Source organism: Emydura macquarii, unplaced genomic scaffold (genome assembly GCF_026122565.2).
Source record: "Emydura macquarii macquarii isolate MOO-44397 ecotype Brisbane River unplaced genomic scaffold, CSIRO-AGI_Emac_v2 contig_3278, whole genome shotgun sequence".
Taxonomy (NCBI): Eukaryota; Metazoa; Chordata; order Testudines; family Chelidae; genus Emydura; species Emydura macquarii.
This window is the reverse complement of record NW_027133415.1, coordinates 256070-398991: the sequence shown is the minus strand read 5'-3', so window position 1 is coordinate 398991 and position 142922 is coordinate 256070. Positions and strand designations below refer to the sequence as shown.

The window sequence follows — 142922 nt, the reverse complement described above, 5'->3', positions numbered from 1 at the left end:
TGCACCGGCGAAGTCGACCAGCTCGGTGAAAGCAAGAGGCTGAAATGAAGTCTGCCAACGTGGACCGAGGCCGACGGGGCCGAGCCGTCTTCGATCTAGCTAGATCAAAGCTGGCTTGTGTAACTATAGGAGGGAAGCGGCAGCAGCATGGGCAGCTGGCTGGGCGAGCCATGCTTGTTCAGGACCCTGAGTGTATGCTTGCGTGGCCGCTGCCCAGGCTGCTGCGGTTTCCCGCTACTCTAGCATAGACAGCTCCCATAACGTCGGGTCTATCTTAATAGACACTTGTGGGGAAACCGACTCCCAAGCAGAGAGCCCAGGCCTGTGTGCCTCAAAATCCCCTGGAAGTCTGGAGGTCTCGTGCCGGCTCTCTGCTGTCCTGTGTGTGTGTGGTGGGGTCAGAAGGCCAGTATTACAGTTCCAGGGCAGATCTGTGAAGGAGCTCTGCTCCCATTCAGTCGGTAAAATCCAGCTGGGCGTGTCGCAGCTGGGCCCTGAGCGCTCTTGAAAATCTGGACCCTGTTTTGATGCCTGAATGAGAGCTGAGCTCTCTAGAAAGCCAGTAGATAAAGTGCTACTACATCTGTACAGCCTAAACATGCCTGTAAGAGGCCACGGTCTTGGCTAGTTCGGGGGTAGGCCTGTGTGCATTGCAGCGGCTGTCTAGAAGTGGTGTCCCCGCTACAGGTGCGTGAGCTGGGTTCTCGCCGGGCACTGCCCATACGAATATCAGCAAGAGGCCTGTGGGACTAGCGTGAAGCAAGGTGGGATGTGCTGCTGAGAATCTAGTTAGAGGGAGAGTTTGTCTCCCTGGCAGCTCGCTGTCTTGCGAGCTGAGCAGACCTGTGGTTGAGCACGAAGCAATACAGACCTATGATGTCATTCTTAGCGAGTCGCTTCCCGGGCCACCACTGCAGGAGCAGGCCTGGCGAGTCCAGCCGTGCTGCACACCGACCGCAGGATGCTACAGCGTGCGGCTGGCATTTGGTGTTCTGCAGCACAGCCTGCTGGAGGGAATTGCAACTGGCTTCTTCTAACCCCGGTGTTTACTGCGGGATCTCAGCACGTGGGAGCTGAGTGGAGCCTGGGGAAGGGAAGAGATGATGTCATCTATGTCAGGGAGAGCATCTTCAGCCTGGAGCAGCTAGCACCAAGCTTAATTTCCTCCTAAGCTCTAAGGGTCTGTCTATACTGCACATTAAGCCTGGGCAACTCAGTTTGACTCTGGTCAGAAAACACTTGAAGCGTGGGTGTTAGGATCCTGCTAGGTGGGTGGGCTGGAGCCCAAGTCCCGTTGAACCTCAGATCCAAGATCTGTCATTGTGCAGTGTGGATGCAACTGTATTCCAGTGTGGGTTTGGAGATAGTCCGAAATCTCGTGAAATCTGCCATTCTCCTAAGACTTTAATGACCATTTGAGTCAAAGTGCCAAAAACGTACTTGTGATGTTCAGATCCTGAAGGGTGAAATGCACCCCTGTGCAGCGATTCCCAGTGCAAGGTCTATGCACCACTTAAAGCCTCAAAATATGGCTTGAATGTTGCATCGGCGTTGTGCTACAGGATGACAAGTTTCACCCCCAGAGAAGAATGTCTGAAACCTGTGAAATGATTAACCTTAGATTGCTACTAAGCAAAAAGTGTCATTCAGTGTCTATGGGGTTATGGGTAGATCCTCACTTGCTATAAATGGAGTCAGAGGCGCTACGCTCATTTACACTAGCCGAGAATCTGCCCCGCTGTGTCTGTCGATAGCTCTTCTTTGCTCTGTTCAAAATATCCACTTTGCCCACACTAGGTGTGCGGGGCCCTTGCTGGGGTCTGATGTCCGGATTGTCTCCCACCTCTGTGGGTACCAACGTCCGTCTTGGTGCTCAGCTCTGTTAACCAGACATCTCTGCTGCTTTTAATAAACAGAGCCGTTTCCAGGCTGCCCCCAGGAGGGACCATCCCTCTGCCAGAAACAGCCTTCTATGTCCTCCTTTCTCCCCCGGTCTCCAGGGGTCTTGGCTATCACATCAGTTCTTCTTTGAACGTTAGAGGAGGGTTCTGCTGAGTTTTGTACTGGAGTTCATGGCAGCTGCTTTGCCTCATGCTGTATAGCCTCAGCTTCGAACAGGCCAATGGAAAGGGAAAAAGTGACCTTGAAAGACCTGCTGTTTTGAAGATGCACATTATTAAACAGAGCCAAAGACTTTCGTCCAGACCGGGATGAGATTTTCTTTTGTAATAAGAACGTAACACTTTGCAAAGCGCTTTGAGGTCCCTGGATGGAAGAAGCTAATGAATTAAACTGGCTAAAACACACCAGTGCGGTAAGTAGGTGCCTATTATTCCATTGGACAGCTGGGGGAAACTGAGGCACAGAGGGGGTTAAAGTGGCTTGCCCAAAGCTGCAAAGTGAGTTGGAAGAAATGTAAAATGTGAGGGTCTGATTTCTAACAATCCCCTGGAATCTATGGTAAGGAACAATGAGTTGGCTTTGTCACCCCGGCTTACTGCCGGCTGGGTTATAGTTAACCCCCTGAGACCAGATTGAATGAAAGTATATTTTGCAATTGAAAAAGGCATTCAACGTGATGGGAATGGTATAAAGCAGTGCGTTCCTTCGATCTGCCAGCAGGGGACAGGGTAAGCTAAAGCAAGTGCCTTTGGATGCTGCAGGATTGCTTGGGGCTGAAAAACTTGGACTGACTGATTTGGTAGTAGGGTGACCAGCCAGCAAGTGTGAAAAATCGGAGCAGGGGTGGGGGGAATAGGCGCCTCTATAGGAAAAGCCCCAAATATCAGGACTGTCCCTATAAAACCGGGACATCAGGTCACCCTGTTTGGTAGAGACAAGGAACTTGAGCCAAGTTTGTGCACAAGCCAGACGTATGCTGCTATGGTTACACTCCCAAGCCGGGAACAGTTTTAAAATAGGAGTTTTATTAAACCCAGCACGCACAGCTTGCACACACCTCCTCGCCGCTGAGCCCTTTGGAGCACGCCATGCTGCGTCGCACCGACCAGGGGCTGTCTTCAGCCGTAGACACAGCATGGCTAAGTGCCAGCCTGGCATTCCCCGGTGAGTGCTACACGTGTGTCTGGAGCGTGGTGCTGCCCAAGAGCTGTGAGCGACGTGATCAGCAGCCGTCGATGCTCACAAGACTAAATCGGGCCGTTGTCATTCTGCGGCAGGGTAAGGTTAGAATGCAGAAGCAGCTCATCAATAATATCCAGGGGACAGAGGCTCGGCTGGGATAAATCTTCCCTGCAGGGAAGCTGCATCCGTTTACACCTGCTGCTGAGTATCTGGCCCTAGGTTTATAATGAAGTCGTGTGATTTGGGGAGGTTGCATTTGGGGATTTGATGACCCCCCCCCTTCCCCTCAGATTCTCATTCACGGCTTCCTCTCCTCCTCCCTTACCCCTACAACTCCCGGCTGGGTGTAAGGAGGGTGTCAGGCCAGTTTCCTATGTGAAATTGCCCCCTTTACACAAGCCGCTATCACTGCAACAGTGTGGGGAGTATCCAAGGATCCAGGACAGCCTTCCCCTCCTGAGGCACAAGGGGGGCAGTGTCCTTCTGGGGCAGGAATATGAGGCACATTGGAGGGGGTGGGGGGCTCAGGAGCTCCCTGAGCACGGCCCATGCTGTACTCCTTAGGTGGCTAGAGATTTTCAGGTTCCCAGGCTGTCAGTACAGCCCCAGTGAATTTGCTCACCCCTGCAAAACAAAGGGGGCTGAATCTAGTCACCCCACATTGTTACTCCTTGTGTGATCCCTGTGGTTTCGCTAGGAGACTGCGGGGTCAGGCACTACCCAGTCTGAATAAAGCCCTCCCGACAGATGTTTTTAAATCCTGGCGAAAGCTTTCACTGAGGGCGTTTCTAGGATTCCCGGTGGAGGGACACACAGCACAGGCGCTGCAGTGGCACGGAAAGCAGCCCTCCCTCCATCACCCCCTTGCACCTGCAACGCAGTGCTTCAAACGCGCCTCTGACAGTCAGTCCCCCAAGGGCAGGGGAGGCAAGTGGATGGGGACGAGGAGCCATGGCCTGCAGCACAGAGCACCGTTGATGGGTGGGAGGCTAGGTCAGGGTGAGTAAATTGATCTGGCGGAGGTGCGAGGAGGACTTGAGGGAGTCGAGGCTCAGTACAAGGAGGGGGGAGGGCACAAGAGGCCGGGGAGCAGCACTGACCACAGCGGAAAGGCCTTGCGGTCCCGCTTTCGGAGACCAGACAATGCAGAAAGAGGCCGCCAAGCCAGATTCTGTGTCCCACCCGCACCTTAGTGCAGGGCGGGGCGAAGTGCATCCTCCTGTGTCAGAGAGAGGCGCTGGGCCGAGCTGGAGAGCCACCAGCTGGTGGCGTTTTTCCCCATGGGAGGGGCTCTCAATCAGTGCAGCGCTTGCCATGCCCCCAACCCGGGGATGGTGCTGACTCCTGCAGGCCACCGAGCGGACGGGATGGTGCCAGCATTGAAGCAGAATGAAATGGGGCATCGCTTCTCTGCACTTCAATCTCTTCTCTGCACTTCAATCCCTGTATCAGCAGCATTTTGCAATGCCACGGGGGAGATCCTGTCCTAGGGTGCATGCTGGCTTCTGCCAGTCTAGACCCAGGAGTTAACCTGGCCCAAACGTCTTTGCTTGTTTAATAACAACAAGCACTTGGCGTTGCTGTAGTGGCGCAGGGCGCTGGACGTGTCTGAGCGCGTGTGGCCACCGGGCCTTTGGCAGGGAATGTTTTGCACTCTGTCACTGGCACACAGATATTGCAGAAGGGGTCTAAATTCATTCGTGGGGAACAGCTGTTTCTTCGAAAGCTGACCCTGTAGCTTCTGATAAGTTTCCATCAAGTCCAACCCACCGCCCGGCAATCAATACTTGGCCGTGTGCTTTAGGCAGCTCTGAGCTCGGCATACATTTTTTACAACATGTAAATTAGGTTTGCTGTATTCATCTCCACCCCCAGCTCCCTTGGTAGCCATGCAGGACTTTATTCCCTATTAATCAATCCCTAAGACTACCTCAGAGAGAGCCTACCTACTCCTAGGGCCAAATCCTCAGCTGATGTAAATGGTGTAACGCCACTGACATATACCAGCTGAGGATTTGCCCCTTAGCCTTTGTGTGAAGTGGCTATTGTACGGGAAACAGTAAACAGACTAGACAGGATCTCGGTCTATGTGAGACAAAAGGATTTGAGCACAGACTGTGTTAGAGCAGGTCATTTCCCTAGCGATGAGATGGGGAAAACCATCAAGATTTTTTAGGGCCACGTTTTGCTATATGAAAACATGGATTAAATGGTGTGAAAGGCAAAAAGCAGTGACGTGGGGAAATTGGAATCTGGAGGCCAGATCGTCAGCTGGCATAAATCTGCCTAGCTCCATTGACTCCTTTGGAACTGCTCTGATCGACCCCAGCGAGGATTTGGCTATTAAGTTTAGAACAATAAATCCCCAGAATTGTGTGTCCTAAAACTGACATCTATCCAGGGATCGATACAAGTAGGACATTGCCAGCCTTGTAAAATGAATTTAATAGCAGCCGTTAGCAATGTGCGTTTTCTAGCGCGCTCAGCAATGGGTTCTATCAATTCTACCATTGTCCCAGGTCGTATGACTTCAGGGACAATCATGGAATCATAAAAATGTCGGGTTGAAAGGGACCTCGGGAGGTCATCAAGTCCAGTCCTTATGCTGAGGCAGGACTAAGTAAACGTAGACCATCCCTGACAGAGTTTGTCTAACCTGTTCTTGTAAACCTCCAATGATGGGGATTCCACAGCCTCCCTTGGAAACCTATTCCAGAGCTGAACTATCCTTATAGTTAGCAATTTTTTCCTAATATTTAACCTAAATCTCCTTTACTGCAGAGTAAGCCAATTACTTCTTGTCCTGTCTTCAGGGAACATAGGGAAAAATTGATCACCATCTTCTTTATGTCAGCCCTAATTCTCTTAAGGCTTCATTGATTTTTTTTTTTTTTAAATGCATAATTTGCCATCACATGAAAATGTACAGGAAGGTTAGACTCTGTGCATAATGATGAACTAGTAACCATTTTAAATGGGAAGGGAAGTGAACATGGACTTGATGCAAAAAATTACTTGGTGAAATTATATGGCCTGCATTATGCAGGAGGTCAGACAAGAGGATTATTAAAAAACAAAAAAGGATTTTATTTAGTGACAGTTCTTTTAGTGGTAGTTAAGGTTGCAGTCCCCCCCACCTTAAACTCTAAGAACACCATAAGCACACAGGAATCCTCCTGCGTTCCTTGCCACTTCCGTACGACCCGTAAACAGAATGGATAATACACTCCACACAGGTTTTGCTTACGCCTCTAACAGATACCACAAAGCAATTTGCACTCCAGCCACGCTCTGGAGCAAAACTTGAACAGTGCCTTCTAGCAGCATGAAGCAGGTCATGCACAAATGCGACCGCTTGTCGCCCAACACGTCCAGTGAAGAGTTTGAGAGGGAGGAAACCTCCTTGTTATAACATAGGTGCCTCCTTGTCTTCACCATAGAGCTGACAGTAGTGTCAGCCTCGTCAATTACTCACCCTGAGATTACTCAGCCTGAGATTCACCCGTTCTTTTCAGGGACTGTTACCAAGGTGATGTTTGTTCATTAGTACAAGTGGCTGTGATGCTGATCCGCCCACGTGAACTCCTAGGTAGATTGCTTTGTTCCTAATGTATTTTTGATCCCTTAGGAAGGAGAGTCTTAAAGTGCACTTTTATCTAAGTGAGACCTATGCTCGGAAAACCGAAGCTGAGCCCCTATGGCGCCAGGGGGCACTGTTCTTAGGGAGACTGAGGCAGACTGGGCCTGATCCTGTGAAGGATTTGTTAGAGGCGCGTGTGTGGCGGACAGTGAACACCGTTACTAAGGGGGGCATTTTTCAAAGGAGCTAAAGGGAACTGGGCACCTGGCTCTCATCGGACTTTGATGGGATTTGGGAAGCTAGCTCCACTCTAACACTCCCGACCTTAATTACATGTACCTCCCCTAGGGACCTGGGACTTCACCTCAGACCCTCTGGGTCTAGAGCAGGGCAGGAATTCCATTTTGTGGAGGATTTTGCCCTCTAGACAATGGATGATCTAAATTGAACAGCGCCCACTGTAAAACATTGGTGAGGAGAGAACCCTGCAGTTTCAATTTTAAAGCACAAGCCTCTAAACTCTGAGCTAAAGGAGTAGCTCCCTTAGCTGGTGGTAGTGGTAGGTTCGTATCCTCTGTGGACCAGCCATTGGAGAGGGTCAGGACACGTTTAGCTGGCAGGTTGCATGCCCACTTTTCACCTTCTCTTGCAACATCTGGAAATGGACCCTTCTGCAGGCAGGCTGGCTTGATACAATACAGCAAATCCTATGCGCTACCTAGAACTAATGCCAGTTCTCTTTCAAGTCAAGTGAGAGAGGTCTATGATTTGGGATTCAAAAGCCAGGTTTAGATGAAGGCCCTGCCGTCAGCCATGCCCCTTTATCCCTGCACTGTAGGTGAGGATGACTAGTGTAGGAGACGGCTTTACTCCAGCTAAAATAGGCCCAATAGATGGGAGATCTCAATTCGGTTGCTCTAGCCAGATTACGCCCCTTTGCACTGCTCAGGCACCAGAACAGGGCCAGAGAACCTGGCCCCATGGTTCAACGGCTGCAGCCGGCGCAGCTACTCAGTGTGTTGTGTGTGCGTCGCTAGTGACGTTGCATCCCACGTTCCGCGCTAATTAAGACTGGGACATTGATATAAAACAGAGAAGCCAGAGAAATCGGAAAGGAAAGGAAAGGGATCTTGACAATAATGCGATATTTATGCTCCAACTCAGAGTTCAGCAAGTCGAATTAGAATTGGAATCATTCCAGTTTGAAGGCATTTTCCCCCATGTAAATGGCTGCGATGCATACTTGAATCACTCTATCCATAATATATCTGGTCTCTTCATGCAGAGAATAATGCTGGATTTATTTTATTCCAATCTAGATAAAAGTCCTGTCTTGCATTCTCTTCTGTGGTTGTTCTCATGCCCTTCTTTTCTGCTACTAGCTGCTGGAAAGTATCAAGACTTTCCTTTACAGTCACAGGAAACTCATCAGGTCATCCCCTGCTTTTGATCCTAACAGATGAGTCCAGCAACCACCCTAATTGAAGCATGAATGACCGCGCTTTGGATTTGCCTGTATGGTTGTCACAGAACCCTGGGCCCTGATTCTAAATCAGTGTAAATCAGTGCAGCACTTCCCCTGCATTTGTTTATTTTATGTGCCACACATGACGTTTGTCCGTGGCATGATAGCAATGCATGTGGTTATTGAGCAGGAATCTTTGAGCATCCTGCATGTTGGATGCGTCCCTGAAGTTACGGTCTGTCTTCAGGATGGTGCTTGGTAGAATCTGTTTGGTTGTTTGTGCAAATGTCTAGTTAACACCTGGAGCATTTTGCAACACCAGTTGTCAAGAGCATCATCTAATCTATATGTTTCCATTGCCTTGTCTCCATGTTGTTCAGATGCATTAAGATGACAGGGCTGACAGTTTGCATTTAGTTTTTGCATATTTCTATGCCACCTAATCCTTAGCTGCCAGAATCCATTGCTTCCTCTTACCGTTCCGGAGCCAGATTTAGATCCAGTGTCAGCAGAGTTACACCAGGGATGACTTTGGCTAATGGGTTCTAAACTTGATTTACCAGATGAGTCCGATCCAGTGCTGATGTAAACAGGTCTGACACCTAGGGAAGTGTCTGGGGCAAAGTTAGCAGCTACCTGAACTCTCATGTAACGTTACATTGTTGGGTGTGAGTGGGTTGGAAAACTTGTGTAAGTGGAAAAATTGTGACTTCTTGTGCCAAGGTGGTGCAAAACAAGTGTAACTTACAAAGCAGGGGGTGAATAGGGTATAAGTTGATGGCACTGCTATCTTAAGGGATGGAGTACACTTCATCCCTACTAAAACTTGGGGACATCTAGTGCTGTAAATTAAGGATAAAGAACAATCATCCATTCAGAGACATGAAGAAAGGGGAGGCTTAAAATTATAAGGGGACAGAATCCTCATCCTTTCTCAAACAAGCTGTTGCTAAAGGGAAGAGTCAAATAACGGGCACCTCTCTTGCTGAAGTGATTAAAAGCATCAGATCTAAAAGGCTCACGGAGTCCTAACAAAACCCCGGCGTTCCCTGGTCTTATTAGCTATAATGCAATGATCCCGATCTTCATGGCACATACAAATGCTGGGAAACAGCCTTGTTCGTTACCCTTCGTTGCTGCTCAGGAAGATACGACTGAAATTGCAAAATTCCTGTTCTCTCTGGTCCTGATCCAAAGCTCACTGCAGTTCATAAGGATCAGTGGCCTTTGGATCAGACTCTTTAAGGTGCTGGTGGGTACGAGGGAGCTTTTACTCACCGTCAGATTTAAAGCTGGAAGCTCCAATCACGTTCTTCTCTGGTGACGCACAGACACATGAATTTGCAATGAGCCCTGACCCAGTCTTTCAGTAGCAATGCCATAAGATTAAGCTGTGGTCTCGTATTTATGGTGTCTCTGTTAAGTTTCTATTCATCTGTATCTTGGAGTTGGGAGGGGGGCAGATTCTGTCCTGACAGATGCAGCCGGGAAGGCCCAGCCCAGGGGAGGAAGGGCAAAGATGGGTTCAAGTTGCTGTTCCTGCGGAGGACAAAACAGGAGGACAGAATTCTTGTCATGGCCAGTGCTCTTGGCATGCTCCCTATTCTCAGGCTTATGGAGCAGTGTGGGCAGCTTATGTTGGCCCTGCCTTGCTTTTATGCTAGGGGAATTCTCCCGTCCTGATGCTGCTCTTTTATGGATGCTGTGTGTCAGCGGAGGAGTGTATGGGGGCTGTAATCTGCCCCTCTCTCTTCATAACAGACCATCATCATGGGACCTGAGTGTGCATTCCATAGCTGAACGCTACGTCCCTGAATGTGTCTCATTTACAGGAAGGCCCCTCTGCACAACTCTGGTAGCGTAAAGGGGCTTGAGAGTGGCAGTAAATGGGCCTCATACCTCCTTTCTGCTACCAGAGCCATGTCACATAAAGGCGCCTTGCTGTAAATGAGATTTGGACCCAAGAAGCCTCCCCCTACACCGAGTGAGATATTCTGAAGGCATCCTCCCAGATGACCTTATGTGTGAGTCGGTGTAACTGCTCCTGATACAGCCGTTTCTTTCAGCGCAATACAATCAGGATTGTTCAGCCGCCTTGGAAGCCATAGCAAGATGTGTGAGATGCTGTGACAATGGCAGGTGTCTGCGTGTGCAGGTTGACATCCCCTCAAACTGTGCGGCCTCCCGTGTGGCTGAACGATCCAAGGGACGGGACACGGATAAACCACTCGGATACAGCTTGTCTTCAAGGCATGTGAATGGTAAAGGCAGTTTTAAAGGCAATTATTGGAGGGTAGGAAGGGACTGGATTATCAGCCCTAAAGGTTAACATCTTCTGTCCCATCACTGGTGCAAATCAGATTCCGAAAGATCCAGTGAGTCTGTCTTACCCATCCTTGGCTGACCACAAGTAAAGAAGTGCAATGTGCAGTCAGGCATAGATGGCATTTTGTTATCAATAATAAAGAGGCCATGGAGAGAGCGCTTCCCTGGGATCCAGAAGCTCGGGGATCTATCTCCAACTCTGCCACTGCCCTGTTCTATGACCTTGAGAAAGTCACTTCACCTCATTGTGCTGCCATTTCCCTTCCCCTCCTTTTATCTATTTGGTCCCTTTATCTGGTCTGCAAACGCTCTGGGGCAGGGACTGTCCCTCATCGTGTGCTCGTACAGTGGCCAGTACAACAGGGCCCTGATCTCAGTTGAAGCTCCTAAGTGCTACCATAATGCAAACAAACATAACCCACACAAGGAGGTGCTAATGCAGGGCCAGATCCAGTCTTGTGCGCCTTTTTCATCTCTTCTTTGAATATTATTTTCAGCGTGAAATTCCCCTTGTGCAGGGAGATGGAACAAGTACCGTGCACCATTTAAGTCCCACTAAGATCTATGCACCACTGCCTTGTGCTGGCTCTCTGCACAGCAGTGAGTTTAACTCTCACAGCTGCACGCCCTGTCTATTCCTTTAACCACCGCGGTAGGAGTGGGGTTTTGTCCTTTAACTGGTCGTTGAGTCCCCAGGCACTTACCCTGCCTTTGTTGGCTGTGTCAGAACAGCAAGCAGCTCGGCCGGGCGTTGAAGTAAATGTTAAACTGAAGGCCTGACAAAGCTGATAATTTTCTTCAGTTACTGTTCCTGCGAGGGACACATGGAAGCTTTATGAAACTGACACTGAGTGAATATGTCTCTATTAGCAGTGACATGGAGTCCACAAAACGTTTTTGGTTGGCAGCAGTGGCAGGTTTGACTTAATATCTTCACCCTGGGTATTTTCATCTCTTCTCTGACTCTGTCGCCACTGCCACTCCTTGCTTCCGCTCGCCGAGATTCTCCTTCCCTCCCCCACACACAAACACACTCTCTCACTCCCTCCCACCCACCCCCACTCCAAAGCCCCAGTTCAGTCAGAAGTTGTCTTTTTCTCTTCCCTGTAACCATTTCTTGCCCTAAAAATAGCCACGTACACATAGGGGCACAGGCTAGCAACACAAATCCATACCCAAGGTCACCAGACGCCCTCGCCGTCACAGCTACACTGCTATTTTTAGCCATGCACGGGTAAAGCTACCTGAAGTCCCGAACTGCAATCACACCTTGGATTGCAGTGTAGACATACCCTCCGTCATCGGAGACTCCAAGGCCAAACCTTTGAGTTAACCATGGTGGTCTCCTCTCAGTGCAATCACAGTCTAATTCCCAGAAAGCCAAGTTCAAAAGTTGCCTTTCCTCTCCCGTTTTATTTTTATACTGCTGAATGCAGTTGCTTTATGCATTTGAAGCTTTTTAAAAACATCGGTCTGACAGCGAGTGGGGTCATGTCTAGTTGCTGATGTCTCTGGCGTCAGAGCTGTAGTTCCCTCCCCCCCGCCCTTCAAAAAACGCATCGCTCCAACAGTCTGAAGAACTCGGTCTCTGAAAATACCAGCCTCCTTCAGTCCTTGGGGCTATATTTGGTAATGGGCTCTGCAATCTGGCAATAACCAGACGCAATGACGGCAAGCTGAAACTACACAAATTCAGACGGGCAGTAAGGTGTACCTTTTTAACAGGCTGGCTAATCAACCAGTCAATCAATTTTCCAAGGGCTGTGGTGGGCTCTCCATCAGTGGCAATTTTTAATCAAATGGCATGTCTTTCTAAAACAGATGCTCTTGTTCAAACAAATTATTTCGGGGAAGTTCTTTGGCTGGGACATCAAATTAGGTGATCACAACGGTCCCGTCTGGCTTTGAAATCTCTGAATCTAGGTTGTGCACCTGTCCCACAGCAGAAAACCCAGAACAGTCTTGTAAAGAGAGATGGGCGTTGATGCTCCGCGCCTTGCAGGAATCAGCCCTTAAATAAGTCCTGAGGCGCTGATATTTTTCCAGAGCTGCTGAGGATCCTCAATGCCCATCGGCTTCCATCGGAGAGGCAAGTGCTCAGCCTCTTAGAGCTGCCTTCAGCACTGAATAAAGTGAGTTCAATCTGATACACACCCAGCTCTGGCACTGACTGGCACTGTGGAGCAATGCGTTTTCTGGTGTGCTGTGGCCGGTCCCAATCAGATGCAGCTGGCTAGACTGGTAGTAACTGTCTTCTCATCTGTAGAATCTGAATCAAGAGCTTTTGTTTTCGTTGTCACTTACCCGTGCTGGGTTTTCAGTAGGCTCTCGGGCTATATTTTCATTAGTTCTATGGCTCTATATAATTGGGATGGATGGAGATGATGATAGGGTTGGCAGCCTTGCCCATCCAGCCTGACAGGCCTGGAGACCAGTGCCGCCGGTCGAGCCGCACCATGGGCACCAAGAGTTGCTGCCCCGCCCTGGTGACAATCAAAAGGACTCGCTCCAGCCCAGTGAAGGTTGTGCGGCCTCTATGCATATTGACAGACAAGGTAGGGGGAGCTCCTGTCTTTTACTGGAACTATCTCCGTTGGTGAAGGAGACAAACTTTCGAGCTTACACAGCCCTTCTTCAGGTCTGGATAGCGCGAAAGTTCGTCTTTTTCACCAGCTGGGTCAATAAAAGACATTACCTCAGCCACCTCGTCTCTTTAAGACGCTGGGACCAACACGGCCACAACAACCCTGCAACCAATATTGAATCCTTCTCAGCTAAGATTTCTGACAGAGGCGCCAATGAGCACCAGTCATCACAGCGCAGTGGTTCTTTGCCATCTAACAACCACCAGCTTAATGCACGTAGGTCACCGAAGAGCCATGAGGATGGTAACCATTTTTGCTCCCTGCCAACTTTGGGCTAGATCTGAATGAGCCGTAGGCATCTTGTTCCGCTGCTAATCCCCTGACGCCCCCAGCCTGTTTCTATCCCATGCTGCACTGCTGCTTCTCTGGATGAATGCCAAATGATCAGAAATAGAACAAAACCTGCTCATTAAGGGCCTGCTTCGAAGCCCATGAAGATGGTGGAAAGATGCTCATTGACTTCAGTGGGCTTTGACTCGGGTGCTAAGGGACATAACTGTGCAGAAAAGTGGCTGAACATCCATCCACTTCAGTGGTGTTTGACCATTTCCACTAGCAGTGACTCCGGCCACAACCTGCAATTCACAAGTGCTAGTGTTTTTGTACATGAAGACTGAAGTTACGTTTGTATGCGTCACCCAGGTATGTCTTTATGGAGTTCTAGAACTATTTTATTAAGGCCTAAGTTTGTGCCTGTTCAATGGGAATAGAAACAGATATATTAAGAATTGCAAGTATTGCAAGTGCTTTTGGGGGTGGAGGGTGGGCATGGTGTATGAACTGAGTGAAATTCTGATCTCATTTCCAGCTGTTTGAGCAGGATTAGAATCTGGCTCCTTGCATTTAGCTATGTTTTGTGCAAGTCTGGGATCAGTACAGAATGTGAAAGCAACAAATATAAAAAAATGTTTTCTTCTAGAGGCTACAGATAAAAACTGTCTCCCTTAACACATCATGGATGTGGCCCATTCCCCTCCTGTTTCTTCCACGTAAAGAGACAATGTGGATTCTCCACAATCCAGTCCATGCAGAATAGCATCTCTTTTATTTTTAAATCCTATGCCTTGTCTAAGTGGGAGACACCAGCCTACTACACAGGTGCAGCAAACATGCCTGAGTTAGCATTAGCTGATGTCTTCAGCTTTGCCCCCTGGACGTAGTCTGCATAATGGAGCATTGATTTATTGAATAAAGGTGAGGAAATTAATTGGAAGCAGCCAAGCATCTAACAAACAGAATCCTCTGCCGGACGGGGACAAAGCAGGATGGGCAGTGAACTGTAAGAGACTGTGAGCGAATCCTTTCTCTCTATATTTTGCAATGATTCACGTCAATTTCATGCTGAACTCTGCTAACTTATATTTACAAATCCTGTGTCCTTGAAAACCCGAAATGGATTCGAAGCGCTGCTCCTGTGCTTTCCTCGGCCACCAGATCCCCCATTCTCCAACACACAAGATAACAGTTTTTTTAAAAAGTGTGGCTGCTTTACTCTCTCCTACACCACACTAGCGTAAAATGGGCCTGACTGCCCTGAAATCGATGGAAAATCAGTGTAAAAGTCAGTCTAAAAATGGTGCCTCTTTTGTGGTAGATGCCCCACCACCAACACACTTCTGCACCTGTGCTATTGTGGCTCTACGTGTATACCTGCCACCCTGCCCTACTTCCTTGCTGCTCTGCTGTAGCAGAGACACACCAGTAAATTTCACTGAAACCACAGTATGCCCGTCATGATCTCAAACGAACCCAAATTTTACAGGCTTAGACCTAGGATTTTGGCTCAACCCCGTGTGAAGAGAAATGTCACTTAAAAAATTCCAATTTGGGTGTGGATTTCAAATTTATCCCAGTTCTAATGCAAAGCTGGTTTCACCCTGGGCCTCATTCTTTTCTCACAGCAGCACTGCAGTGGAGTCACTTAATTGCACTGAGCTGAGCAAGAGAGAGAAAGTGCTTTTGATAAGAGCAGTATCCAGGCTACATCGTGTTGTACCAAGCACCGTTCCTGCAATTTTACTTTTAACCCACGCTCACAGCAAACTAACACAATCAGTTCCTGCAGGGGGAAGGAGGAGCTCAGCCTACAGCTTGCACCATGGCGTTCTTTCTGGTTTCATGTTTGAAAAGAAAATACAGGGCCATGCATGCAAAAAAATTCTCTTATGCAGATAGCCCTGTATGCCAGTAAGTAACCACTACTGCAAGAGAAGTTGGTCCTAAATGCATAGGTCTAAATGATAAGTGACTAGTCATTTCGATGGCCTCCATTTTTTGGATTGCCAGCATGAGCTACCTTTTAAAAGGTCTGGATTGTCACCCAGGCTGGGCCCTGGCCGTGGGCCGTTCCTGCAGCTGGAGCTGTAGGCAGAGACTGCATTGAAGTGGCTCAAATGGGGCATCCAAAATTTCTAGGGACGTGAAAATCTTGGCCCCTAAAGATGACAGGTCAGTGATTTAGAGGGGGAAAGGTCAAAGCTAGGGTAATATCCCCTCTCCTTTGTCCTCCTTTTCCCGTCCCCGTCTCCCAGGATGAAAAAACCCCTCTACAGTCACTCGCCCCATCCAGTCCCATTTTTCCCTCTGCCAGACTCTGCCTGGGCATTGGCTGACTCTAGTAGCCCTCACCTTCCCTGGGAAAGTGCCCGGCTCTGAGACAGAGCCATCCCCGGCAGCTGGGCCTGCCTCCTCCCTCCTTTCTTTCTGTCCTTCACCTTTTCTGGGACTTGTGCAAGCAGCTGCCTCCTTGGCCAGCCCCAGGAGGCCTCGGCCCACCCCCGCCCCCTCAGTCCTGGCCACACACACACACATTGATTTGGTGGCAGGTCCTAGCAGCTTCCAGCACTTGCTGATGTGGCGAATCTCAGGCAAGGAGAAAGAGGCGAGTGCCTCCCCTTTCGGCCCCCCCCCTCCCCTGCCATGCAGATCTGCCGTGGGCTGGGCGTTGTTAATTTCCAGCAGCAGCAGGAGGACGAGGGCTGGCGTCTGCCGGGCTATAAAAGGGGCCAGCCAGGCGCATCGTATCCCCCTCTGTGCATTCCCTGCCTGCCTCTGCTCCCGTCCTCGCCATGAGCTACGGCAGCGACCTGCTCTACCCGGCCTCCTCCTACAAGAAGATCTTCGGGGAAAGCTCTCGCCTCTCCAGCCGGGTCTACGGCAGCTCGGCCGCTCCCCGGGCTCCGGGCTACCGTGCCCAGCATGCCAGGGACTCCTACCCCGCCTCCTATCGGAAAGGGGCCGGGCCCAGCTCCCTGGACCACCTGGAGCTGCTCTCCCCGTCCAGCGCGGTCAGCAACGAGCTGAAAATCGTGCGCACCAACGAGAAGGAGCAGCTGCAGGGGCTGAACGACCGCTTCGTGACCTACATCGAGAAGGTGCACCAGCTGGAGCAGCACAACCGGCTGCTGGAGGCCGAGGTCGCCCTGCTGCGCCAGCGCCAGGCGGAGCCCTCCCGCCTGCAGCAGCTGTACGAGCAGGAGCTGCGCGAGTTGCGCGCCCGGGCGGAGGAGCTGCGCCACGAGCGGGACGAGGCGCAGCTGGAGAGCCAGCAGCTGGCGCAGGGGCTGCAGCGCCGGCGGGAGCAGGGCCAGGAGGAGGCGCGCCGGCGGGAGGAGGCCGAGCTGGCCCTGCGCCAGTACCGGAAGGAGGTGGACCACGCCACCCTGGCCCGGCTGGAGCTGGAGAAGAAGGTGGAGGCGCTGCTGGACGAGATCGCCTTCCTGCGCAAGGTGCACGAGGAGGAGCTGGCGGAGCTGCAAGCCGCGCTGCAGGATGCGCAGGTACCGGCCTCCGGCGCAGCCCCTGCGCCCCCCTGCGTCTCTGTCCCCCTGCGTGCCCCTCCCCGCCTGCGCCCCCGATCTGTGTCCCCCTGCGCGCCCCTCCCCGCCTGCGCCCCCGGGCTGTGTCCCCCTGCGCGCCCCTCCCCGCCTGCGCCCCCGATCTGTGTCCCCCTGCGCGCCCCTCCCCGCCTGCGCAGCCCTGTGCTCCCCTCCCAGCCCCGCCTGCGCCCCCGGGCTGTGTCTCCTTGCGCCCCCCTCCCAGCCCCGCCTGCGGAGCCCTGTGTTCCCCTCCCGCGCTCCCGGGCTGTGTCTCGCTGCGCCCCCCGCCCCGCCTGCGCACCCGGTCTGTAACCCCATGTGCAGCGCCCCCCTTTTTCTGTATCCCCCCTTCCCAGCGCTCCCCGCAGGATGCCCAGTCACCCCCAAGGGCTGGGCGTTCGCCTCTGGGATTCGGCCACTCAGCCTGTGCCACCGGCATCCCTAGGTACCCAGCGCCCTTCTCTCCCCCGGAGTAGGGAGTGGCCAGGGTGCGCCTTCACTCACACACAGTATCCACCTCCTCCTAAGGTGTGTTAGACTCATCCAAACCCCTGCACACACTTCCCTCCTCCTGCCTTCTATATGTCAGATAAAGTGTGTGTTACACACACACTCTGCCTTCTATATGCTGGATAAAGTGTGTTACACACACACCTTGCTTCCTATATGCTATATAAAGTGTGTGTGCTATACACACATGCCCCTCCTCCTGTGTGCTGGATGTTCCGCACACACATTACCCCTCTTCTGTATGTGCTGGGTGCATAGGGCGTGTCACACATGCACAATACTGCCCTCCTCCTTTATGTTGCAGAGGGTGTCTCTCTCACCCCCGCTACTCCCTTTCTGTGTGCAGAATGCCTAGGGTGTATCGCAACACAACCCTCACTCACACACGCCCCATATTTTTATCCTTCTACATGCTGAGGGTGTTACATACACTCCCCCTATTCTCTTCCTCGTGTATATGCTTCATGCATAGATTCTGGATTCTTTGCACTGGGTGCAAAGCTACTGCAGTGTCAGTCAGTCATTGGAAGGTTATCTTTGTTACGGTGGATGCCTGACTGGGCTCACCTCATGGTGTTGAATAGCTGCAGGATGCAAGGTCATTGTGTGCACGCTTGAACCCTGGTCTCCTCGATATTGAATGGCTAATAGGGTGTAGAACATACTCTGCCTTTCTAATGACATTGTATTGGGCATGAGATCGTCTGGAAGGTTAAATCAGCACCTCATCTTCATTGCACTGAGTGTTCAATCGTCTCCTGCTGGACTATTGGATGTTTGACTCAGTTCTTTGAATCCCATCGCAAACTTTACATTGATTATGTTGTTATTAAACCCTGCCGGGAAGATAGCATCCTGCCGCTGTGCTGCAGTCCCATTGGTACAATAGGCACCGATTGCCCACCGTCCTTATCAGTGCGCACACAATGACGATCTATTGTGTCTGCGCCGCGTGCCACTGCAAAGGAAAGACCATGCTGGGAGGCATCAGTCTGGAGCTTAGAAGAAAAGGAAAGCTCAGTCCTGGCTTGGCTTCATTCATCAGTCTGGATTTGAAGTTGTGGGACTATTTCCTTACATAATGGGAGGAAAAAATTAGGAATACTTAATGCAAAAAGTAGCTGAACCACGTTCATTCTTTGACTGTATGTGAGAATAGCAATTATCCTAATGAGCTTGTTATGTGTAAGTTTAATGGGCAGCTCGGTGATCATTCTTTCCTCCTGTAGCTTTCATTAATGTCCACTTCTGCAAGGTGTTGCCAGACAAATGTTAAAATGCATATAAAGGGATTGAAACATCAGATCCATTAGGACAAGCATAGAGCAGCTTAGTGAAGTGGCTTTGAAGGTTGCAATTGCATTCTTGATGGAAATGGATGAATCTGCTGAGCACTGAAAGCAATAGATGGTTCAGAGGTATTGTAAGGCAGCCTTGATTATCCAGATAGAATCATATAAACGCAGGGCTGGAAGAGACCAGCAAGCCCAGCCCCCTGTGCTGAGGCAGGACCAAGTAAACCTAGACCAGCTTTCATAGTCAGTTGTCCAAACCTCCAATGATGGGGATTCAACAACCTTCTTTGGAAGCCTATTCCAGAGCTGCACTGCTCCATTAGAAAGCTTTTCCTAATATCTACCCTATATCTTTGTATGCATGGCACCTAGCACATTGGGGCACGTAGGTATATTTGTGATAATAAGGTATTGCAAATAGATTTTTTGGGGGGGTACAGCTCTGAATATAACAGGGAAATTTGACTACCTGTAGCTGAGATAATCAAGGTTGTGCCGTATTCTCAGTTAGTTAAACCTAAAAATACGAATCTCCTGTTTTGTGCTTGCTTGCTTGCTTTGTCTGCTTGTTCCTCTGACAGTGGCTTTCAGTCCCTCCATAACTGTGAGACTTGCAGCAAATATATATAGTGTAGTGCTTTGCGAGATCAAAACCAGACTGTGCTACGGGATCAAGCCAGCGTAATGAGACCAGTTTAGCCTCGGCATTGCATCTGCTTACACTACAGCTGAATTTGACCCAGTACATCTCTTCAGCTTCCTGAATACTTGACTATTTGAACTTCTAGACAAGGAGCTGAAACCCATGTCATTCAAAGGGTGACTTTCCCCTACATTGCAATTAGATGTTTGATTTGACCTATGACTCCCCATATAATGAGGTATTATTGATAACAAGCAAATGCCATTCTCTTGGCTTACAACGTCCTTTGTTTGCAAGGTTAAACTCCACTTCTGGAATGCCATTCATTTCTAATACATAACTTCCCTTCACGTATGTCCCTTGCTAAATCCATTGCTAGTGTAAACAGGTGCAACGCTTCTAATGTCAGCAGTTGCGCCTGCTTAGTCCATGCACAGGTATCCATCAGCCTCTGACAAGGAAACCCGAGTACCTAAAATGAACCCCTATATCCATGGCCACGATCCAGCATGGGTATGGAAATTCACTGACAGACCTGTCACTTTCTGCCTTTCCTGATGCTTTGCAGAATAAGGCCAGGCTGTGGAAAACTCTTTCCGTGTATAAAATCTGTAATCTGCAGAACTATGAAAAATGCAGCCGCCCCTGCGGTTTGGATTGAGACGGGAGTACATTCTGGTTAGGTTGGCCCAAAATTCTGTCATTTTTCTCCCACCAATGGGGGGACAGCTGTTCATTCAGAGGTGTGAATTCAGCTTGCACTGTAACTGAAGGCCAGCACTGTCCATAGCTACGCAGAAACGCTGGACAGGTTAAATCAGTGGTTCCCAACCTTTTTGAGTGAAAGCCGGGCTAGTTAACCCTAGGTAAAACCCGCACACACACCCTCACCATGCCCCATTACCGGCCATAAACCCACACAACCTCTATAAACACGTGTAATGATGATAATAACAACAGTAAATTACCTAAATAATCATCATCATAATTTACTCTTACTTGTGTAAGAAGCTAAGCACAGCTGCCACCGCATGCCCCGTGTGACCCTGCCTCTTGCTATCCCTCGTGGACAGAGGGTAATGGAGATGGTGGGCTGGCCGGAACTGCTCCAGGCCGCCGCAGGCGTGGGGCTGCTCCGCTCTGGCCGGGCGCCCAGCTGGCGTGGGGCTTGGGGAGGGAGCTGCTCCTCCACTCCGGCCAGCATGGAGCGTGGGGCTGTGTCCAACTGGCGTGGGGCTTGGGGGTGTGTGTGTAAATGACCTCAATGTTACTGAAGCCTCATGGACCCCCTGTAATCTTTGGGGCCCCCCCAAGGGGGTTGCACACCCCAAGTTGGGAACCGTTGGTTTAAATAAATGAGCCATTTAACTCTTGGATGGCGTCACGGTAGCAATACAGAGGGACTTAGTAGACCTGTGTGTAGCATCAAAATGGACTTGAAATTGAACCGTTCCGGAACATTCTAACCCATCCTGCCCAGGTCTAAAAATAATGCTCTGCCTGCCAGAGTCTTTGCTCCTCTGATGCATTGCTTTGAGCCCAGGCTAATTTGCTGTGTTAACCTAGTAACTGGTGGGGTAGTGACTTGTAACATGAGTCAATATCTGCCTATCTGTCTGCCTGCCTGCCTGCCTGCCTGCCTGTCTGTCTCCATACGCACACCCCCCGTCTCACTCTCTACACACAAATACGCCTATAGAGAATGTCTGTCTAATGCAGCAATCTATCTCTACCTATCCATCTGTGTGTCTTTTTGCCTGTCTGATCTGTCTGTCTTTCTGCCTACATATCCACTCACCATGGTTATATAGACACAGGAGTGGGGCAGGACAGACTGCCAGCTGGTATAGATTGACATAGCTGCACTGAGTTATACCAGCTAAGGACCTGGCCCCGTATAATTTGTATGTTCTAGCTATACTGTATCACGTCTGGGGAGGTGATGGTCCTGCAGTGTCCCCTTGGCTATGTGACATTCTGTCACGTCCCTGTCCACCTGTCCATTTCGTTAGGACGTATTCCTGCCCCAAGTATCTGAATAACTTGGCCACCCCACAGGGGCAATCAGCATCTCCCCCTGCCCTCAGCCATCCCATGACAGCAGGTCAGATTCACGATCTTGCATGCCTGTGGAGAGAAGATCCATGTAGCAATAAATCCTGACCTCACTTCCACCTTTTCCGTAACTCAAAGAGCCTCTGTATTGGAACTGCCTGGTGCTGGGCTCCACCGCTCACAAGAGGTGTGGACCTCAGTATGGGAGCCCTTCATCCTCCCGCTTGCTCTGTGCAGAGGAAATGCAGCTGTTCCACTGTGTGTTGAGCCCTCCGCCTCTGCACGGGGGGCAAGGGGAAAGATCTGAGCCATCCTTCGGGGTTTGCGGTCTAGGATGACAGGGAACAGCACAGAGCAGCTTCAGTGTCTTTTTATTAATCTCCGTTTTTCCAGGATTCATGCTTTGTGTGTTTGTGTGTGGGGGGGGTTCTTCCTTCTGTGCCCTCTCCAGATCTCAGTGGAGATGGACGTGAGCAAGCCTGACCTCACGGCTGCCTTGAAGGAGATCCGCATGCAGTACGAGGTCCTTTCTGCTCGGAACCAGCAATCAGCCGAAGAGTGGTACAAATCCAAATTTGCCAACTTCACCGAGGAGGCCGCTCGCAGCAATGACAGCATCCGTCAGGCCAAGGAGGAGATCACGGAGTACCGGCGCCAGCTGCAGGCCCGCAGCATAGAGATTGAGGCTCTGCGGAGTGCCAACGAGTCCCTGGAGAGGCAGCTGCAGGAAGCAGAAGAGAGGAGCAGCGGGGAGATCCATAATCTGCAGGTAGTTGACACTTGCCAACAGACACTGGCTTCCGATTCGTTCCCATGCTCGAGAGCAAACTTGCAGCCCTACGTGTCAGAGAGTCCATGGGCAAAATGTCAGATATGCCTCTAGCAAAGGATGTCCTGGGTTTTTTTTTTCTTGGTATCTTGTGCAGACCATGCTTTGGGTACCTTTGCACAGGGAAGGAGACAGGCTTGGCACAGAGGTGGGACATGCTTAACAAACCTAGCACTGGATGGCCAAAGAGACTGATGCCACGAGCTTGCATTTCTGTAATATCTCCCCCCGGTGATCTTAAAGCACTTTGAAAATGTTGGTTCCCTGCCAACCCTCCAGCCCTGGGTGAGGTAGATTGTAAGCATTAGTAGCCCCACATCTCAGCTTGGGAAATGGAGGCACAAAAGCATTCGTTGATCTTTGGATGCCTTTGTTTCCTGGGTGTCCGCTGAGGGACTGATATCCAGAGGTGCTGGGCACTTCGCATTCCAGTTGCAGTCATTGGGGCTTTTGACTATCAGGCCAGAAATGTCTCAAATTGGGCTTCTACAAATGGTGACCTCCCGAATTGTTGGACTTCTTTGAAATTGTAGATCTAAGTCACTTGCCCAAAGTCAGGCTGTGAGCCAATGACAGAACCAGGAGTCCGGGCTTCTATTCTCCTCATTTGGCTATTAGACAGATTAGGGAAAGACAAAAAAATCGCGCGAGCGCCTTTGGTGAGGTACAGAGCTCCTTTTCCAGTGCAGCAGACATCTGATGTGCTGGGGAAAAGACCATCTCAGACCAATGTTTGATGGTACTAGTGAATGTACAGGGTGACTACAGAGATTGGGATATGCCCTGTATAAACACATAATAAGGCCCTCCCTGCCCTGAAGATTGAAATGCTGCAGTTTGACGTAAACAAGGCAAAGGTGGGAGGGGAAAGAGAGGTGAAATGATGTATCCTGGTCAAACAGCAAGTCAGTGGCATAGCCAGGAATAGAAAAAAAACATTCCCGAATCCCAGCGCTCTGATTCACTGGCCCATACTAATACCGCCTCATAAGGTGAGTTTGAACCACACAGCTGAAAATAGAGGCCCTAAAAGCAAACGGGAGGAAACTATTGACATGATTGAGATGTTCTCCCTTCCACTTCTTGCGCTGCAGGAAACTATTAACCAGCTTGAAAATGCACTAAGGGCAACCAAGGGAGAGATGGCTCGTCACCTCCGAGAGTATCAAGACCTGCTGAACGTGAAGATGGCCCTGGATATTGAAATAGCTGCATACAGGTAAAACAATACCAAGAGGCCTTTCACTATAGCTTCGGGAATGTCCTTCTGATGTTTGATGCTGGTGGTCATACCTCTCTGTGTGACGAGGAACAAAAAACCAGACGCACTGTACCTTGGATGTCCCAGAAGACTGTGTAGCAATCTATCTTTGCAGTTTTGTAATGAGAAGAAAAAAGAATTCTTGCACTAAATCCTCAGATTCAGCTCAGGGCTAGAATTGGTCAAAAGTCTTTCTCCCCCACCGCCTCCCCCATAGAAAAATAACCTTTTTCCTCAAATGAAATGTTTCCTGAAAAATTGTTGACTTTCTTCCAAATGTTTCCATTTTCTGCATCATTTTAAAAAAATCAAAAGTGGTTACCGATGCAGAAAAGACCTGGTTTTCAATCAACAAAAGATCGATACTAGTTTTGATAAAAATACGTTGTGATTTTTTTTAAAAAATCCAAAAAATTGGATCCTTTTCAATTTCTGCAAAATGGAAACAACTTCAAACTTAAAAAAACAAACTTGAATGACCAATTTTTACACAGGACTTCTGGTTTAATGGGGAATAAGTGGCTCTTGATCATGTTTTGATACATTGCTGCCATTTTTACCCCTGTAAAAACACACACACACACACACACACATTTTAAAGTTTCTAGAGATGGGTAGATTCTAAGGCCAGAAGGGACCACTGTGATCATCTGGTCTGACCTCCTGCATAACACAGGGCAGCGAACGTCCCCAAAAATAAATCCTAGAGCAGATCTTGTACAAAAACATCCAAAGAGGATCCCAAGTGAGATGCTAATGGGAGGAAACCTAGATCAAAAATTCTGTACAGCAGCCATCTGTCTGTCTGGGTCTTTAAACTGGGATTTTCAAAAGGCCTAAGGGAGTTAGGTGCTCAGATCCCATTGAATTTAAATGGAAATATGGCAGCCAGCTCCTTATTCACCTTTGAAGAGCCCTGAGATATATCACTCTCATCACTGTGTTGCCCGGACACTCATCTCCATTGCATCTGAGTCATGCAACATTGATGTCATGGAGCTGTGATGCTTTCCTCAGGGAACCCAGACCCATAAGGCACTGTGTTAGCCTCTGCTTTGGAAAGGGAGAGCTTTGCTGTTGCTAAATTGTGTGTCAGCTGCTCTCTGACACTGCAGTTTCTCTGCTTTGCTAGCGAACTCCTTCAGACTCTGCCAGTCAGAACCGTGCTCTGCAGGTAAGAATCGGGAACCCCAGTTCCGCAGACACGTCTCCCTGCTGTGTCCAGCCCCTCTCATCGGACACTCACCAAAATGATTGAGTTTGCTGCTTCCAAAGAGAGCGAGCCCACACCAGTCTGTGAGCTTGGCTGAGGACTCACACTCCAGTGTAAGAGCACCGAGATGGTTTTGTAAGAAAACAAGAATAAGTTTCTTAATATAGAACACAGATTTAGGAGCTGTCAGACAAGAATAAAAGAGGTAGACAAGGATTACAAACAATACAAAAATCACATGCTTTCTAGTGCCTAAAACTTCATTCTAGCACACTGTGTTTTTGCCAAAAACAGTTTCTCACTTGCAGCTAATTATCAGCAGCTCCTGACCTTCCGGCCAAGAGGATCTGCCATTCCTAGGCTCAAAGGGTGCTGGAGCCTGCATTCCCAAAGTGATGGATAACTGAACCCCTTCTTTTTGTAGTTCAGTGAACCTTTGAAGTGTATCTTCATATAAAGCTTTTCTCCCCCGCTGCTTGTGCAAATGCCAGGCTGTCTCCTTCCTTCTCTAGTCGATTTATTTTTCTGCTTGAATTAATCACGTTGGTTTCCCTTATGTGTAAATGTCCTTCCACTGTGTCTGGCCTCACCTTGCTCAATTTGTATTGGAGAACCAGGCAAACAGCCAAGACAGCATTCCTTTGGGAAGGGCACACTGATGCATCCACTGCCTCCAAAGCCTGTTTTAAGAACACATTTCCAGCACACACACGTAGCGCTGTATACACAATCTGTACGTTGCATCCCATGGTGAGATTTATGACCAGCAGTTTTTATCTGATGCCTTGCAACAGAGTTTGGCTGGCTAGTCTGACAATGATATCTGGAGAATGCCTGTGAAGGGGCTCTTACGGTCACAGTAGCATCTGTCGATAGGGTGCAGCAAAATGTTGAATGTGCATGGTGACCATGTGCTGATTGATCCCGAGGCCACTTTCCCATGGGGGACATTCCCCATGGCCGCATGTAGATGACAGCTGATCTGGGGAGGATATTTTAAAAAGGAGAAGGCAAAGATAGGACGTTTTGTTCCACCAGCAGTTTAATTGCACCTTTCTGGGTGTTTTTTCGCCCTCAGGAAATTACTGGAAGGGGAGGAAACGCGGCTGAGCAGCGTCAGCAGCGGGAACACCTTTGGCCTTGGCTACAGTTTCTCATCTAGCCCTTTCTCCGGACCCAAAGCCTTCTCAGTGAGCACAGTCACCGTCAGGAAGGAGGAGAAACGAGAACTGCAGGAAAGCATCAAGGACACCAGACTTTCAGAGGAGCCGAAGCCGACTGAGGAAAATCAGCCTGGAGAAGAAAAGGTGGAAGCCATGCCAGTCAAGAACTAAACCGGAGTGAAGTTGCTGTGCTCCTCCTCGAGGGGAAAAGGAGTCCCTCACAGGAGAGAGTTTACTTTGTGTCCTAATATAGCCAATTACAGTAACACCGAGTGGTAGCAGGGTCCAGTGGCTAGGGCACTAGACTGGGACTCAGAGACCTGGGTCCTATTCCCTGCTCTGCCACTGGCCTGCTGGGGGGTGACCTTGGGCAAGTCACCTCACCTCCCTGCGCCTCAGTTTCCTCTCTCACCTGGTCGATCTTGTCTATGTAGATTGTAAGCTTCTCTGGGCAGGGATCGTCCCTGGCTATGTGTTTGTACAGCTCCTAGCACAATGGGGTCTTGATCTCGGTTGGAACCTTTGGTGCTACTATAATAATGCTTGTAGAACAAAGGGTGTGTGTGTGTGTCTCTCCCCTGCCCTCTCCGGGCTAGGCTTCCCTGCCCTCATCCTCTTCCCACTGAACATGGTGGTAAAACATTCCAGTGATTTCAGGTAGACACTAAAGACCAAACCTTGGTGCCTGTTGAAGTAACTATTGCTACGCCCATCGATTCTAGGGGACCATTTTCTCGGCCCAAAGCCTGGCAAACTGGATCCAGTTGCCTGAAAGGGTTGGGATCCAAAACTACTCACTACCCTTTGGAAACCAAGTGAGAGCTGGTAGGTGTCAGTGGTTTGTTGAAAGGGCCCTAGACACACCCTTTATTCAGCAGTAGCTAGAGCAGCGGTTCCCAAACTGTAGGTCGCCACCCCAGATGGAGTCATGGCTATCCCTAGTGTGCAGAGGACGCCATTTTGCGCCACACAGTGTGACCTCCCATGTACAGTACCTGTGAGGCCACAACGCCTGGAGGAAGCCATTTTGCTCTACAAAATGGCAGCTTTCACACAGTGGGACATGGCACGCATCATAGGTAGGAGGTCACGCTGTGCCGAGGAGCAAAATGGCGTCTTCCAAGCGGTGTGAGCTCATAAGTCTGGTGTGTGGGAGGTCATGGTATGTGTAAGATGCTGTTTTGCTCTTCAGCTGCTGTCTGGGGTCCTGGGAGGAAGTAGTTCATTAAAATGGGGTCATGCCAGCAAAAAGTTTGGGAATCCCATAGCTAGAGCAGTGCTGGCCTGGCATATTCATTGACTGTCCCTCGCCCTTGTTGTGGGTTCTCTCAGCGCTCAGCCACTGCCTTCCCATGAGACTCCTTCCACTCTTACGCCTAGATCTGCCTTTCCTAGGTTTTTCTAGCTACACCAGCAAACCCTTTCTAGTGTAGACAAGTTTAGGGCCAGATTCCGACACATTTACTCACATTGAATAGCACCTTACTCCACAAGTGGTCTCATTGAGGTACTAGTATAAGGATATCAGTGTAAATAAGGGTACCAAGAACCTGGCCTTTAGAGACAGATTTTCAAAAGCACACTCAGTGTTTTTGGTGTTGAGCTTTTCTGCAAATCTGGCCCGGATTGTGGAACTTGAAAATGTTAGCCCTTCTTGATGAATAGTGGATTTGTAGCTCTTCTTTAAAAACCAGTGTTTCGGGAGTGTCGGGCAGATTGCATCAGTAATATTTTCTGTGGTACGCCATTTGAAGACGTGTAACATCCAAAATGATGACGATGCCACAGAAATTCAGGCGCTGTAATTATGATGCAGAGAGACAGCGTCTGTAAACACGAGCTGATATCCTTCAGTTAACATCTATGTGTTATTTCTGTTTCTCTCTTGCAACCCAAGAATGTTCCCGAGGGGCAAAAAGAATTGTATCATGAAAGTGAATGTTCTGTAGAAAGGAGTAGTTTAATATTCTGAATGTAGAGCAGACAGCGATTGGTCGCTGGGGACACTAGAGCTCTGGTAGAGGGCTTGAGGTAGGCTTGAAACTTTAGACTAGAGCTGGTCAAAATGGTTTGAATTTCAAAAAATTTTCAAAAAAAATTTCAAATTTTCAAAAAAAAATTCAAAATTTTTTGGCAATTTCAGAATTTGAAATTTGAAGGGAGAAAAACTGGGGTGAAATTTCAATGGAAGTTTCATGAACCTTTCACCCCACTTTTCAGTCAGCTGTAGATCTGGTTGAAATTTTGAATTTCCAACCAGAAAATGAAAGACCAATATTTCACACAGCTCTTTTGTGAATGATTTGACCACTTCTACTTTCGACCGTTACTGAATGCAGATGCATGGGCTAATCTAGAGTGTGTTTGTGTGTATGTATAGTGGAATGCAGACTGGTCATAAGACACAATGGTAATTGCAAGTGCTCTTTATTTAATGAGTCTGACATTTTGGATTGAGGTATCATTTTGCATGAAGCTACCTTTCAAATGATTTGAATGTGACTTTCCTCTTTTCCCATTAAAATATTCTTTGTTTATTTGGAAGGCAAATAAATGGAAAACCAAACCCCCCCAATAAACAGTGTGTTGGTGTCTGGACAAAATGTTATTTGCAACTTGTAAATTCATTTGCATCCTGGACCAGATCCTCCCACATAGCTCCATGGACTGAATTGGACAGATCCTTTGCAAAGGGGTGAGTTTCACCCATAGGCAAAGATTGTGACAAAGGAGTTAGCGATGGGAGGGAATAGCATTCAAACAGAAGAACAAACAGTCTATATATTGTAACACAGCGCACTCACTTGTGCCAGCCAAGCGTTTTTTGTGGAGAAGTGGGGGTCTCTTCTCCATAATACAGATCACAGATTTCAGTGTCATTAGAAGAGCATGTTTTACTCTTGTTTTTAATTGAATCACATGGGGTTGGGGAGAACATAATTTTAAATCACAGAGGGTTTGTCGAGATGTGGCCTAGATACAAATAAGGGAAGTAGCCTTTGCTTGACTTCTCTATTAGTATAAGTGACTCTTAAATGTATTGGATTAAAAACCCAGGCCCCATGAATAAAAAATCCCTGCAAGGAAGAATTTATCTTCATCAGACAATAGCATTCATGGCACCGATCACTTCCTAAGAACTAACAGACTAAGACTCAGCCAAGAGACTCCAGTGGTTCGTTAATCCCCGGAAGTTATTGTTAATATAATCTGAATGTGGAAAAAAAATAGTCCTATGGATTTCTTTAGGGATGAAGCAGCTTGCTAGTGTGTGTTCAGGGCCTTTCTAAAGAGTTCATTCTCTTTACAGTCTCAATCAATTGAATCATGTCCCAGCATTCAGTTGAATTAACAATTTCCAGTAGCAGTTATCTTTGGGGGCATTTACTGTTTCTTGTGAAACTCAGTAAAAAGGATGCAGAGTTGTCTGTTAATGAGTCACTGATTAATTTCATCCTGATTTAAAGCCTCAGGCACCAAACCATTTCTATTAAAAGCTCTATGATATCTCCTCTTTATCCTGGTTGGTTCTGGTCTGTCAGCAGTGGGGAATGCTATAGAAAGTGGCTGTTTTATGCTGGCATTGCACAGGTGTGCATGGCTGCAGGAGGCATGGGGTGGGGGAGAATCAGCTCCAGGGAAGTTTAGGGAATTCCTCCCCCACCATTGTAGCACAGGTGCTGCTCCACCCTTGCTGGTGCTATCACAGTCTGGCTGCTGGAGTAAAACTGCCTGCGCCCTGGCTGTGCTCATGCTCCCACTGTGGCTTGCATTAGTGGAAGATTTCTCTCCAGTTCCCAGTGTAGGTGCAGCTCTGGTGAGAAGAACAGGTTTTGTAACAGCTGTTTTCCAGGGGGAGTGAAAACCTGGTTTCCCAGAGATGTCTCTACAGCTGCCTGCTCCCTGAGATCTCAAGGGGTGATGAAAGGTCCTGCTGCTATTCCCAGTATTAAGACGTGGGGATGTTTTGTCAGGTAAGGTCTTTCTTCTTACAATAACCTCTAACAGTCTGTGTGTGCATGGATAAACTCCTGCTCATTATGTAGACGGCTAAGGCTCTGATCCTGCAAACACTTAAGTATGTGCAAAGCTTTGCTCTCTAGTGCAGTGTTTGAGGGCTACTTATGTGATTAAAGTTACCTATGGGCTTAAGGGTTTGTAGATTCAAAAATCTAGGGCCCAGATTCTTGAGGGTATTTTGGTGCCTAACTCCCATGGATTCCACTGGTGCCTAAATACCTTTGAGGATCTGGACCTACACTCCTAATGTAAGCAAAGCATTTGCTACCAGGAATGGGTACAATGGGGATGGAGAAAAATAACGAATGGGTTGCTGAGCCATTTTATGGCTGGGATATACAATTCTACTTATGCCTGGCCTGCACTTAAACAATCAAGAGCTCAAATGAACCCTTTCTGTGTACCAACAAAACTGTGTGTGCAAAATGGGATTTGATGAAATGTTTTATTGAGGGGGAGCCAATTTTGGAAGTGGAGACTTGGAAGAAGTGGGGAAAACGCCAGCAATTAACATGACATGAAATGCAGTAGTGGGGGTGGTGGTTTCTCTTTTCAGTAGTGTAATGACTTGTTGAGCAGCTAATCAACATTGGCAGCTGTGACTATTGACATGATTAGGCTCAGCTACATTTTTCTCCTGCTGTGGCTGTCTGCAGTCGTTAGAGACTCAAGGAGCAGAGCTGGGGAAGAGAAGGATTTGGCCTGGCTGATGCATGAGCTGTAAGGCTGAGCAGTCTGGGTCTATAGAAATTAGGTTAGAAAACCTATCTGCAAAGCAGAGCAGTGGTTTAATGCAGAGGAGCCTACCAAAAGCCCAGGGAAATAGGGGTATTCTCATTTAGTAATCTCTTCCTAGAAGGGTGAGATCAGTGCTGCTCCGCTTCTGTCTTTGCTTTCCTCCACCTCCCCCTGCCTGTGAAATACTAGCTAGTGTGATGGTTGCATCAGAAGTAGTACGGGCTCTCGTTTATAGCCTGCCTCCTGCAAACCGGGGGGAGATGACTGATGTTGCTCTGCCTTGGACACTTGTATCATTGACACACACCCCCATCTACCCAAAGCTGACCCCCCCCCAGTGCTCCATGCAGGTGGACCCCTAAGCTTGGGGGGGAACCCCAGTGAAGTCAGTGGAGCTGTGCCTGGCTGCAGGGGGCTGTATGTATGTGTAAGAACAGGGCTTTGGGTTGTAAGTTCAGTGCTTTCCACTGCAGGCAGCTGGCTCTGGGGCGGAACCGAGCAATTCTACGCAACAGCTTAGGATAGGAAGTGAATAATCCAAACCATCACCCATGCAAACTGCATGGGCTGTGGTCATCTAGGCTGATGTGCTATAGAACACAGGCCAGAGAACTTCCCCCAAACAATGTCTGGAGCAGATCTCTTAGAACAATATCCAATCGTGATTTAACAATTGTCAGTGCTGTAGAATCCACCCCGACACTTGGTTAATTGTTCCAACAGCCAATTACCCTCACCCTTTAAAAATGTACACCCTATTTCTGGTCTGAATTTGTCTTGCTGTGACTTCCAGCCACTGGATTGTGCTATACCTTTCTCTGCCCGATTGAAGAGCCTATTATTAAATGAAAACGAGAGTTCTGTGGCACCTTAAAGACTAACACATGTATTTGGGCAGATACATGATGCATCTGACGCAGTGGGTTTCTGCCCACGAAAGCTTATGCCCAAATCAGTGTGTTGGTTTTTAAGGTGTCACAGAACTCTCGCCGTTTTGCTGAAAACAGACTAACACGGCTACCCCTCTGGAAATCATTATGAAATGTTTGTTCCCATGTAGATGCTATAGGCTGCAATCAAGTCACTCCTTAACCTTCTCTTTGCTAATGTAAACAGATGGAGCTCTTTGAGTCCGTCGCTATAAAGGATGTTTTCTAACCCAATCTTTCTCGTGGTTCTGCTCTGAACCCCCTCTAAAATATCAACCCCCTTCCTGAACTGTGGACACCAGCACTGGACACAGTATTCCAGCAGTGGTTGCACCAGTGTCAAGTACCGAGGTGAAATAATGTCTTTGCTCTTACATGAGGTTCCCCTGTTTATGCATCCCAGGTTCTCACTGGCTCTTTTCACCACAGAATCACACTGGGAGCTCAAGTTCAGCGTCCCTGCTTCCCAGCATAGAATTCCCCATCCTATGTTCTTTGTTCCTAGCTGTATGCATTTACCCTAACCCTAAAATGAATACTGTTTGCTGTGCACCCAGTTTACCAAGCCATCCAGAACTCCCTGAATCGGTGACCTGTCTACAGTTCTAGGTGGGCAGGATGAGCGAGGGATTTGGTGAGGGCAAGCAGGGTTAAGAGCTTTGACACTTTTTATAAAGCGTGCCGTGGGATCCTGAATAACCAAGCGAGCCCAGGGACCTTTGTTTTAGGTCTCATTCAATAATGATCCTGTGGATTCACGTAACTTTTTTCATCAGTCAATCCAAAAACGCTTTACAAAGGATTTATGTTCTACTTCTGGGGAAACTGAGGCACAGAGAGGCGAAGCGACTTGGTCAAGATCACCCAGCAGGCCAGTAGCAAAGCTGGGAATGGCACCTGCCTCTTCTGAGTCCTAGTTCAGTGCTCTATCCACTAGGCCACAGTGCTTCCCTGCTGCTCTGTAGGATACAAACCACGACGCCAGGCTGGAATACTAGTTCACTGTTGACTCGGTGGATAGACATTCCCTTACTGACGCTGGGACTTCCGATAAAGCCGAAATCCCATAGGATTTGAGCATGGAATTCCCTTAGGCTCTTTTGCAATTCCCAGCCTGTGTCCACAGCTCCACTTCCTAAAACAAGCTTCAAATTAAAACATAAAAGAGAATGTGTGAATGGAGCCAAAGCAATTCAGCAAGATTTGTGGATATAAATGGCTGCCTAATCTGGTGGGTTTAAGAGTTTAATGTATGGGTGAAACTGCTGGAAAATAAGCTAACTTTAGGGTGGGGTCCAGTCCTGAAAATGAGATCTTAAAAGGGTTGTAATTATCAGACGTGAAATGAGCCAGGCCTTGATCACTATTAGCTCTTTGCTTTTGTCTCTTTCTAAGGTTCATTAATGTTAGAAAGAGAAATCCTGTCTGTAATTCCAGCAGATCCGATGCTTGCATTAATTATTACTGGGCTCTTAAATACATTGTGAAATTAACCTTGCAAACTGGTTCGAAGGGAGTGTGGGAGAAAGGTTAGCTGCTACAGTAAATTAGTGAGTGCCTTGGTGTGTGTGTGCATGCATGCACACACACATCTCTTTATGTAGAACCAGGAGGCCAGGGAAATCATTAGCAATGTCCATAAAACAGGATCCTGTCACTATTCTATCCGTGTGCTGCTTTATTGTCCTTGGAGTCACATCTGGGGGATGCTAAACCAAAGTGAAGCTGTGCAGGTTCGAAAAGGATCCTGACTCGTGAAATAAAACAACTGATTATTGCTGGGTCTCAAGGATTTCTGGCTTCTTTGGGGGTATTTTCTGAATCGTGGAAATGAGAGCTGGGACAGGCTAGTGTCTTTTCCACAGAGTCATGAAGCACACACGTAGCACTTGGTCTAGCTGCCATAGCTAGACTTCAGGTTAAGGAAAGTTAAATCCAAAGAACAAATATAAAGCTGCCCGAAGAGAGCGTACAGTGATTCCGTTTGCAGCATCCTGCATCTGAACTGCCTCACCAAATGGCAGGGAGGCTCCTCCTATGTTGAAAGAGGCGGTACCCAGAAACCCCAAAGCATTCTTTTTCAGGTCGATAGCTGCCAACAGCTCAGAGTCCGTAATCCATCCATGAGGCTGCTGTACAGTTGTTGTGCTTTCTCCAGAGCTTTGCCCAATACAGCTGTAGAAGTCCCGAACAATAATGCTTCTTCCACTTCCACTGAGGAAGCTGTTCCGTAATCAAACATTCTCTGGATACTTGGTTCAGGTATTCAGCCTAAAGACTCCTTTTTCTTCAAGTTCTCCTTATCATTTCTATTCAGCCCCTTTGACTCCTGAGAGTGTGTCTACACTGAATTCTAACCCCAGGGTCTGACTCAGTTTTAGCCCAAGCCCGCCGGCCACTTTCCATCCACCCACAAATCAGCCTGACTCGGGGCAGCGAGCACGCAGGACCTGGTTCCTAGAACCATGCTAAAGAGTGGGTCACAGCCCATGTCCTGCTCTGACTCTGGTCCAAGCCCTGTTATTTTGCAATGTGGATACAGCTCAAGTTGCAGATCCTAGTCAGAAGGTTTGCCTAGAGCAGTATGGGTGCATTAGCATGGCTGTGAGACCTGGGTCCAGCAACTGTAGACCCAGATTTACAATGCAGCGTGGATGCTCACACGCAGGCTTGGAAACACCAGGTCCACAAGCCCGGGTCCCCTGGGTTTACAAAGCAGTGTAGACATGCCCTTAAAGTCAACATCTTCCTGATGCTCCTCTGTGTATTTAGCATGCTGCAAAAATAATATTAAAAATAACTTTCTACTCTTGAATTGCTTGGAAGCAAGGAAGCTGTTTGCAGTGTTTGGAAATGGCCATCTGTTCATTGAAAGGCTCATAGAGTCCTTGATCCTTAAGGCCTGAAGGGACCTTTGTGATCATCTCGTCTGACCTCCTGTATCACACAGGCCAACAAATCTCACTTTGTCATTCCTACAGTGGAGGAAATTATTCTTCTCTGCTACGTGGAGTTGTGTCACCCACAGCCAATAACCTTTCAAAAGCATGTCAAGGATCATGTTGTTTTGCAGATGAGAGCTTAGATCTTTATCCCACTTACCACTTTTTTTTTAAAAAAAATACAAAAATGGTATGATTCCTCCTGAGCAATTCGGGGAAGAGTGTATAGGGGATGGGGAGGGGGGAGCGAGATACTGAAAGATAGGAACAATGACAGAGGTGATAAAATAAGGGTGTGCAGATAATTACACCATAAATCAAAGGAACACTGCGACTTGGTGCGGAAAGACTGTCCCAGTGTTAAGTGAACATTACTAGTGTTTAAATCCATAGAACGGCTGAGTGGGATTATATTGGCCAGAAAATTGGAAACTAGGTGATCAGGAAGAATGGTCTTGGGTGTAAGGCACGGGAGTGGGACTTCTTGTGTGATCTTCGGTAAATCATTTAATCTCTGTGTCTCAGTTTCCCCACTTGGGGGAAAATGAGCATAATATGTCCTTTATCTATCTGTCTTGTCTAGTTAGACTGTGACCTTCTTGAGGCAGGAGCTGTCTCTTATGTATGTGATTGTACAGCGCCTTGCACAATGGGCCCCGATCGCAGTCGGATCCTCCAGGTGCCACTGTTCTAGAAATAACAGTATATGTAGCATATCTGTGCGCAAACTTCAGATTTGTTCCTGTGGGTCCAAGCCTGTTCACTGCAGTCAATGGGAGTACTGTGTGCAGAGTGCTTGCAAAATTAAGCTTGTGTAACCCCCTGATGAGTATGTGGGTTACAGTTCCCCCTTTCTGCCCATCTCTAGAGGGCATGACTTGTCAGAGCCCCAGCTCAGAGGCTTCGTTGAGTAGCAGCTCATGCTTTTAGCGCTGGAAGTCCCTGGTTCCATACCCGATGTATTGGCCAAGGGGTGGATGTCACACATGGAATGTTAAACAGAGTCCTTACCTCGGTATGGTCCTTTCATCGACTCACCATGAATCCTCAAGTCGTCCATTCATGGCCTTTGTATTTCTGCCTTTGTGAAAAGAATCTGGACCAAAGGGTGAATGTTCACTAAGGGGTATTTGTGAACACTCCCGTGTCACTTTAGTTCTGCCAGGTTACAAAGAGAATTGTATTGTCTCAGTATGTTTGCTAACTGCGGTAGTATCAGTATGGTGGTCATGTTTATCCATCCGAATCTGCGGCAGATCGCTTGAATGAAAACCCTCTCTCCTTTGTTCATAATAATATATGTAATATCAAAAACTTGAAAATAATCCACTGCAAAAAGGAGTGTGAATATTTTTATGCACAATGCAAAATCCTGGTTGAGATTCATGACGCAGCAGTCATGCCACAAGCCAAAGATTATTTGTTGCTAATGCAAGGAATTAAATTTTATAAGCGGCCAATAATGAGATCATCATCTAGCACTGCAAAAAAAAAAAAAAAAAAACCCCAACAACAACCCCCCTCCACTGTGCAGCCGCACAATTAGATCATGAGTTCAATTTTAAAGCGTAGCGAATGGTTCCTCTGAGTCTGTCTTAATGGCTAGGAAGAGCAGGCTAACAAGGTTAACGTATTATGTCCCCTTTTTCAGCTTCCTGCCTTTCTTTCTCTGCCATTTCTCACATTATGCTCAAACAGTGATTAGTTCAGGAAGAGCTACCAGAGAGCCAGCCGTTGAATGATTTATGGTGCATGCAGCACAGTAGCTGCAAGAAGTATTTGGAAATGAAACCGTGCAGACTGTCTTCCCCTTCCCATTGTCCAAGGCTTGATGCTTCACAGTGGTACATCAAATTTCAGGCGGGTGTGTGTCTACTGAAATCAAATGATGATTTCCTGGCTCCTGGCAGGGCTTTAAAGATGAATTCTTTATGTCTGGCCCTGGAGGCTCTGTGTTGTATTCCACGGCTGTTTTGGATTTGTTTGTTTTTGTCCCATAAGGTTTGCTTCAGCATTGCAATAAGCAGGCTGCACACTTTCGGAACAGATGCACATCTATCCAAATGCAGCCTTGGGGAAGACATCACAACATTTGAAGGATCTGAGGAAACCAAATGCCAGGCAGCTTGGAAATTCTGTAGCACTTTCTGAGGTTCTTGGGTGAAAGTGTTGTGCAAATATTAAATCCTCGCCATCCAGAGGACATAGGTTATTAACCTCCTTCTCTCTGGGCAGGGGATGATAGTGCAAGGTGTAGGATCCAGGAATCTTGTCTCCTAGCACTATGCTCTAACCACTAGATTGTACTAATGGCCTGACCCAATGCCCTTTGAAATCAGTGCATGTCTTTCCATTGACTTCAAATGGGGCTGGAATGGACCTAACTGACTAAACGTACGTCTGCTGTCTCTTACTACAAATCTCAGTCTAGTGCCATCTTGGCTAACTTCATCTTTATTGTTGTAATCTAGGCGGCAGAGAACTTTATCCATGTGGAAGAAACTGCTTCCATATCGTTTGCAGGTGCCCTTCTTCCACACTCTCAATCTAACTGTCCTCCTTTCACTAACACCGTTGTGGATCGGGAGAAACTCCAGTGACTTCAATCCCCAAACCGCTCTTCTAGATTCAGGTGGATGCAGGATTCTTCACTTCTTTCCCTAAACTCTTGTGTCCTGTTAAAACAGTTGCCAAGGTGCATCTCAGAGGCTGCTGCTGTCCAGTAGTGGACAAAGCAAATCCTATATCATGCATTCATAGAGTGCATTGACATGAAAGGCACCATACGACTGTAATTAAATAGCATCACGCTGGCAATTCAGTAATCCAAATAGGAGGCTTATGTCTTCCATTAGAATGAAGACAGCCAGGCTCAAATGTGCATGTTGCCAGACAAGTCCGAGGTATAATGAACAATATTTCATTATCGGAAGAGAGGCTTTCCAGGAGTTATAGATACTCTGTCTATTAATGGAAAGCAGCTTTGCAAAGGGGCTACGTACACTGCAGGCTGAGCTTTTAGGAAATCCCCAACAGCACAATTTGACTTGGTGTAAGGCAGCCATCACCATGGAGAATGGACAGACTGGGATCATACCTAAGCCCATTATCATTCAAACTTGAATCCCTATTTCAGCTCAGTCAATAAAGCGGATGGAGAACAATAGGGGAAGAGAGAAATGAATTGAGATGTTGAGGCCTGAACGTGCTTGCTGCAGATTAAGTCCCTTTTGATTTCCTTCCAGTTCTGGTTTTGTGTCTTAGAGATGCCAACAGAGAGACAGGAAGCTGCTGAAGGAGAGTAGATATGGAGAGAATAGCTGGCACCATGACATGTTTATCCTTGGTGCAGGGTGGGAGGTGGTGGTAGCTAGATACCTCGTCCGTTGTAGCAAACCTCAGACTATCTTGGATCAACCTGAAAGTTGTTCTGGTTCTCAAATCACCAATAGGCTTTTAGGAATGTTTATCATTGCTATATAGTTTAGGCCAAATAAACTATTTCTTTCTTTTGTGGTAGCACCTGGGAGTTGTAGACCAGGCCCCCACTGTGTGAGGCCCTGTATGAATACAAAACCAAGTTTGAGACTTCTTTTTGCAGTTACAAAATTCTTGCGGCAGATTTTTGTTCATAAGCGTAACACATGCCTGGACGACTGAAAGAGTTGAACTGGCTGGAAAATGGTATGCATATTTCCCTGAAAACCGTCAAAAGAAACCAATATTAATTTCTTCTGAAAGTTTTCATGGAATATTTATTTTTAAAAATTGGTTTTCAGGAACCAGTTTTTTTTTTTTTTTTTTTAATGAAAAATTTCAGCCATCTTGAGCCAAGAGGTTTGAGTCTGCTACTGCCACTGAACAAATGGAGCTGGTTTATTAGCTCAAGCAGTAGAGACTTGGGCCGAAACATCCAGTGTTCAATTCCAGAAGGTGGCCTATCCAAGGGCATGGTTGTGATATACCTTGACTTTAGCAAAGCTTTTGATACAGTCTCCCACAGTATTCTTATCAGCAAGTTAAAGAAGTATGGGTAGGATAAATGGACTATAAAATGGATAGAGAACTGGCTAGATCATCAGGCTCAACAGGTAGTGAGTGATCAATGGCTCCATGTCTAGCTGGCAGCTGGTCACAAGCAGAGTTCCCCCGGGGTCGGTCCAGGGGCCGGTTTTGTTCAACATCTTTATTAATGATCTGGAGGATAGGGTAGATTGCAGATGACACTAAGCTAGGGGGCGTGGTAGATACCCTGGAAGGTAGGGGTAGGATACAGAGAGACCTGGACAAATTGGAGGATTGGGCCAAAAGAAATCTGATGAGGTTCAACAAGGATAAGTGCAGAGTCCTGCACTTAGGATGGAAGACTCCCATGCACAGCTACAGACTGGGGACCGATGGGCTAGGCAGCAGTTCTGCAGAAAAGGACCTGGGGGTTACAGTGGATAAGATGCTGGATATGAGTCAGCAGTGTGCCCTGGTTGCCAAGAAGGCTAATGGCATATTGGGCTGCATTAGTAGGAGCATTGCCAGCAGAGGGAAGAGATCATTGCCCTCTATTTGGCACTGGTGAGGCCGCATTTGGAGTATTGTGTCCAGTTTTGGGCCCCCCACTACAAAAAGGATGTGGACAAGTTGGAGAGAGTCCAGCAGAGGGCAACAAAAATGATGAGGGGGCTGGAGCACAAGACTTATGAGGAGAGACTGAGGGAACTAGGCTTGTTCAGTCTGCAGAAGAGAAGAATGAGGGGGGATTTGATAGCAGCCTTTAAGTACCTGAAAGGGGGTTCCAGGGAGGATGGAGCTAGGCTGTTCTCAGTGGTGGCAGGTGACAGAACAAGAAGCAATGGTCTCAAGTTGCAGTGGGGCAGGTCTAGGTTGGACATTAGGAAAAAGTTTTTCACTAGGAGGGTGGTGAAGCACTGGAATGGGTTACCTAGGGAGATGGTGGAATCTCCCTCTTTAGAGGTTTTGAAGCTGCAGCTTGACAAAGCCCTGGCTGGGATGATTTAGCTGAGGTTAGTCCTGCTTTGAGCAGGGGTTGGACTAGATACCTCCTGAGCTCCCTTCCAACTCTAATATTCTATGATTCTATGAAGGGTTTTTTTGTTTTGCTTTTTTTAAAGTATTGCATAAATGATCTCTCTCTCATTTGAGTCCAGTCTGGTGTCCTATTCATGTCAAGTGGGAGACTCTGCGATTGGAACAAATTACCTAGAAGTGACATGTGGAGGTGCATGATTCACAGCTGTGTTCCCAATATTCCCTTTCTTTGCCAGAACTGCCTGGGTTGGTAAAGACAAAGTGCTCTGACACTAATAACGTTTGAATCAAAGGCTACACGTGTCAACAACAGTATACTAGTCTGGCATTATAAAAAATCTGCCTGGCATATTAGCTAGGGTTGGCTGGAAAACAAGAACTCCATGTCACAAAAAATGTCAGGGTTTCAGCATGTAGTTTTATTCTGCATAGGAACCTGGGTCTCCCACATCCCAGAGGGGGGTGGTACGCACCAGGTTCTAAAGTCTCTCTCAATCTCTCCTGCTGGAGCTGTTCCACTTTGTATAAATAATCACCGGGCCAGAGAGCAAGACTGACTCTCTATAGCCCAACTATGCTTGATTTGGACCATGGATTGAGTGTCTCCCACGTCCTTAACCACTAAGAGCTACTGTAGGGCTTTGCTTTCTGATGTTGTCCAGAATTCCATCCTGGATCCGAGAAACCTTCTCAGTGAAAGTTTGTTTCAACAAACCAGCATGACGAAAAACTGTTTTGTTGAAAATGTCCTGATGGGTCCCTGCAGGTTAGGGATAAGGAGCATTCCCAAAGCATGGTGGGAAGCTTTCCCTCTTGGACACGTTCTGTGATTTAATAATGGGTGTCATGCTCCCATGTTGTTAAACCAAGGGCTTCACTTGCACAGAAATCACTGAAGAGAGATTTAACTGAGCCAGATTTTGTTTCAAATAAAGTGATCACCGGAGGGAATGGGCCATAGGTGTATTTAGCCAACCGATGTGCTCAAATATGGTTGCATATAGAATACAAACTGGATTTGCATTTTTCTCTCCAAGTTAGATTAAAGAAGGCCATCCCCTTTTTACTCTGTTTAGCAAGGATTCTAAAAGGCTAATGACAGCTAGCTTTACTCATCCCACTGATCACAGGAGGCAGAAAGAGGGGCGTGTATTTCAGGGGAGTTGCTCAATTATCGGTATTCCATGCATCCCTCTGTAACTTCTCCTCCTGGCTGGCAAAGCGCCTCTCCCAGGTGCAAAGACTCAGCTTTGGTCTAGACCAGCGTATGACCCCTGGTGGTCTGCAAGACTACTACAAGGGTCTGCAGAAAGGAAAAATAATAACGTTCTGACCGAGGAAATGTACAATTTCAAATAAAAAATAATTTCATATAGTATCTAAAAACCTACGACTGTAGTTTAGTTTACAAGTATGCTTATATAGTATTATTTTAAATTGTTGTTGTTTTTTATTTTGGTCTGTGGCGCCAGTGTGTGACGTGTTAGCGTCACTCACCCCTTGTACTTACAAGGCCGCACGGTGGTGAAGGTAGTGCAAAGTATTCCAAATGGATCGGTGGATTAAAACAGGCTTGCTAAAAAGGAGAGAAACTGCAAATGAACAAAATGACTGTGGGAATATCAAATGAAACTTTGCAACACAAGCAAAGTAAACGAGAAATGCAGAAATACAGCGACAGGTACTTAGAATTGGGATTCACTGAAGAGAAGCCACGACCACTGTGCGTTCTCTGTTATGAAGTGCCATCAAATGAAAGCTTAAAACCAACCAGTCTTCATCGGCACTTAGAAACAAGCCATAGCAATATGTATATAAGCCAGTTGAATTTTTTAACGACAAACTAGAGAATTCAAGGAAAGCAAGAAAATAATACAGTGTACAGCCACAGGCAGCGATGATGCAACGGCCGGGGAAGCTGCTTTTCAGGTGGCTTTACTCATAGCAAAGACAGGAAAGCCGCACACAACTGGAGAAGAGAGATTATTACCAGCAGCAAAGGAAATGGTGAGCACTGTGCTGGGAAACAGGGTTTACATTCATTTGTTTGCAATCTCGCTGTCAAATAACACAGTTCAACACAAAATTAGAGAGAGAGCCCAGAACGTTGAGAAACAGCCGATAGCGAGAATACACAAAAGTTGCTTCTATGCTCTACAAATGGATGAATCCACTGACACTGCAAACCTTTCCAACCCTCTCACATTCATCAGGTATGAATTCAATGGAGAGATGAACGAGGCGAGGACTTCCTCTTTTGAAAATTGTTGCCTACACGTGCAACTGCAGAGGCTATTTTTGAATAATTTCATACAAGAGAATGATCCCGAGTGGTCAAAATGTGTCGGCATTAGCACTGACGGGGCTCATGCTATGACAGGCCAACACACTGGAGTTGTTACTCGTGTTAAAGCTGTGGCACCGTTAGCAAAATCCATCCACTGCAGCATCCACAGGGAGGCGCTAGATACAAAGAAAATGCCTGCTGACCTGAAGATGGTTTCTGAGGAATCTGTGAGAACAGTCAATTTCATCAAGGCCTGTTCTTTGAATTCAAGAATATTTGTGGCTCTATGTGAAGAGATGGGCAGTGATCACCGTCAATTACTTCTGCATACTGAAGTCCTCTGGGTTTCTCAAGGAAAGGTATTCACACCTGTTTGAGTTGCGCGATGAAGTGAGGATTTTTCTACTTGACTTCGAATTTGAGTTTTCACATTGTTTCAGTGATTTTTTCTTTGGTTAGCTAAATTGGCATACTTGGCAGATGTTTTCACCCACCTAAATGGGCTTAACCTAAGCCTACAGGGAAAAGTCGTGACTCTATTCCAAGTTCAGGACAAAATAGAAGCTATGGTCAAGAAATTAGATCTGTGGTCCCATCGACTTGATCAATCGAACTATGATTCATTTTCAAATCTTTCCAATTTTTTGGTCACATCGGAAATGCAGCTTCCAGACAAAGTAAAATGTGACATTAGGGAATACCTGCAAAGCCTCAAAGTATAGCTGTGCGAGCACTTTCCTGTCCCCAAGTTAAAAAATGACTGGATTAGAAACCCCTTTGTGAACTTTGATAATGACATGCTCACAAATCTGACATCGACAGAGCAAGACAGACTAACAGGACTTTCATGTGACAACTCTTTAAGGCTGCCCTTCACACAGGAGTACCTGGCTGACTTCTGGCTACACGTTGGTTCCGAGTACCCAGAACTGTCTGACAAGGCAGCGAAGTACCTGATGCCTTTTGCCACAACATATGTTTGTGAAAGTGGATTTTTCGCACCTGTTGCACTAAAATCAAAGTGCACAAGTAGGCTGGATGTGGAATCAGATTTAAGGCTAAAACTGTCATTGCTCCAACATGACATCCTGCCTTTGAAGTCAGCGAAACAGCACCAGCCATCTGATTAAGTAAGTTATTCAGTATAAATATGTTCTCACACACGTACTGCTATGCTCTGCAAATGTATTTGTTGAGGCAATGAATAAGAATTTCACATAATTGAAGGTGTGTACATTACAAATTATTACTGACTACATATTATTTCTTTGTTATTAGGTTAGAGTTCCATCAAAAATGGAGTGTAAAAAAGAACTAGCAGGATGTGGTGGTCCATGAAATGTTTGGAGGTTGAAAAGGGGCCCATACACTTGAAAATGGTTGGGAACCGCTGGTCTACACCATAAATCTCTGTCCGTATAACTACATCACCCAGGGGTGTGGAAAAACCACACTCTTAAGTGACGCAGTTATACTGACTGAACTCCTGGTGTAGACAGCACTATGTTGTCGACGGGAGGACTTCTCCTTTTCACGTAGCTACTGCCTCTCAGGGAAAATCTTCCATCAGCATAGATAGTGTCTTCACAGTGCTACACAATGCAGCTGCAGCACTATTGTAGACAAGCCCTCAGACTCTGTGCTAAAATCAGGCTTCAGCGCCCGCTTAAATCAATGGGTGTGTCTCCATTGGCTTCAATGGACTTCACATATGGTTCTAATGAAAGGATGAAGGAGAATCCCCTTGCATGATATTTAGGGCTAGAGCTGTGCTGAACTGGAATTTCCAACTGACAGGAAATTCTGTGATTGTAAAACATGCTTTTGTTCCAAATTGGAAAAAAAGTCACTTCAAAATTCCACCCAAGTTTCATTTTGGGGCAGCTGGAACATTTCAAGAAAATAAAAGTATTTTGTTTGGATTGCAACTTTTAATATTATACATTTTGAAGTGAAACCTGTGTTTGGAAATAAAATCAAATTAAACATTTTGACCATATTGGGAACATTTCATTCACATGTTTTGAAAACTAATTTTTATCCAAATAGATTTGTTTCTGTGAACACTTTGATTAGGTCAAATCAACAGTTTTTGGACAGAAAACTGTTCCGATGCAAAACTTTTGCCCAGCTCTATTTAGGAAGAGTATTAATATTGAAATGAAGAGGTGAACTCTTCTCCCTGGGAAGATATTTGCATTTAGCTTTATGGAGATAAAATCACAATCGAATAACTTGGTAACAGATTTATGCTGATCCTACAAGCAAAGCAAAATCAAAATGGATGAGCACTGGAATGGGAGTCTCTAAGGGTACGTCTACCCTGCAAAAAAAGACCTGCAGAACTGAGTCTCAAAGCCTGGGTGAACTGACTCCAGCTCGCAAGTTTGTGCTGGGCTAGAAATAGCAGCATAGATGTTCCCGCTCTGGCTGGAGCCTGGGCTCTGAGATCTTGCCCCTTGCCAGATTCGGCTTCTAGACCAAGCCTGAATGTCTCCACTGCTAATTTTAGCCCCTTTTGCATAAGCCTGAGTCAGCTGATCTGGGCTCCGAGACTTGCAGCTGCAGAGGATTTTTTTGTTTTTTTTTGCAGTGTAGACGTACCCCAAGCCACATGTCTGCATCGCCAGAAATGATGCTAGTGACCCAGTAGGTGGTGATCCTCCAGGAGTCCATTTAGAGCCAATATTCCACCCTCACGCTAGCGGGTGCCAGTGCTGGTGGTTTATTTTGGCTGAGATCTAAAACACAGGGTCCTGAATATCTGCTAACTAGCAACCCCAAACCTCTATTTGCGTGGAGAGGGGCATTTAACCCGGTATGATCGCCAAATCTGAACACGACCTATGTCCAATCTGTTTGTTTCAGATGGATACCGTGATGGTCTTTCTTCCTGTTCTAAACTGTTGGTTCATGCTACTGTGCCCTATGCTGGTGATTCAGCCGGTGGTGGGTGTTCGGACTGGAGCTGGGTGAAACGTTTCAGGCAAAACGTTTTGGCTGAAAAACTCAGACTTGGGCTAGCCGAACCAAGTCATGCATTTCTGTTGACTTCCACCAACTTTTGGTGGAAACAAAAGAGAGAATTTGGAGGATGTCAAAATTGTTTTGATGTTATCAGGTCAAAACCTTTCCACTGGGGGGCTAGAATCACAAGAGGATTTAGGCATCATTCGCAAAATGCTGATAGGGCAATCACCTGGCTGGGTTTGGAAGCCTGAAGTCTGAATACTCCCTCTGGAGCAGGGACAGGACAGCCCCCCTCCGTGAGTTGCCTAACCCCCAGGCTGTCAGTTATTCTGGGGTTGTTCTCACTGTGTGTCCTGTTGAAGCTGTTCCACTTTGTATAAAAGACCTGAAGAGTGATTGGGCCAGCAAGAGAGAAAACTACTATATCTTGATGGAAAGGTGACACTGGTGTTTCAGTCCCTGCTCCAATTAATACTTCTTGTACAAAGTGGATCAGTTTCAACAGGAGATGCAGTTGCACTCCAGAATACCCCACGGAAATCTTTTGGTGAATTGAAAGAGTTGGAAAACTTTATAACCTGGTGGGCAGAGCACTCGTGTGAGAGGAGGGAAGACGTGGGATTCACTCCCACTTCACAGCAGCCGTTTGAAGCTGCGTCTCCCTAGATGAGTCCCCTAACCACCCAGCTACCGGGTATTCTGGAGTGGGTCATAATCTCTCCTCTTGAAGCTGTTCCACTTTTGTACAATTAAATATTCATTGGGACAGAGACTGGAACGCTGGTGCCCCCCTCCCAGCTGAGTGCCTTAACCACCAGGTTATAAAGTTTTCCAATTCTTTCAATTCACCCAAAGATTTTGGATTTGGTTTGACGTGAACCAAAACCTGTCTCCATTTTCAGACCTGCCAGTGAATCTAGCACAGCGCTAGTCAGGGTCCCTGTATCCCCTTTACCCCGTCCCAGGCTATTTATAATATTTACAAAATGTACTGAGATCATTAGAGAAGAGCAAACTATTATTGAGTGGGTCCAAGACCCACATCTGGACACCAGTGACCAAGTTAGACGTGGCTGAATGTATTAACCAACCAACACAGAACCTTGCCTCTGCTGAAACACACTTTCCTAACAACAGCTGCCTCACGCAGGGCCGGATTCTGATTTCCTCTGTTAGTTTCACACCAGCATAACTCCCTGACCTCCAGCAGTTACTCTTGATTTACGCTGGTGCCCGAGACGAGTCAGGCCCGTGGATTGCTTCCAAACCACTGACCCTCCTGGGGACATAAACCCTCATGAAGCGGGATCTCTGCTGCCCTGTGTTTTTGACTGTTTTCTACCAGTTCTATCCATAGCCCATTTGAGACCTGTGTGTGTCAGGTAACTTCTGTGCAAGGAGCCGCTGGGGAGTGACTCCTAATTGAACCCGGATCCTGTAGGGTGAGCTTGCTGGAGCTCAGGCGGTAGGCTAAGCTGCTGTGATCTGCTCGAATATTTAAGCACATCTTTTAAATTTTGTAAGATCTTATGTAACTGCTTTTGTTGCAGCTGGCATTAGGGGTTCTAAATCAGACCCGATTTGTCTCCTTAATTCTCTCAATTCACTGAATTTGGGAGGCATGCAGCTTTGCACGTCCTATAGAGCGTACTACTTCTTCCTCTTGAGCAGGGGGGAATTACTTTTCTTATGAATCATTTCTCTTCTGCTTTCCACGTGCTTTCCTCGTAGTGGCTGAGCCTTGTATAGGTTCCAGCCTTCTGCTCACTGGGTGGATTTTCTGAGAAACACTCTGTCATTTGAATGAGAACAGAGGGGGGAAGCGGCCTCTGCAGACACTGCTTTCTAGATGGAGTGGTTCTCTCTCTGCTCAGTGAAATGTTTGACATTGCAGAGCCATATTCAGCTGCAAAGCAGAGATCTGCTTGACTCTTCATCACATGGATCTAACATTTCCACTGCTCTGTATAATTCTGACAGCAGGGTGCTGGGGAATGTTAATGACATTCAGCACGGCTGTCTCAATGAGAACTAAGTGCAGGTGCTGAATTATTTGGTGCTGTGGAGCAGTAGTTGATGGCGTTTGTTAGTAGGTACACCAGGGTCAATATCCTTCTGCCTTGGTTCAGACTCTGGTTTGAGCTCAATGCTTCTTAGAGGGAAAATGAATCTTTGATTCTACTTTTTATAACCACCAGAACAGTCGGCCAAAGCGGATTAAAGCTGTGCAGGGGAGGAGGCAGAATGGTCTTGTATTTGCAGCAGGGACTGGATCTTGGCTCTGTTCCTAACTCTGCCACTGGCCTGCTGGATGACCTTGGCCAAATCACATCCCTGATCTGTGCCTCAGTTTCCCTATGTGTAAACGAGGGTAAGGATCATTACCCACCTTCATAAAGTGATTTGAGATCTTGACAGGCAAAGTATTAACTCCCAAACAAGGCAGTCTCTTTCTTTTGATCCACCCAGCTGCCACAGTGACAGTGAAGTGTAAGCACTGTCTTCATGGCCAGAAATCTGGAGCTCTCAAACCCTGGCCCATTAAGTGTTCTGTTCAGCTTCTTCTACTTGAAGGAGATAGTGTGTCCTGCTGGACAGAGCATTGGCCTGGGACTTGAGACGTGGGGTTTTACTACTGGCTCTGGCACTGAGTTGCTGGATGGCCTTGGACAACTCACTTTCCTTCTCTATGCCTCAGTTTCTCCATCTTTAAAGTGCACATGATACTTACTTTCCTTTGTAAAATGGCACGAGCTCTATGGATGAGAAGCATTAAATAAGATCTGGGTCGTGTCTGTGGATTCAGAAGACAGGGTAGCCCACCTTAATTTACACATTTTTAAACCCGCCTGCTTTTCCCTTCCGGCCCCTTGGTGAACGTGTAAACACGAGCTCAGACTCCAACACCCTCACACTAAGTAAATGCGTGGTTACGCAGGTGGTGTCGAAGAGAGGGCTTTGGATTCTTCGATCATGGGATGTTGTTCCAGGAAGAAGGACTACTAGGAAGAGACGGGATTCATCTAACAAAGACAGGGAAGAGTATCTTCGCAGACAGGCTGGCTAACCTAGTGAGGAGGGCTTTAAACTAGTTTCGACGGGGGACGGGGACCTAAGCCCGAAGGTTAGTGGGGAAGAGGGACACCGCAAAGAAGCAGAAGTAGGAGGGTGCAGCAGAGGAGGCCTCCCGATTCATACTGTGAAAGTAGGCCAGTCGGCTACTTATCTCAAGTGCCTGTACACAAATGCAAGAAGCCTGGGAAACAAGCAAGAGGAACTGGAAGTCCTGGCACAGTCAAGAAACTACGACATGATTGGAATAACTGAGACTTGGTGGAATAACTCTCACGATTGGAGCGCTGTCATGGATGGGTATAAACTGTTCAGGAAGGACAGGCAGGGGCGAAAGGGGGAGGAGTTGCACTGTATGTAAGAGAGCACTATGACTGCTCTGAGCTCCAGTATGAAACTGGAGATAAGTCAGTTGAGTGTCTCTGGGTTAAGCTTAGAAGCAAGAACAATAAGCGTGATGTCGTGGTGGGTGTCTGTTACAGACCACCAGACCAGGAGGATGAGGTAGATGAGGCTTTCTTTACTCAACTGGGGAAAGTTTCCAGTTCACAGGGCCTGATTCTCATGGGAGACTTCAATCACCCTGATATCTGCTGGAAGAGCAATACAGCAGAGCACAAACAATCCAGGAAGTTTTTGGAGAGTGTCGCTGACAATTTCCTGGTGCAAGTGCTGGAGCAACCAACTAGGGGCCATGCTTCTCTTGACCTGCTGCTCACAAACAGGGAAGATTTGGTAGGGGAAGTAGAAGTGGGTGGCAACCTAGGCAGCAGTGACCATGAGATGGTCGAGTTCAGGATCCTGATGGAAGGAAGAAAGGGGAACAGCAGGATACGGACCATGGACTTCAGAAAAGCGGACTTTGATTCCCTCAGGGAACTGATGGGCAGGATTCCCTGGGAGGCTAATATGAGGGGGAAAGGAACCCAAGAGAGCTGGCTGTATTTTAAGGAGACCTTATTGAGGGCACAAGAGCAAACCATCCCAATGTGCAGAAAGAATAGCAAATATGGTAGGCGTCCAGCTTGGCTTAACAAAGACGTCTTTGGCGAACTTAAACGCAAAAAAGAAGCTTACAAGAAGTGGAAGCTTGGTCAGACGACTAGGGAGGATTATAAAAACACTGCTCAAACGTGCAGGAATGAAATCAGGAAGGCCAAAGCACAATTGGAGTTGCAGCTAGCAAGGGACGTGAAGGGGAACAAGAAGGGTTTCTACAGGCATGTTGCCAACAAGAGGAAGATTCGGGAAAGTGTAGGCCCCTTAAGGAATGAGGGAGGCGACCTAGTGACGGAGGATGTGGAGAAAGCTGAGGTACTCAATGCCTTTTTTGCCTCTGTCTTCACAGACAAGATCAGCTCCCAGACTGCTGTACTGGGTGGCACAGAATGGGAAGGAGACGAACATCCCGCAGTGCTGAAGGAACAGGTTCAAGACTATTTAGAAGGATTGGACATTCACAAGTCCATGGGGCCGGATGCAATGCACCCGAGGGTGCTGAGGGAGTTGTCTGAGGTGATTTCAGAGCCATTGGCTATTATCTTTGAAAGCTCGTGGCAACAGGGGGAGGTCCCTGAGGACTGGAAAAAAGCAAATATAGTGCCCATCTTCAAAAAAGGGAGGAAAGAGGATCCGGGGAACTACAGACCGGTCAGCCTCACCTCAATCCCTGGAAAGATCATGGAGCAGGTCCTTAAGGAATCCATTTTAAGGCACTTGGAAGAGAGGAAGGTGATCAGGAACAGTCAACACGGATTCACCAAGGGAAAGTCATGCCTGACCAACCTGATTGCTTTCTATGATGAGGTGACTGCCTCTGTGGATGTAGGGAAGGCGGTGGATGTGATATACCTTGACTTTAGCAAAGCTTTTGATACGGTTTCTCACAGTATTCTTATCAGCAAGTTAAAGAAGTATGGGTTGGATGAAAGGACTATAAAATGGATAGAGAACTGGCTAGAGCATAGGGCTCAACGAGTAGTGATCAATGGCTCCATGTCTAGCTGGCAACCGGTCACAAGTGGAGTTCCCCAGGGGTCGGTCCTGGGGCCGGTTTTGTTCAACATCTTTATTAATGACCTGGAGGATGGGGTAGATTGCACCCTCAGCAAGTTTGCGGACGACACTAAGCTGGGGGGAGTGGTAGATACCCTGCAAGGTAGGGATAGGATACAGAGTGACCTAAACAAACTGGAGGATTGGGCCAAAAGAAATCTAATGAGGTTCAACAAAGAAAAGTGCAGAGTCCTCCACTTAGGAAGAAAGAATCCCATGCACAGCTATAGACTGGGGACCGACGAGCTGGGCAGCAGCTCTGCAGAAAAGGACCTGGGGGTAACAGTGGATAAAAAGCTGGATATGAGTCAGCAGTGTGCCCTGGCTGGCAAGAAGGCCAATGGCATATTGGGCTGCATTAGGAGGGGCATTGCCAGCAGGTCACGGGAAGTGATTATTCCCCTCTATTCGGCATTGGTGAGGCCGCATTTAGAATATTGTGTCCAGTTTTGGGCCCCCCAATACAAAAAGGATGTGGACAAGTTGGAGAGGGTCCAGCGGAGGGCAACAAAAATGATTAGGGGGCTGGAGCACAGGACTTATGAGGAGAGGCTGAGGGAACTGGGCTTGTTTAGTCTGCAAAAGAGAAGAATGAGGGGGGATTTGATAGCGGCCTTTAACTACCTGAAAGGGGGTTCTAGGGAGGATGGGGCTAGGCTGTTCTCGGTGGTGGCAGATGACAGAACAAGGAGCAACGGTCTCAAGTTGCAGTGGGGTAGGTCTAGGTTGGACATTAGGAAAAAGTTTTTTACTAGGAGGGTGGTGAAGCACTGGATACCTAGGGAGGTGGTGGAATCTCCATCTTTAGAGGTTTTTAAGCTGCGGCTTGACAAAGCCCTGGTTGGGATGATATAGCAGAGGTTAGTCCTGCTTTGAGCAGGGGTTGGACTAGATGACCTCCTGAGGTCCCTTCCAACTCTATGATTCTATGATTCTATGATTCTATGATTCTAAGTGAGACTCACAGATGACGTGTCTGTAACACCGGCAAAGTAGGTATGAGTCTCAGGGTAGAATATGCACACTTACGGGGCCAGAAGGCGTTGGTTAGCCCGATTTAGATTCTCTTCTGGATTGAGTCCTGGATTGAGTTCCTAAGAACTGCTGCGCAATCACCACTTCATCTGAAGTCCTTGGGGGCTGCAGACGCTCAGCACTTCTCAGAAAGGATGCTTTGGTTGCCCAGCCGAAGTCCACACCCTTCCTGGCTCTGGTTCATTCTTGTCCTTGGAGAAAGACCGGCTTTGATTGCTTTCCCTCCTTCTGAGAGCAACAGTGCAGAGAGTTACTGCACGGCCTCTGTGAGTGCTGAAAATGGGGATAAAGTGGTGCACAGGCCTTGTTCTGGCCCCCTACCCTGGGGGCGGGGGATGCATCTTATAGGCAGAGCCCAATCTGAGGGTCTGTATCAGGAGCACTGTGGCAAAAGAACTGTAAAGAGAACATACGAGGACGGAAAATTGTCCATCAAGGCTTTTATTACCACCTTGCTGCAGGACGCTGACAATCTAAACTTCCTTTTTTAATCCTCTGTAATGAGCTGCTGTCTCCAGGAAGCAGATCTGTGTAATCACATTATTGCTCCCCTAGTCAGCGTGGCGTTCTGGAGAACTGATCCTACAAATGAGACTGAGGGCAAGTGGCGTTAATTCCAGCTGTGAAAGGCCTCAGTGTGGGGGATGGAAGGTGTCCGTACTGGAAAGTGAAGGGCTCAGGTTTGCTGGGGCACTGGATCACTTGGGCAGCTAGCGTCCTATGAATCCCTTTGCTCCTTAGACAGGGGTTGGAATGCAGTCCAGGCCAGTAGCAGAGCCGGTTGGGAAATTACTGTAGTTCACCGAAAATATTTTACTAATATTTTTGTTAACCTTTCTGGCTTTCTTTGAAACACCCCCATCACCCCCTCCCCAATTTTCATATGTGCTGAACATGAAAATTAGAGACAAGGTGATAAGGTTTGTTGGGCCGATTTCTCTTGGTGAGAGAGACAAGTTTTCGAATGAGTGTCTCTGTCCGATGAAGATATTACCCCAGCCGCTTGATATCCTGGGACCCATGTGGCTACAGCAGCACCACCTAAAACGTGAAAACGGCCATTTTTCTGTTGCAGGTTTGGCATTTTTCACCCAGCCCTCGCGAGAAAGTAGCCAAAGTTGTTCCAGCTTGAGGGGTTGATGCTTGTTCAGCGCGGAGCTGTGGGGCTCACACTCATCTGCACGAGCGAGGCTGATCGCTGCGGCGAGCGGCACAAGAGTGCTGGCTAAAGTCTTGGAGCAGATAAGGGTTTTGCTTAAACCCACGTCTTTTCACATATGCCCAGGCCTTGCCCCCTTTTCCCCCCTGGCACTTGCAAGTGAGTGGCCGGTGACTCACTATTGCTCAAAGAAGAGGGCTACGCCTGCTGCTTTGCAGTATTTTATTCTGCTTACGTTGGCACGTTACCGCGGCATGACAGTCGCTTGTGCACCATGCAAGGGCTGGCAGGATCAGCGATCATGGAAAAAGGGTGTTCTCCCAGTGGGCAAATACCCACAGCTGTGTCCTCCTTGGCCTTGTCAGCCTCCTGTGACCGAGGGAGTATGGCCCAGCATCCGCAGGTGGCGGAAACTTGCTGCGAATAGGGGTGGAGAAGGTGGAGGGATAGGAGGGGAGGGGAGTGGGTGGTCTGCAGGACAGAGAAGGGAGCTGAGGCTCAGCGGGGGACAGCCAGCTCTGGGTGGAGAAGGAGGGGTCCCGGCAGTTCCTACCTGGTTCTCCAGGTCAATTCTGGAACCAAGCATGAGTTTCCAGGGCTTGGTTCCCAGACTATTGAGCAAAATGATGCCCAGGGGCCACAAACGTCTCAGTCCCCACCGGATTGCCGTTGAAGGGGTGCTAGTCCCCACTGCTCCCCCGTTTCACTGCCCTGCCAGCACCTCTAACGCAGGACTGGGTCCCCCTGAACTAAGCCCTACATACTACTGGCCTGGGGGTTGTGCATCTACACCATACGGCAGAATAGACCTTTCCAGAACATTGCTCATGGGCTGAAACTCTGAGTACAGAGTCTTGGGCCCTGATCCAAAAGGGCTCCTAGTCCCTGTGAGGATCTGGGGCTCGGCCCATCGCTCATTCACACCTCACCGTTAAACCCCGAATCCGTGATCGACCCTTAACTGCTAATGCAAGATGCTGTAACTTCAGAGAAATGACTAAACCTGCAGGCAGGGCTGTCCTGGGGCCACCTCTCATGGTGCAGATTTAATTAGCTAGCAGCTTTCCGCGCTATCTAAGGAACCAGCTGTAGGAACTCGTTGCTCAGTTACCTGTAATTAAGCAAGGGGATGCAGACAGGCTGAGTATCGCCTCACATCTCTATTACGAGCACCAGATCTTATTTCTCCAAGATGGAGAGTACCTCTCCCGGGCACAGCACTCCCTGCGCCTTTCACGTGTCTGGCAGTGCAGCAAATGAAGTTGTGCTGACGGACACTTGGGGTAAATTTCAGAGGGGCCTCTGGGGACCGATGTCCTCTATAGCGGCATAGAACAGGCAACGCACAGAAAGTGCTGCACGCTTTCCAGGGTGCCTCCTGGGTGCTCCTCACCTATGGCATGGCAGAGGGAGAGGAAAGCTAGTTACTTGCCTATGCCCAGCGTGGAGCCACTGTCATTTTACGATTTGCACCCGCGTCCCTTTGAAAGGCCCAGGCTGGGAACAATCCCTAAGGAGTCACCAGAAGAATGAACTGTAGTTAGAGCAGGCGTCGGTGAGACGAGTCCTGTTCCCACAGCTCTCCTGGCACTGCAGCTACGCCACTGTAGCATCACGCCGTAGACGCGTCCTACATCAGTGGAAGGGTTTTCTCCACTGGTGCACTTCATCCACCTCTCCGAATGTTGATAGCTAGGTCAACGGAAGAACCCCTCCATCGACCCAGCTGTGTCTACACCAGGGGTTAGGTCGACCTACCTGTGGCATGACATTTTTCACAGCCCGGAGTGATGTAGCTATGTCAGCCTACGTTTTAGGTGGGAACCTGAGGCAAAGAGGCGCAAGGTCACAGCGAGTCATGCCGTAACCAAAAGGGGAGGGCCCCGTTTGATACCCCCGTCTTTAGGGTGGGAGTTAGGAACCGAAATGCCCCACTCAGCCCTAAGGGGTTTATCCTGAATCGCAGAGCGAGCTAACAGCCAAGAATTAGACATAGGAGTCCTGCCTCCCTCTTGCCACTGGTAAGTAGGTCACGCTTCACTCCCTCCTGGCTTTGATCACAATGTGCTTGCAGTGACAGGTGATTGAGATCAGCTGACAGGCAACCAGCAAACCCACACATGCATGATCCAGTTGGTAGCTAGCATGTAGCAATCATTTAGGGAACCTAACTAAAAATATCAGTACCTAGTACTGGGACTTACAGAACACTCGTCATGTGCCATCATGTGGTGCCGGTCATGACCGTGACACCCCTACATGCTTAAACAACCTTGATATCCTAGAGGAAATCCTTTGTACCTGCTTCCTCCCGCCCCCCCGGGTTTGTTTAAGCTGGCTGGGATGAGCTCTCTTTGGTCACTAGACCGTGATAACATCTTTGGTCACTGCTGTCTGTTATCTACGTGCCGTTCATCACGTTCTATGCAGGAGCAAACTCTGCCTTTGGACCCCTGGGGAGTCCACTCCCTTTTCGCCCGTTTGGTGCAGCAGGAAGGCTAATACCATAAGTGCGGATGCCTATCGGAGGGTCCGAGGAATGGTCCATGGAAGCTAGCTAAAAGCTGAATGGTATAAAGCTAGGGAAAGCTTTTTGTTTGTTCCAGCCTGACACAAGATGCACTCATCTTGGTTTGCAACAAAATAAATCACTAAAAATAGCAATCGCCTGTTACAACCCAAGGGGGAGAGATGAGCGGGGAAGTGAAAGGTGTTTAAAGATGTAAGAGGCAGCAGTCAGTGCCAGGTCTAAGGTTAGAGAGTTTTGCTTCTATTGAACTGTATGAAAATACCATGGTTCTTTTACAGCAGGCGGGGCTGGCCGGGGCATCTTGGAGGGATCTGCAAGAAGGGGTAGCTTGTGGCTAAGATACCATTGCATGAGGAATGGGAAGTGAGACAAACGGTGGCGCTGCTGCCACCAGCGTTATACCTGCAGAGGCTAGAAGCCGGGACCAGACCTCCTGTGGCATGGATGGTGGCATTGCTTTGCCTGTTCGCCAGCTCCCCACCCCGCCGTTCCGTCACATGCTCGCAGCGCTGCAAGAAACCTCTTTGTCCTTCCCAGCCGCAGCCATCCACGCCAGGGCAGCCTCGTGCAGAATGTACCCATCCCCTCTTCTCTGCTGCACCAGCCAGGGCAGCTGTCATTTGGCCTGTGGGATGCGGTCTGGTTGGAGCAGCCAGCCGGAGCTAGGCTGAGGCAGATGTGGATGGAGAAGGCCGAAGTCGTGCTCCCCACAACACTCCTATTTGGTGGAGCAGCTTCCCTGCTCCCCCCTGGCCTGCCTATGTCCCGCCCCTCCTCCTTTCATGCTCCATCCCTCACCTGAGGGCACCCGGGGTCTTGAACTCCTTTGAGCAGCAGAATCGCCCCCGTTTCTCCCCAAGGAAACTTCCTTTGCTGTGGCGGCAAAGAGCAGGACTTGTCCCCGAGAGTCAATACAGACCTTTCTATGCTGCTGTGACCCTAGGGGCTTGTCTAAACAGTCTGTCTCTCCCCACTTCCCCCACCAATGTAGCAACATGGGTTTTGAAGGGGTTTAGCTCAATCAGGGCAAGAACTGCATGGAGCAGCTGTAAGAGGACAGGAATACTGTGGCTGCTGCATTTCAATCCGTTAACACGAAGCCAGGGCTGTAACCGCCCCTAGGCAAACCAGGCAGCTGGGTTTTTGAGTCGATAGGACCTGACCGACTTGCAGATACCCGGCAACGGCTGACGCCAGTGTGAGGCCTGGCTGTGCCTGGTGCGTACGTGCAAGACACAGGGTAAGGGTCCGACCCCCTGCGGCCTGCCCCTGTGCAAAGAGGGAGTAACAACACTCCCCCTGTGGCGTGACAGCATTTGACACCCACTCTGCATGGGTGTAAAGGAGAAAGAGGGGGGGGGAGATGGAACCCAGGGGTAGGCAAGACGAACAGGCACCGGAGCGTCGGAATATTTGAATGCAGCTTTTCTTGCCAGCTCAGAGCTTCCCTGAGGTCGTCTGCCAAAGCATGTGACTTGGGATCTGACCTGGCCTATTTGAAGGCAGCTGATGTGCCCGGCTGCGCAGCTCTCCTCCGAATGAGCTGCCCCAGTAGATAACTCTTTCGTCGCACGGGGAGGTTCTGGGATTGGTTTGCTAGGAGCAGTGCTCAGTATGTGTGTGGTTCAGGGCTCCCTCTTCAAAGCATAAGTTCAAACAGAGCTGATTTCAGATCTGGTGTTCTGCAAGCAGCATGCCAAGGAAATACAGGCCGGACAGTGACCCTGTCTAGCACTAGTCATCCCTGGAGCCCAAAGTGCTTCCTGGCGGTGTGTCAGTCTCATTATTCCCGCATTGATAAAATGGGAAACTGAGGCAGAGGAGTGCGGTCCCAAGACGTCATGCCATAACCAAAAGGGGAGGGTCCCAGTTGATACCTCTGTCTTTAGGGTGAGGAACTTATGGGTATATGGGAAATAACGCTTGTGTAAGCTGCCTGTTAAAGCATGACAGAGAGAGGGATGTTTGTGTTGGTCTAGTGCCCTCAGTCCCTGGATCCTGGGTTGATTGATAAGATAAAGAGCTGAGTGTTGAAATAATCCACCCAGGAAAAGTCAGAGTCTGACTCTTGAGTGATGTTGAGCACCCCCAATGGAAACTGGAGCACTTCTGAAAATCAGACCCAGATCAGCAAAGGTATTTAGGTGCCTACGTCCTATTGAAATAATGGGAGTTAGGAATCTAAGTACCTAGATCTGAGTCTAGGTGACATGTCTAAGATCGCACAGGGCGTCTGTGACAAAGCTGAGACACGTCTAGCTCTTGCCCACAGGTATAATGCAATGAAATTCAGTGGTTCCTTGTGTACAATCTACTTTTGGTACGCTGGCATACAGAGCCATCTTAATCCATCTGAATTAAACTTGCATTTTAGATAGATCTCAACTTGGCCTCGCATGCAACATCTTATCGCATGTGTTGAGTAAGTGCCCAGCTGCTTATCGACATCCTGTATGGGCCTAGGGCCAGCCGGGGGGATGAAAGTGCTTTACGGTACGCTGCAGGAGGATACATGTGAGACTGTATTGCATAGCGATGTGTAGCAAAGAAATCCCCAGAGCACTTTGCAAAGAGCACAGCGGGCACCAGGTTAGTAGCTGGGTTTCAGATCTAACTGCAGTCTGGGGTCCCTCCCAGTGCACGGTGACTTCAGCAACAATGACTTCTTCTAGGAGGAGGTGTTGCATGGAGAGGAAGTGAGAGAGTTTTGGGTGGCTCATCCACCGCAGCTCATTCCCTAGACAGGGTTGCACGAGGCTTTCTATGTCTGCTCCCAAATGGGGTCACAAAAACCCCACTTGTACCACTGCACGAAAACCCCTAACTACGTGAAAAAGAGACGACTGCCTTTTATTACGCCGCCTCTGTATTCTCACTGCAGCCACAAAGCGCAAGCGCTGCACAAGCATCAGATGGAGACAATCTCTGTCTCACAGAGGTACAACACATGGCTCATGCTGACCGTTCCCCTGGGCAGGGTGTAGGATTGTGCGGGGTCAGGACGAAATTCTTTGCCACTTTATGGGCCTGACCCGAAACTCCGGGAAGGAATCCCCCTGACCGCAATGGGCCTGTCTGCCGCTCTGGTGAAGACAGGTGCATTACGGCAACTGATCCCCCTGGAAATGCCGGCTCACGATTCAATGTTTCCAGGGCTGCACATAAGCGGATTGACTCCGAGGATTGCCATTATGTAAGCGAGTTTGGAGTGCTGCATTATGTGCAGGTCATTGGCTTGTTGATTGGATCCCTTTTTATCCTCCTTAGCTGCGCGCTCGCTTGGGCCAGCTTTCAGAACAGAAACTTGCTGCTTATCTGCAGCGGGGCGCCATGCATCGTGAGCCCCGGAATTCACAAAAACAGTATCCGACCGAGGGCCCAGGGACTGCGTCCTGCCCCCAAACGCACATTAGGGAACAAAATGCCATCCTCTGCACTCCCAGCTTCTCTACGATGGATGCCAGCTCTGATCACCCTGTTCTCTGACAGGCATGTCTGTAGTGTCTCCCGGGCAGTCCCTTACAAGGAGAAAAAGCTCTCGCTCAATGTGAAAAGCAGCCGCCTTCTCCGGATCCTTCCTCAAAACTCAGCCCTTCCTTAATGCATGCCCTAATCTGCAGCCTGGATGCTAGGCAGCTAAAGAACGGAGATGACGACTGACTGGGTAATAACTGCATACATCTAATGATCCCTGATATCCCTCGGTCCACCCTGGCCTGCTTGTTTGCCTCCTCCACTTGTTGCATCTTGCCTCTTGGATAGTGAATTCTTTTTGGGGGAGGGACTGGTCTAGCAACTAACGCACGGGCCTGGGACTGAAAGCTGGGATCTGTTCCTAAATCTGCCATCAGCCTGCAGGATTACCGTTGGCAAGTCACTGCAGCATCCTGTTTTCCTTGAACCATGTGAGGGTATCTGTCCCCTGATGTGCAACAAAGCACCCCTGTCCTCCAACACCTCGGTGTCTGCTCCCCATCCAAAAGTCAAACTGAGATATCGCTGAGCCACTCTTCAGACAAGTTACTGTGCTGCTCTTCTTCTGTCCCCATCTGTCAAATGGGGCGAATGATACCGAGTGCAAAGCACTTGGAAACCTACTGGTGAAAAATGCTGCCTAAGAATATTCATGTATATTAATACATAAAGAGGTGTTATGTGTTTTATTTACTAAGAGTTTGTACAGCACCTAACACAACGGGACACCTTTAGGTACTACTGCAACTTACATGTTAACCCATGCTCTACCAACTAGCCAAAGAACAAGGCCACTGGATTGATGTTGTCACCTCACTCATCACAGCTTGGCTTAAGAAATGAAACAACTCCAACTTCCAGAGGGAAACTTTTCAAACAAAGAGGGCTTTGCATCGGTGTGTGTGCGGGAGGATGCTATTCACTCTCTTTGCACTCTGAACCAGATCCTCAGCTGGTGTAAACTGGCTATGAATCTAGCTCAGAGTTTGGAGGATGAGTCCGGAGAACGCTGCTCTGTGGATAGCTACTTGTAGCCTGTATTTTCGTGATAGCAAATTTAGTGCAGGTTTTTGCTGATCTGCCTTCCAACTGGAAATGGATCTCTCCCCCCTTAGTGACGTGCTCTTTTGCTCCATGTGCAGCACTTAAATAAAGGCCTACGGCTTGTCTACATGGGGACATTCAGAAAAATTAATCTGAATTTCAAGTGGATTAGGTAAACCACACTAATCCCCACTCATAGTCACATATGGATACTCTTATTCAGAATTAAAATGGCCTTATTTCAGTTTATCTCAATTCACGTTTCTTGCTCTTGCTTATACCGCTATCAGTCAGAAGGAATTAAACTCAAATCAGTGGAACTGCACCAATGTAAAACTAGGGTGAGGTCAGAATCAGGTGGAGTTAGGGCCCTGTGTGCTGCATGGCATCTGCCCAGAGCCGAGAGCTGGTGAGCATGAAGTGCTTTGTCAGGGAGGTCGCTTCCCCTATTATTATTGTCAACTGAGGCACGACTGGCAAGAACAGACAGTGTCTTGTGATGACCATCATGTGAATTAGTCACATGACTAATTCCCAGGCATGGAACAGGGATGCCTAAGTGACCAATGAGGCATATCGTAGACAAACAGGAGCGTGGGAGCATTGATGAGAAGGAACTTGCGGTGATTACTAATGCAGTCGTGCTAGAGAAATGGGACCAGTTCTCCTGCCACACTGGTACAAATCTGGAGCAAATCCACTGAAATCCTGGCATCCTCCTGGATTTACACTAGTGAAAATACAGAATTTGGTCTTTATCTGTCTACCAGCTTCTGCTTAGAATCACAAAGTGGGCAGGGGCACACAGCTTCTCTTCACTGGCTCAGTTCCTCCAGGGGAAGACAGAATCTACTCCATGGCAATGCAACTAACTGATACAGCATGTTGGAGAGTTTTCTGCCTGCCCCCAGAAAGGATCCGCTTATTCCCTGGAGTATGGATGTCCGTAGAGGCGTTATAACTTTAACTGCCTTACTTTCATTCATCTCTATGCTTAATCCCTTATCCCGAGCCGCACTGACTGTAGCGCTTGCTTTGTAATGAGTAACCAATGCAAAGTACATCCCAAAGTGTTAACCAGGTCTGTGCCACTGGCCTGGCTGTGCTCAGCCTCCACATAGTCAAAAATTCAACACCCCTTTGTGTCTAGTCTTGTAGGTCTGTGAACGGCACCAGCTGATACCCTAAAAGGTTTTGTGGCTTGATTGACGCTTGCACTTGGCATGTGACTGGAAAATCATACAATGGCCCAGAATTTGTTATTGCAGTGACTTTTCTGCAAAGTTCTCAGCGGAGTTGCCTAGCTCCAGAGAGCTGCAGGATCATTCCTGTCCTGTACCCCAGTGACTGCGATCACCATCTCCTTTTCTTGGATTGAAGCCAAACACGCTGTCTGTGGACTAGAGAGGAGAGGCTTTGGATAATGCCTTGATTAGTCGTGCATGTGGGGCCTGATCCTGCATGGTGTTGAGTGCCATAATCTGCCTCTGCCTTCCAGGGTATTTGGGTTGTTCTGTGTCTCCCACAGGTACACGCACAGTGGGATAGTCCTGACGGCAGAGGGCTTGCCGGGCCAGGCCCCTTGCTCAAACCCAGACAAAAATTGCTCTAGCTTTCTCCCATCGCAGCCCTTAATTATATGAGCAGCGCTACTGAAATCAGTGCTATGAGTGAGATGCAAAAACAGCCGAGGACACTGGTCTCTCCCATTTGAAAGGGCAAGATCTGAGGTTTTGTTTCGGCTCAGTGTAGATATACGGGTAAATTGCAAAGTTCAGATGCTGCGGGCCGGGTCTCTCTCTCTCAATCTTTTAAAAAATTTTCTGTGTTTTTTCCTCTAGAGAATTTTCAGTCTAAATAAACAAGAGATGTACAGGGTGGGAGAAAACATTTTACAAAGAGGGGAAATGAAGCACAGAAAAGAGCCAGTTTTTTAAGAGCCGAGCACCCAACATTTTGAACTCTCTTTAAAACCTAGCCATAAATGACTTGCCCAAGGCCACAAAAAGTCTGTGGCAGAGCTAGGAACTGAACCCAGATTGCCTGCATCCTATTCCTTTCACCCCCTCCCCCCAAACATGCATTCCCTCTAGAGACTCTTCCTTTATGAAGTCTTCAAGAGTCTGATCTCAAATGTCACTACAATTTCTCCTGTCTTCCAGTGGTGTAACGGGCTTGTTTGTGGGTGCCATGTGGTTGATAAGTTACAGGAAGGGACCGAAAGCAGCCCTTCTGGCTCATCCTGAAGGGAAGACACCTTGGAAGTCCATCACCTGAGGCTGGGAGCAGAGTAGAAGTGAGGACATCTTTTCGTTGCATATCGCCATTGTGCAAGGGTCGCTCTGAACAATTCCTGACTTCTGGCTCCCTTGCTCGAGCGTGACCCAGGAGGATTTTTGCCTCTTTCAGGATTGCAGTTTTCTTTGAAAGTGTCTGCCTTTCAGGTCCAGCCAATTACAATTTACCTGTGCAATTACACGCATGTTGCCAGCCAAGTTTGCCGACCTACGCCTGGACATGCATGCACCCAGGAGGTACTGAGATCGGTTCCTCATGAGTAGTCTGAACCAAGTCCAGTGTCTGCCTGTTCCAAGCGAGCTCCGAGTGAAGTGTACAAGGAGAGGTAGGCTAATACACTGAGTCCATAGACCTTTGAAGTAGCAAAACAGGCAAGTTGAGAGATGAACTGCTGGGAAAGCACTCTGAAATCCTTGGCTGGAAGGTGTAAGATGTCTTTCCAGGTACATAGGGACGCTTTGCAGAGGACTCATTCAGCGAGAACTGTGGTGAAGCAGAATCTGAGTGGATCCAAAATATTCCTGGAGCCTCGGGAGCGATGCAATTTCAGATGCACGGGCAAGTACTGTAAAAAAGTCAAGCCCCTTGCAACAGCCTTACAACTGTGTCATCATCCACAGCAGTGCAGAGCGGGCCTGGCTTCCTACGGCCTTGTGTTTTATGCAGCCCCCTTCCACCAGTGCAGAGTGGACGTACAGCTCCACCGAATCAGCAGGGGAGCATTTCACTGGAGTAAAGGATTGTGCAAGGCAGTAGAGAATCAGACCCAGGATGTTTCAACTATTAGCTCTTCACAGAAGGGATTGTCTTATTTTGGAGTCTCTTAGTTAACAAGCATGCTGGCCGCACACCATTAATTACTCTTTGTTGAGACAGTTGTCACTTAACCAGAGTCTGTCATACTGTTCACCATGCAAAACCTGGAAGGGTCGTAAACATGCAGCATAGCACTTTCTTCCTTGTCTTTGACAATGAACATAACGAAGCTCCAGACCATCTCAGATTGGGTAGCCAACATGCTCTTCGGAGCCAAAGACTGCTGGCTTGAATCTCAGGAGAGATCCTTTCGGAAAAGGCACTTCTTTTGTTGAATAAAGCCATGTCTGTGGGGCTACTTGTTTTAAATGCTACTCATTAAGAAAGTAGCTCCTTCTTAAGGTTAGTGGTTTTTAATGAACCAGTCCTGATCTCTCTTTGAATGGATGCATTATTCATGTAGCAAGGTTTCCCCTTATCTTATAGACTCTTACAATCTTTTGAAGAAACAATGTGGGTGAGGTGATATCTTTTATTTGGACCAGCTTCTGTTGGTGAAAGAGACAAGCTTTCACGCTTACACAGACCTCTTCTTCAGGGACTTGTGGAAACTCGAAAGCTTCTCTCTTTCACCCACAGAAATTGATCTAATAAAAGATATTGCTTCACCCACCTTGTCTCTCTAATGGTCTGGGACCAACACAGCTACAACAACACTGCAAATAATCTTTTGAAAAGATTAATTGGGGGAAAACGTAGCATTTAAATACTGAGCTGCGGCCGGGTGCTAAAATTGCAGCGAAGGGCCTGAACCCGTTCCCATTGAAAGCAGTGGCCCATAGGTTTGTTTCCCATCTGACTTCCAAACTCTGATCTTTAGTGTCCCTTATTGTACCTAATCCCTGCATAAGCGTATGTTTTCTTGATTAAATATGTCTTAATTAAGTACTGTAGGTGCCTTATTGACTGGCTTAGCCTTGTTATCGGAATAAAGGTGGCAAAAATCCTCTTGTAATGAACACTTTAGTGGGATCAGTTGCATAGCCTGATTTAGCCTGGCTAAGAGAGTTTCCCTTAGGTTAAACCAAAAGACGCAGGGCCAGGTTCTGATCTCAGTTAAGCTGAGTGTAATTTAAGTGTAATTTGCAGAGTAGCTCATACGGGTGTGTATCCGCTGTACTGAGGTGAGAACCGGGCAGTGTTGCCAGCTCTCATGATTTTGTCATGAGTCTGGTGATAATTATAGTTTTCCTTAAAGCCCCAGCTGCTGGAGTTCAATGGATAAGTGCTGATTTCAGCCTTTGTCTTTAAAGGCAAAGTCAGTTTCTAGCCCTCGTGCCTCTGGAGAAAGTTTCAAAAGGTGACCCCAGCGCACCCTAAAGGCTAAAAAAACAGAAGGCAAATACAAAAAAACCCCCAAATCTCTGATTTTCACATAATCTCATGGTTTTAAAACCAGGAATCTCATGATTTTTGGTGAGCCTGACTCATGATTTTTGAACATTTGGGGTTGGCAATACTGGTTCCTAGATGACTATATCCCTGGTCTATTTATGGTACCCACGCACATCTATAAAGAGTGGAGGCAGGTTGGAACAGACAATCAAGAATGAGAAATCCAGATGAAAGCAGCCAAGAAGTTACACTAGAGACCTCAAGCCAGTGAGCAATCTGAGGACACTTCATTAGACACGTAGCAAATCTATAAGAGCCTGGAAGATTCCATAGCATCAAACGCCCGTAAATCCGAGGAAGGCGCCTGTGGAGGGCAGAAAACAAACAGCTCACTGCTAAAATCTCAGGCATGGTAGGGAGCCTGGCTTTTGAATTTTGCATTAGTGAAAAGGGAAAACCTTTCTTCAGCCAGGGGCTAGTTGCCCAGTCACTGTATCTTTATGTGCCATGGCACCCACCCTTTTTGAGCCTTGTTTTGCTGTCAGTTAAACTGGTGTAAAGCTGATATAACTTATCCCAACTGACACTCGTCTGAGAGGAGACCAGGCCCTGGGAGCAAACTGAGGGCTACTCCACACACAGGAGGATCAGGAATGCTTTTGTCTGTCAGTCTCTGAATTCTTATGCAAAAGCTTCACTATGTGCCTAATGCTGAGTCTCCCTGTCCCCCTGGTCTGCCCACACCCTGAGGGCAGAGATTTTACCCCTGGGAGATGTTAACTGCACCTCCAGTGGTGCCGTATAAAGTACATCCCCTTTAGAAGGCCTTTGTGCCAATGGAAACTGCAGCAGAGAGCATGCTGATCTGTCACTCCTTATATATGTACGGCGAAGAGTGATCGCTTTCAGACGGGATGCTCAGCCACGGGGGCCACAAACCAGCTGTTTAACGGTGAGATTCAGGACCAAAATAATGTTGTGCTCTGTAGATCTTTAAGGTGTCTTCTGAGTGCTGTTCTGTGGCCTGCCGTAAATAATAGAATCGTCGCAGAGGAGGACTGGAAGGGCCCTCGAGAGGTCTTCTAGTCCAGTCCCCTGCACTCAAGGCAAGAAAAAGTATTATCAGACTGTAGCGTATCCTCGGTCAGTCACTTTCCACGTGGATGTGCCTACACCACAGCCTGACAGTGGGCATTAGGGGTGATCACTGAGAAAAGGCCGAAATTTCAGTGGTTTCTGGAAACCAGACTCACCTTGCCCCTGGAGCTGTCTCCCACCCCTCCTACAGTGCAGACACTGGTAGTTGCTGCAAGGGAATGTTTTATTCCATTTGGTTTCTTTTCGCTAGAAATTGGGACTCGGGTTCTATCCCTTGGCTCTGTCATTGACCACAGACAAGTCACTTCACTTCTCTGTGCTCGGTTGCCTCCTTTCTAAAATGAGGACGATATTCACACTACCTTGTAGGGACGAAATGGGGCTTTGCTTTTCTAAAACACTTGAGGATTTTTAGGAAAAAAAGGGCCTATAAAAACCAAGATAATTGTCTAGTGTGTCCTGACCTGTGGAGACACAGCTTGATCAGAGAAAGGACAGGTCTTGTTTAAAGCCTAGTAATCTAAATTTCACTTTGACTCACACATCGTGAAATTCCCCTGGAGTCTCTCAGATGCCAAGGGCTGTATGGAAAGTTCATCAAAAGGGGTTTGTCTGCTTTTTAAAATTCCTGACCCTCTCCAGAATTAAAAAGGAGTTAATTTCAACAATTTTCTAGTCCCTCAAAAATTTCAAACAGCCGTAGAGGCGGCTGAGTTCCCTGAACATTTATCATAACTCCTAAACGTGAATAATTTTGAGCAGCTCTCTTTGTAAGTTGGGTCAGAAGCTAGTTCCAACAGAGCTCAGCTGAAGGTTCATTTTGCAGGCCTATACCAGTGAAGGAGCTGTGATCTCATAGGGAAACTTCAGGAGACCAGAGTTTTCCTGCCTGTCTCTGTGACTGACTCAAGTCATGTCAGTACAGTGAGCCTACATTTCCTCACTCGTAAAATGGAGATAAATGATAATAACCTAGTCTTGATGGCTGCCCTACAGATGAAAGGCACAATGTAGCAATGCAGAGTAGATATTTTTTTAAAATGCAAAATACACTGTCTCACTGTTTCCTTGTGTGCTGTCTGTATCCACCTTTTCTTATATTTAGATTGTAAGTTCTTCGGGTAGGGATCATCTGTGGGTCTTGACTTTTTTGTACAGCACCTAGCACGATGGGCCCAAGATTGCAGCCCCTAGTTGCCAGTGCAATACAAATAAATAATTACAATGGATGGTTTCTGGAAACCTGAATGGCTAATGCAGACGATAACTATGGGTGACGCGTGCACCCCCTTCAGGGAAGCTAGACCCCCCTAAACCGCCCCTTCTGCCTGAGGCCCCACCCTCACTCTGTCCCCGGCTCTTGCTGGCCGGCCCACTGGCTCCGAGCCCTAGCCAACCAGAGGAACTGTGAGCCCCTCCGTGGCTCAGCCTCCCAGCCGCCACTACCGCTGCCCATGGTGTGGGGGCCTTGGGGAAGGGGCAGAGCAGGGATGGAAGAGGCAGGGCCACCACGGCCCTGGTGGCGGGTGGGCGGAGGCTGCACTATTCTACTCGCCCCCCATAACGTAAAATTGCTCTGCTATTTTAATGGCAGGGAGAGAGGAAGCTCCTGGAGGCTCGCATTGTTCCAGAATTCATGAGTCACCTGCTTGTATCTCGGCTGACCTAACTCAGGTTAACATGATGCAATGCGGCAGGTCGGGCTCCGCAGAGCTGGTCCTGGCAAGAAACTTCTTGGTCAGGTGCCTGCCACCACCCAAAGATTTCTGGGCGGCTGGAAGGTTAGGATTACAAATCAGGATCAGGCGCTGATGTGTCATGGGAAGGGCAGGCTGCTACTGGAAGCAGTTCATTAGGGCAGCAGTCCATGAGTCGAGGGTGTACAATGAGCAGGCGGCAGGTTTGTAACTTCGTTCCAAAGGTACATTTCAAAGCTCCTGGATTCCCCCGCGTGTTCGTATTTCTCGAGGCTGCCGCAGCGTGCGTCCTTGCTCTACCTATGACTCTAGCTGTGGAAAGCCTGCTACGGCTGCCAGACTGCGTGGACATGCCTGGAAGGGGTTTCTTTTAGGGTCATGAAAACTAGAGGTGTGGAGACCCGGCTCTGCCACCCCACCTCTGTGCCAGCCAAGGCAGCTATGTTGTCTCCCCTTCCACCTCCCAGTGTACAGGGGGGGATTGTCTAGTCCTGTTGTCTGTTGTCACTCCCAAGGCAGGGATCAGCACAGCTGCGCTGGGGGGCATGCATGGCACCAGGTGTGGGGCAGGCACAGAGTACAGGCAGAGGGCGACTCTTTGACGATCTGCTCCTGGGCTGCGTGCTTGGTGTGGGACAGAAGCATACCTGAGCTCCGTGGGAGTACGTGCAAAGTAAAGCTCTGCGGGTGAGGGTGGCAGGATCCGGCTATAGGAAAGAGGCTGTTTGGCCTACTGGGTAGAGCTGTGGACGGGGACTCAGGTGATTCCGGCTCTAGTCCTAGCTCTGCTGCTGGCCAGCTCAGTGAACTTGGGCAAGTCACTTAGTTTCCCCATCTGTAAAATGGGCAAAGAGTGCTCTGTGATCTCCGGATGAACAGTGCCCGAAGAGAGCTGGGTGTTTGCTGCACTCTCCCGCATACAGATGGGTAAACGGAACCTGGCAATGCTCTCTCCTAGCACGGTGTAAACCCAGAGCAGCTCCAGCCGGCTCAGTGCAGCGATGCCGGTGTGAGCAAGGTCCCGGTGAGGCCATCATTCACCCAGCGAGGTTCAGGACAGGTGAATGCCGTCCTTGCACTCAGTGTGCACCCATTGGGTCACTTCTACCACCCTCGTATGCAAGGCACAGCGCCTTCCTCTGCAGCTGAGGAGTGTGCTATTCAATGGCAGTGAGCATGGCAGAATCCAGCCCGCAGCGACTTCAGTTGGCTTTGGATCGGGTCTTAAATGGCCCACCTGAGCCCCCACGCAGCAGTGAGCAGACAGGGAATAACGCCCAGCGCCCTTAGCCCCTCTGCTCAAACCAGGAACTTCACTCTAGCCTCTGAAAAGTCGGGGCATGATCTTGTGAGATGCTGAGCGTCTCCTGTGAGATGCTGAACACACGCCTATTGACTTTACAAGGGCTCAACACCTGGCAGGATGGGGCCCTTAACTGGGTTGCTTTGACTCCCTGTGTGGTGTCTCCAGTCGCTGGAGCTGCTGCGTTAGGTTGGAAGGTGGACTGCAAATCCCACAGCATCCGGGTGGGAAGCACTAGGGTGATGGATTATCTGTGTCAGGGGCGTCTGTAGCTATGGAACCTGCCACTGCTTTGTGTGGAAGGGCTGGGATGCTTCTTTCACCGCCTCCTTCCCTATGGCACATTGATGCTTTGCTTTTACACTAGCTGGACGTGGCTTTGTGTGAAAGACACTAAAACGTTTTATTAGAGGAAATGTTTAAGCACAAAATAATAAAGCGATAGTCAAGGTTCAAAAAGTACAGCAATACAGCATCCGGGGTTGATATGCAGTGGGGGGAATGGGGGGTGATCGAGGATGAGCTGTGGCCCCGTGGGAGGGGCTGGGGGGTGGGGCTTGAGGGTTGCAGGGGGGTATGTGGGGGGGGGGACGCTACCCAGCGTGGAGGGGGGTCCCTGGGAGGCATTTGCCAGGGAAGGCAAGTGGGTCCATGTGTGGGGGTGGAGGTCTGGGGAGTACAGTGGCGTGCAGGGGGATATGTGGGGAGTGGGGGACGCTATCTATGGTGGGGAGGATCCCTGGGGGGTTGAGGAGGGGAAGGTCCCTGGGAGGCATTTGCCAGGGAAGGCAAGTGGGTCCATGTGTGGGGGTGGAGGTCTGCTATTAAAGCTGCTACAGGGCGGGTTCTGGTTAGAAGCAGTGTCAGGAAGGTTATCGAAGCAGCAGCTCAGTCCTGGGCTTTAGAGACGCTCTGATGCTCTCCCTCACTCTCTCTCTCTGCGTCTTCCTCCCTCAGGCTCAGCCTTGTCCTGAAATGACCGTTCAGTTCTGGCATTTGCATCCAGGAATGTGCTGCAATGAGATGCTTATGGTTTAGAGCTGGGATTCCTGAACTGACTGTGGCTGAATTTCCAACTGCGGCTGCTCCCCTGAGGATTTCATACCTGACATTGACCTGCAAGAACATAGGACGCCCGGCAGCATTTAAAAGGGAGTCTTGAATCCTGGACTCTAATCTTGGACGCCAACGTCTCGGTACTCTGGGCTAATTCAGACCTGAGCTGAATTCTTCAGTAACACTCAAACAGGACAGCCGTAGTGCATCCAGAGTTTAGAGAGGATGCTGTAGAAAAATTAGGTAGTAGAAGATGCTTTAGGGAGACCTGTATGGTCGGAGGGTTTGGCTGGTGTAGTTATACCAATAAATACTGGCAAAACCCTGTAGTGGTGATGCAGTTATGTTGATTTTAAAGTTTATGTTGGCTTCCCCGACTGGCATAAGCTATACCAGTGTAACTGGATCTGCACTAGAGCTCTTACCAACATAACTCTACCAGTAAAATAAGACACCTCGAACTGAAAGGGCTATGTTGATAAAACTTACGTATAGACTAGGTCTCAGTCTGGGAGCCAGAGAGAACCACAGGGTCTGTCTGGGTCCAGCAGCCTCTAAGTCTCCTTTGTATTGTCACAGAGGCCAGTGTCTTGTCTACCACAAGGAACAATACGTATCTGATAGCTGAACACTTATGTGGTAGGGAAAGTCCAAATAGTATTTTCATACTGATGTAACTCCACGGACTTCAGCTGCGTTACACCTGACTTAGAACAGAGATCAGAATTAGATGCCTAACATCAAATTAATATAAATTCAAGTAATTCCCAGTGGCTCAGCAGAGCACACATTATTGTTCCATCTCTCTCGCTCTGACTTCAGCATCTCAGTCCTTGTCATCCTCCAGAGTATGCCACAGACCTCTGGTGGCGTATGAGGCTCTGTGATGGAAAAAGGGTGAGCCAGTCTTCAAAGAAGACGCCTGGGTGTTGAACAGCTGGCTTCCAGTCCTGCCTCTGCCACTGACTCACGGTAACCTTGGGTAACTCCAATTATGCTCACTGCACTTTATACCGTATCTTTTTGTAAGCTGCTCCAAGTACTTGGGTTTTTTTTTTAAGTAGGGAAACTGAGGTACAAAGTGATCTCTTTGAATAAAACGGGTATAAAAAAAGGCTGTGGAGAACACACAGTGAACATTGTCTAAAAAGGGTTCACTAGATCCTAGCTATCCCTCTTCATGAGGGTTTAGCAACTGTCTAGTACTCTGAGGAGTTATAGACATAGTACATTTTTCAGTCCACAGACCCATCTGTCCAAAGGAGCAGGGCTAAGAATGCCTAGTTCCTGCTTGGTAGGTCAGGGGGACTTTCAACCCACAATAGATTATATAAACCATATGAATTCTATATGTTCAGGAAGCACAATGGGATACATTAAGTGCAGCACACATCCCCAGGAAAAATGCAATTACTAATGACATGCCTGGTTTTCAAATATTTTCTAACAGTGAGGACTCACTAACCACAATCTCTTTGTTCTGGAAACTGGTAACATGAGGGATTGCTTAGTGGCTTAACCCCCGGGTTCAACACAACGTTTCTTGACTCTTTCCCCTTCCTTCCACTGTTTGACAATGTGCTGTTTGCAGGAACCTCCCACGCCAGCAGTGGGACAGTCATTTCAGTGGTTTGCATTGGCCCAACCTGCAGAGGTTCTGAGCACCCACTAACTCAGTGTGTGCTGCAGGTGCTCAGCACCTCTGAAAATCAGGCCCTATGTTTATAGCATAGGTGGGTGGGAAATCCCTTGGCATAAAAGGGGATATAGATCAGTAAAATACTAATAGATATTTACACTCATTAAACACTAAAGAATCAAGCCACTCAGTACTCCATGTCTACATTTTACAGATGGGGGCAAACGGGGCACAGAAACAGAAGTTAAGTGACTTGCCTGTGGTCACATAGTGGGTCTGTGGCAAAGCAGGAAATAGAATTTCAGAGGTTGACTTTCCTGACTCATATATTGGTGTCAATCAGGAGGCATTTCACTTAAATAAGGGATTTTCACTGGTGTAAATGAGGAAGAATCGGATTCTATTTCTCTACTCCATTTTGCCTAGGTTCTGGGTACTGTGTCCATCACAGTGAAGTCTAGATCCTAGATACTGTGCCCATCACCCTCATATCTGTCTCCTCCCTCCTAATCCGGTGCTTGTCTTAAGATCTTCTGTGACACCGAGGCCCCCTGGTGCCAGCTGGCAAAGGATTCACTGTTCTTTACAACCAACTCTTGTCTCAGAACTGACAGACTCACTACACCTAATACACTGCTTTCATAGTGTTTATCTTTAAAGGGTTGCATGTAAGGTCTCTACTAGAAGCGAGTAACTTACTGATACTCATCATCATTACAAGATATGTGCATGGGGAATATTTAAGGAATAATGTAACTATATTGAAATGATGACCTTATGATCTTGGAGTAAAAAGGAGCCACCAGGAAATAGTATATCTTGGTGATGGCCCATTCAAACAGGAGGAAGTTATCATCCCTCTCTGGCTAGCCAATTATGTAATGTATTGCTCAACTGTCTACCTTGGCTGGGGAAGTCAAGGGAAAACCATCCAAGATAAACTATAAACATCCAAACCACTTGAAATGACAAAGGAACAATACACGTCTGCGAATAAAGACAAAAGACTGATTCGGTGTATCCCAGGGTGGAGAAAGACGAATCTGGATCCTTTCACCGAGGAGATGCCTTGATGAGCGGGTGTGCTTCATGATCGACTGGCCCTTACTACCTGGAGCTAGCAAAGACTGCACTTCGGGGTGCGAATCTGCATTATCAGGTAGGAACAGTCACCATTAATAAGTGTAGGCTGCGGTTCGCGTTTTGTGACTTTCTTTGGGATGTAACCGTTTGTTTCCATCACTCACACGTGCTTCTGTTTGAATCTCTAGTCTTTCTTCAATGACATTGAATTCGAGGGCTGTGTGTGATACGGGAGTGGTGTCTAAGGTAAAGCTGGTAAACTGGGGTGTGCTGTTCCTTGGGGAACGGTGGATCTGGGATTTCCGTGGGTATCCAATGATCTGGGGCTGGACATCACTTCTGAAGGGACTTGGGGGCCAAGGCGCACTTACTGTCAACCCGCCGGGCAAAGGCAGGGCTGGTGTCGCCAAAGGAGAGTGGCTGAGCGTCTGGCAGGCTGGCTGTGTTAGGAAGCAAACACCCAGCTGGCACAGACTGACACCCTCACACTGGGGGCAGGTAGGTGGTGACTCAGCCCTGTGTGCCCGAGATCCTCCAGATGTTGATGATTAGGCAAGATTTAACTCCATGAGTCTGCATATTGTTTATTGGGCCTAAACTGAGGCCTTGGCTGGGATGCCTGTCCTATAGTTGTTTGCTGGGGTGAATTTAGATTCTGCAGTTGGGTCACACAACTAGCCTGACTGTCAGGAGAAGACAATCCAAGTTTGAGCCTCTGGTTGGTCGAAGTTAACCCATCCCAAGTTAAAGTACAGAAACGGCAGCAGCACCCACTAAGCGGAGTTGCAAAAGATAAGGCAGGCAAAAAAGCATCCAGCAACCACCCAATGGCACCTCTAATCCAGTGTTTTATTTCTCACTTAGGATCAAGTCCGGTGGTCTTGAAGTTTTCTGACATATGGTTGTATTCTACAAATCATGGACCATTCATACGCTGCTTAATTCAGCAGAGGTCTGCGCCAAGCATTGTGCTCCGTCACAGGTCTTTCTCTGCACGGCACTTATTGTTATATAACTGTCACATTTTTTTCTGGTATGATTTAAATGCAGACATGCCAGAAAACATACTGTAAAGCACCCACTGTCCAGCACTTGGTCTCATTTTCCCTCCTGTTGAAGCAATAGTGTAGGGGAGTAAACAAAGCACTCTCTGTTCTGAGCGCTTGGTGAATCTTTCATATTTCAGTGATTTTAAAGATTAGCTTCCCCCAAGATGTTCAGGTTGCAGGAAGCATGTTCGGTGGGAGGAAGCAGTGTCACATTTTAGCTGTTCAAATTAGCAGCACACTTTTTTCCCCAAGTCCTTTAGCGGTGTAAGAGCTTGCAAAGCTAAATGTTTTCAAATAACAGAAGGTGTCTCCAAAAAACCAGCCTGAGCCAAACTCCTGGCCTGGAGGAAGGAGGCACATCTGCCATCAAAGTCAATAGGGTCAAAGTTACATGGGAGTCAGTCTGGAGGAATTGCAAGTCATGCTTTGGTCCAGGAACCTCTGTTTAGGTTTGTTTTATTCCCACTGTGCTCCTATCTGTGGGGGGAGGTGTCATGGTCCACTGGATTAGGCGTCAGGAACCCTGGGTTCTAGACCCACCACTTCCCCGCTGTGCTGCACAACCTGGAATGCTTCCAGTGTCTGTACCTCCCTTTCCCTGTCTGTTAAATGGGCGTAATGGTACCAATATCTGAGCGAATGAGATCATGGTGCAGTATCTGAGAGAAAGGATGCTCTTGCGGTTATGGCAGTGGATGGAAACTTCAGAGATCTGGGTTTTAATCGTCTTTGATTTTGGGCAAGTGACTTAATCTCCGGTCTTTCATTTCTCATCTGCAAAACGGAGATACCACTTCCTTTCTGTCTCTGTCTTAGTTTGTAAATTCTCTAGTGCAGGGACCCTTAGCATTTTGTATGGGCACACTGGGACCCTGATCTCAGTTGGGTCTCTTGGTGCCCCTTGAATACAAATAGTTAATAGTGATGGGGAAAGAAATAGAATTCCCTATAACCTGGGAGAAGCGAAAATCGCAGTGAAGTCTATTAGGAACAGTTTTCACATATCTATTTGCAGCATTGAGTCCTTACGGGCTGATCCTGCAAACACTTCCTATTGCACATAGGAAATAATCCTGCTCCCACTCTACAAGCCATGGGATTTTTGCTACTGACTGTAATAATGGCCCACAACACCTACGCCTCCCACGGTCAAGCATTTCTGATGGAATCAATGGGCCTGATTCTCCTCTGTCTTATACCAGGGTAGCTCCACTCAGTCAAGTTATATTTTGGGTAACTAGGAGGGGAAATAGAGCACTGCAGTGCTGCCAATCCCAAAACTGAAAACAAAAATCGGAAGTTGAGCCCTCAAATAACAGGATTTAAAAAAAATCATGTTTTCTTTTTCATTTAAACCTTCTGTCTCCTGACTTTTGATCTTTTAGGGTCAGCCTCGGATCATGTTGTCAAGCTTTTCTCTGTGACATGGAGGGCTAGAAGCTGTCTTGGAAATGGGAGCTGGTATTCCCACATAACTGCATGAATCTGGCAGCAAGGATGCTAAAAAAAAAAAGCACCAAATATTGCAAGATAAAACATCACAAGAGTTGGAAATCCAACCGGCTGACCACTCAGTAACGAAGGGGCAGGAACTATTTTCTTCTGTTCGCAGGGTGCCCACAGTGGGAATCTTGATCTCACCGGCTGAAGACCTGTGTGTCTGTGTATAAATCAGAGGAGCTGAGCTGACTTACCTTAGCTAAGAATTTAACCTACAGTGAAAAGTGATTGCAGAGTTGGACTCTTAAATGGTGAGTACAGTCGGAACTACTTTAGATACATTCCCAGAGAGCATTAACATTTCCTCTTGTCCTACAGGGGAATGGCATGAATTACACTGAATGCCTGTGGAAGAGACCCTCCATCTGCAGGCAGATGGAAACTTAAGACTCCAAGACGGTAGCGGCAGATTGATTTTTAAACCACTGTTTCTCAATCATATCCGAGTTTGTAGCAAGGAAGAGCTTGGCGAAACTTTCAGAGCTATTACATTTCCCACAGAATTTGTTGCACAGAACAAAATGTTACCTGGCCTGCCCACAACCAAAAAAAAAAAAATGACCCTCTTTCATTCCTCTTTTGTCGTACGCCTTCTGAGTCTGTGAATTGAAAAGCAAACTTTCCCAGTTGGAATAATCAGTATTATTTGCAGATTAGATTAGAGCCCCCAGTAATCATGACGAGTACAATAAAAGCTGGGCCATTAAGGGAAACATACACTGATTAAACCGTCATAAAAGGCTTAGTTAGTAGGTCCCGGAGTTCAGGTATTACTCATAATTTTCAAAATGTATGGGAGCTTCCAAGGGTTTATCTAAATCAGAATACTATAATCCATTTACTGCAACTTGTCTCCTCTACTGTTCACATGTGCTTGTTTTCTTAAAATTGCTTTCTTCCCCAAGTAAATGTTGGGCCTTTCTCTGCAGGACTGGGTCCATAGCACTTGGAAATGTTGCGAAGTGAAGGTACAAAGGGGGTATTGTCTAACGTCTCCTGTGACCAGCATTGTACAGTGATAGGAGCCTAGGCCTGCGAGCTGGCAGAGGTGAGTTATAATCCCGGCTCTGGGACGCGCTGTGTGCTTTTGAGCATCAGTTTTCTCCTCCGCTGCATTACGGAGGGACCATACGTTTTTATCATCTGGGCCTGGTCTACACTGTGGAAATCTCCCTCAAAATTATAACTAGGGTTGTTGTTTATTTGTATTCCCCGTTGTGCCAGGCGTGATACAGACGCGGAAGCTCTGCTGCCCCGAGGAGTTTACAATCCAAGTAAAACTGCTCGATCCAACTCCGCGTGGTTAGAAGCAGTTCTGGAGGGAGGATTTCCCCCACATCCGTCTGGCCTGAGGGCTACAATTACGCCATGTAGGCTGTGCTGCCCGAAGGTCCCGTCCCCCGGGCTCCCTAGTTGTACCAGGTTGGGGTGAGGGTGGGGGCAGGAATAACTTTAATAGCCCCCCTTTTTGGGGGCTGTGGTTAAAGTAAAATGAATGAGGGCGAGTGAGGGGACTTCTCTCTGCACAGCAAAGGAGCAGGGGGTGCTGGGGAAGGGGGGGGCTGGGGGGGGGCTGCTCCCCCAAGCCAGGCAGAGGAAGGGGACTCCCACCGGTTGTTTACAGCAGAGCTGTGCTTTCGCCTGTTCCCCCTTACGCTAACCCTTGCATCGTACCCATCCTCATGTGCCACCCAGCTCTGCTGACCGGCATGTAGGGGGCAGAGCTCCAGTGAGTTGCTCCTTGGAAGGAGCATCTGGAGAATTCCTATGTGACTGGAGCAAAGGGGCTGTCCGCGTGTGGAGGGCGTCCTTCCTGGCATCCCTCTGTGGCAGGGGAAGGCAAGAGCACAGTCGAGCCCTTAAGGTCTTCCAAGTGCTTCGAGATCCCTCCCGTGGGAGGTGCAGTATCAGTCTCTTGTGTCTTTCTATCGCACCTCTCACTGTTAATCACTCGCACCGTCTAGCGCTCTGGTTATAACGATGCTCTGAGAGGCGTTTTCTTGTCTCTGGTTGTAACGTTGGTGGGGATCGGCAGAGCCTTGGTTTGGCCATAGAATGGGATAGGTGCCTTTGGAGAAAGCTAAGAAATAATGAATTGGTGACTATGCTGATCCCGTGACATCCTCACCATATTAACCATGGGGTAACTTTACCAAAGACTAATGCATCCTGGTGACAGCAGATTTTACCAGCAGCACAGAGACCCAAGTCTGGACCCTGGCTTTATGGTAAGATTCAGACTTGAGTAAATCCTATTTCCCCCCTGCAATTTCAATTGCAGAAAGTATTTCTCCTTTCCTAACAAGTGCTGCCAGGGCAATTAGCTTAAAGGTCTCTCCTCTGGGCCAGCGAAGTGCCACCAATATTTTAACCACACATTTCTCCTTTATGAGCAGCCCTTGGAGCAGGAATGCATTTGTTGCTCGACTAGGGACTCTGTTCCTTTGTTTTCCCATCTAAAGGAAGGACGGAACGCCACTTGGCAAACTTGCATTAAGTTGCTGGGAACATTTATCCTGGATGCCTGGGAAATGTAGCCTTGATAACATTCAGCCTGGGTAACTGCAAGTGGGAGGTGAAGACCTTGAAAGATCTGTAGACAGCCTCCCTTGGGATTTTTGTTTTTTTTATTTTAATGGCTGCAATTTCTTACACTTCAGTTAATCTCTAAGGCAAAAAACAGTTGCTTTGTTAGAATCCCAAGGATGAACTGAGCTAAGATGAGGGGAGAGTTGGGCAGAGAGGTGACCCCATCCCAAACTTCTCTCCATCTTTTTATCAGCACTGTAGCAAGGAGCTCCAGCACATCCCTGCTGTGGTATACTGCCTACCTTACCTTTCCCATTGTACCGTCAGAGCAGATAACTGGGTCATGCCTGGTTGCTGAGGCCAGGTCATTCCAGGGGAATGACTTGTTTCGTGCGCTGTTGCGATGGCATGCCCTCAAATCTATATAATCTAAATGCGATTGAATTAATGGTGCCGCAGCTTAAAGCACTCTCCTCATAAACGCTCTTTCCAGGACACGGGAGAGGGAAAATCGCCCCAGCGTGCATGCCTGAGATCACGTATTGGGAAGGGTGATTAGACATTGAGATGGGCTTTGATGGGACGTTGCCATGGTTCCCCGGGCAGGCAGCTCTTTCGTTCCATAGCTGCTGGGTCCTGGCCTCCCTTTATTTCTCTGTGCGTCTTTGTTTCAGTGATATTCATGCAGCTCTTTCCCCCCGACCCATCCCCCTTTTGCTTCTTGGGGAGGGGGGCGGATGTGAGGCCCTCCGGAGAGCTCACATTTTGCTGCACTAGATGCCCACAGATGCTGCGCCGATTAAGCAGTTTAGAGGGCATCCATTTCAGAGCCATGTGAATGAGCAGATGCTGCGCACACCCCCTCCACTCCCCTTGCTGCACGTCCGCTACTAGAGTCGATCTAGGCCGATCAAAGCTTTCCTTCTGCTGCGATGAGCTCATGTGAATGGGTGGGGACGTGTGTGGGCGCAGCACAAAGGGGAGGGGGGCTACGGGGAGGAAAGGCGTTATAATAATCCTCTGTCTTTCTGGAGCTCCTTTCATCTGAGGATCTCCGAACACTTTCCCCACATTTCATTAATTAAGTCTGGCAGCGGAGCAGGGAGGAAAAGAAGTGTCATGATTCCCTTTCTCAAAGCAAAGGGGAAAAGGCAGCAGAGTTTGAGGCCCAGTTTTTATCTTCAGCTGGGTGTGCTCAGCACCTAATAGGTAGGCCAAATTCTGTTCTCTTTTACACTGCTGTAAATCTGGAGTCACAGTGGTCTGGGTTAGTTTGGTGTCAGGGCCATCTATTTCAATCATCTATCTTGCTTGGCAGCCGTGCTCCTTTCTTGGCAGAATTTGGCTCCAGGGCCAGAGAGTGGGTTGGTGGGCATCTACCGCTGTAACTCCACTGACTTCAGCGAGTGCCTTCTGGTTCACCCTGGTGTGAATGAGGTCAATAGGGGCCCCCCCCCCCCACTCTGGAGGTGAGACTCCCAGCTTCTGCTTTAACTCCCATTGGAGGGCCGCCAAGACTCTGTCAGCGAGACAATTGGTGCTGAAATTGTTGCAGCCGGGATGCTGCAGGAAAGGCAGAGAGCTGAGCCAGCGCCCAAAGAGAGAATTCCCAAGGATGCAGGACAGCAGAAAGATCCCCTTAACACTCCTCCAGATCCAACCTCATGTGCTGGACAGCCATCCACAACCTAACTATAATGCCTAGCACTTCTCAGTAGATCTTACAGAGCTTTTACGCGACAGGTCAATATTTTGATACCCATTTTGCAGCTGGAGAAACTGAGGGACTTGCTCATGGTGACCCAGCAGGCCAGTGACAAAGCCAGGAATGGAACCCAGGTCTCCCAAATCCGGTGCTCTCTGTATTAGGAAGCTCTGCCTCCCTGCCCTACTGCAAACAAAACCTGAATGCCACTTTTCTGTCAGGGTTATCCACCTGCGTGTTCTTAAAATGCCCTCCAGCAGCGTGGGAGGCAGGGACGAAATGTATGTACCTTTTGATCTAGAAGATGCTACAAGGATCCCATCCAAAATGCAGGGCGGGCACTTAACACAGCACTGTGGGATTGGATAAAACCAATCATCCCCAGCCACACCTCACCTAATCATCTGTCAGCAAACCAGCGCCCTGAGAGCCCATCGCCATGCCTTCCCCTTAACCAAAAATCCCACCCTCCGATGGCTCAGGCCTTCTTCTGATCACCACTGCAGCCGTGGTTCATGGGCTCAGAGGCAAACACCCAGGTAGGAAGATCCTAGACTATTCATAGCTGCCTAAAGCCAGAAGGGACCATTACGATCCTCTGGCCTGAACGTTGGAACCCCACTCATTGAATGGCGCCCTCTAAGTCCTGAGTTAAGCCCGTATCAGATGGAGGAACTAGAGTATCTTCTTTTCCCGAAAGAGACGTCTTATCTTGATCCAAAGTTTTGTAGGTTAAAAAACAACACTTCAGACTCTGCCTGAGAGCGAACAGACAGCATGTGCAGACCTGGGAATGCAGGTTCTCCTGTGCTCAGGGTAAGAAACTCCACTTCTCATGCAGGTTCTTCTGTGCTCAGGGTAAGAAACTCCACTTCTCAAGCTGGCCTTGGAGCCTTTCCATCTTAAGCCAGCATATTCTCTGAAAAGGAATTTGGAGCCACAAACTCCCAATGGAAACCGGATTTTTATGCTCATTCAGTTAAGGGACCAAAACACCACCATGAGCCTGTGGTATTATGGGCCAGGCATAAAAGGGAAGAGCTTCCTATCAGACAAAGTCTGGGTGGGGCAATGTGAAACTCTTCTTATGCAAAGCCCACTGGCACCAGACACAAGAAAACAGAACCCAGCGCTTGCAGACACACAGCTCCTCCTCACGGAGCGATCCCTGACGAGCACCGTGTGATCGCAGGAGTAAAACAGAAGTCCTTCTGCATCAGGAAATAGAAGGTTCTCTTGTTAGTTTTTGGTCAGTATCATTACCCTCCTTTAACAGATGAGGAAACTGAGGCACAGAGCGGGGCGTGACCGAGGCCTTCCGGCAAGCCAGTGTCAGGGGCAGGAATAGAATTGCTCTGGATTTACACAGATGTCAGAGAGCAGAATTTAGCCCAGAGTTAATTTCCCTTTCTTATAAGGATGCTTTGGGTTTTGTTTTGTTTTTTTATAACGTAGGCCTCTCTCTTTCTCCAGAGAAATTCATATTATTTTTTGTGCTCATCACAAGCTCTGGGATTAAATCATTGCCTGCTGAAATCCTGTATTTAGCTCCCCCATGCCCAGCCAATGACCTCAGGCCTGACGTACAGGGCCTCCCTCCACAAGGATCAGAGATGATAAAGCTGTCTCTACACTAACTTCCTCAGTTTTGAGCCTCTGCTGCGTAGGGGATCCCGATACCACCACTCGCCCAAATTGTCTCCAGCAGTAGAAGATGTCAGCTGAAAGCTCAGTGAACGTGAAGGATGGGGCAGGCTTCACTCAGGTACAGGGATTTTATTTCCTAACCATCTATTCTCATCCTCCTAGCTGGGAGCTGCAGTGGTGCCCCTGCTGCATCCCACTGCAACCTGGAGGCTCCCCAGAACGGGATACCCGGGTATTCATTTGATTGCAGATCTGCTACCTAGGGAAGGAAGTGACCTGGATACTAGATACATCTCAGCTTGACCTGAATATTAGGAGATCATTTGACTGGTCCTGGTGAACTAATAGTAAATGACTTAAGGGTGTTAAATGACTCCTTTAAAATCCCTAGGATTGTGACAAGTTGGGAATTACCAAAGCCTTTTTAGAATGGGCAAATATCTGGTGTAATTTTAGATGTCTTTTCTCACAGCAACCTTACAGGAAACCAATGGAAGCAAAATGCAATTGAAGGGAGGGAGAGTTTTTGTGTAGTGGGTTGAAACTCTTGGTTGAACTTTGTGGGCCTTGGTACATGACATTGGCAGACACTCACTGTCACTGGAGGAAGATGCTGTTATTCAGATTTGCAATCCAGCTGAGCTTCTGACTTTCAGTCCAGAAAATTTTTACCAGTGGACCGATGCTATGATTTCAGATTCTGATTCAGGTTTAAGTTGCTTTTCGCCAGATGTGGCAAAGAAAACAGCAGCTTCTCTTCGGTAGCAAAAATGACCAGCAACCTTGGAGCAAAAGCTAGGAATGTTGCTGAGTTTAACTCAGATGTATATTTGCCAGCTTTTGGAGAGAATGTATTTATTCCCTCTACTCGCCAGCACCACTACGCTGCATTGTTTTCGCACAAGACGACAATAGTAATTCAGGTCAGATGAAAACACAGAAATATTTTTTATTAAGCCACAACATTATGATATCCCGATTCCCACACATCCCAGCTCAGAGAATTTTCAATGCAGCAGTTTCTTCTGGAATAGGACAGCACAGCTTTGGCTAAATTATACATGCTGTTAAGAAGCATGTGTGTCAGTTGCAAGGGAAGATTGGGAGTTGAGCTATTGACTCATACGGCAGTCGCTTTGCCTCTCTGCTCCAGATTCCCCATTTGTACAAGGAGGGTGATGTTACTGACACACCTCGGAGAGGTGTTGTGAGACTTAATTAATGTTTGCAAGGCACTAGCAGATCATCAGGGTTACAGATGTGCACTGTGTTGTTACAGCTCCATGGAAACAAACACACTCATTCAGTGCCGATAGACAAGCTTAGTCATTAACATATTTTTGAACATTCCAACCAACCAACTTCTTTTGGTGCCCCATGTGCTAAAACAACACTGTTCTTAGCCAAGGCAGAAAGTAAGTGAAATTAGATTCTAAACTCTCCTCTGCCCCTTTCCCTTGTTTAAAATTGTTTTTAAATTCCTTTGCAAACGTCCAAGAGAATTACAGATTTAGCGAAGTAGTCGGTGAAATCCTCGGGAGGATTTAGTTGCAACAGCTGCAACTAAAAACTCATAATAAAAGTGAGAGGCACAGACATCTCTGCCCTTCAGAAGATACTTTCTGTTTGCCAGCAAGTTTGTCCTCAGGAAGAGGACATGGGCTTCATGTAACACCGTGCCAAATAACCATCAGTTGTGCGTAAAGAAGGTATTTTTTATGCCCAGGTTAGATTTCTTCTGCATTCACCTAAGATCTTATCTAAGTTCTGTTCCTGGCTGCAGGGCATTTCTCTCAGTCCTCGTTTAGGTTTCACTTCAGTGATCTCTGACTTTACATAAAGAACTGTGGCATATTATGAATATGTGGCATATATTTTGGCAGTGCATTCAGGATCTCAAAGCAACTTGTAGGCACTCAGCCTCACAGACCCTCCCTGTGAGGTCAGTTTCGCTATCCTCATTTTACTGATCTGGATCAGAGCGACTCAGGGGCCAATCCTGCAAGATCCAAATCCCCTCCTGCAAGGGGCTGAGCACCGTGGAGGACTGGTAACTTCCTCAAGGCTGCACACTGAGCTGGTGGTAGGAGTGGGATTACAACTCAGGAATTTCTAGCTCCCACCTGGAGGATGATTAATTGCAGTTTGTTCTGATGCAATCGTGCTTCTAACTGTATGTTTGCGTCTCGTGTCCTGCTGAAACTCAGACACTTTTTTCCAACTCACAAGGTACAGTAAAGCTCCCATTCAATGTCTCCTTTATATGTTGATACAAACAAGTTACGTATAACACACGTAGTTATCAACCCTATCCCTTGTACCTGCTGGTTTGCACAAAACACCTCCATCCATCATCCTGTCCTCCGGTCTGCGTCTTAGTTGGGGTCAGTCTGTTCTTGTTCCATCTCCCAGAAATGTGTTTACGTGAATATCTAGTACCCGCGCTTTGGAGTGCCTATGTTTTAGCAACACTTGCCGTACCTTTGCCAAGTTGATGTGAACTTGTAAGCAAGCATCTGCTTTATGACAGGCCCTGACTTTGGCTCATAACATGGCCTGACTTTGCTGAGTGTGGTTCAGACCTCAGGACTTGCACCAGGCTCCATGCTCCAGGCTCGCAGTCTCTGCTACATGGGGCTTATGCCCCATCACACACACCTTATAGTTAATTTAATCTAGACAACGTTTCCCTAGTTTGCTTATAAGCACGTCATGTGGGACTGCCGCAAACGCCTTTTTAAAATCAAGATATATCATGTCTACTGCTTTCCCCCTATCCACTAGATCAATAATCCCATCAAAGAAGGAAATTAAGTTGCTTTGGAATGTTTTGTTCTTGACAAATTCATGCTGGCTATTCCTTATAATCCTATTCTTCGCTAGGTGCTTACAAATTGATTGCTTAATAATTTGTTCCAGTATCTTTCCAGGCATCAAATCTTGGCTGATTGGGCTCTAATTCCATGGGTTCTCTTTGTTCCCCCTTTTAAAATCCAGGTGCTGTGTCTGCCCTTCTCCAGTCCTCTTGGACCTCACCCTGTACTCCATGAGTTCTCAAAGATAATTGCGAACGGTTCCAAGATTTCTTCAACTTGTTCCTTAAATATCCAAGGATGACTTTCACCAGGCCCTGCTGACTCGAATACATCTACCTTAGCTAAATATTCTTGAACCTGTTCTTTCCCTATTTTGGCTTATGTTCCTTCCCCCTTGTTAATATTAATTGTGTTGAGGATCTGGGCACCATTAATCTTTGTGTGAATACTGAAGCAAAATAGGCATTAAACAGCCTTCTTGATGTCATCACGTATTAGCTCTCCTCCTCCCCAAGTAGCAGACCTACACTTCCCTTCGTCTTTCTGTCGCTCCTTCTGTGTTTAAACAATCTGTTCTTCTTGCCTTGTATCTCCCTTGCTAGGTGTTGTTCATTTTGTGCCTGAGCCTTTCTGATTTTGTCCCTACATGCTTGTGCTATTCTTTTGTGCTCCTCCTTAACAGTTTGTCCATGTCTCCACTTTTTATAGGATTCCTTTTGGTTTTCAGGTCATTAAAGAGATCCCGGTGGAGCCATATTGGCCTCTTATAATTCTTCCTATCTTTCCTTTGCATAGGGATAGTTTGTAGTTGTGCCTTTAATATTGTCTCCTTGAGAAGCTGCCAGCTCTCCTGAACTCCTTTCCCGCTTAGATTTTCTTCCCATGGGACCTTACCTATCAGTTCTCTGAGTTTGTTAAATTGTGCTCTTTTGACGTCCATTGTCCTTACTCTGCTCTCACTTTTTCCTTTCCTTAGACTCATGTAATCCATCATTTCATGATCACTTTCACCCAAATTACCTTCCACCATCAGAGTTGCAACCAATTCCTCCCTGTTGGTCAGAATCAAGTCTAAAATGGCTGTCCTCCTGGTTACTTTCTCCACTTTCTGAAACAAAAAATTGTCCCCAGTACACTCCAAGAACTTACTGTGAGTGCAGCTTCTGAAATTATCCCAGTTTTGAGAGAATCCTAAATGTCAACCACACTCAGCCAAGTGTGTTCAGTGTGTTCAGTTAATAGCACATAAACACTTCTGAACAGGGCACCTGTAGGACTGCAGAAAAGAGGTGCAACAACTAGTGGCTAGAGAAATGAACTAGGACTCTGAATACCTGCATTCTATTCTAGTCACTTTCCCTCTCTGTGCCTTCATTTCTCCCTCTAAAATGGGGATAACGATACTGACTGCTTGAGATGTCTGGATGAACAGTGCTATATAAGAACGAGGTATTAATATGGCAGTGGAGTTCTGAATTTGGTCCCACAGATTCTGTTTGGTTGGAGAACAATGGTGAGGGACATTGGCACTGTTGAAAGTTTTATTTGATCTTGTCATGTGATCTCCAAAGTTCCTTCAAGCAACTTAGCATATTTCGGGGGGTGGAGGGGAGGAAGAATCATAATAGGGCTGGATCCTTAGTTAGGGAAAACCTGTGTAGCTCCATTGCTACACCAATTTACTTTAGCTTAGAATCTGGCCCATGTTTTGATCTTCTAGAGTTTTCCCGCTGACGTCAGCATGTTTTGGATTAGGCCCAGTTTGCTGCTGGCTCCCATAATGTGTCAGTGGTAGTTGTAGATAGGACCAAGGATTCCTGTTTCCCAGACTCTTTCTCTGATCACTGGACAACGCTCCCTTCTTGAAAGCTAAGGAGAAGTTATTGTCACTATAAGAAGACAGCTCTGCATCTGCAGTTGTCTTTAAAAAAAAAAATCCATATAAATGGAAATTGCTCTTTTATTAACATTATCCAATTTCATGAAGAGTCCCCAAAATTAAATGTTCTTGTCTGCTTCCAGCGTTTTGGGAAAGTGTGCAGCTTTAAATCATTGCTAACTCTATTCTGGGTTTATTGGATTGATTACCAGTCTCTTTCTGCAGCTGAGAAGGGCTGTTTTATGCGAAAGGAATTCTGAAATAATGTATTTCAAGATCTAGTTTGAAAATGGGATCATTTCGAATGTCGTAAAGCAATCTAATACCAGATTATACTACCTTTATTCACACTGAGTGATCGCTTAGTCTGCAAATAATCCCATCGGTTTCAATGGAGCTACTCCCGAAGAGGGCAGTGCTCAAGGGTGACAGAATCAAGGACAAAGTAAATGGATCCCGGAGAGCTTTTGCGATGAAATAAATGTAACATATTGCATGGAGATCGAAGCTCCTGTCTGAGGTTCCCACTGCCCTTTAGAATCACATGATTGATTGACTGACTAAGTGAGTGTGTGTGTATGTGTGTGCGCCACTCATTCATGTAATCCTCTCTTCTGCAAATAGCTCACTGGAGTAAATGGGAGTATTGACATGAGTAAGGTCTGTAGGATTAGAACTATTCATAGCTACTTATAATACTCCAGTGAGCTGGAGAACCGGATCCTGATCCCCTAGAAGTAAATGGCCAAACTTCCATTTTCTTCAGTAAGAGCAGCACTGTTTAATATTTGAATTGTATTACCGGTGCCTAACCAAGATCAGGGCCCCACTGTGGTAGGCACTGTAGATATGTGTAGCAAGAGCCAATATCTGCTCTAAAGAGCTTATAGTCTAAATAAACAAGACAAACTCAGGGTGGGAGGAGGAACAGAAAGGCAAAGGGATTTGCCCAAGGTCACACAGTAGGTCAGTGGCAGGGGTGGGCATAGTGGCAGGGGTGGGAATAGAATCCGGGTCTCCTTAGTTCCCTGTCTCGTGTCCAATCCATTCCATCACAAACCTGAATATATTGACTCACAGATGCTGAAACCGAGGCACTGAAAAGTTAAGTGAGGCACTGACAAGGCAAGGCAAGAATAAGAATCTAGAAGAGGATTCCTGGTTTCAAGGCTCCTGTTCTAACTTCCAGCAAACACAGATTCCCTTTATGATACAAACCCCAGCCTATGCAGAAAAGGGACAGATGTGCTGAGTTATTTTTATCCTGCACTGTGTTTTAATTTTGCCCTAACTACAGAGAGTTTGGTGCTTAGCAAAAGCTGGATGAGGGGGTCAATGAAGTGGCATCACGCTGAAAAGATTATATGGAATCATCTTTTGACGCAGCTTTAAGAGACACACGCCTAGTATTAACTTTTGCATGATGAAATAAGGTCAGCCAAGGCCTGTTTGACACACACAAAACCCCAAAGGATGGTGTTTGGTTGAGGAAAGCGGGCTTTGTTGGCTGCATTTGACAACCCCCATACTCCCTTTGAAATCATGTTTCATGTCGCTGGTGGGAGGGTTTGAAATTGAACTTGACTCTGTTCCTTCCCAAAGAAATCATTGGACGACACATCTGCTAACAGTCTGAGTTTCTTCAAACTGTTTTAAAGGATGGCTTCCGCTGTCAGCAGAGGTCAAAGCATCCATGTTGGTTAGGTAAGCACTGTGCATGCGCACATATCTCCAGCCAGGCATGAAGGAAAGTGGCTGCGAAAACGGGTCTGATGGTAGAAACGATACAGGCAGTGGAGGCTGTCGAACTAACAGGAGAGAGAGGAGCGTAAGATGTGTTCCCAGGTAAACTCGCGGCCTCCCTAACATCCTGTGTTGCACGACCTCCCTGAAACTTTTGTGTGCTTTTGTGCTCGGGGCTTGTTAGCAATTTTGTGAGTTACTGTCAGTGTCACTGTGAGACGACGGGCTCCGCTGCTGTCTGACTTGTGTTGTAACAGGACGATCCTTCTGCTCTAGGGAAGGGAGCAGCTTCCTCCCTCCCCTCCTCTTGAATAACCTCGCTGGGGGCTGCCAAAACCCTAGAGCCAGCTGTGACAGACAGCCACACTCAGTAACTGGCGCACGCCTTCCTATGGACAGACCCGTTGGCTGAGAGCTCCGCGCCGTGATTGAGCTGCAGACTGATGGACCCGTGCACAGACACCCAGACAAACCAGACCCAGGCAGCCCAGACAAACAGCCCTATGCTCAGACAGACCCATGCCTATACGTCTGTAGCCCACACAGCCCTAGGGTCAGACAGGCGGACCCCTGGTAGGCACATGCAATGCGGGCTGACACACAGAGCTGTGCTCAGACAGACAGACGGACCTCTGCATAAGCTGTCATCTTGTACCCCTGTTGGTCCCAAGATATTAGAGAGACACGTGGTTGATGTAATTAATGGCTTTTATTGGACCAACTGCTGTGGGTGAGAGAGAGAAACTTTTGAGCTTACATAGAGCTCTCCTTGTCATCTGGGAAATGTATGCCACACACAACTGGCCTCTACACACACTAAACACACACACGCAAGCAAAGCAGTCTCACGCAGATACAAAATATGCACATCTCACACATACCAAATGTGCTTGGGAAATGTAGGCAGAGGCCAGGTCTCCCCTACATACCTATATTGGGGTAACTCTGTCGTGCGGGAGTGTGAATCCACACCCCTGAGTGATGGCGTTCTACTGACCTAACCCCCGTGGCGGACAGAGCTGCATTGGCGGGGAAAGCTTCTCTCATCCACATAGCTACCACTTCCCGCGGAGGTTAACTTCGCCAGTGAGAGAAGCTCTCCCATGGACATAGGAGCATCTTCACTAAAGCACTACCGTGGCACCGTACAGCCCAGAGTGTCACAGTTAAATACAAAGTGGAACAGATTGTTCAGTATAAGTAGTTAGCACATATTTCAAGGGACCATTCAAAGTGAAGTGCACCGATAAGACCTCTCCAGTTATAGGGAGGGCAGGGGGAAAGCTGGTGTGGTGGGTAGTGGGGGCTTGCTTATGACCATGATTTTTAGTCTCTAGCTAAGTTATGAATTTAAGCTCCCAGACTCATCTTTTGAAAGTGTGGTGCGGGTTTCCTTTGAGGATGAAGACTGAGAGGTCGGATCTAGAGTGATCGCTTTGTGAAAAGTTTTCCCCCAGCAGTGTTATGGAGTTTTTGTCTTTTATCATTCCTCCTCTGGGTGAGTTTATTCGAGGGTGGAGTGATTGTCTGGTTTCACCCATGTAGTTGTTGTTGGGGCACTGAGTGGGGTACACCACATGTTGTGATAGGCATGTGTAGGACCCATGGATCTTGAAAGGGGTGCTGTGGAGGGGGGGCGGGGGAATATTGATCATTGTAACAGTGGAGCTGCGTCTACACAGGTTTTACATCTGTTGTTCTGGCAGGGTCTGGTGCTGCTTTGAGTTGGTGTGTCCTGGTGTGTGGGGCGCTTGCTTTTGATGATGAGTGTGGAGACGTTGGGGGGTTGTTTGAAGGCCAGAAGAGGGGTTCAGGAAATATTTCTTTCAGGATGTGCTCTCCATCCAGTATCCATGCAGAGAGAGGCAGTGCGGACAGACACTCAGCCCTGTGCTTCGACAGACAGACCTGTGCATGGACACATTCAGGCAGACAGACAATCCTATGGGCAGTCGGGACAGACAACCAGCCCTGTGCACAGACGGACAGACCAATCTATGCCCAGATGGATGGGCAGTCCGGACAGACACCTAGCCCTGTGCACAGGAGGACAGACAGACCCGCACCCAGACATGTTCCCGAGGGCAGAGGGACAACCCCATGCACAGATGAGCGGCCGCAGCCGGGACAGACCCCCAGCTCTGCTCTTCTGCCGCGCTCAGACAGACAGACAGACGCCCCCACCCCGCCCCTCCCACACCCTCCAGGCCGGGCCAATGGGAGCCGGGCGCCGGGGCGCGTCACTGGGGGCCGGGCCGGCGATGGGAACCTCTTGAATGAGCCGCATTGTTGCAGGCGGGGAAAGTCACTCACACGCCGGCACCGGCTGAATCGGAGCGACCGGCACCGGGCTCGCCCCGCCGCGGAAGATGATCGCCTCCCACCTGCTCGCCTACTTCTTCACCGAGCTGCACCATGACCAAGGGCAGAAGGTGGGAGCCCCGCCCCCCGGGCACTAATCGATACTTGTGCGCGCCCCCCCCCGGGCACTAATCGATACTTGTGCGCCCCCCCCCCGGGCACTAATCGATACTTGTGCGCGCCCCCCCCCCGGGCACTAATCGATACTTGTGCGCGCCCCCCCCGGGCACTAATCGATACTTGTGCGCCCCCCCCATACCGATACCTCGCCGCGGTGCCCCGGGAGAAGCGGGGGGGTCTGCGCCCTGCGCTGGCCGGGGAGATCCGCCCGGCGAGGCATGTGGCTGGGCTGAGCCGAGAACAAGGCGCCGGCCCCGGCCCCGGCGGGGCTGCTTCCCCGGGGGCTGCTCTGCCTCGCCCCGTGCGGGGGAGGGGGGGCGGGCTGCGGCGAGACGCCGGCTTGCTCAGCCGGGGTGCCCCCCTCGATTTGGGGGAGCGGGGGGGCGGTGAGCCGGAGTCCGAGCAGGGCTTCCCCCTCCCCCCCCGCTACAGCGTGCCATGTGGCTGGGACTTCCCGAGGGCGAGCGGATGTCCCGGTCTTACAGCCACAGTCCCACTATCGGGGTTTTTTTCTTATAGGGGCTCCATTTACCCCCCCCCCCCGGCCCGATTCCCCCCCCCCCCGCTTGCCTGCTGGTCACCCTAGGTGGGAGCCAGCACCGGGGACTGGGAGGTCCGGGAGCTCCCCACACACACCACCTCCTGTGCTCGGTCCGCAAACCCAGGAGGCTGGGGGGGGGAGGGTGTTCCCCAGTCCCCTAGTCCCCTGGGCTGCAGCCTCCTACTGCCTTGCCTGTATTGTGACAGTAGGGGGGGACCCCAGCCCCATAGCGTAGGAGTCCCCATCCCCAGGGGTTTGCTTGGGAAAAAAAGGGGGGGGGGTCTCCCCCTACTGCCTTGACTTCATGTCAAGGCTTCCGCCCACCCCTCCGTGGGCCGAACTGGCTCTGGTTTGGGGGATTGTGTCCCAGGGATGGGAGGGAAGGGCATGTCCCTGTGACCTGATCCTGGGCGGGACTGGTTCAGAGCCTATTTTCCCCTCCCGGGGGGTTTAGTTCCAGCAGTGATGCCCCTGGGGAGGGGGCGGATGCAAAGGGTCTGTGGGGAGGGAATTCTGGCTCCCCCCAGTGGGATGGATTGTGGGGCGGGGGGAGTCCCTCTAGTGCAGAGTTAATTTCATGGTGGTTTGGGAACGCAGATCCCTCTCCTTCTGCTGGGTTTTACGTGGGACGGGATCCACCAGACCCTTTCAGTGCCTCCGAAATCTCCCTCCTTTCCAGTAGCCTGGCCCAGCCCTGGGGTAGGTGGGAGGGGCGGGTTGGGAAACCAAGTACTGCTGCTTTCCTGCAAGGCACCAAAACTTCTTTTTAAAGCATCCCAAAGTTTGTGGCTCTGTGGATTTGAGGCTTTGCTGTGGCCCATTATAGATCACAACCTTCCTGTAGCTTGTTCCATCCAAGGCTCTTATTGCCCCATGTGACTGGATGGGTAAGTCGTAGCCCCGTTTCCTAGGGACAGAGGTTGTAACTTAACCAAGGTCCCACAGGCAGTCCAAGGCAGAGCTCAGGTAAACCCAGATTTCCTGATCCACAGGCCTCATTTGAGCTGCCTGGTTATTCTCTGTGTGCTCCTTGTTCCCGAGCCCCCACTGAGATGAGGCCTGCGGTGAAATGTAAATCCTTGTTTGGGTTCCAATATTGTCCTGCCTGCTCCAGACGGTGGGGAGGGATGTTGCAATTTAAGTTTTGCTTTAGGCTCATCTCTGTATGTAAGAGCAAGGTTTATTTTAGGGCATGTCAGCATGGGATGCTTCGATTTATGTGAAACCCTGGAGGGTTCCTCTCTGCAAACCCATGTGTCTCTGAAACACTAGAGTTTGTCTTGTGGGACAGGGAGGTTAACTGGGGACACAGTGAGTGTCAGCGTTAGCAGGATGGTGACGCAGCTCTGACATTGGGCATATATCCACACTACCGAATGTCAGAGCTGGCGGGGTTGAGGAGATGGGCTAGATCACTTAGGATTTGCAAACCAAATGGCTTTTTGATGAGGCGGAGGGGGGAGGCAGTGAATTACATTGTGGCTGGGAGCTTTGAACCCAATTTTATTCCCTCCACACCTGTGTTCCATGATGCCTATCGTTGACGTGGTTTTCAATATCAACTAGAAAAAAAAAACTTGAACTCTGTGTCCTGGTTTATCTAGGAAGTGAGTGGCAAATATATCAACATTGCTTTTTAAAAAAAAAAAATATATATATATATATATATATATATATATATATATATATATATATATATATATATATATATATATATATATATGTAAAAATGTACGTGTCACTTGAGCAAACTGTGATCTCTGTCCTTGGATTGAACATGCAAATCGACCAGTTGTGTAAATCTCACTCTATCATTGGATAGTTACAGTTTGCACCAGCTGCTGATCGGGATTTCTAAATTCCAATTAATGCTTCCTTTAGAGAGAGAGAAAAAAAAAACCACTTCCCCATTTTAGTAACATAAGTTCCCTTTGTAGCAATAGTGAGAGATGTGACACAGACAGAACCTGCTCACCATACAGTGCAGATGTAAAAATAAGAAACGCTATGATGTCTGTCATGTCCCTCATGGTGCTTGCATTAAATTGGAAGTAAAAATAGCTACCAAAAATAAAGTTGATATGTAAGGAAATATAGTTTAGGCTTCCATCTTATTCCATTGCATTTAGATATAATGGGGATTGCACAAATCAGCTTCCATGATATAAACAGTGTTACAAGACACAGGAGGTAGGCTAATAGTGTTAGTTTTAGCTCTGGGTTTCCTTGCTAGTCTCAGTTTGCTAGACCCTTATCAGTAATTTAACATGAAGTCTGAGGTTCTTTGTTAAAGTATTTTACTTTGTTCCAAACCAGGAACAGGGTGTGCAGAGCTGGTCTGTCCCTCTGTTTCAGTAACCACTCCAGTCCATTTCACTCTTGCTAGGGAGAGCAAACAAAGTTTATTGTTTGGATGTGGGGAAAAGTTTCAAATAATAACTGATCCTTAGAAGTACTCAACAGAAGGTTCAGCTAAACTGGCGGTGTTTACGTATGATAAAACCGGTTTACAAATTCTTTCCTTCAATAACTGCTTCCATTTGGATTTATTTCAGAGTTGTTTATTAAATAAGCTTCCAGAAGCTTTCTTATTTAAAAAACAAAACAAAACAAAACCCAAAGAACTCTTTAGTTAATGGCCATGCTACTTTGAACACCAGTGTTCTGTTTCTTTGTCATGACAGTGGAATGTGGTGGACTATCTCTTGCTATGTGGCTACACAGTGGGGGCTCCCGTGTTAGGTGGGGGCCTCTGAGTGCTATAAAATCAAACAATAATAAGGCAGAGGTGCTCCAGCTTTTTTGTCCTGTGGACTGCATCTCATCTCCCATTTGCAACTGCATACATGGGAAAGTAATGTTAGGAAACCAGTGAATGGATCTTTTTGCTATTTCCAAAGCACTTCAGCAGCTGGAAATAAGGAGAGCCGGATAAGCAGCCCAACCTCTGCAGAGCACAATTGGAGAATTTCTGGTATAAAGCAGGAAGCAGTAATAACCATGGCCTAATGATTTAGTGAAATGACACTTCATTAACTTGCATCTTCATGGAACTGATCGGAGAAGAACAGAGTGTTTATATTTGTTTAAAAATCGGAACAGGTTATTGATCCTTTTGCTCCCACCAAGGTTGATGGAAACCATTCCTGTTCACAATTCTTTTCAAGAGGCAGTTGCGCTCCTGGGTTCTGTTCCCATCTTGATTTGCCATGATGTTGCATAAGTCACTTAAACTGGGTCGAAGTAACTCTTGTCTAACCTCAAAGGGGTTGTATAAATTTAATAAATGTTTGCAGGGCATTTTGAGATCTGCAGATGACAGGTGCCGTAAAAGCGCTAAAACTAATAATATTTGAATGTGGCGCATTCATTGGGGCCATGCTAGGTGTCTCATACACTAGTGCCGACTGAATCATCATGCTTTAAACTGCTGTCATGTGTGGCAGAAATAATGCTAGGAAAAGTACTGACTGCATGTGCACACTTGTGATTCAGAACTGAAAAATGAGGCTGGTATGTTTTTTCTTTTCCTCCTAGCTAAAAGTACTAATTAGGAATAATAGCTAAGTCTGTTATTTAATTTTACTTTCATAATGAGGTTGCCCTTTCAGAACAATGTCTGTCTGTCTGTCTTCAAAGTGAAGTCAGCAATGTGGAAGTCATCGACCACCACTTTCCATCTTTTTGCAGTCATTACAGAGTTGTAAAACTTCCGCTCTGGGGTGATTTCTCTGCCATCTAGGGACTGGATAAAGTCCAACCACACTCCTTTGGAGTGCCCTGGGAGCAATGGGGTCATCTTGCTACCCCTGCTGTCTGTTTTCTGGCTGGGTAAGACGGCAACCTCCAGGAATGTTGATTTAGCACTTGGTTCCTCTTCTGTCTTGTTATATAGTGTGACCTAGTGGATAGAGCTCTGGGTGGGGGCTCAGGATAGCTAGGTTCTGTTCCCAGCTCTGCCACCTGCTGGGTGACCTTGGGCAAGTTACTTCCCCTCCTGGTACCTCAGTTTCCCCATCTGTAAAATGGGCATAATGATATTGCCCTTCTTTGTGAAGCGCTTGGAGATCTCCAGATAAAAAGCACTAGAGAAGAGTTAGGTATAGTTATTTCTTTATTAATAAACATTTATATCATCGTAGCACCTAATAGCTCCAATCAGATCAGGGCCTCTTGGTGCTAGGTGCTGTACAAATGCATAATAAACGACGTTCCTTCGCTCAAAGAGCTCACAATATAAAAGTACCTGAGGCAGTTGAGTATGGGGGGAAGGCAAATGAGGTAATGAAAACTAAAGGATGTTTTAGCACAGATCAGTTCTGTCTGTCTTCTCTTGCCCGGTGGCAAAAGCAGTAAGTGACAGCAGCTGACTGGAAGCTTGGCTGGAATACACTGTAGCTTCTGTGCTCAGAGTCAGAGGCATCAGCTGCTTCCTGCGCTGGTGTGGGCTTTTCCGGGGGACTGCACTTAGGCTGCCTATGAAGCATCTGGTTTCTCGTAAAATACTTGGTGAGGGCAAGACCGAGTCTGCCGGTCCCTGATGATGCACTGCGGCATGACTTCTCTGAGTAATAGGCTCCTCGCTCCCTGCCCGTGGAGGAGTCCCATTTGTGCACCGTGTCCTGTAAAATGAGACACATGGGGGTGGGGAGGAACTGGTCGTACAGGAAATTCTGACTCATTGTGTGCTGCAATAGGATCCGGGAGGAGTGTCAGACTTTGCTTCTCTTGTAAGGTCACAAAAGGCTTTATTTCTGCAGCGTGCAGTCAATTGGAGGTGAGGGTTGGCAGCATCTTCCAGGAGCTGCTCAGCTTTTTGCAGGATCAGGGTCAATACTAGCAATCTATACCTAAAATACAGTCATGCAGCAGCTCGTGACTTGTAGTAATTTAGTAGCTGGCAGAATTTCTTGCTTCTGTCTCTAAGATTTTAAGGGATGAGGGTTAGGCCAGCCCTTGATGTGATCGTATTTGCCTCCCTAAATTTACCTGTATGCTTGGGCCTGCTGCCACAACTAAGACCATATCCAAGTTGGGAAATGGGTTTCTGTTCCCTGCTCTGCTGCTACTTCAGAACGCGTGCCCCTGTTTGTGTCTCAGTTTTCCCCATCTGTAAAATGGGGCCAGCGATACCAATTTTGCAAAGCACTTTGCACCCTCAGTAGATTTCGAAGTGCTAGATAGATAGGTGATGAGTAATTATTTGCTCCCTGTCCTAAACTGTGGCAGTGTCACTCTGCGCTGTTAAACAGTAGCTGCATTCCCCACCAAAGTAACTGATTGCATTTTGGCGGTGGTCAGGTCATCCATCAACCAGCCTCTGAGGGATGTTTTGGTAATGGCTTAATGTTTGTACAATATCCTTCGTCAGAGGATCTCGAAATATTATTTTGTGCTTCAGGATTTGAGAAGCTTTTGTATTTCACTTAAAAAACAAAACAAAACAAAAAAACACAACACCTTGATATTTTTAAAATTACATTTTTGCTAAATTGAAGCTGGGATGGGGAGTAAAAATGAAAATCTACTGGGACCACCGTCCTGTCGGACTCGGGGAAGAGGATCCTGATACCAAGCAGAACTTTTAGGCACAGATCAGGTCTAAACTAAACCCCTGAACTTTAAGGGTATTTGAAAGCCAGCCACAGATCAGGGTATTGTAAATAGCTTGTCAGTGTAGCCGGTCAAGCCAAAATTCCAGAGCTGAACTGATCACCATGGGGCTGTTATATACAAACTTTGCAGCTTAAACACATCTCTTTTTAACACACACTGAACTTTCAGTCCACCACCACAAAAAAGACCTTTAATGTGTTTTTACATTCAGTTGTCTAAGTGCTTCTAAAATGAACAAGCAGATTTCAGAACTATGAAGAGAGAATACTGCAGAGCTGGAAACATTTTATTCTGAATTTAATTCTTGCCATATTCACGGATCTGAAAACATCAGCAAAAAACGTGATTCTCCACAGAAAAAGGCAAATGGCATTGCTCTCATTCGGAGGCCCAGAGTGCAGAAATAATTTAACACAAGCATGTGTCCAAGTTCTTTTGCATTAAAACAAATAGCTTTTCAGTACTTCCCAGGCTGCATTATCTGCTATGCAGGAAGTGATTGTACTTAACAGGAAGCTGCTATCATGCCCTGGTTTACAAAACACACTCAGATGTAGTCAGATAAACATTGTCACTCAATTGGGGAAACAAAAACAAGACACAAGATCCACATAACTGTAGTACTGCTTTCATACGAGCAATGTTCCACTTAACCTTTAACCATTCGGTTGATTGTGCATTCCTTTTGCCCCCAGTACTCTTACTGACTACGTGGGAGATGCTGATTCTTGCAAGCACTTGAGTGTGTGAATGATTTTACTCCTAGAAGTAGTTGCACTGATGGGACCAATCTTGCAAGCATTTAAGCACGGGTTTAACTCTTTCCTCACGAGAATAATTGTGCTGAGCTTGAGAGAAAACACTTCACGTGCGTAAATATTTGCAGCATCAGGCCCTTAAGGTGTATAATAAATACAGAATCAAGCCCCTTGCTAGCCTAATGTCTTCAAGAGGAGGGAGATGAGTTTACAGGAAAAAGAGAAACCACACAATTGTCCATTGAGGAAGATGCATCTGCCTTGTCCTATGCTAATGCAAAAATTACTGTATCTGAGCTGAGACTTGTTCTCTAGCCATGAGCTCCCTTGGTTTTTTTTTTTTATCAAGCATTCCTCACTTCCTACCCCTCAAAAGTCCAATCGTTATCCAAAGGTGAAAGAATTAGAAAAGGAAAAGGGATATGAATATTTTAAATATCTAATTGGATGGAGGCATCAGCCATAACGTAATGGTAATGACACTGGGCTTTGCACAGGGTTTCCATAACCAGTCCACGCATTACAGGAATGTAGCTGTGTGGCCACAGAGATGGGCCTGAGCTGCAGAATTTGGATGTGGATTTGAATTTGAAGTTTGGGGCTGCTTTAGATCTGGGGTTGTGGTTTCAGGGCCATCCCCACTTTATTCCTCCTGAAGCTATGCTGCCAACAGAGATTATGCATGATGGGTGATTGCATTGTCTTCCTCTCTTCGGTTGAATTCCACAAAGAGGGATTGCAGTTATTCATAATCATTGCTTAGATCTCTTACAACTTCAGTCAGCTGAACATATCAAAAGCACTTCTCTAATGTGAATTACACAAGCCTCTTAACACACCTATGAGGTAAGGAAGGCTATGTAGAGATCTTGTCACTCACGGGTGAAATGCAGCCACTTCTGGTGTGAAACACGGCAACTGTTCAACAATTTAGGACCAGAAGTGATTATATCATAGTCAGTTTTTCAACGACTTAGTTTTTAGACTTTGATTTTGTGCTCAGTACAGAATGCTCTTGGAGGTATTATTGAATAGCTGGCAGGTTGGGACTCAGTATTTTTAAATTCCAGATATAAAAACATGCTTGTTCTTAAATTGCCTCATACTCATTACATCTGCTTTAGTCTATATCTCCCATTTCATGTCAGGGTTGGCTTTTGCAGTGTCTGGATTATAGCTAGTGGGAGAATAAGGGACAGAAAATTAATCTTCTAGATGTCTTTTCCTAGCTCATTGCAGATTGTTGGTGTCCCATTCTGCTGGGATCTTAGCAATTCTTGAAGTTTGGTTCTTGAACTAAACATCTGTTGAAGTGTAATTGTTTTCTCTGCTATGTGGGCCATGCCCGTGTATAACACATTCCAATTCAAATTCAGTACTACAACTTTCTACCACCCACCTGGTTTCTATTTCCTCGGGGCTCCATGGGAACGATCAGTCTTGGTTTCAGATAGGTGATGTCCCACCCAACATAGTCCCTGACATCACTAGGGTAAAGCGCATGCTTAAATTCTTTGCTGAATTGGGGCCTTAATACCCCAGTTGCATGGACTATTTGCTGGATGGGACATCAGTTTGAAACCAAACACGGCCATTTCTCTAATCTCTCTCATGTAGCTGCTGATGTGGTGGTTTTTTGTTTTGTTTTGGTTCTTTCAAACTCATTCAATGCTGTTCCTTAAACTTGCTTTGGAGTAGCATGATTTACAGCCTTGTCTGAGTGTGTTAGAAGGTAGACTGATGGCTAGTGGCTTCAGTCCGAGTGTGTAGGAGATGATGATCCAGGCTTTAAAGGGCTTTGTGGAATTAGAGGAAGGTCATCCCACTTCTTGACGTTGCTGATTATTTTTAAGACTGTGGGATCATAAGCACGTCAGGAACTTGGCGAGCACCAGTTTGGTAGTGAGAGAGGGTTGTAGGGGTAAGCCAAGGTGCAGCCCCACGTAATCACAAACCTGGCACTGCTGTGTCTGCTGCTTGGCAAGTGTATTGCATACTCTCTGCTGGCTGCACCTTGCCATAGGCAGAGGTGGAAGAGCAAAAATCAATGGATCTTAGCTGGCAAGTGGTTGGAAAGCGCCTGGCTACCGTGTGGGGAGGGGAAGATTTTCCACCAGCAGCACCCTCTAATTATGGGGGGGGGAGAATGAGCAGAAATGAAGTGGGGAGAGGGAGGAAAAAGAAATACTTCGGCTTGGGAAGGAGGGGGTGTGTGTCTACGGAGGACGGCCTTCCTGGGCTCCCCAAAACTGCCCAGACTTCTCACCAAAGAGAGGACCAGGGTGTGAGGATAATGGATCTTCAAGAGTTGAGGGTTTTGGGGTGCAGGCCCGTCTCTAGTTATCATGAAATGTGAAATCTTCCTGCTAGAGGAAAGATGGGTTCTTAGTTTGCCGCACAGCTGGCTTCTCCTAAGGAGACTGTAACTGAAGAACAACAGGTGCCTGCAGTGCAGGATAGTTACAATTGCTTCATTCCTCCGGCATTAAGATCGCAGCTGAGAAATAATACTGTGCCCCCTGCCCCGTGTCAAAGGCATAAACTGCTAAACGCTCCTGCAGGCTTTGAAGGCTGCGGTATTAAAAACAGTCTGGCTAACCTGTTTTTGGGAAGCAAGCACGCTCCCGGTTGCCCTGCTGTGCTCTCTTGTTTTGTCTTTCCAGCTTGTGGAAACATCTTATCAGGTTGGAGACTAGACAGCCCCAGAACTCGAGATCCTGAACTCTTGCAAAATGCGGATTTGCGCATGTGCTTTGTGTCTCGCGCTTTTTTCCACTCTCTGGGAGGAGGGGCACATAACTAAAGCACTGGTATGTGGGCTGTCTTGGAACTAATTTCCTGTGAGTGAAAGTGCATAGTTGGGTAAGCCAAGGTAAGGGTTTGACTTCCTGCTGTACGGTGGATAAAGGTCCCGTTAAGGAATCTTGTCTCGCTTGCTCTGAAAAGCCCTTTCAGACTTCACTATCTGCGTTTTCACGTCTGCCTGTCCTCTGTCGGCCTCTTTTTGCGACTCTTTATTCAGCACACAAGAGCTTTTTGCTTAGGAAGTAAGAATACCCTGGCTAGAAACCTAAGGGGAGAAGTTGGCTGGGCTGGCGTGGTATTACCTGTGTTGCGGTTGTGTACCTTGGAATCCCACTCGTGGACCAGGGCCCTATTGTGCTAGGTGCAGTGCAAACACAGAACAGAGAAAAGTCCCTGTTCTAAAGCGCTTGCATGAAGTAATGACCTTGTCTGAGCAAAGACACGTTTGCTATTCACGGGACGGTTCCCAAGGTGGTGTAAATTGGTATTGATCCACTGACTTCAGTGGAACGAAGCTGACTTAGATCAGCTGAGGATCTGGCCCCAAATGCATGAGCAACTAGGGGGCAGTGGGCTGAAAACACAGGAGGAATTTAAAAAATAAATCAAAACAAAACAGCTTTAAAATGATATTGATTTTGCTCACCCTACTGGTCCTGTGGCCACATCCATGAATGAGGTCACTTCTCAGCCAGAGGCCTCTGAACTACCAACTGTCTCTTTCAATACAGCGCTTTAGAAAGCTTCCACTTGATTTCCGATGAAGCATGCATCCTTATGTGAGCAGACTGACTTTACTGATACTCACACCTGCCTTTTCATTTGTTTAAACCAAGCAATTAAACCGGAGGGGTGTTTTTGATTGGCCGTCTCTGCCTTAGGCTCAGGGGAAAAAGGCCAGCTGTAGATGTGGAACTTTGATGGTTTTATTGTGTTTGAATAATAAATGAAGCCCTGAGGGAAAGAGTCTGATCCACACTTTGGCCTGGAGGTTAGTCCTTCTTAGTTAGGCTTATGCTGCTCATCCCCTGCCCTGTTCATACCCCTAGAAACTGACCTGGCTAGTTTCACAGGCCTTGAGGGGCTGAGTCTTGGTAGCTAAGGCACTGGATGGCAGTTGAGGGTCTTGAATTTAGTTCCTGCTTCTGCCACAATTTTTCTGCATCACCACAGACAAGTAATGTATCATCTGATTTTTCAAAGGTGCTGACCACCAGAAGCTCCTATTTAATGTTGATGAGAGCGATGGGTGCTTGGCAACTCTGCGTGCCTCAGTTTGCCCTCTGTGCAATGGGGGTAAGGCTGACTTGCATGGGGGTTCCTTCACGTGAGAAGTGCGGTGACACTAAGAAGGAAGGCACGTGGGAAACACAGAGCATTCTCTGTAGTCACTAAATTTCAGCAGATGAGTGTTAGTTGTGATATCCGCTTAGACATTGGCTTGATTTGGTCCTTCTTGAACACTGGGATGTCTGTTTGGAAATGTAACATGCTGGCTAAATGAATCATGTCCTGAACAAGTGGCTGGTCCATAGAGAGGACAATAGCCTACTATTGCCAAAAGAGTTACCCCTTTAGCTCCGTTGAGAGAGGCCTGCGTGTTGGTCCTGAAGGTCTCAGTTTCAGTTCCCACTGATGACCCACGATGGGGTCATGTTCTCTTGGGTTCAACACGTCTGCCCCTCACACTGACCCACTGGCTTTTCTACACCTTCCAGATTGACAAATACCTCTATCACATGCGGCTCTCCGAAGAAACCCTCCAGGAGGTCTCTCAGCGCTTCCGAAAGGAGATGGAGAAGGGTCTCGGGTCAGACACCAACCCCACCGCGTCAGTGAAAATGCTGCCTTCGTTTGTGAGGTCCACCCCGGATGGAACAGGTAAAGTGCTGCAAAGAATCACTCGTTCCCAGTGTGACGTGGATGGCTGTGTTGGAGAAGGAATGAGGTCTTCCGTTCCTTATTTGTTCCTCTGTACACACTCTTCCAGATTTTGTCCTCCTGTTGTGTTTGAATTGGGAATTAAGCGCCCGGTTCTCCTCCCATTTGCACAGGCCGTGTAATTCTCTTGTCTTGAAGGGAGTTGCTCCTAATTCACCCTGGTGTGGGCGAGCTGAGAATGCCCATTCGTGCAGGACGGAAGCAGCCGCAGGTATAACATAAGGACCTTCGGTAGCACTTGAAGAGGCAGCTCCCCAACCAGTGCTTTCATGTGGGAATAGAGACGAGTCAGTTGCCAGCAAGCTAACTGAGCTCTTAGTGACACAAGGAAACCTTAGGTCTGCATAATACACACTCACAGCTGAGCCTTTAATTAAACACTTCCTGCCAGCCTATCCTAGATTAGGAGTTCCTAGAGGGTGCTAAAATACTACAATGATGAGCACCAGTATAAGACCCTAGATAGATCCAAACAAACTCCTTCTGGGGGGAGTCATGGCATCTTATACTTTCCCTCTCTGGACAATCACCAGGTTACATTGAAAACTGATTGGCTGATGTAACATACGCCCGAAGGATTCAGGACCAGGAATAAAGAAATCAGCTGGAATTGAGGTTATGAGACGCGTCGGAAAATGTGCTGCTTAGCCGCCTGGCAAAGAGTGCTAGGGATTTGTGAATGTGGAGCAAACTACAGTGATTTGGCTAGGGATGTTGGCGTGCTGGGAAAGGGGCTGCCTTCCCGCAACATCCCAAACACCCCTTACGTATTCTGGAGTTGACTGTAAATAAGATGCAAGGTTCCGCTTTGCACTGAGTGGTTCACAAGTACCAGACAGATTGAAGGACAGCAGCTGGTTCGCTGGGATCCTGGGCAAAGACGGTTCACCTCAATTCTAGGCTGGCCACTGGAGAGAGGAGCAGGCACCTGGCAAAGCATTGTCAATGCTTGATGAAAGGCCTAATTCTTAATTCGACTACATCAGTTTTACGTCAGTGTAGATACAGTAGATTTATTCTGGTGTGAAACTGGTTTAATAGGAGTGAAGAATTAGCCCCATGATTGCCTTAAATAAGAATAATACTGCTTTACAATACTACAATAATACTGAGCTCAGCGGGGGGTGATTTTTTTGTTTGTTCTAGCAACTGAGATACTGCAGTCTTAAAGCAGCTGAGATTTAGGCAGCCTGAACATCTTAGAGCTCAATTCTGCTCTCACTCCGTTAGCTCCAGTGGAGTCACACACACACCCACCCACCCACCCACCCACCACCACCACCATGACGTTGACATCAGCCGAAGTGAGAGCAGGATCTGGCCCTTACTATCAGCTTTGAGCTGCTGCTCTGCGTGTCCACACTGAGGGCCCGATTCAAATCTGTCACTACTATTGAACCGCCTAATTGTTCTGTCACTAGGGTCAAATCCCATCATACATTTCTTAACGAACTATCCCTCCCCACCCTATTTGTTCTCTTTCTTTTGATGATTGATGCTCACATGTTCTGTCCTGTTTAAATATGAATCTCGGTGGGGTGGGGTAGAGACATGTTTACAGCATAGGTTCTGCTCTCGGTACTCCCTGGGTCTTGTGGTTCAAGCATGTGGTCACGGTTTGAGTCTACAAAGCTGAGTTCAGTTCTTTGTTCTGAGAACCCCCACAAGTCAGTTGGCCTTTCTGTAAAATGGGGATATCTCCCTACCTTACAGGGGTGATGCGAAGATACGATATTGAATGTGAGGTGTGCTTTGATACTACAGTGATTGGGACTGTATAAGTGTCTAGATAGAATTGTTTGGCTGTCTAATATTTAACAGGCGTAGCCCTTCCACTTTTTAGAAATAATTATAATCCACTCAATCTTGCTTGGAAACAGACAGATGCATTAAGGCCCTGTGGGAGTTGAGGGTGACCATTACAAAGCACCTTCTCAGGTTGAGTGGAGGACTGTCGATACCTTCTTGAAAGATCAGGTCCCAAATATATTGGCACCTGTTCAAGTGAGATGCTGTTGGACAGTGAAAAAGAATTAAATTCTCAGTTTGTTACAATGCCTTGTAATGTGCGGCTTTGCAGCTCCGGGTCTCCTGAGTTTTAGCATAGAGGGAATTTGTGGTAGGGATAAAGGAGGCTTCCACTGTAGACAAAGACCAATAGTAATTCTCTGATACAGCATTCTTCATCCATAGATCTCAAAGCATGTTACAAAGGCCAGGGAGTGTCATTAATTCTATTTCACAGATGAGGAAACTGAGGCACAGAGTTGGGTCGTGGGAGATTCCGAACTAAAGTCCATGTCTCCTGACTCTCAATCCAATACCCTGTCCACTAGGCTGCACTTTTCCTCTAATGTAATATAGCAAAAGCTAGGTGACTGACCGTGTGCTCTCAGAGCTCTGTGTTTCGCTCATTGTTCAAGTAAATCCTTACTACTCCTCTTGGTAGCCACCACTGTTGCCATCCATTTTTTGCTCCAAATACCGTATGACTAGCTGCCGAGACGTGGCTCTTGAGATGGGTCAGCTGCATCTGAACAAGCAGCTGTTTTTTGTGGCACCTATTTGCCAAAGGAGGGGTTAATTGAGACACTGATTGCAATTGCTCGTGCAGCTTGTCTGGCTTTAACAATGTGATGCAATCCAGAAAATGAATTTAAGGCAAATCAGTGACACATCTGGCTGGAAAGTGCAGTCTGATCTAAATGTGTCTCTCTGCCTTGTGCAATAGATGTTGGGTTTTCCCCCCCAGCACTTGAGGCAATTTACCCTGCACTTGAAAGTGGTGGTGGTATTGGTCCATTTCCTTGTTCCCCAGCTCGCTCACAGTTAAGTGACTTGGGATTTGCTGGCCTGAAATAAGAGGAAGTGTTAGTCAGTAGGGTGCAGCGTTACAGTTTGCATAACCATTTCATGCCACACCTTCGTTATTAAGTGAAATGGCTCTTCAAAGCTATGAACATGTGGCTTGCCCTCAGAAATGCTGCATCTCTTCTGTTCTCCCCAGTTGAACTTCAGTAGTTACTCCTCACCTGCACTGCAGAGTAAGCGAGAGGAGACCCAGTCACTGTGTCCTCTTGCTTGGGCTCTGAGTAAACACAGGTCCCACTGGAAAGAATGGTATGTTCAGTTGCCAGGTTTTAATCTCCAGAGGCTTGATTTATTTTTTAAATACTGTAGGCAGTTCATATCTCTTGCCATCTGGTTGTTTTACTTTCCTTTGAAATCTCTGGTAGCCAGGTTACTGGAATATTTTGCTCCTTTGCTTTGCCCTATGGGATGGAATTCTGAAGTGTGACTTTCATTCTGAAGATGTAATTTCTTCCTGATGTTACATCTTTCCCCATGTTACCATAGACAGACAGTCCATTGCATATACACATCAGCGTAATGCTCACATAGGCGTTACACTAATAAAATATGCAATGGAATGCCTGAATCCCCAGATAGATCAGTGTACTTAGATTGGGGTTTTTCAAAGAAGCCTAAGGAATTTAGATACCCATAGGTGCCTGACACTCTGAGGATCTTCCCTGAAAAGCTCAACCTCAAGGCCAGATTTTTTCCCAAAGTGCTGAGCACTCATAACAACTGAAGGAAGTGGGAGAACTGTGTGATTGCCCCACCGGAAAAAACGAGGTCACGACACATATGGGTTTGAAGGATTTTAAATATATTCTAGTTTATGGAGAATATCTGATCTACATAAAACTTCAGCTCTGGTATTTTACTCCGTACTGATCTTTACACTGATATGAAAGCAATGTTAGGCTACTACTGTAACGGTGCTGACCTAATTTGGCACAAGCGTGTTGAATTTTGGAACACGTACCCTTTTTTTTCTGTCTAGTTCTTTTGCTAGAATCATCTAAACTTTATGAAATATTCACAGCGATATGTTTAGTTGGTGGATCCACAACAATGAGATTGTAACAGGCATAGAAAAGTCACTGAAAAAGCTGTGATGTTCCCCCCACCGTTTGTTTCCATAAAGCACAAAGTCTGGAGCGGCTCCAATTTTTTTTCTCTCTCTCTCTCTCTCTCTCTCTCTCTTTTTTTAAAGCTGACTAAATTGAATATTCCAGATCACTTCCACAAACCTATGTTTCAAAATCAGGGGAGTCTGTCTGCACAATTGTGGAATTCTAAAGTTCTGTGCAAGGGATGCAGTGAGGAGAATGGAGTGAAAACAAATCAAAAGTAAATGTTAAAGCTAAGCAAAATCATCCATTTCCAGAGCTGCTGTCCCAGCACCTGTTTGTTCAGATCAGGTCGAGGACGGTGGAACCCCCAGGATTTCAGTCCCCTTTTTGATTAGGGGCTTCAGTTTTATTTCTTCAAACTAACACAAGTTCAGTATGGGTCATGTCTCTTCTTCCCCACATCCCACTACTCTACAGGATTTCACTCCACAGGCTGCCTGCCTGGAGTCACCGTGAGCTTTTCTTTCCTAGCTGCACCCCTCTGGTTGCAATGTAGATATACCCAGAGTGTCTGTACAGCACCTAGCACAATGTGGCCCTGGTCTCCATTGGGTCCTCCACATACTACCATAAAATGTAAATAATATTGTTTAATTTGCATATCAAAGTCCTAGTTGGAGTAAATGCAGCCGTCCATAAAAACCTCCCTTTCCTACCCCTAAAAAACAAACAGACAAACAAAAAACCCAACAACCCAGAGCACTTTCCTCTTCCCCTAAAACTCTGGGAGTCGGTCTGGATGACCTGTCCCATCCGTAGGACACTTGATGATAACTTGCTGCTATAAGCAGATCTGATAAGCCCCAGGGGTTGCAATCCTCGTGCTGGCATTAACTATAATTACCGTGTCTCACTGTCTCTTATGGCAACAGGTATTGAGTTGCTCCCTGGATGGAAGCTATTTTGGGAAGACCGTGTGTGTTGTACATCCAGTATTACTGACTTGGATGCTGTTGGTGTGCAAGGTGCTGTACAGGACTTAGAGGAAAGCCTAGTCTATGCCCTATGGACTTTTACATTCAAAAGGCCCGATCCTGCCAGATTCTGAGCACCTCCCACAAGGGGCTAAGCACTCTCTATCCTAGTTGAAAATACTTAAAGCCTGGCATCTTTTAAATGGCCCTTCAGGTGTTGTTGCACTGATCACTTGAGAAGAGAGGGAAGTTAGCGCTTTTGGAAATGAAACAAAGGCCTTCTCTGTAACTGGGATCAGCCTGTCTTGAACACAACACAGATGATGGCTTTCCCTGCAGGTTGTCTTGGGGCAGCTACACCAGTTGCCGCCCATGGGTAGTTGAGTCCTAGATACAGACAAGGGCTGTCTTGATGACTGTTGCAAGAGTCAGAGAAACTAACAAGGGGTCCTCCATCTCACCCACTTGACTGCCTTAGTTTTCAGACCCTCTCACCTTGATGCATTAGTGATCTAAGCGACTAACCTACAAACTGGGTAACTCACAATGTGGTGCCAAGTTGGGGGTTTTTTGACTGTCGAATGGGAGCTGTGATTCTTGGGTCCAAATCCCAGCTACGCTCCTGGATGGTTGTGGCCTTGGGCAAGTCCCAGAAGACATCTCTCTCTGCCTCGAGTTTCCCTTTTTGCAAAATGGGGATGAGGATAAATCTGCCTTGCAGAGGGGCTGCGAGTCTTTCTTTATGTTCAAAAATTGCTTTGGTATCTGTGGATGGAAGACATTTGTGCTGTGCCTCTCACCCTACCTAAAATTCAAATGGCTACTTTAGTTTTAAAAAAATCTCATGGCCCCTATTGCAAGCTCGAGGTAGCGGTGTAAGCCGGTGGCTGTTGTGTGCTCATGTTGGAGCAGAACCCAATGTGATTTGCATGGCATAAAGGGTGAAGAGATCATTTCAAATGCAGTTCCCTGCTCTAGGGTGCTCGTCTAAGGCAGCAAGTTGTTGGTCGAGAAGCTGCAGAGCTGTGATCTGGACCCAGGTTTCAAACACCCCCGAGTTCTCAGTTGTGTGGCTCGGGGAGATTTGTTTGGGGTGGGGAGCTTCTCCAGTGCTTGTAATGACCTAACCAGCTTGGCATCTCCTCCTTGCAACATGAGTGTAACTAATTAGGGTGTAGCTAGAGTGCTGCTGTCCGGGCAAAGCTTTCGCTTTCCTAGCCTGCTGAGGAGGAAAAAACGGGATTGGCAGGCGGGTGCTTATGAGAATCCGGCACCTGCTTCCTCCCTCCTTTCCTTGGAGACCAGTCAATGCCTGCCAGCTCCAGGAGTGAGTGATCGGAGCGCAGTCGCTGTCTCTAACCCTGGCGTCCCACGTGGCATTGCACAACTCTTACCACTCAGTCACTGAGCTGGTTCAAGTTTACATCTCTCCAGCACGGTAACTTGGGATCTCTAGTGCCTTGTTGAAGGATGAGTTAGATGAGATTTGAAAGAAATGATCCTCTGGGGTCTGATCTTGGCAAGGTATTAGTTTCCCAGGAGCGCAAAATATTTTGAGAAGAGATTGGGGACCTGGGGGCAGAAAAGGGCAACTGTACAAGAATGAACCATTGTTTTAGTTTCCCAACAGCTCTGATTTTTTCCTCCCCTTTTCCCCCCCACCAGTTCTTGCAATATCAAGCCCATAATCATCCCAGCAGAGCTGAATGCCCTTCAGATTTGGACACTAAAGTGTCTTTTCAGCAGAAGTCATGGAAGACCCCAACTCGTTCAGTGTCATTTGAATACTCATTAACTGCATTTTTTGTTTCAGTTGAGTCCCCTTTCTAAAAGCATCATTGGGCACAGGGCAGTCCCTAGGTACCGTAATACGCCTGGGGTAGCCAGCCCAGCAGATGTAGTATATTCAAAAATGACAGAGTGCTGATAGTGGGCTTTCCCCCTCTTCCTCCCTCCCTCCCCCACCCACAGCTAGATATTTAATGCAGCAGGCTTGGTGTTTCCGCTAGTCATGCTGGCTGTTAAACTTCCTTGCCCTAAACCTAAAGCAGCCGTGGGCCACCGGGGTGACTGGAAAAAAAAAAAAAGTTTTTGACTTTTTTTTAAAAATCGAATTCGCTTCTTGTCTCCTGTGGGAGGTGGGTTCAACTCCGTAACACTTGTGAATCGTTATAAGCTTCCTAAAGCAAATTAATTGAAGGGAGACCGAACTCTGGAGGAACTGTGTGTTGAGTTCTGCTCAACCACGCCAAATTGTGCTGTGTTACCTGAGTCTGTCTCGCCTGCGTCTGTGTTGTAGCTCTCCGCGACCAGTAACCGAAATATGCAGATAAACGCGATCCACTTTCCCTCTCTGCTTGTCGTGCTGGTGGATTACACTGCATTCAAATTGTAGATGATTCATGCTGCTTCACGTCCCTCTGGTGGCAAGGGATTTGGAGACAGCCTTGCGATTTAGGGTTGGATATCTATCTTATGTCATTTTCTCCCCCCCACCCCATCGCTGTAGGATCTGACCATCTCACAATCTTCGATTCTGTCCACCCTTGGAGCTGGGGGTGTGATTCCTAGTTTGAGCAGACACGCTCACGCTAGCTGTCCTCCAAGTAGCAGGCTAAGAATGGTACCGGAGCCGTGGTGGTGCTGGCAGTGGCGGGTGGTGGCACGGGCTAGTCCTGTCACGTACAAACCCGCCTGGAAGCTGGGGATGCACTCGGGACAGCTTGCCTATGCTGCTGCTGGCTGTCACGCATGCTAAGGTGCCAACGCTGGCTTTAGAGGAGAGCTGGCACAAAAATGTCTCTCTCAGCCCCCCAGGTCTAAGCGTAAAGATGGACTATATGCCGTCACAACATCCTTATGAGGCAGAGAAGTGCTCCCCCCCCCCCCCATTTCCCGTCTTGCCCACTGGGATTGTGCTGGTTTTATCCCAGTGTAGGTGAGAGGGGAACGGGACCCTGTGTGGCTGTGGTCCCGTAACGCTTCCAGGGGTGTCCTTCTGTTCTGTCCCTCTGCGATCACTCAGTCTCTCGCGTTTACACCTCAAAATCCTTCTTTAAAAAAGCCCTGTTTTGAAATCGGTCCCCTGAATGGGCAAGAATTCCCCGAGGCAGCTTGTGACGACTCAGCAATTGGCTTCTTAAAGAGGGTGGTTCTGTTCCCAGGCACGCAGCATTTGGGTGAGTTTTAGCCACATTCGCTTTGTTTAGCTGGAAGGGACAAAGCCTCTTGCTTGAAGAATTAGCTTTGAAACTGGATTTGAGTCGTGACTCTCCCGAGATAATGCAGAAAGGTAGTGGGAGAGTCAGGAATTGCATTTAGTCTGCATTTAGGGACTGCAGGATGATTGTACCACTGCCAGCAGTAGCACATCTGGCCTGTGGAAGCAGGCAGTAATATCGGAACTACATTTTAAAGGTAGGGGTGTGTGTTTCAATAAAACAGAGGCCTCTAACGTGATATTCTTCTCTGTTTGCTCCTGCAGAGAATGGAGACTTCTTGGCCTTGGATCTTGGCGGCACAAACTTCCGTGTGCTGAGAGTGAAGGTGTCTGATAACGGGCTGCGGAAGGTGGAAATGGAGAATCAGATCTATGCCATTCCAGAGGATCTCATGCGTGGGAGCGGGGTACAGGTAGGTTTAACATTTCCGTCCCCTCCGCCTCCCCGCCCCCTGCGCCCTCTCTCACTGGCTCACCCTGTGCCTTGCTGACGTGACTCTCCGGGATATTCAAAAAGGAAGCAAACCCTGCATTTAATACTACAGCCATCAGGACTGGATAAGTGCAAAGGCAGAGATTTTAGGTAACGCGGGCTTTGCCGTCACTAGGTTGGAAGGTGAGTTTTTAGCACATGCCACCCTACCGTAGACAGGCCAGTGGGTATTTTAACATGGGGGAGCTGGTAGGTTCACAACGAATGTATTTAAACGACAACTTGCCTTCTCTCCACTAGGGATTTCTGAGATGTGGTAAATGCACCTTAGTGTCGGCATGGCCTCTGCCAATTTGAGACCGCTTAAAGGGGCCTTGTTTTGGAGGGCAGGTCCTCAGCACTCTCTGAAAATCAGTCCCCATAAAGGATATCTGATGTGGAGTGCTCAGAACTGCTGGTCACTGAAAATCTTGGTTCTGGAGCAGGGGGTACACTGGTCTTCCCTGAGCAGGCGCCAGCATTCGAAGGACAGCTGTAAAGCAGAGCGCGTGTAGCTCTAATTCCTCTTTGATCCCACCCTCCCTTAACTGGACCTAATCCCAGTTTAAATCTTACATAGAGCCCGCTTCTCCCCTCCCCCCCACCCTCCTCAATTCACATGGCATCTCGCAGCATCGTATATGACCTCGGGGGAGACAGGCACTGCGCAGTGGGAAGATGCTCCTCGGCTGGGTCACAAGTAATAATCAATCGCCACCGCCTTGTCCAGGGGGAAAATCTCTCTCGCTGTCCACGTGAGGGGGTGACACAAGTGATGATACGTGCTCAGAGACAGGGAGTTCATCCTCTGCGGCTTTGTGTGAAGCATGTGCGTGCTGGAGACAGGGAGGAGGGAGTGGAGATCATGTGGGAGGAGCAAAAGCAATTTTAGTATCGTTGCAAGATACTGATGTGCTGGGAATTGAGGATGTTGGGAATCAACACGCCTGGATTTTATTGCCACCACCTCCACCCACCGGCCCACCTCGGTGCCTGTTTTTCCCATTCACTTGCGAGTCTAATGAGGCCGACCATTAATAAAGTGCTTTGCGATTTGAGAGAGAAAGAGCTGTGTAAGCGTGAAGTATAGAGACGGGCAGGTGATGAAACACGTTGTACCACTGTCTCCTAACCCTTTCTTTCCTTTCACTGTTGAGTTTTGGGCTCAGAATAAATGCAAATGGAACAAAATAGCGGTGCATATAGCATGGGAGAACACAGATTTTTGACACACAATAAATACCAATAGAATAAGTTAATCGCAGACGTGGTGTGTCAGTGCAGTGACTTTGAAGGGGGGGATGTTCCCGACCCTCCATTTTGTGGAATATAGTTTTAAACTTTCATCCAGTCATTTTTTCCCCCTCTTTGCTTTATAGCACTTGAAGACAACCTGGTGTAATGTGCGTCCAGCTGTCTTTGCTTTTCTCATTAAAGCCTTGTGCGTAGAAGGCACTTACAGAGAGATGTTAACGCTTTAAATGAGATTCATCCCTACACAGGGTTTGCGGTATGGCAAAAGGGGGCAAAATGCCTTGGAATAAATAGCTGCGGGAATTGAAGTTCAGTGCTGTTCTCTGCTGAAACTAACGGATATAGAGGATTGATTAGGTGATGCAGCGAGCAGAGCCATGTCTTTGTTGGAAACTTCTCTCCATTCCAGCCACCCACAGTTCCCCAAGTGCAGATGGACGAAGTTGCTATTTGCACCCTGGCGCTGATCCCAGATTGACCCCAGAGTTTGATGCACCAGTGCAGATTGCTGCTTATAGCAGTTTCCTTTGTCTACAGTAGGAGTTCGCACTGGCAGCTACTGCTTAAAAGGGCTACCCTTCAAATCTTTGTTTTGATGAGGACATAACTAAATTTCAGCTGTATTTATTGTGTTATCATATCTTTATGCCAATTCATGGCAAATCCTCAATGCCGTCAAGGTCGAAAGAACCCAAGTAAGAGAGGTTTTTTTTTCCTTTATCAAAGTACTGGACCATCCTGAACTGTCATGGGAATCATAATATTTTGTTCTCTCTAATACCTTTGGTTCCAAGATCTCAAAGCACATGATAAAAATGAGCTAGTTCCCTCTACCGCCCTGTAACAGAGGGCAAACCGAGGTGCAGAGAGGGACTTATCAAGAGGTGCAGAGAAAGTTGCCAGCAGAACTAGGAATAGAACTCAAGTGTCCTGAATCCCAGATTTCCTGCTTTAGCCATGAGATCTCAAAGTCTTTCCCCAAAATGTTGGTTCCATCTCTGAAAAATCTACCAGACTGATACAGAGAAGACCTGCTTAGGGATTTAGTTTAAACCAAGCAAACTATGCTCAGACGCCATGGCAATGGACAACTTATAAGCGAGTCTTAATAACGGTTTGGATTTGTATTACAATGTGTTCTATAAAGTCCCAGAATACCTAGCCAATTAAAATCAGAAATATAGATTCAGTACAGGGAATTTTTTACTATGCCTGTGGAAGTTGCCTCCCGTGTTTCAGGGAGGCTGACAGGTAGTGGCCTTAAGTTTCCTTTCTTGCGAGAGGTTACTCTCTAGTAGCTATGTTGTTTGAATGAAGGAAAGTGATGTCACAAAGTGAAACTGCGTCACTGTCACACCGTGGAGTCTAGGATCCAGCGCTCCTGGTTGTGAAATGATCCTGACCTGACTTGTGCTGTCAGGACCTGATTCTAAGGCCACTGACGGCAGTGGAAAAATTCCCAGTGACTCCAGTGGGTGCCGGATTGGGCCCTTAATGCTAACGCTGAGTAGACCGATTGGTCTGAGCCGTCTAACAGGTGGTGATCTCTGTTCTGCAGCTCTTTGACCATATTGCGGAATGCCTGGCTAACTTCATGGAGAAGCTGCACATAAAGGACAAAAAACTGGCCCTTGGATTCACTTTCTCCTTTCCTTGCCAGCAAACCAAACTGGATGAGGTAAGTGGCTTGCAAACCATGACGGACTGACCTGCAGGCTGAAGCCTGGGCTGCTGCCAGCGAAAGGGAGACGTGGCTAGGTTTTAATCACACTGTCTGTTTTTAGCCTTCACCGCTCCTGGAAATTGCACCGATTGAACTTAAATTGGTTTTTTAAACCGATTTCGTTAAACTGGTGCCAACCGCTGCATGGATTTTTGGCTTACTCCAGGTTTGCTTTGGTTTAATCTACATCTGTTCCCTTAAACCCGCGAAGACCTTAAACATGTCTTCACGCTCTAAGGGTGCATTTTCACTAGGGAAAAAAGTGCATTAGGTATAATACGATAACTCACATGAAGTAAAACTCTGGTGAAGATGAGGCATTTTACAGCTTTAATGCAAGTCAGGAGGTTGAGGTAAACATTATGGAAGGACCTAGGGTTTGCCTTGACCTGCTAACTCATGTGGAAACTACAGACGGCCTCATCTTCATGAGGCTTGTACCTCTTGTTAGTTACCAGGTGTTAGCTAACATGAGGTGAGGAGATTCATTTTTTGCATGCTGACACATGGAATTTCAACTCTTTGGTGGTTCTTACTGATCTGTTTCTTCAGCACCATTAAGCACAAGGCATTTTACTGACAAGTAACCAAGAAGATTTCTGCCCCGAGGCGTTTACGCTCCAAATTAGGGAAATAAGATAAGTAGAGATGACAAGAAATCATTGGGAGAGGGTGGGGAAAGGACAAGAAACCAAGGGGAGGGTAAAATTGCTCTTGAGGGCAGCCTGGCTTGCAAAAGGAGTGTTATTTACAAGACTCCTAAGTGATTATTTGGGGATTATTTTTGTGAATAACACCAGAGTGGAGATGTGTGCTGGGAAGCTGGTGGAGAAGAGGATTTTAGGAGAAGGATTTGACAGCCGATGAGGGCAGCTGCTTATCACACAGGTAGCAGGGGGTTGTTTAGTGGCAGAGGGGATGGGGTGGAGACAGATCTGGAGCCCCAGGTGCAGGAGAGACAAAGGTAGAACTGAGGACAGAGATGGGAGCAGGTCAGGCGGAGAGTGAACTGTATGCAGGCACAGGAGAAGGATGGAGGGTAAGGTAAAGCAGCTCGAGTTGCCTCCGGATGGGCGTCCCCTTGCTACATGCAAACAGACATGTCCAGCACCACCTCATTCATGGTGCACCGTGCCACAGCAGCTGTAACAGCGGGCCTACTCCTTTCCCCACTGAAGTCATCGACCAGTGCTTCCATCAGGGAGCAGGGGCAGGCACTCCTGCAGGGACTGATGGGTTGTCAGCTGAGCTTAGCAATTCACTTGTTCAGCTGAGGGAGCCTGGTGACCTCAGTCACGTGACAGTCTGTCTGGGTGTCGGTGAAATTTGTTTGGAAAGAGCCCTCCAAATGCATGCATGTCATTTTGCTCGTCATGTAGTCAGGCGTACCCCCTCCTTGCCTGTCTTCTTTTCCTGGTACTGTGCACCTTTGTGTGCGTCGTTTTCTACCTTTTCTCCCCATTGTATCTTGAATGCTAGTTACATAAACATAATATAACTTAGACGCACTGCACTGCCGCAACCTACCCCAGGAACCTGCGGCAGTAAGTTGCATCGGTGGGAGCACCTTTCTCATACCAGAGCAGCGGACCAGTGGAGGTTTTTTCTGCCTAAATCCCCAGTGTGGAGATATGGCTGAAGACTCTGGGTTTCATAAGGGGGTGGTTGTTCTCTCTTTTCATAGAGTATCCTCGTTACATGGACTAAAGGGTTCAAATCCAGTGGAGTGGAAGGGAAGGATGTCGTTACCATGATACGTAAAGCCATCAAGAAACGAGGGGTAAGCATTACATACCTGTGCTCTGAACTCTCGGGGATTAGCTCTGGATGCACCATTCAGCTTTGGAACAGAACGAAGAGAACGTGTGTGAATCCTGGTCTTGATCTAGCTTTCAGACCAAAGTCCATGTACAGCCCTCCATGCAGGGGGAAGGTTTTGTGTTTCTCGGTGCACACACAGACTGGGTTCCTTCAGGATGGGAAAAGCACTGTCTAAATGTCAGAGGTGGCTGTCCTGGGCTTCAGACCCAAGATACTCAGGGGTTGCCAGTCATATTGATGCACACATGCACTCTGCATCTGGGAACCAAAGACAAGGCAGCTGTGCTGTTTAAAAAAAACAAACAAACCAAAACTCCCTTCCTTTCCCTCTGCTTCTTCTAATCAGGTTACACCCTGCTGGCCCAGGATTACAGCCAGCAGTGTGCTTTCTCATGCTCATGCCATGCTCCTTTTCTTATGTTGTTCTGCTGCAGGCTGGGTTATCAGCTGGGAAAGTGGGTGTATACAAAGAACTATTTTAGCACTGAATTGCACATTGGCGTGTCTTCTGATATCACATTTATTCTGGCATTCAGGAGGACTGGAGATAGGGAGGGAAACAAATGTAGTAACCTCCACCTCCATTTCCCCATCTTTTTCTGTAAAGTCTTAAACTGCCTGAGATCTGCCTCTCTCCCCTGTGCAATACTAGTATCTATCCCATCAGCTGACCTATAACTGAAAGAGGAATTGGGGTTGTAGGTCAGGTGTCTTTCAGGAGGGGTCGAATCCTCCAGAACTGCTCCCCCTCTGAGAGCCTGGATTTGTTTGACTGGATCTTCCAGAGCCTCAATTTATTATCGCAACATTGATCAATGCCGATTCTCTCTCTGTTTTGGGGCAGGAGAGGGCTGTAGCCTGTTTAGATATGAAGTTACTTCTGTGAGCATGACGACACGATCTGTGCGGTTTATTTGCATCTGTTGCAAGTTTTCCTTCCTGTGTCTTAACTTTTAGTCTTCTTAAAACACCAAAAGCCAGGGATGGATACATAATAGAAGTCTAGGTGTGGTTACTTAGCCCCTCTTCTCAAAGGGGGTGTTGAGATCCTTAACAAATGTTTATGCAGTGCTTTGACATTGATTAGCACTATAAAAGGGACTATAATTATTCAAGATCTACCTTCACTGAATTGGTGCTGATGAAAATTCAGCCCCATTTGAGCCACGGTTTTCAAAAGGTTGGGGATTTAGTTGGGGTTGGTCCAGCTTTGAGCAGGAGGTTGGACTAGCTGACCTCCTGGGGTCCTTTCCAACCCTAATAGTCTATGATTCTATGAAAAGGAGCTGGTGATTTAGAGTGCTGACCTTCAGATGCCTTAAGAAGGGACCGGATAGGAAGTGCTGGGCCACCTGCCCTATGAACATCAGTCCCCTTCATGGTGTCTCCAGCTGAGCACTGAGAAATAGAGGGAGCCAAAATAATTAGTTGCTGCTGATAATCTTGGCTCAAATGAGGCTCAGTGTTTGTTGGCTCGGGTCCCAAATCTTGGCCTTGGAGCCTCGCTCTTCCTATCTGCTAAAGTAAAGATTTCCCCACCCACACAATTAATCTTAGTAATGGGAAGTTTTGGTCAAGCGTGACTTCATGGATTTGATGTCTCTCCCCTTTGCCTGTTTCAGGACTTCGACATAGACCTGGTCGCCGTGGTGAACGACACCGTAGGGACAATGATGACCTGTGGCTATGATGATCACAACTGTGAAGTTGGGCTGATTGTCGGTAAGTGCCATGTAACCTTGATAAAAAATAGATCCTGTCAGATCCCCATTTGATATCGTTTTGATGAGATCACAAGTTTGGCTGATGAAAGTGACAGTGAGGGTGTGATATGCATAGACGTCTGTGAGTTGTTTAACTTGGTACCGCACAGCATTTTGATTAAGAAGCTAGAAGGGTACAAAATGAACATAGCATGCATTAAAAACTAGCCGACAGATTTTTCAAAAAATACCCGTAAACATGGAATCATCATGGAGTGTTTCTAGTGGGGTCCCATAAGGGATCAGTTCTCGGTCCTAAGCTATGGAACATTTTTATCGATGACTTGGAGGAAAACATAATACCAAAGTTTGACCAAGTTTGAAGATAACCCAAAGAATAGGAGAGAGGACAACTTGGTAAACTGGACTCAGGCAAACAAGATGCATTTCAGTATGTCCAAATGTGAATGGATGTATCTAAGAACAAAGAATTTAGGACCTGCTTCTGGGATGGGGTGGAAGTGTATCCTGGGAGGCCCCACCACTCCCTCTCCCAGGTGACTAACTCGTCATCTGTTCGGCACAGGCACCGGTACCAATGCGTGTTACATGGAGGAGATGCGGCACATTGACTTGGTGGAAGGCGATGAAGGGCGGATGTGCATAAACATGGAATGGGGAGCCTTTGGAGATGACGGGGTGCTGAATGACATCCGGACCGAGTTCGACCGTGAGATTGACATGGGCTCGCTCAACCCAGGGAAACAACTGTAAGCAGATTCCTGGCTTTGGCTCAGAGGCGTGGGGTGGTTTGTTTGGGTGAGAAGAGGTCATGTAGGTTAATGAGGTTACAGGACTCTTCGGGATGCAGGCTAGACTAATACAAATTGGGTCTGTCCCACAAACTTCGGGTGGTTCATTCAGAAATACCACCAAGAGCTATTCCCCAGCTCTTGGTCTTTTAATGAATGGAATAACATCTCCTTCCTTCAATGCAGTGATCTGCACCCGAAGGCAAACAGCGTCACCTAGTGTTCATATTCAGTGCAACCAACAGACGTCAAACTCAGCGACAGGGAGATTGATTTTGAAATTAAAGATGGACCCAGTCCAAAAAACTTGGATCCGAGCTTCCTCCAAGATGCAGAACTCTCATTTGCACTTTGGAAAAATCTTTCCCAGTGTTTCTAGCTGTCTTCATTTGAAGTCCAAAATCCTCCACCTTGCACATGCTTATTGTTGCAGTGGAACCTTGACATTACTATGGTTTAACCAAAACTCTGGGATAAATGATGATTGGCCATGTCCCTGGGGTTGTAGGGCAACATTTTGAAAAGGCTTCGTCTACACTTAAAACTTACAATGACATATCTACGGTGATCGGGTGTGAATTTTTCGTAAACCTGAGCGCCGTATGTATGCCAAACTAAGTCCACTGCATTCATGGCTAGGTCAATGGAACAAATGTTAGCCCGCTCATTTGGCACTGAGATTCTGTGAGCTTATGTGCCACCTGCATAGAACGCAGCTGTGCACATGCGTTCAAGGGTATCTTGTCACATGTTTAGCCCTAGGCGTTGACGTCTTAAAGTGACAGCGTAGAATGGCCTGCGAAGTGGAGTAAACCTTGTGCTTTGACTGCTCTGTAGGTTTGAAAAGATGATCAGTGGCATGTACATGGGAGAGCTGGTCAGGCTCATCCTGGTGAAGATGGCCAAGGAGGAGCTGCTGTTTGGTGGGAGACTCACTCCAGACTTGCTCACTACAGGACACTTTGAGACCGGATATGTGTCTGCTATTGAACAGTAAGTTAGAGTGAACCTCAGCAAATGGTTCTGTCTTAAATCATAGAATCGTCTAGTCCAACCCTTGCTCAAAGCAGGACCAACCCCAACTAAATCATCCCAGCCAGGGCTTTGTCAAGCTGCAGTTTAAAAACCTCTAAAGATGGAGATTCTACCATCTCCCTAGGTAACTCATTCCAGTGCTTCACCACCATCCTAGTGAAAAGGTTTGTCCTAATATCCCACCTAGCCCTCCCCCACAGCAACTTGAGACCATTGCTCCTTGTTCTGTCATCTACTACCACTGAGAACAGTCTAGCTCCATCTTCCCTGGAACCCCCCTTCAGGTAGTTGAAGGCTGCTATCAAATCCCCCCCTCACTCTTTTCTTCTGCAGACTAAACAAGCCCAGTTCCCTCAGCCTCTCCTCATAAGTTGTATAAGCATACTCTCCACTCCATTTTCCCCATCATTAATGAAACCCCACTAGATACGTCTTCCCAATGTGCCAGGCAACCATTGATAACTACTCTTTGAGTATGTTTTTTCAGCCAGCTGTGCACTCGCCTTACAGTAATTTCATCCAGACCTCATTTCCCCAGTCCATGAGAATGTCATGTGGGACTGTGTCAAAAGCCTTGCTGAAATCAACCTATATCACACCTAGTGCTTCCCTCCATCCATTAGGCCAGTAATTCTGTCAAAGAAGGAAATTAGGTTGGTTCGGCATGATTAGTTCTTGACAAATCCATGTTGGCTGTTACTTATCACCCTAGGAGTTAAGCACTGGAACAAATTTACCAAGAAAGGTTGTGGAATCTCTGTCACTGGAGGTATTTAAGGAGAGTTGAGACCAACGCTTTTCTGGGATGGTCTAGATAATACTTAGTCCTGCCCCATTGCAGGAGATGAGACTAGATGAACCATCGAGGTCCCTTCCAGTCCTAGGATAAGAGATGGGACTGGCAGAAACCTTGGGCCCTGAACTGATGCTCATGGAAATTGATGGAAAGCCTCCCTTGTGGTTGGATCAGGCCTATAACATTCTGAGTTAACTCAACACTATCTCAGGCTACTCCACTGAACTCCTTTTTTTTGTTCTCTGACCTTCAGGGAGAAGGAAGGACTACAAAAAGCCCACGAGATCTTGACCAAGCTCGGCCTGGAACCATCTCCAGAAGACTGCATAGCCACCCAGCATATCTGCCAGATCGTCTCCACGCGCTCGGCGAACCTCTGTGCTGCGACCCTGGCCGCAGTGCTGCGCCGCATCAGGGAGAACAAAGGAGTCGACAGGCTACGCTCCACGGTCGGCGTGGATGGCTCGGTGTACAAGAAGCACCCGCAGTAAGCATGAGAACCTAAGTGAGGCTAGCAGCATGTCGGGGGTGGGGGTGGGAGGGAGAGAAATGGCCATGAGGGTCATTGGGTGACTTGGGAGGGTTTTAATGCAACCGCAGTGAGTGTCCTGTATGCCGTTCACAGCCCAGATTTGTAGTGTATCAGTGAAGGCACAAGCAAAGTAGTTTTTAACAGACCCCCTAAGGATGTGCATGGTTTGCAACAAGCACCTACATTTGTGTTTGAACGCGGAGCACGAGGCCCGGGAATTGGACCCTCGTCAGTTCTAATCTGAGAGGTCGTGTTGTGCAGGCCAGTGAATAAACCCAGATCTAGGAACCTGGAGAGCCAGGTTCTAATCCCAGTGATGCTAGTGTGCTGGGAAGAGAGGAAGGTGATCAGGAACAGTCAACATGGATTCACCAAGGGCAAGTCATGCCTGACCAACCTGATTGCCTTCTATGCTGAGATGACTGGCTCTGTGGATGTGGGGAAAGCGATGGACGTGATATACCTTGACTGTAGCAAAGCTTTTGATACAGTCTCCCACAGTATTCTTATAAGCAAGTTAAAGAAATATGGGTTGGATGAATGGGCTATAAAATGGATAGAGAACTGGCTAGATCATCGGGCTCAACAGGTAGTGATCAATGGCTCCCTGTCTAGCTGGCAGCCGGTCACAAGCGGAGTGCCCCAGGGCTCGGTCCTGGGGCCGGTTCTGTTCAACATCTTCATTTAATGATCTGCAGGATGGGGTAGATGCACCCTCAGCAAGTTTGCAGATGACACTACGCTAGGGGGAGTGGTAGATACCCTGGAAGGTAGGGATAGGATACAGAGAGACCTGGACAAATTGGAGGATTGGGCCAAAACAAAATCTGATGAGTTTCAACAAGGACAAGTGCAGAGTCCTCCACTTAGTACTGAAGAAGCTCATGCACAGCTACAGACTGGGGACTGACGGGCTAGGCAGCAGTTCTGCAGAAAAGGACCTGGAGGTTACAGTGGATAAGAAGCTGGATAGAAGTCAGCAGTGTGCCCTGGTTACCAAGAAGGCTAATAGCAAATTGGGCTACATTAGTAGGAGCATTGCCAGCAGATCGAGGGAAGTGATTATTCCCCTCTATTCGGCATTGGTAAGGCAGCATTTGGAGCATTGTGTCCAGTTTTGGGCCCCCCCACTTCAAAAAGGATGTGGAGAAGTTGGAGAGAGTCCAGTGGAGGGCAACGAAAATGATGAGAGGGCTGGAGCACAAGACGTATGAGGAGAGGCTGAGGGAACTAGGCTTGTTTAGTCTGCAAAAGAGAAGAATGAGGGGGGATTTGATAGCAGCCTTTAACTACCTGAAGGGGAGTTCCAGGGAGGCTGGAGCTAGGCTGTTCTCAGTGGCGGTAGATGACAGAACAAGGAGCAATGGTCTCCAGTTGCAGTGGGGGAGGTATCGGCTGGATATTAGGAAGAAGTTTTTGACTAGGCGGGTGGTGAAGCACTGGAATGGGTTACCTGGGGAGGTGGTGGAATCTCCATCTTTAGAGGTTTTGAAGCTGCGCCTTGACACAGCCCTGGCTGGGATGATTTAGCTGAGGTTAGTCCTGCTTTGAGCAGGGGGTTGGACTAGATGACCTCCTGAGGTCCCTTCCAACTCCAGTATTCTATGTTTCTATGATCCCCAGCTTTCCCGGAGGTGCCACCAGTGCTAAGGTTTGTAAAAAATGGTTGAATGAAAGGGCTTTACAGGAGGGCATGGAAGCAGTTAAACAGCGGCTGGAAAGGGCCTTCAGAAGGTGCCCATCAGTGGATAAGACCTTGCAAGGCTTACAGACCTAAATCCGGTCTAGTCTTGCGTCAGGCTGGGTGGGCCGTCAGCAACAGGGATAGAACCTGGGACCTCTGGATCTAAAAGCACGAGCCTACTTGAGCCATGGCAGTGGCAGGCGTATCATTGTCTCTATGTGGAGCAGCCGCCACTAGGGCACCACGCCGAGTGGGTGAAGCTCACTCTGGCCTCTCTCCCGTGCAGTTTTGCGCGACGCCTTCACAAGATGGTGCGGAAGCTGCTGCCGGACTGCGACGTCCGATTCGCTCGGTCGGAAGACGGAAGCGGCAAAGGGGCCGCCATGGTCACTGCGGTGGCCTACAGGCTAGCTGCCCAGCACAAGGCGAGGCAGCAGACGTTGGAAGCCCTGAAGCTGAGCCACGAGCAGCTGCTGGAGGTGAAGGCCAGGATGAGGATAGAGATGGAGAGGGGACTGAGCCGAGAGTCGCACGGGGATGCCACGGTGAAAATGCTGCCCACTTACGTGTGTTCCACTCCGGATGGAACAGGTAACGTACTCTGTGTGTGAACACTGCTGTTCCCTGCTGGAGCGAACGCCGGGCTGTGAAGGGGCCAGAGCCATGAGCTCCTTTGTATTTTAGGGTTTGCATCTGCTGCCTTATCCATTCAAGCGCCATCTCTAAGTGGACTCTCATGCTGGTGCTAGGAATTAACAAACACGCCCGAGAGTCACTGAGGAATAGGGTGGCCCCCCTGGGGACTTGTAGCCCTATATTTTTGGACTCATTGGACTTCCGATTTGTGCATGCGTTTGGCTGTCTAATGCACACTTGGAAGCAAAGGAAGTTCTTGAATAGCTTTTGAAGCAATGTGGCCCAGTGGTTAGAGCACTGGATAGGACTTGATTCATCTGGGTGCTTCTCCTGACTCCCCCACTGACCTTGCTGTGTGACCATAAGCAGGTCACTTCCCTGCTCTGTGCCAGTTTCCCCCACACACACCTTCTCTGTCTTGTCTGTTTTAGCTCTGTCTGTCTGTGCAGCACCTAGCACAGTGAGACCCTGATCTCAGTTGAGGTCTCTATGCACTGTCGTGGTATGAAGCATTATGGGGAACGGAGAATTGGTCAGCCATTGTTCATTCCAATTCTCCAGAACGGAAGAGTCCAGAGGACCGTTTCTGATCTCTCACTGATTTAACTCCCATGACTTCAGTTTTCATGGGTCTCCCTGAGGTTGGAATGAACCACTCCGTTTCCAGGCCCAGCTCTTGCCTACTCCCATTTCTTTTTCAGTCCTTGATTGCTCCACTGGCTGTAGATGAGAAGTTGGGGCCGGATGGGTCTTTGGTACATCATGTGTTCGAAGCCACTGTGGATAGCATTGTAAGTGCCTTCGTTTGGGTTTCAGAAAAAGGAGACTTCCTGGCCTTGGATCTTGGGGGAACTAATTTCCGTGTGCTGCTGGTGCGTGTGCGGAGCGGGATCAGGCGTGGCGTTGAGATGCACAATAAGATCTACTCCATCCCGCAGGAGGTCATGCAGGGGACAGGCGAAGAGGTGAGCCAGGGCCAACTTGAAATGAGAAGAGGTGTCCTCTCACCCGAAGTGACCTAGTGATTAGGATACGGGGTGGGAGCTGGGGGAACCTGGGTTCTAGCCACAGCCTGCTGTTACCTAGGCCAAATCCCTTCACCCTTCTGTGCCTCCGTGTTTAAGCAGACACACTCTTACTTATCTGGTAGCCTGGTGCTTAATCAAGTTTTCTGCAGTTACGAAAGCCACTGCCTCTGGTTGTCTCTCTACAGCTCTTCGATCACATCGTCCACTGCATCTCTGACTTCCTGGAATACATGGGAATGAAAGGCGTGTCACTTCCTATGGGATTCACCTTCTCTTTCCCTTGCCACCAGAATAACCTTGATGAGGTAATCTATATCCAGCTACCTGGTATCTGTGTGTATTAACCAGAATGTATTGCTCCACTGTTCAGAAATGGAGGGAAGGACTAGAAAATCACATCCTAACCCTCAAACTTCCTTTTCTGCCTCACTTGTGAGTCTGTTGCCACCTTATCTTGACTCTACCTGACCTGAAAACTTGCTCGTGTCCTAACCCCTTTCCATTCTATTGCAGTTCCCTCTTCCATGGTTTTTTTTTACCTTCCCGGGCTTCCTAGCCACATCAAAAACCTCTGTGAGCTTTATGTGCCTTTCCAACCACTCTAATCTCATCTTCGTTGTGTCCCACCAAACCTAGGGGGTAAATCCTGCTAGAGGATAGCTGCCCATGGATTGAGTGTACTCTTAAAGTGTGCTCTCTTGGTCCTCACCTCTGTCCTTTGCAGGTTGCTCTCCACGGAGGGATGTCCTGTGGTTTATCATACAATCTGTGATTGTTTTTAAATGTCATTGTATTACTATGTGTGTGTTTATTCATTCCACCCACAAGCAATGCTGGGTCACACCCCAAAGACAATGGAGAGGTCCCTGCCCAAAGACCTTATGATCTAAATAGACCAAAAGGGGAGAAAGAGGGTGGAACACAAGATTATTCTGTTGCTCTCCTTACTTTCCTGTCGTGGACTGAGATGCAAGCGGTCATACCTAGTGGTCAGAGGAGTGATGGTCAGGCTTAGTGGTTGGGGCAGGAATCAGGAACTGGAGCTCAGAGTTGGAGCCAGGGGTCAGAGTCAGGAGTCACGTCAGGGGATGGAGCCGGAGTCAGGACAGCTTCCTGTGCCTCCGCTGGCTTAAATAATGAGTCTGAGCCAATCAGAGAGGTTGGATGTCTCCTCCAATCGGGAGTTTTTGATGAGCTCTAGTGTGCCAGAGTCCACCAGCTCATGCTTCCCACTGGTGCCAACAGGCTGCCAGGTGGTGGCTGTGATCTGAGGATTATCCAGGGGCCCAGGTTCAAGACCTGTGATCCCTCACATCTTTTTTTCAATTCTTATTAATACTTCGCCTTCTCACTGTCCACCTTATCTCCTTCGCTCATTTTAGGTCCTTTCTGTACCAAGGACTTTCTGTTTCCCCTTCCAACCTCCAGAGTCCTTTCCTTTTTAAACTTCACCATAAAACCTTCCTTTTCCTTCTAGGGTCTTAACTCTCCCTGTAAAGCCTAATGTAATGCCATGTCTGAAGAGCTTGGGATTTAAAACAATGAATTGGAGTTGGTTGAAGACTGCAGAGCTATTTAATGCAAATATTTCTGTGAACATCTACCAGGACTGATGGGAACATTATGCGGGAGCTTTTCCCAAGGCAGGAATAGGATCTAGGCATCCATTGGTACCTTAGAAAAACTTCTCCTGTATTAATAACCGGTACCATTGCAACAAAGAAGAGGACACAGCACTAGCTAATAGTGATGAAAATAGTATCTAGGCTCTGCCCTCCTGTGTGTAGTAGTATCTGTTGAAAAACCTGGTCCATTCAGGTCAGTTGGTGTCCTCCTATATCAAAAAGTGATTTAAAGCTCTCACATAAATAGGATCACCCCGAGCATGGGCGTGTGTCCCTGACCATCTTGGCTAATAGGATTACTTTCCAAATCAGACCCTTTAAATTGTCACCAGTTGGGCACCTAAAATTACTAGTAGATCCTAAATTTTGATCATGGTACACTTTAACTATGTACGTGAACTGATGTAGCTATAAAAAGAGCTCTCACTGGAGCAGATATTAAGTTACCGTAAGTCTTCTGCACTCTCTTCCCCACCGGTTTATTGTATCTTTTGTTCTGTTTTTAAGGGGATACTCCTGAAATGGACTAAAGGGTTCAAAGCGACTGGCTGTGAAGGAGAAGATGTGGTGAATCTGCTGAAAGAAGCCATTCATAGGAGAGAGGTGAATGTCCATGGGACAGCTGAGCTGAGTGATCCGTGCACCAATGAAAGAGAGAATTTGTGACCAGTCACTCAGATAATCCAGACCTGTTTAGAATTCGAACTGCAACTAGAAAGGAAATTAGTGATCTGAAAGTGTATGGTCAGTCAATGGCTATATGACTGTTGTATCTTAGTCATCACCAAGGACCTCCGGAGCGAAAAGCCAGGGTTTCTACAGCTCGAACTATTGGACTGAGTCACCTCGCTGGCAGCTGTAGCAGATTTAGGTGTGCTGTGCTGGGGTGAATTAGGGGATAGTGACATGCCTTGCAAAAGGGCGTTAGGTCAACTTTGTAGAGCTGCAGGCTCTAACCCTAGCGGGGTCATTCCAACGCTTCAATCTGCCAACGTAAATGAGCCGAGTTACAGGCAGTTTTACCTAGTTTTGGGTATTTTGGAAGATGCCCAACTTCATAAAGTGCTTGGATCTGCAGGGGAAGAGTCCTAAGAACTACATATTGCCATGTAAGGAAAGTCTACGCTGAAAGAGAGGGGGGAAAGAAAACACCACGTCCTCGAGTCTCAGAGCACGGATCTTGTGCCACAAGGCTAAAAATAGCAGTGACGCATTCCGAATCAGTCCAGAACTCAAGCTCTGGGACCCTCCCACCTTGCAGGGTCCTAGAGTCTGGGCTCTAGCCCGAATCTGAACATCAGCACCACAGTTAAACAGCCCCTTAGCCTGTCCCCCGTGAGACCAAGTCAACTGGCACGGGTCAACCGGATGTGTCTAATTGAAGTTAGATATACCCTTATTGCTCGGATTCCAGTAAAGGGGGCGGTGCAACAATCTGTGTAGGGAGACTTCAAAAAGTCAGGCCCTTTCTGCTCCGTATCATTCAGGTTGAGGGTGTTACCCTGAATGCAACAGTGAAAGGGGGCATTAAAAAATGTGTTTTTTCCAGAGTAATTTATGGTAGCCGTTTCTTCCCCAGGAGTTTGATCTGGATGTGGTAGCGGTGGTGAATGATACAGTAGGCACTATGATGACCTGTGGTTATGAAGATCCTTATTGTGAAGTTGGGCTGATTGTTGGTAAGGACTGAAACTCTACATCACAAACTCTGTACCCGGTTCCTATTCTGCTAATCCACTTATGTCCTGGATTTTAGCTGTTCCCCATGAGATCTAGCACTCCTCCGAATTCTCCACCAGTGGTTGGAGAAATCTTCAAAAATTTGAAATTTCAATGAAAAATGGCAAAATTGGTGGAAATATTTTACCTTTTCCCCCAACCAGCTTAATTTCCTTGAAGTGGTATAGGCAGGTTTGTGTCCATTACCTTCAATGGCGAAAGACTAAAAAAGATGCTGTTGAGTACTTGAGATTTTGTGGGTGGTGTGTTTTCACAGGCCTAAACCATCAGGTTGATCTTATTGCTTCACAGAGAGGCTCACATAATTGCTCCTTGCTTTTTCCCGAGCTGTTTCATCTCAAGAGAACAGCAGCTGTTTAGGTATGCTGCAGAGAAAGTAAATAGCTGTGTCACATGTAATATGAAGGCTGTGAAATTTGCATTGACTGTATAGCACAGAGAGTAATGGTAAAATCCCCAAACTCTCTTGCCCACTTTCTAACCAAGAAACTTCTTAATTTAGCATGTTTGAACTCGACTGGGCGAGCAGCAGAATATTTGGCCTTCAGCAGAGCATGAACTGGAATTTCCAGAGACTTCAACATTTGTTTTTATTCCAAATTGGAACAAAACCTCAAATTTTAAAATTTCCACTGGGAAAAAAAAATGTTCAAAGAAAAATCACTTTTAGGCCCTTTGAACCAGCTTTTTGTTTCGATTTCAGCTTTTTCCCATTTTTTTGGATGATGTAAAATAAAGTGAGAAAAGAAAAACCAAAACGTTCTGTTCCAGAAACGCCAAAACGGAAATAGTTTCCATTTTCTCCTTAGCAAAATGTCGTCGTAGAAAATGACACGTTCCCATGGAAAAATTCAGATTCTGCCGCAGGGGCATTTAGCCAGGTCTAGCATTTGGTAGGTAAGATCATAGCAGCAGATCGTACATAGTAATAGATTGGTGATTGCACATGATAGACATAACAGCTGTGTGTAAACCAAGCACATGTCGGAATCTCCCCTGCCAGTAGAATTATAGCTCTTATCATCCAAATGTTTTTGCTTTTCTGTCTATTCCTCTCAAAGGAGGAGATGTTTCATGAGCCTTTAGACCTTTCTGTGCTCTTATGCCATAGGCACGGGCAGCAATGCCTGCTACATGGAGGAGATGAGGAATGTGGAGCTGGTGGAAGGCGACGAGGGGAGGATGTGCGTTAACATGGAGTGGGGAGCCTTTGGTGACAATGGTTGCTTGGATGACTTCCGGACGGAGTTTGACGTGGCGGTGGATGAACTTTCTCTGAATGCTGGGAAACAAAGGTGTGTGTGTGCGTGGCTTTGAAGACTGCTCTCCTCTTCACACTCTCGTGGAGAACACATGGCATTAAGGGATCTCTCTAGCACATCATGTGGCTATTTGGGCTGCGTGCCAGGGGCTAGGACGTGTCTCATTAGCTTCCTTACACGGTGCCTGAATTTCATGAAGACGACGATGACTCGTTCTTCTGACCATCACCGCAGCAGAATTTAAAATGGTGGATCAAGGCTAGAACCTGGGATGGAAATGTGGAGACATAGCACTAGCCTGGCGGACCCTTTCCTAAATGTCTGGTCCTGTTCCCATGGACATCGGGGGGCAGGATCAAGCATATTTCTTTTTCATCTCTCTGTGCCTCTGTTTTCCACCTGCCGAATGGGGACTATGCTATAGCATGACAGGGATGGTGTCAGGTTTAACTCATTGGGCCTGATACTCCTCTCACTCACCTGCTGGTGTGAATCAGGAGTAACTCTGCTGAAGTCAGTGGCGTTTACACTGATTTGCACCCTTGTTCTGTGACAGGAAAAATCAAGCCCGTTGTTTTGCGATCCTTGGAAAGCCGGTGTTGTGAGAGGCGGGCAAGTATTTAAAGAGCAGCCTCGAATTCCTATCCCGGGTGGTTCTTACCCCACTCCAGCTGAGCTAAGGAAGGGGAGCATCTAATGCTTCTTTTCTTAATGCTGAGCAGATTTCCTCCTAATAAGCAACCCTCTAAGTGCTCATCAGATGATGCAAATGCCAGAGTCCATCCCATGTGATGACACCTTCAAATCACCCCATTTTAAGCTGTCTTTGGACTTAGCTACTCCAGCAATGAAAGGCACGTGAGTGCCTCACCAGTCGTAAACGGGTTTTATCCTGCCAGCATCCTGTGAGGTATGGAAGGCTTGTGACCTTCATTGTACAGGTAGGGAACCAAGGCACTGGGGGAAGATTCAGTGAGTTGTCTGAGATCGCAGAGGGAATCTGTGGCAGGGGAGGGCATGGAATCAAGCTCTCCAGACTCCCAGTCCTTTGCCCTAACCCCTGTGCCAGCTGTCCTACCCCATGCTCAGATGTGCTTTTTCAACTCCAGGTTTGAGAAAATGATCAGCGGGATGTACCTGGGCGAGATCGTCCGAAACATCCTGATCGATTTCACCAAGCGGGGGCTGCTGTTCCGGGGGCGGATCTCCGAAAGGCTGAAGACGAGGGGGATATTCGAGACGAAGTTCCTGTCCCAAATTGAGAGGTGAGGTTACAAACACAGAAGGGAGAAGTTGGGGGGAAAAAAACCGAGCGTGGATGAATGTAGACGCTTGCCCCTTTACCACAGATGGGATATAATTGAGTTGGGGAAAGTTATACCCAGTGACATTTGGCAGGGTCATGAGTACAGCTGGGGAAAAATATATATATATTTTTTGGTTCACTGACAATTCCAAAATGTTGTTAAAAATAATTTCAGGTTGAACCAAAACTGATTATGTTTTATTTTAACATTGTTGGCAAATTGAAATAAAATTGCTATGAGTTTCATTGACCAAAAAAGTTTCATTTGGCTTGAAACCGAACATTTTGTTTTGATTTCAAGCCTTCTTATAACATTTTTGGATTTTAAATCCTTTTTAAAGGACAGTTTGAAACCAAACATTGATATTTTTCAGATTATTATTTTTGCAATGTCTAAGCCGCTTAGGAGCCTGCCTCGTTTTCATTTTTTTGAGTGGAATGGAAAAATCTAAACGAGACAAGTGAGGTAATCTTTTTTACCGGACCAACTTCTGTTGGCGGAAGGGGCAAGCTTCTGAGCTTCACAGAGCTCTTCCTCAGGTGTGGAGGGGGTAACCAGAGTGTCCAAGCTAAATACAAGGCGGGACAGATAAAGCTTTTAGAAATCTAGACCTTGTTGCTTTCCACTCTCAGCCCCGTGGAGCCAGCTCAGCTCCAGAAGAGTGAACTGGAAAATCCCTTCTTTCTTGTGCATCATCAACAGGATTTTCTACTAAGTTCTGATGAGTTACGCTCGGTGAAAGCAGTGGAGCTGCACTGAAGGCAAAACCTGGCCTGCAGATGCTTTTATTACAGGTGGTGATGCACAAGAAGGAAAGAATCCATCTTGTGTCTCAGAGCCCAGATTCTTCAGATTACACCTATGCTTCCAATCAGTCCAGACCCGTCCCTGCATTCTGACATTGACAGCAGGCTTTCTTTAGGTTTCTAATACCTCTGTTCTGCTTTGTCTGTGTCTTCCGCCAGTGATTGCCTAGCCCTGCTCCAGGTCCGCTCCATCCTCCAGCACCTGGGCCTGGAAAGCACGTGTGATGACAGCATCATTGTGAAGGAGGTGTGCACTGCAGTGGCCAGGCGTGCTGCTCAGCTCTGCGGCGCTGGCATGGCAGCTGTGGTGGATAAAATCCGGGAGAACCGCAAGCTGGACTTCCTCAAGGTCACAGTTGGTGTGGACGGGACGCTCTACAAACTGCATCCTCAGTAAGTTACCATGTGTGAGTTCCCTGCAGGTCAGGGGGGGTTGTTTTAAGAGGATATTGCCAGCTAGATCCTACAGTCAGAAGCAGGCTACAAGAGCAGAGATAAGAACCAGGGCTGGGTGAAAACTTTTCACCCACCTTTTTTGGGATAATCCAAAAATATTCATATCTTTCAGTATTTTTCCCCCCCCATGGAAACAAAACATTGGTTTCACACTGGAATGAAAAAATGGTGACTTTTTGGGCATTGTTCCCCCCCCCCTTCTCTGTCTCCTCCCCACACTTTCCCAGTGGCCTGAAAAAGGGGGTGAGTGAGAGTGAAAAATTTGCATCGAAACAAATTACATCACTCGGATGAAAGCATTTTAAAAGTCCATGCAAAATTGAGATTTTTGGTTCTAAGTCTTTTGCCCAAAATATGGAACTTGTTTTCAATCAGCCCTAAAACAATGGGATGAAATTAATAAGCCAAACCTCAGGAAAAAAAAGTTCCACTCCATTAGATATGGTGGAATATGTTCTGTATAGAAGGGGTGGAAGCACCCTTGTCTTGGGCACTTAGAAAAGGCCGGGAGACATATTTTAGAGACTCTCTATCCAGCTGGTCTTGAATTTCTATGGCTGACGTTCATCTGTGAATAGCTGTGGTGTTGTGTATACATTTTCATTGCTGATTGGGTCACGGCAGGGCTCAGGAAGCATTCTTCCCTCTGCCTCGGGGGGGGGCTGTGTATTATGGACTAGGTCAGCTTTGAGGATGCCTTTTGGGAAAGTTCAGCTTTTCTGTCCTTCAAAAGCCAAGGAGGAAAGGACTTTAGGTCCATCATGCTAGAGACTCAGGGAGCTAAACCCTGCCCCCTCAGCTACCAACCTAGGGGAAGTGGTAGAAGGGGTGTGGGGCCAGTGGACCTGCTGCTATATGGACCCATTAGGCTATCCTCATTCATGAAGAGGAAGTACCAACTGTGATAGCCCCAAGGTTGCACTAGTGGCTTGAAATGGCTCTCTGCAGGTTAGTCCGCAGCCTGACTGCTCGGTCCCAGTTTGTCCTGTTAGATGGTGCCTAATGTAACCCACATCAGAACAGTGTGGGTCTCTCTTTCCATCTGTTGGCTGGCCCACATGGAGATGCTTGCACTGAAGGAGTAGGACGTTAGCAGCCCTAAGCAACAGGGTTCATGCTGTTAGATCCCCACAGACGATTCATCCAGACGGTCGTTGTGGGAGTGCTGGGGGAAACTTTGTTCTTCTGACCATAGCCCAGTTTAAAATGAACCGAGGCTAAAACTCAGGGCCAAGAATAGGACCATCACAGATGGACAGATCTATTCACCCCCTTTCTCCTCCACCCACTGCAGCTTCTCCTCCATCATGCATGAAACGGTGAAGAAGCTGACCCCCAAGTGTGAAGTGACCTTCCTCCAGTCAGAAGATGGCAGCGGCAAGGGAGCAGCGCTCATCACGGCGGTGGCGTGCCGGATCCGGGAGGCCGGGCAGCGATAAGGGGTGGCTGGAAGGCCAGGATTTTACAGAGCAAAGCAGCAGGGGAGCCCTTCTCAGCCCCCAACACACACTCCGTAGTTCCTCACAAGCAGACTCTTAGCTTTACTTGTTCTATTGAGATACCACCGCTGAGACCTGAGACGCCGTGTGTTCTGTCTAAATTATTTTCTTAGGAGTTCCGTTGCATGCCATAAAACTTCATATCAAGTCCAGCTAAAAGTGTCGTTTGGGTGTGTACCTACATTTCCCATCAGAGCCCCTTCAGTTTCAGCACAGCCTCTTTAAAGTCCTAAACCTCCCTCCCCAACCCCAATTTCATATGTTCCGCAGCAGCAGCAAGATAATGCGAGGGCCATTGAGAGGCACTGCATTGTCACTTTCATAATAAGCAGTACTAATTTGTACATGTCCAAGTCTCAACATCGGCACACTAGAAAGCAAAACTTCTTTTAAGATTGGGCTAAAGACCTCCGCTAGTCTTTTACCCTGATCAAGGCTGTGTTATTTCCATGAAAGTCATGGTAACTCTCTTAAAAGCACAGGGTGCAGCATTTAAACCAGTGCGTTTGAATCTGTGCCAAAGGATACAAAGTATCCGTACAGAGTGGTGAGTAATACTAAAGTACCTGCTGGATCAAATTAAAGGTGCTTCTTTAACTCGACCAGCAGAGCATGTGCCTGGAAATACTTGGGGACTCAGGGTCTAGTCCCATTTTCCCAGTTTCTCCCCCTAAATTAAATGCAGTAGTTGGCAAGTGCACCTGTGTGTTTGTCCCATTGGTGGCCCCTACTGGCATATGCGTGCACAGAAAAAACCATCACTGAAATGAATGGTTTCTCTTTCCCAAAAGTTTAAACACTGTGTCCTCGACTGATGTGGTGAGTTTGGTTTTATTTTCGTCTGTGAAATAGCGCTAGGTCTTTATTCATCAAAACCTCATAGGTCACGTCTGGATTGATGCACTGTATTTATGTTTCAAGAGATTTTATGTCTTTTGTGTGCATTGTCATGAAGGGGGGGGGCTTGTTCTGGACTAGTTTTAATGTGGCTTGAGAGAATAGTGCACAGTGCTCTTTTATTATTATTTAAAATAACTTTCTGGGAGCAGGGTGGAAACACTGACATTTCTGAGAAAGCTGCGTGGAAAGAATTTAATCATTTTAGGCCTTCTGTCATTAGGGGACATGGGAGTGTGAAGGTCATGTATTCAGTGCACTAGAAGAAATAGTGGAGGCCAGGGGACAAATTAATTGGCTATTTAATGGTCTGATCTTGCTAGTTGTGGCTCATGAGTAATCATTGCTGATGGGTACAGGCCCCACTGAAGTCAGCAGAGTCCTAATTCTGCTTACACTGAAGTCAATGACCAAATTCCCATTAACTTTAGCAGTGCAGAGCAGGTCCTAGGTTTACTCACTGGAGTAGACCAGGATTGGGTTCTGGCTCTTTCCAATCTGAAGGATTAAACATTTTATTCCGCAACTACACTTCATTCGTGGCCACCATCTCCAGCTCCTGTTGAAATCCCCCAGAGTTTTACCGTTCTTCAACAGGCGTGTCCCTGCAAACACTTACGCACAGTGTTTTGCTTTAAGCACGTGAGTAGCCCACTGCAGTTGATGGCAGCACTCACATGCTTTATAGTTCAGTATGTGTGCGGGTGGGTGCAGGAGCTCGGATCGCCAGTGGCGAGGAAATCAGGGTAATTTTGTCAACCAACATTTCAAAATCCTTCTGGTTTTGCAAACTGGCATCCTCAAAGTACAACAGCAGGCTTGCTCTGTGCAGAACAAGTCTCCCCATCACTCTGCTTTTTATGATAAAGTGTTAGTAATTTTGCCAACAGAAAACTGTGCAGATGAACTAAATTTTGCAATTTCTTATTTCCAAAGCCAGCAAATTCATATGGGGGGGGAATTGCGTTAACTTTTTTGTAAATATTTAATACAAGGTAACACATGTCTGGTGATGTACACATAAAAGCCTCGAACGGACCATCACTTTGGAGAGATATAGATATTTGTGTGTATTTTTTTGGTATATTTTTATACTGCTTGGGGGGTAATTTCACTATTAAAAGAACCTTTCTTTTATGTCAGGTGTGAATTCCAATAGCACCATTTTAAAGCATGCCATGTGTCTCTTTTTGGCATTTTAAATGCTTATATTTTTCTATAAGCCACAAGTTTTACAGTATAAAATAAATGGAAAAATCAAAATTGATGTGTACAGAAACAATGTAAGAGAGTCATCCAGTGTAGTGGACGTTTTAGATGAATTTAAATAAATTATCTTTTTTTTAAAAAAAACAAACAAACAAAAAAACCAAAACCATCTAATCCAATACCAAGCAGTTGTGTGTGATTCTTTTACTGGAAATCCTAGTATTTGTCTACTGATAAAAGCATTTTTGCTTTAAGAATATATACTATACACTTGGGTATATTTGTAAACTTGAAGACAAGGGACTATCCAGCTATGTACCTCTTTTGAAATGCACTGTATGTCACCACTAGTGAATAAGGTCACTTTTACCACAGATGTTTCTTTGCAAACGGTGGCTTGGGGGTATGGAGCATGATTCAATGTCTAGTTCAGCAAAGCACTTGAGCCTGTGGGTTAAGGGCTGTAAGCATATGCTTACAGTTAAGTGCATGTTTTAAGTGCGCTGTCTCTTCCAGGCTGTGGCAGTGTTGGCTTTCCCCTTTCCTTGCAGCACAGTGGGTTCTGTCTGCACCTGGTTTAATTCTCCCCTGTGGGGTTCCACTGACGTGAGTGAATAAGGAGTAGCAAGATTGAACCGGTGCAAACTGAGCACACTCCTTTAAGACCCCCACTGCATGAAACTGCTGCCTGGCAGTACTATGGCATGGTCCTTCACCCTGTGCTTATGGGCCCATCCCAATGCCCGCTGAACTGAATGGGAGTCCTTTCACTGATTTCAACAGGCGCAAGATTAAGTGCTTTGCTGAGCTCGGGCCTGAAGTGCCTCCTGAACTTAAATGGCACTTAACTCTGTGAGTAAGGCAAGCTAGATGAGGCTCTCTGAATGAGGGTCAGATCCAGAATTGCTGAGAACCCTTAAGTCCCATTGACTGGGAGTGGAAGGCTTCTTGGTACGTTTTAGGAGGTGCTCAGCATCAAATACCTGTTCTCTTACAAACGAGGCAGACTTAATGCTTGCAGGATAAGTTACAAGGAACTCCCAACTATCTTTGTGCTTTCTTGTCTTCTGTGTGTATTTATGTGGCTGGTGGGATTTCTCCCATTTGTAGGCTCTCTGAAGGGGTGGTTACTCCTGAGTGCAAAATCAACGCATTTCCATAGGGGAAGTATTGTTTTAAAATCTCTGGTACCAAGTTGCAGGAGCCAGAGGCAAACTTTCTCCAAGTTCAGCGGGAATTCCCCTCTGAGTTTTTGGTTTGCCCAGTTACAGAGCAATGGGCTAGTTGCAAAGGCTGCCTCTGAACTTCCCCCAAATTTGGATCCGGGGTTTATCGTTCAGTGCTCATCTCTCTTAAAAACACTTGTCTGGTGTACCTCCTTGGACAGCTTCTTAGGGATGCACTGGGTACACTTGAATAAAGTTGCAGAATATGCTCCTGCATTCTCTTCATGCCCACTTTGACTCCGATGCAAACCAGAATCCAGTGTGTTCCCAGTTCACCTAAAACAACAATTATACTTGAAACGTACAAATCATCTCCAGACCATGTCACCGAAAATATTGTCTATACTGAATGTTTCCCCTGTTCACTTTAAGAGTACAGTTCATGCACCTTTCTGTATTGAAAGAGAAAGTGATCAGTACACGTAGAAAGCTGCTGCTATCTTACCATTACTTCCAACGTAGGCGCTAGGACCACTTTATTAAGAATCTATAGCTGATGAGAGGATGTGAATGCAGTTCTTTCAAGGGGACAATTGTTCTTGGTTTAGAAGGTGGCCAGTGTGAAATGGAATTGAAACATAACAAAGTGGGATTAAACTTCCAACAAGAAATTACAATGCAATGTTGTATTAATGTGTGTCAAAATGAGAAGGAAAGATCGGACACGCGTCTGTTTTTCCTCCAATAAGAAATTTTTTTGACAAGTTTCAGGATGGCTTTTTTTTTTTTTTTTTTTTTTTTTGTTCCCATTAAGATGTATTTTCTTTGTTCTCTTTGATGTAAAGTTTGTTTATTTTCCAGAAAGGCAGAGATTCACTTTTTGCAAGCTGGCACCTATTTTTCCTCCGATGCACATTGCCATGTATGAGAGAAAATCATTCTTTCTACCTTACAAATTATTCAGTTGGCTGTTACCTTGGACAGAATTTTTATTTGATAAACAATAAGATATTGTGCATGGTAGGAAGAACCTTAACATACAGATCTCAGAGCAGAATTAGCTAGCCAAGTGTGAATTATAGTGAAATCTACCTGTAAGCAACACTCATGAACTAATAAGTCTCTAAATTGCAGTAGAACATTTGGGAGGCAAGATGGTCTGGTAGATAATGGGATTCAGAAGACCTAGGTTCTGGTCCCAGCTCAGCCAATGATTCTCTGCATAATCTTTTCTCAGAGATATTGAATATCTCCACAACCCCAACTGAACTCAGTTGGAACTGTGGATGGTCAGCCTCTCTAAAAATTAGGCCCTTAAAGTTTTTTTTTCCATGCCTCAGTTTGCCCATCTGTAAAATGGGGATAATAATGCTTATCCTTCATGCAAAGCACTTTGAGATCTATGGGAAGAGTGCTGTAAAAGAGATAAGAATTACTATTCCTTATTGCTTTAAAGCAGTCATTTAAGATGGGGCATTGCCTTCTGGAGGTGACCCTGTGTTGCAAGATTCACAGTACATTTCAGACAGAGAGAGGCTACTTCATGGCCTTCCCCTATTCCTGTAAAATGTGAGCTAGATCCTGACACAATCTGGATTTTTATTAGCCTGAAACAAAGAAAAGTGCATCTTAATGAGGTCTTCAGAATGGGCTCCTTAAAGGGCTGGGGAAGATTTGATTTCAAGCCAAAGATTGTTCAGCTATTAGCAGAAGTGATTGATTATAGATTTCAGCTGTTCTGTTACTTTTGTGTTTACAATATTTATTTGTAGTAATTTACTGCAATACATAGGATTTCCTTATTTTTGTACTTTTCATACCATTTTTCTTAGTGTGGTGTTGTCCTTCCAGCTTCCCTATGGCATGATTATTATTCCTACAAATAAAAATTGTTCCCCAAGACATGACTTTTATCTCTTTGGGTTTGTTTGGTTCTTTTCAGATAATTTAAGAAGGTTTTGATCACTCGCAGAGAGACCCATATGGACAGATCACTAAGGGCAAGTCTCAGCCTTATACAAAGGATCCAATCCCACAAAGAATCCACACAGACCATTCCCCTCTGTCTCCCCAAGTTCAGAAAAACATATGTCTCCAGCAACAACCAACAGACTAACACTTGCACTATGAAGCTTGAAATCAAGAATTTCTCTGATCTCGTAGAACCACCTAGTGGTGAAATTTGAGGGCTATTACCTGTTGGTTTTAACTGTGATGGCTTGATGGATTTTTAAATGCAATATGCCAGGGTGTGCCTGTTTTTCTATCTAGCATCCAACTGAATTTGTCTATTAAATGGGCACTGTCAATTTCTGGACTTGAAGTTCTTCGGAGCTGGGACACCCTTTAGTCTGTTTTTCATACTGGATGGAGTATAGATGTTGGAGCTTAATGAAAAACCCTAATTTAGCCCCAAATCAGAAAACTGCAAAACCGAACACCAATAATAATGTTTTAATTTTTTTAAAACGCCAACAGGTTTTTTAAACTACCGTTCAGCTGCACTGTTTGCAATCCACACATTGCAGTACTGAAATGTATCATAAAACATAAATGCTTTGAGCAGGTGACTAGATGACCTCCTGAGGTCCCTTCCCACCCTGATCTACGATTTGGTGATAAGCTGATTTCTTAGGCCCACGACTGTCTCTATGACTCCTGGCCTAATGGCAATTTCTTCTTATCAAGACCAGCAGTATGGCCCACGGCCTGGTGCACTGAACTAGGACTCAGGAGCCCTTGGTTCTATTCCTGGCTCTATCACTGGGTGAGCTTGGGCCTCGATTTCTCTGTCTGCAAAATGGGAATGATGATACTGACCTTCTAAAGAGCTGTGAGATCTATGGATGAAAATGCTATATAAGAGTTAGGTATTACTACTCAACTTTGAACAGCTTTTTCTAGTGCAGACCTTTTTCTAGCTTGACTTTTTTCTTGCATTTGTTTAAATATTTTTAATCCGCCTTTTGTTTTAAAATAAATATGTCATTAGGATGTGCCTATTTCTCCTCCGCCCCCCCCCCCCCCCCAACACACATAAAAAGAAAATATGAACAGAATTATGTCTTCTAGAAGCTGGTGTAAATAAAAAATTACTCTGTTGCTGAAAAGTAAGTCAGTCAGAGTCTGCTTACCCTTGGTACTTCAGCTGTCACACTCAATGCTTAATTTGTAATGAAAGAGCCACCTGGCCTCAAGCAATTAGGTACAGGGACTCAAGCCATGTTTTTACATTCATAACTGATGCGGCAAGCCCAGAGATGCTGGGGCTATGAACTGCCAAGCCTACAGGTGCACTGATCACACGCACGCTGGAAAAACTGTGGGTTAAAAACAAAACAGACACAACTGAGGTAGTAGTTTGACCACCAGAGGGAGAGCTTGCGCTGCCATGAATGTTGTAGTGTGTGGCTAACTACAACTGCTTGGTAATCCATGCAAAAACTCTCTTTCCTAGTGCTTGCCACACTGGCTTCATGCAAACCTGCCTGAGAAGCACAGCTTGCTTTCCTATCTGCTGTTGCTTCACCACAGGTCATAGGAAGAAAAGGAAGAAAGTTTCCATATTCATGTATTCAGATTATTCTGGGGTTGGAGTTTTCAAGACTGGGGCAGCTCCCGCAGCGCTCATGATGAAGCTTCCCAGGCGGTGGTGGTGTGTGGTTGGGGCACTGTAATCGTGCCGCATCATCCTCTGATGCTTTCGTCTCTATCCACTGCTGGAGGCAGGACCCTGGTCTTCACGGCCCATTGGTTTCTGCCGCTGCTGCAAGTCTGACAGTGATAATTGCATCACGTCTTGCTGTCAATCAGCATGTAGCATTGTGCGGGGCACATTTTCCAGGGGCGTAGGCACCTTTACAGTTCAACTGGACGGGAAATAGCTGTGCCACTATAAATGAATATTGCTCTTCATAGGGAAGAGACGTGCAGCCCAAGCACCTCTTGCTGTGACTGAGCCACATCTCCGAGCGTCTCAGCCTGTCTCCACTGCAAAAAAGGGTGTGTTTGCAAATCCCAGTGGAGGAAAGACACATGTAATTTTTACATCAATGTAGGTTAAATCCCAAAGGGGGGTGGTATAGGGGTGACCTCAGCTAGTTACACCAAGATAAAAACTACCTGTGGCTTGTCGCCACTATGATTTCACATCAAGATAGCTACCTCAGTGTAAAAAACTTTTTTTTTTTGCACCGAAGACAAAGCCTCTGTTGCCGAGAGACTTCCCTGGAAAGTCCAGGAGTCTGCAGGGCACGGTGGGAGGCAGTACGCCGCATGATAAAGTAGGGGGATGTTAACATCAGCTTGTGAAACTTTCGTGGGTGAACACGCTTCTGTTGCTTTAAGACTGGTTGCATCAGTTCAGCCTGAGTATTTACTGACATGAGCTAAAGTGCTCTGAGCCGGGATTGGACTAATACAGCGTCCACGCACAAAGCTGCACCATTTAACTTATCCTGGATAAAATGGCATCTTTGGTTTAACCAGCACCACTTTGTGTGTAGATCACACCTTAGACTGACCCCACATGCTCAGGAGTAAGCCTGTGCTAGTGTAGCTGGGAGGAAGGCGCAGAGGCTTATGGAGGGGCAGTGCTGGGCAATACAACCTGTGTCTGCGACTCAGTTTATTTATTTTTCTTAGACACAACTTCCCATCAGATAAAGCAGATGGCGGTGAGGTCACCTTACTCAGGGGACCAGCCAGGAAGCTAAGTCAGCTGGTGACTAAAGGCAATGAATGTTTTCAGCTGCTTTCTGCTGAGAGGCACACGTTATTAACACTAGCGTGACACACAGTAGCCCTGTGGACACAGCTGCAGCGACAACCCCGCTCTTCCAGTTGTGGGTGTCTGAACGGCTCTGCCGACGCACTTCATGCACTGCCTGCCCCCCACCGCTACTATTCCATGCCTGCCTCTCACAACTCAGGCCCTTCGCCCTGTCCGCACCAGTGGCAATTCCTGTAGAGAATTTCCAGTGAATATATTTACCATGGTGGGTTGGCGACTAGGATTTGAAATGCTGCAATGGGATTATTGGTGTCCTGGTTCCTGGTCTTCCAGTAGAAATCAACAGCAACAGAAGGATCCTCCTGGGACTTGCACTCAGCCTGCTTGGAACTCCTATTATTCTACCGGCCTGGCACAGCTCTATCCCTGCACCTGGGTTTTGAGTGGCAGCACCCGTTTCTTATTACAGCCCTGCCCAAACTTACCACTTCTGCATTGGCGCCTCTCTCATCGGCTACCCCACGCTTAGCCGCTGTCCCTAGGTGCTGGCTTTTCATTTGCACTCAGGTCTGGCCTGAAGCACGCTGGCAGCACCAGTGAGTCAAAGCAGCCTGGGGTTGTCTGGAACTGGCTCTTTGCACAGCCATGCCATTGCCCCCGGAAGCACCCGCTTTAGTCCTGGGACCCTGGTACTGCTCTGCCAAGCCCTCACCCTGCTAGGCTGTGTCACTCTATCTCAATCCTGACCTGCTACATCATAACGGTCCCTAAAGATCTATGGCACATGTCTCAAAAAGGAAACCCAAAAAGAATATTCCTAAAAGCCCTCAAATATAGCCTATGTTTCCTTCCTCCTAAGTTGGTGAACCATGCACACTAATAACTCCCATACTTAATACAGCAGCTACCCCACTCATCTGTTTATTGTAGCCTGCCCCAGCAAGTGCAGGTAAATCTGTTTCTGACGGTGCCAGGGCTAATACCAAAGGGAGAGTAAACGTGGGATAAATAAGCCTCTATTGTTGTCAAAAGCAAACCGTGATGTACAAAATATTGAGCAAATCCACCAGCTGGCACATAACGGGGCTGCAGAGGGCTAAGGAGGGGGGGGTATTTAAAAAGGTATTTAGATGCCTAACTCCTAGTGGAATCTCATCCCAAGGGATGTGTAATGAGCTATTGAGCCTTTACAGGCAATGTCTCAGCTGGCCTGCTCTTCTGAGCTGTTTGTGGGCGCTTAGACAGTTGATTGTAACGTTCCCGTCTGGACTTGAAAGCTATGAGCTATGGTCATTATTTAAAAATTCACCCTTTGGCCTCTCTCCCAGATTCTCTTTCAAATGAGTTAGGGCTCACGCCTGCTCCAATTTTTCCCATTAGGAAAAATTGTCTAACTCGAAGGGTAGTTAAGCTCTGGAACGGGCTTCCAAGGAAGGTTGTGGAATCCCCGTCACTGGAGGTTTTGAAGCACAGGCTGGACAAACACCTGGCAGGGAGGGTGTAGATTTATTTGGCCCTACCTCCGGGCAGCAGGCTGGCCATCTCGAGGTCCTTTCCTGCCCTACATTTCTATGATTCCAATGAGCCTGGTGGGAAGTTTTCCATTGACTAGACCAGGAACTAGGATCAAGCCTGAGTGCAGAATAGCTAAAATGACTGGGGCAGGGCAAAATCCCTGCAGCACTGATACCTCCATAGAGTAAAAATAAGTTCTCCTATCTGCCCAAGGATCCCAAAGTGTTTGAGCTACTTGCAAACCCCCTGATCTAGGTAATTATTCTCATGCTCAGTAACTGGTACAAACTAGAACAGTCAATGGTCCTTGGGGCCATGAGCAATCGTCAGAGCTGGCTGGGCACACAGTGTGTGCTTCCATTTCTGCCTTGCTTCCCGCTGCTCCAGCACATTAAAAGGAGGTAAATTTAGACTGCATTATGGTTCCATCTTAGCTGTTGCTGTAGTTGGCACAGAAATGTTATTCCATTGCCAAAGGGAGATGTGACTAGAAGATGGGAAAGGTGGGGGGCCAGAAGGTGGAACTGAGGTATGGGGAAAGGGAGAGAAAGTAGGACCAGGAGATGGAGAATAGGAGAGGAAGGGAGGGCAGGATATGGGGAACGGGAGGTGGGGCCAGGTGATGGAGAATTGGTGTGGGGAAGGTTTCCATGAGACTATCTTTATTAATCTGTGGCTCATGCAGTGATAATGTGTGAGAACCCACTGCAATTGCAATACCCCTCCCTGGGCGTCACCCTTGCCACTTAAGGCTCTACCTTCCACAGCCAGCTGGGGGCCAAGCGGGCGACATCCCCTGACTCAACCCTTGTGCCATCACCACAAGACCATCCTTCCGGTGCCACAGTTAATGAGCAGGTCCCACACCACATTCACATCACATCCCGTGAGCTGGCTTTCATCTGTCCACCCTCAGTCTCTGTTGTACATGTTTTGCCGCTGGCACAATGCAAAGCAAGATTCAGGGGGCTGGTCTTTGTACCTGATTTCTGAGAGGAGGATATTTTAAATTATTCTCTTTAGCTTTGTCAATCCTCTTTGACAAAGCTAAATGCTTTGAAGACTAGTAGGGCTTAGAATGTCAGATCTATACACCAGAAAAACACTGACAGGTGTGATGAACTCCACCTGACTCGCAGGAACTATCCAATTATCCCTCATCAACGCAGGCACTTACCGGTTTGCAGATCAGCCAAGCAGCCTGTACTGTAGAATGTGCTGCAGCTGGGAAGCCTGTAAAAGTGCCAGAGGAAATAAAAAATGAAGAGAAGGAGCAAAACTTCACCCAGCTCCAGACCAAGAGGAGGGCTCAGCCAACAATTCAGCCACGTCCAAACCTAATTTTGTTTCCAACCTCTTAGCAGCTGCCATGCTACCTGGAGTCATGGAATGACAGTCTGTCCCAGGACCCAGTTCTGCAGTGAATCCCTACTCAGCAAAGCTGAAAGAGTTCAGTCAGACTTCAGCATATGGTTAAGGTTAAGCACATGCATACACACTTGGCTTGACTATTTCTAAATGCTTTGTTGAAACGGGAGGCATGTATTATACAAAACAGCTATAAGCTACAGACACAAACAAAGAAGTTTCCACACAGCTTGTGTTCCAGTCTTGTCACACTGTTTGGCCTGCTATCCAGCACACAGAGACACCTGGTTGCTGAATAATATAATACAGCACCCTTTTTTCCCTTCACAGCTGATAGTAAGGGGTGATGTAGAGTTCTTCTCGCTCCCAGATGTGCAGCGCTGATCAGCTCACTATCACATCCATTTGAGGGGTGTAGCTGAATATCTCCTGCAGAGGCAGCCCTCCACTGGCCAGGACATGGGGGGGGAATGCAGAAAGTCAGAGTCACAGCCACACACTCCTCCCTTCTCCATGGGCACTGTCACGCACTTCCTGGGAGTAGGTAGTGAGCAGGCTGTGCACGTCCTTTACAAGAGGGGGAGAAGGCGCCCTCCCGCTTCACGCTACAGGCAGATTCTGCCCCTAAGCAGCTTGCCTAACACCTGGTTAAATCACTGGGAGACTCAGGACTCGCCCGCACACGCCAGATCCTCCTTGAACATTATCGACATTGTCACTGACTCTCCTCTGCCTGACACCGGTGCAAATCTGGAGCAAGTCCACTGAAGTCAATGGAATTTCACCAGTGCCGGTGCGATGAGAATCAGGCCCGCTGGGGCTTGTTTAAAACGGCAGTGCCTTCGGGCTGTTAAAATCTCACATGAAGAAGCTAATTTCCATGGCACCTGTGTAGTGCTGGCAGGGGGCTGCAGAGCAGTGGGCAAACGGGGCATCGCAGACACTAAGCGGGGGCTGATATGAACATTCAGACTGGGCTGCGTGGGCCTGCCGTGCAGCGTTGTTCGGGAGCCGCCCCATGGTGATGGAGGCCAAGAATGTCTTGGCCACAACGGCTGATGCAACACCTGGGGAAGCTCCCGGAATGTGCGGGGGAGGGGCGCAAGGCCACCCACAGCCAAAAGCCCCTCCCTCACCCGAAAGGGAGGAGCGACCGAACCCAGGGGGTTGCACGAATAATGGCAGGGGACACCGCATGAGAGAAAGAG

At 47.4% G+C, this 142922-nt stretch overlaps 2 protein-coding genes and 1 long non-coding RNA gene across 4 annotated transcripts; all 3 read left to right on the top strand.

Annotated features, from left to right (window-relative positions):
• The first annotated feature begins 16142 nt into the window (after positions 1-16142).
• Positions 16143-28489, top strand: LOC137142884 (low molecular weight neuronal intermediate filament-like). Its single transcript, XM_067532357.1, has 4 exons — positions 16143-16878; positions 21872-22189; positions 23344-23468; positions 25802-28489. The coding sequence occupies exons 1-4, from the start codon at positions 16168-16170 to the stop codon at positions 26055-26057; spliced, it is 1410 nt and encodes a 469-aa protein (XP_067388458.1). The 5' UTR covers positions 16143-16167; the 3' UTR covers positions 26058-28489.
• A 945-nt stretch (positions 28490-29434) lies between these two features.
• Positions 29435-69116, top strand: LOC137142883 (uncharacterized). The gene is made up of 3 exons (XR_010917027.1): positions 29435-29477; positions 29740-29860; positions 68689-69116. It is a non-coding gene; the product is annotated as an uncharacterized lncRNA (long non-coding RNA).
• A 5098-nt stretch (positions 69117-74214) lies between these two features.
• On the top strand, positions 74215-134870 carry LOC137142877 (hexokinase-2). Of its 2 annotated transcripts, XM_067532348.1 has the most exons (19): positions 74215-74309; positions 74988-75106; positions 100297-100459; positions 108901-109049; positions 111921-112040; positions 113770-113865; positions 115529-115628; positions 116196-116379; positions 117259-117414; positions 118506-118739; positions 120755-121059; positions 121921-122069; positions 122318-122437; positions 124265-124360; positions 125337-125436; positions 126609-126792; positions 127869-128024; positions 129032-129265; positions 130623-134870. In XM_067532348.1, exons 3-19 carry the CDS (start codon positions 100318-100320, stop codon positions 130765-130767), a joined length of 2670 nt encoding a protein of 889 aa, XP_067388449.1. In that variant the 5' UTR covers positions 74215-74309; positions 74988-75106; positions 100297-100317; the 3' UTR covers positions 130768-134870. The 2 variants fall into 2 exon arrangements, with proteins under 2 accessions (XP_067388449.1, XP_067388448.1); XM_067532347.1 differs by lacking the exons at positions 74215-74309; positions 74988-75106 and adding an exon at positions 88453-88809.
• The last annotated feature ends 8052 nt before the right edge of the window (positions 134871-142922 follow it).

What these genes read in the sequence shown, in the direction of transcription:
- LOC137142884 (XM_067532357.1), top strand. Translation starts at nt 16,168, where the DNA reads ATGAGCTACGGCAGCGACCTGCTCTACCCGGCCTCCTCCTACAAGAAG. An exon ending in CCGCGCTGCAGGATGCGCAG is followed by an intron (nt 16,879 to 21,871) that starts GTACCGGCCTCC and finishes TGCCCTCTCCAG; the next exon opens with ATCTCAGTGGAGATGGACGT. An exon ending in GGGAGATCCATAATCTGCAG is followed by an intron (nt 22,190 to 23,343) that starts GTAGTTGACACT and finishes CTTGCGCTGCAG; the next exon opens with GAAACTATTAACCAGCTTGA.
- LOC137142877 (XM_067532347.1), top strand. Translation starts at nt 88,747, where the DNA reads ATGATCGCCTCCCACCTGCTCGCCTACTTCTTCACCGAGCTGCACCAT. An exon ending in TGCGTGGGAGCGGGGTACAG is followed by an intron (nt 109,050 to 111,920) that starts GTAGGTTTAACA and finishes TCTGTTCTGCAG; the next exon opens with CTCTTTGACCATATTGCGGA. An exon ending in TTCCACTCCGGATGGAACAG is followed by an intron (nt 121,060 to 121,920) that starts GTAACGTACTCT and finishes TTTGGGTTTCAG; the next exon opens with AAAAAGGAGACTTCCTGGCC.